General features: G+C 43.2%; 8 protein-coding genes across 9 annotated transcripts; 4 read left to right on the forward strand and 4 right to left on the reverse strand.

Moving 5' to 3' along the window:
• Window positions 1–895: 895 nt before the first annotated feature.
• LOC120022963 (centriole, cilia and spindle-associated protein-like) lies at window positions 896–3,185 on the reverse strand. The gene is made up of 3 exons (XM_038966926.1): window positions 2,834–3,185; window positions 1,532–1,893; window positions 896–1,075 (listed from the first exon to the last, which is right to left on the reverse strand). Exons 1-3 carry the CDS (start codon window positions 3,183–3,185, stop codon window positions 896–898), a joined length of 894 nt encoding a protein of 297 aa, XP_038822854.1.
• Window positions 3,186–4,995: 1,810 nt separating this feature from the next.
• Window positions 4,996–9,014, reverse strand: LOC120066369 (actin, alpha skeletal muscle 2-like). The gene is made up of 7 exons (XM_039017691.1): window positions 8,943–9,014; window positions 7,199–7,338; window positions 6,560–6,884; window positions 6,285–6,446; window positions 5,961–6,152; window positions 5,679–5,860; window positions 4,996–5,534 (listed from the first exon to the last, which is right to left on the reverse strand). The coding sequence occupies exons 2-7, from the start codon at window positions 7,325–7,327 to the stop codon at window positions 5,391–5,393; spliced, it is 1,134 nt and encodes a 377-aa protein (XP_038873619.1). The 5' UTR covers window positions 7,328–7,338; window positions 8,943–9,014; the 3' UTR covers window positions 4,996–5,390.
• A 2,284-nt stretch (window positions 9,015–11,298) lies between these two features.
• Window positions 11,299–26,919, reverse strand: LOC120066376 (nuclear pore complex protein Nup133-like). The gene is made up of 26 exons (XM_039017704.1): window positions 26,792–26,919; window positions 26,573–26,688; window positions 26,354–26,457; window positions 26,015–26,119; window positions 25,596–25,727; window positions 23,039–23,209; window positions 22,788–22,943; window positions 22,112–22,182; window positions 21,836–21,983; window positions 21,403–21,553; window positions 20,901–21,058; window positions 20,589–20,680; window positions 19,959–20,128; window positions 19,695–19,789; window positions 18,080–18,304; window positions 17,709–17,831; window positions 15,136–15,235; window positions 14,659–14,916; window positions 14,298–14,431; window positions 13,619–13,777; window positions 13,270–13,405; window positions 12,932–13,050; window positions 12,319–12,399; window positions 12,161–12,225; window positions 11,826–11,914; window positions 11,299–11,570 (listed from the first exon to the last, which is right to left on the reverse strand). Exons 1-26 carry the CDS (start codon window positions 26,917–26,919, stop codon window positions 11,434–11,436), a joined length of 3,423 nt encoding a protein of 1,140 aa, XP_038873632.1. The 3' UTR covers window positions 11,299–11,433.
• A 387-nt stretch (window positions 26,920–27,306) lies between these two features.
• Window positions 27,307–31,162, forward strand: LOC120027635 (TAF5-like RNA polymerase II p300/CBP-associated factor-associated factor 65 kDa subunit 5L). The gene is made up of 5 exons (XM_038972636.1): window positions 27,307–27,447; window positions 27,974–28,115; window positions 28,350–28,454; window positions 28,640–29,421; window positions 29,594–31,162. Exons 2-5 carry the CDS (start codon window positions 27,977–27,979, stop codon window positions 30,389–30,391), a joined length of 1,824 nt encoding a protein of 607 aa, XP_038828564.1. The 5' UTR covers window positions 27,307–27,447; window positions 27,974–27,976; the 3' UTR covers window positions 30,392–31,162.
• Window positions 31,163–31,763: 601 nt separating this feature from the next.
• On the forward strand, window positions 31,764–42,690 carry LOC120027646 (calpain-9-like). The gene is made up of 19 exons (XM_038972644.1): window positions 31,764–32,054; window positions 33,098–33,167; window positions 33,433–33,551; window positions 35,617–35,750; window positions 36,504–36,672; window positions 36,898–37,067; window positions 37,181–37,258; window positions 37,432–37,592; window positions 37,887–38,044; window positions 38,219–38,427; window positions 38,635–38,671; window positions 38,753–38,833; window positions 39,590–39,647; window positions 39,900–39,964; window positions 41,293–41,361; window positions 41,499–41,577; window positions 41,810–41,926; window positions 42,107–42,165; window positions 42,306–42,690. Exons 1-19 carry the CDS (start codon window positions 31,881–31,883, stop codon window positions 42,330–42,332), a joined length of 2,034 nt encoding a protein of 677 aa, XP_038828572.1. The 5' UTR covers window positions 31,764–31,880; the 3' UTR covers window positions 42,333–42,690.
• A 1,997-nt stretch (window positions 42,691–44,687) lies between these two features.
• On the forward strand, window positions 44,688–51,986 carry LOC120066382 (protein LTV1 homolog). Of its 2 annotated transcripts, none has more exons than XM_039017726.1 (11): window positions 44,688–44,881; window positions 45,334–45,465; window positions 46,518–46,733; window positions 47,331–47,418; window positions 47,555–47,687; window positions 47,924–48,131; window positions 50,048–50,175; window positions 50,320–50,462; window positions 50,671–50,723; window positions 50,964–51,164; window positions 51,446–51,559. In XM_039017726.1, exons 1-11 carry the CDS (start codon window positions 44,879–44,881, stop codon window positions 51,557–51,559), a joined length of 1,419 nt encoding a protein of 472 aa, XP_038873654.1. In that variant the 5' UTR covers window positions 44,688–44,878. The 2 variants fall into 2 exon arrangements, with proteins under 2 accessions (XP_038873654.1, XP_038873645.1); XM_039017717.1 differs by having other exon boundaries at window positions 44,732–44,881; window positions 47,328–47,418; window positions 51,446–51,986.
• On the reverse strand, window positions 51,946–61,648 carry LOC120066393 (interferon gamma receptor 1-like). Its single transcript, XM_039017738.1, has 7 exons — window positions 61,430–61,648; window positions 57,962–58,079; window positions 55,441–55,622; window positions 53,942–54,093; window positions 53,599–53,758; window positions 53,246–53,388; window positions 51,946–52,987 (listed from the first exon to the last, which is right to left on the reverse strand). The coding sequence occupies exons 1-7, from the start codon at window positions 61,494–61,496 to the stop codon at window positions 52,577–52,579; spliced, it is 1,233 nt and encodes a 410-aa protein (XP_038873666.1). The 5' UTR covers window positions 61,497–61,648; the 3' UTR covers window positions 51,946–52,576.
• Window positions 61,649–83,611: 21,963 nt separating this feature from the next.
• LOC120022974 (small integral membrane protein 28-like) lies at window positions 83,612–84,954 on the forward strand. Its single transcript, XM_038966936.1, has 2 exons — window positions 83,612–83,722; window positions 84,538–84,954. The coding sequence occupies exons 1-2, from the start codon at window positions 83,612–83,614 to the stop codon at window positions 84,952–84,954; spliced, it is 528 nt and encodes a 175-aa protein (XP_038822864.1).
• Window positions 84,955–118,535: the final 33,581 nt, after the last annotated feature.

Genomic DNA, 118,535 nt, shown 5'->3' on the forward strand with positions numbered 1-118,535 from the left:
AACATTTTTAAATTAATAGATTTGGTAGATAGTTTTTCATTATTTTGACCTCCCCCCATTATAATTGGAAGAGGAAGTGTAAACTCTGACATAACCTATTAGCTAGAAAGGTAACTCCAAAATTTTGGCGGATGAATGTGTTCACAAAAATGAATGTCCAAGAGAAGACAGCTTACCAGCGGGTGCTTTGTCAAAGCCTACACTATGTCAGATATTCCAGTGAGTGTAATTAGCTCCAATGAGTGTAATTAGCTCCAATGAGTATAATTAGCTCCAATGAGTGTAACTAGCTCTAATGAGTGTAACTTGCTCAATATTAGGAATAGAGAAATAAAGTTACAAATAAAAATATTCTCCTATTTTCTACTCTAGCTTTTTGTATATATATTATTGCGGACCCCCTGCAGTTCTCCCGGTTGAATACCCCTGATCTAACTTTTGGATTTTATGCAGCTGCCTTTGTGATATAGCCTGAAATGACATAAGCAACACAGAATGTCAAAAATGCCACCAAACTAAAGCGAAGTGTAAAGACCATCATCATGCTTGGAATGTCTAATAATATAGTACAAATCATACTCTGTGGTCAGCAGCATAAACATGTACAAACCAGTCCAATTTCTAGAAGCATAACTACATATCTTGCAATATTCTACTGTGATTGTGTCATCCCTTGTGGAAGAAAAGTGGCATATCGATCAACTTAACAAATCAACCATACCTTATGATTAGGGCCCTGAGTTCTTCCTAGTCGGGTTACGTGGCCTCAGGGCCCTAATTGGTGTCTAAACCAATCCAATAACTTTGTTCTGTTAACCAATCCTCAATAAGGAAACATGGTGTTAAAAATAGAATGGTCGACAGGTGGTGGTGGAATACCCATGATCCTTGTGCTCTACCTCAACCGGGCAGAGAAGCAGCGCATGTACTCGGTCATCCAACGGTCATCCACCACGGCCAACTCCGACCGCCGTATCTTCTCCAGGTCGGCGGAGCGTGCCCTCCTGCGGTCCACATCCCAACAGCGTTTATCCGACTCCCGTCTGGTCTGGACGGATGCGTCAGATGTGCGACTCTGTGGAGAGAGAGAGAGAGGTGCCCGGGAGGTTAGGGCAATGAGATAGGATAGGCGCTCCGCGCTCACTTCCGAAATACATACCACTCTTCTATTATAGATAGTTTCTGGGGGGAGTGTTGGATGATGAGATACGTTTCTCTGGTGTCCTTTCCATGAAGATGTGCCAAAAGACTCAAAATGCCCTCCTATCTATTATCCCTGAAATAACTCCATCTTATTTGCAGAATAGATGTTTGACGCACAGTAAGCCTGCATTACATAAGCAACACAGCTTTCATCCAGTATTCCTATAATGTTAGCCTCTTTTGATCATTATAGTCTTAGTCTGGCCTAAGAAACCAACTGCAAGTCTGGTACTGAAATACCATCAAATGGAATGAATATCAAACATTTTCCTAACCTCACATATGCCCAGCCTCTCTCACACACACAGTCACACACACACACTCTTACCTCATTTGTAGACCTCCTAGCAGATGACGCATGTCTCTCTGCCCAGTCGAGCCGGGACGAAGGTTGTCTGTTCTCCTTCTCTGTGGTGATGGCTGGGGGCTGGCTCTTTGCTCTGGAGGGCTTCCTGACAGGCGCAGGCTTGATGTCGTCACAGGAACAGTCCCTTTGACATGGTTCTGAGTGAGGGACACGATGGCGGTGGCGACGCTTAGGCTCAGTTTTCACCGGCTCCTCGTCTGATGACGCCTTGTCTGCTGGTCCCTCATCTGTTGACGTTTCAGCCGCTGGACCATTTTGTACTACTGACCCGTTAACTGTCCCCTCATCTGGTTCGTTTAGGCTCCCGTTCTCTATTACAGACTCTTTGAATGAGCAGAAATTGATGTAGTTTTATTATACACTATACTGAGAAAAAAGAAGAAACCCGCACACCGCTCTTGATAGTATCACTGCTTAGTATCACTGCTCTTTAATAAGCTTAACGTATCGGCCTCACGGCCTTCATCAGAGCTTTTATCAAAAGCGCTGACAAAATTCAAAAGGCACTCGCACATCTGAGCTATCTTTTTTGCAGGTGCATGGTAAAAGTTTAATAAAATTAGAAAAAAGAAGAAACCCGCACACTGTTCTTGATAGTATCACTGCTCTTTTGTCAAAAGCTCTGACGAAGGCTGTGAGGTCAATACATAAAGCTTATTAAAGAGCAGTGATACTATCAAGAGCAGTGTGCGGGTTTCTTCTTTTTTCTCATTTTATTCAACTGTTACCTACAAAAAAGATAGCTGAGGTGTGCGAGTGCCTTTTGAATTTTGAATTATACACAATACCAAACATTAGGAACACCTTCCTAATATTTAGTTGCACCCCTTTTGCCCTCAGAACAGCCTCAAATCATCGGGGCATGGACTGTACAAGGTGTCGAAAGCGTTCACAGGGATGCTGGCCCGTTCAAAGGCACTTAAATCTTTTGTCTTGCCCTTTCACCCTCTGAATGGCACACATACACAATCCATGGCTCAATTGTCTCAAGACTTAAAATCCTTCTTTAACCTGTCTTCATCTACACTGATTAAAGTGGATTGAACAAGTGACATCAATAAGGGATCCTACTGTAGCATTCACCTCATCTGGTCAGTATGTCATGGAAAGAGCAGGTGTTCCTAATGTTCTGTACACTCAGTGTATAGACCTAACAAATGAAGACCTTTTAACTTTACGTTTGTAGCTCAAAAGCATAGCCTTATTACAATAGGATCAACATGCAGGTGTATAAAAGTATTTGCAATAGTAGAAGATAGATACCTGTGGGTGGTAGTGCATCCAAGAGGGTAAACTCCTTGGCCTCCAATTCTGGTTCCCCATTCACAGAAGGAGGCTTCGGTTCCGGGCTCTCCCTTGATTCTGACTTCACTGGTGCTGTCTGAAGTTTGATGTCTAAAGGCGCGACTTTATTCCTCACCTTGGGGGTGGACCTGGAGTCTGACCCGGTCGAGGTATCCCACCCCTCCCAGAACCACAGATGTTTGTGAGCGTGCTCCATCACCCGCCTAGTCAACCTGTACTTCACTGAGTCCTCGTAACACTTGGAAAACGTCTCCCATTTCGGCTCTTTGAATTTCTTCATGTACTCCGTACGGATTTTCTTAGTCACCATGATTCCTGTTATTGCTTAGGTCCAATTTTGATTAGCTGACAAACTATGGAGGAGAGGAAAAAAGAGAAGTGTTATTACATACATAGCCCTACAATGCAACAGTAACTAGGCCTACGTTTCTATATTTGTTGTGGAATGTGTCATTGCAGGCTGCTGGTGACAGTCCCCCCACAGATCTAAAGCCTGTAGCAACCCAGAGCAATCCAGTGCACCTGGGCCTTCTAGAATTACCTGTCGGCGCTTCCCTCCCTCGAATACAGTAACCCATGCCGTCTGATGGCTATCTATACGCTGTGCCCCATAACGCCCATCTGACGCTAGAAATATACACATACTCTATATGTAGTAATAGCATCGTTATTACAATGTTATTTATGCCTAGCATACTATAACAGAATAGATGGGGATAGGGTAGGCCCTATGTAGCCTAGTTTTATAGTTTATTAAGAGCATTTCCATTCATAAACCAGCCATGGCCTAAATTGTTTCCACGACAAAAATCAGTTTTGTGGTTAATCTGCTGTTTCTGTTGCCCAAATATGGCGCAGCCGAGCCTGCTATTTGATTGAGGCAGACATTGCTGACGCCAATACCGCTGTCTTTATCACAACACTGTGCACGGGTCTATCGCTACAGAAATGTTATTGTTAGTCCACATACCAAAAGTAATTTATTACATGTAAATACTTAAAGGCAATAGGGTGACGAAAACATGCACAGCTGGTGGCGTCGACGTTTTCTTCTACTTGCGCACTATAGTGGTTGTAAACACGACCAGAACAGGTTATTAGCGGTGCATATAAGCTTACCCCTCACACGGACTTCATTATGGAGAATTACAGAACAACATAATTTTCACTTCAAGTATTCCACCATTATAACAGTCTGTTGTTGCGCATATCTTGGCATTGAATCGTCGTCAGAATATAGCCCTCTCAACCCTGGCATTAAAGATGTTTCTCCATTAAAAGCTATAGGAAGTGCAATGCGCATGCCCAGAACTGCATGGTACTGGCGCGCGTCTCTTCCTATGATGTATTTTATTCTACAGCGTGTAATTGCTTCAACAAGTGTGTAATCTTTTTTTGTTGATAAACGAGTACACATGGTAATGCGAATTCTGTGGGGGGGTTTTCAGCCTCAAAGGTATTTTTTTCAGTTGTGAAATATCAAATGATTAGCTTGCTCATGTGATTTAAAATCAATGTCAGTATTGGTATTGTAGTCGAATGGACACATTTGGTGACAAAGAAGATCTGCTGTGAGCAAGGGTTTGCTGTGACTACTCCTTGGTGAAAGAATGCTATGTCATTGTTTAGTATGAATCTAACACAGAAAATACATTCATTCCCTCTCAGTTCAATAAAATATAGGCAAATGTTTGTTGAATAAATAGTTATGGAGAACAATTCGTATTTTAGGCACATTGATAATATTATTGTAAAATAGAGTTAATATCACAAAGGAGGTCTGCTCAATGATTTATATCCTTATATCCATGACATTGTTTGTCTTGTCAGGGACATTTAGAACAATTTACTTAACACTTGTTGGCCTACTTGAGCTCATTGTTTGTCCTTCCAGTTCCAGGTAGTCATATTGGCCCTTGTTCTTCAAAACATTGAAAGCCATCCAAATTGAAAGTGTCTCATAATGTTTAGGCTATTTATGTTGCTATGTGCCAAAAATGAATGAATCTTTGCCCTAATGGGTTTTTAATAGTTGCGCATCATAAAACGCACACCAAGGCCTATTTTAAGTGTTGATTGTGTTGTAATGCACCTAAAAAAAATAATAATAACAGAAACACGTTTGAAAATAGATGGTTTTTATTTCCTATGTGGATCTCTTGATGGTTAGTAGTTGATAATGTTTGGCTCGAGTACAGATAGCACGTACATCTGAGCCATTATCGGGTAACCAGAGAAAACAACGTTGTGGTCACCCTCTGTCCCTCTTGCTTGTCCCCAAAACAGACTGTGCTCACCAAAAAATACCAAATGATGGACGATCAATAAATATCATTTATGTACATTTTACATTCACATGTTGGTATTTTTTCCTCACACGTCGTGATATTGACGTCATTCTCTCCGTTTGCTGAGCTTTCGCTGTTACAATGTAACAGTTGTATACAGTTGTCCCTTGATCGCAAGTCGGTGTGCCGTTGTTGCTTGGATCCTGAGCGAGATGTTGACAATGCATTTAGAAGCACTTGCGATGGACAATGCTGGGACCTGCCTCGTCGTATTCCTGCTTGGTGATCCACATTGCCTGGAAAGTGGACAGGGAAGCCAGGATAGAGCCACCGATCCAGACGGAGTATTTACGCTCAGGTGGGGCAATGATCTATGCCAAGTGAGAAAAGGAGTATTAGATACTGGGTACCATAGGTAGCACAGGTAACACAATGACAATGAAACAATTATGCAGACCTATGGCATCTCTTTTAACTATTTTACTGTGCGTAAAAGTATTGTGTATTGTAATTACCTTGATCTTCATGGTGCTGGGGGCCAGGGCAGTGATCTCCTTCTGCATACGGTCAGCAATACCAGGGTACATCGTGGTACCGCCGGAAAGCACATTGTTGGCGTACAGGTCCTTACGGATGTCAATGTCGCACTTCATGATGCTGTTGTAGGCAGTCTCATGAATACCAGCGGACTCCATACCTGTGCAGGTATACAAAGATCAATATGAATATTCAACCACTCTTTAGGCCGAAGATTTTATGTTGGATTATATTATAGGCCTATAACGGTAAATACGCACCAATGAAGGAAGGCTGGAAGAGGGTCTCTGGGCAACGGAAACGCTCGTTACCGATGGTGATGACCTGACCGTCGGGAAGCTCGTAGCTCTTCTCCAGGGAGGAGGAGGAGGCGGCGGTGGCCATTTCGTTCTCGAAGTCCAGGGCGACATAGCACAGCTTCTCCTTAATGTCACGCACGATCTCACGCTCGGCTGAAATTAGACATTTCCGTTAATGCGTTAAAGTATATCCCCGTGCGTCTGCGCTTTTGTGCGTAAAACGTTATAATACTTGAAATTGATCAAACAAGCATTTCTATGCAAAAACACAAAGTTCATGCTCACCGGTTGTGACGAAAGAGTAGCCACGCTCGGTCAGGATCTTCATGAGGTAGTCAGTCAGATCGCGACCAGCCAGATCCAGACGCATGATGGCGTGGGGGAGAGCGTAACCCTCATAGATGGGGACGTTGTGGGTCACACCATCACCGGAGTCCAGCACAATACCTAAACACAGAAAACACCACAATTCAGTAAAGCAGACAACCCAACCATCAACAACTTGAAATACAAATAACGAGTTGTGTGCGAAAAAAGGCGCGAGAGGGGAAAGTTCTTACCGGTGGTACGACCAGAAGCGTACAGGGACAGGACAGCCTGGATGGCCACATACATGGCGGGAACGTTGAAGGTCTCGAACATGATCTGTGTCATCTTCTCTCTGTTGGCCTTGGGGTTCAGGGGGGCCTCAGTGAGAAGGGTGGGGTGCTCCTCGGGGGCAACGCGCAGCTCGTTGTAGAAGGTGTGGTGCCAGATCTTCTCCATGTCGTCCCAGTTAGTGATGATACCATGCTCGATGGGGTACTTCAGGGTCAGGATACCCCTCTTGCTCTGAGCTTCATCTCCTACGTAGGAGTCCTTCTGACCCATACCCACCATCACACCCTGGAAGAGACAGAACAAGCCCATTGAGACACCGGCAAGGACATGGCGCACACGTCTAACAACTACACATTATCATCTAACGGTACACTACACCTTGGACACTAAAACGGCACGTCGCACCTAACACATTACACGTTAGCACTAGTAAACTATACCTAAATGCATTTTTTAAATCTTGAATTCGTATATATTTGCCAATATGCTTTTACGCATATCTTTGTACTTTGGATATCATAGTAGGCTATATCATGAGACAAGGTATGATGCCTTAATTCACATGACTAGCCATAGTTGGGAGTGGTGTTTTTACGTACCTGGTGACGAGGGCGACCGACAATGGATGGGAAGACAGCCCTGGGGGCGTCGTCGCCGGCGAAGCCAGCCTTGACCAGGCCGGAGCCATTGTCGCACACAAGAGCGGTAGTCTCGTCGTCGTCACACATCTTGGTGGGTTCTGAGACAAGGTGCAAAAGGAACACACATTTATCATACAGTATACTGTAAGTAGCCTACTTACTGCAAGATCTCTCACTGACATTACGGACCTACATTCTATGCGTAAAAACAACATTCTGTGTTCCCAAAGTGGGATCCACAATGTATTTTCTTAACCATTAGATCACAGGTGTCAAACTCATTCTACGGAGGGCCGAGTGTCTGTGGGTTTTCAATCCTCCCTTGTACTTGATTGATGAATCAATGCAACTAATTAGTAAATAACTCCCCTCACCTGGTTGTCTAGGTCTTAATTGAAAGGAAAAAACAAAACCTGCAGACACTAGGCCCTCCTACCTTAGATGCACTACATGAGCCTGGGATGCTCACAGGGATATTGGTATCCACAGTACTCCATCAATGATCAATTTTTCACTAAATTATTATTGTATTCACAAAAAATGTTGTATTCTCCAAAAATGTTGTTTGGAACATAAATGCAATATTTAAGCTTCATGCTGCAGAATTATTTCACTACCCCATGGCCATGCACCTCAGAAGTCATAGTAAACCTGCTTGTATGCTATTTTATCGCAGTCTAAAGTAAGAGTTGTGTTCACGAGTATGACAAAAATAACGTTTTAGTGTTCTAATTACGTTGTTAACTAGTTTATAATAGCAATAAGGCACCTCGGGGGTGTGTGGTATATAGTCAATATACCACATCTAAGGGCTGTGTCCAGGCACTCCACGTTGCATTGTGCATAAGAACAGTCCTTAGCCGTGGTATATTGACCATATACCACACCCTTCATGCCTTAAGGCTTAAATATGACACCGTAGTCTGACACGGTGGTCTCGGTAATTTTACCAAAGTGATCATGATAACGTTAGGCTACATATTACACATTGACCACAAACATTTCAAAAATCGTTTCACGGAGTAATTTTACATTACATATACGTTTTATATTAATAAGTATTTCAGATAATGCACATCATCTGGTTAAATAGATCGACAATCAATACACATATTGGGTAACCTATCATATAGGGTAGCTATAAGCATGTAATGCAGTCGTACCAGGAACTTTTGATTCAATACAAAGTTGTGGATCTCTTTCTCTTCTTGCTCTCACCTGCTGACATAACAGGTTTTCCAATATCCAGTAGACCTATTCAATATTTTGTCTGACATTATCTTAATAAATCAAATGAACTACCAAAATATAATTATATATTTTTTTTTATCTCAAAGACCAATTATCATTTATCAATTAAATCAACATATTTTTTTACATAGACGCATTAGCCTATATTATGCAGGTAGACTAATGTATCAAATCAAATTAATTTTAATCCTATCTCTTCTATTATTATAATAATCATTTGACAGAGGTGAAATCTGTTTAGTTTACGATAGTAGGCTAAAAGTTAAACTGAGCCGATGATTGGCTGCCAAGTTTCACTGACTGTCACAATACTGTGTAGATTATCTTTGATTTGTTTAATTCCTTATTCAGAGTCCACGATGTAATGTCCCAGAGAGAAAAAAATCCACTCCTCGTATTGACCCCCTCGTGCAGCAGCGTGGTGTAATATTCAACGGACCGATTCACTTACCTGGTTATCTTTTAGAAGCTCAGTTACAGAACTTTACCACTTCTGGTTCCAGCTAAGGACTGATAGCAACCGCCGTCAACCTTATATACCCGACGCCATCCACCTTTTTTCGTCTCCTGACAACCATTAGGAATGTCCATCTATTCCACAGGAATTCTCCCGACCCCTTCATCCATATTTGGTTCTTGGGACGGGTGCGCACTGGACACTCCCGTAGACGAGCGGTAAAGAGCTCAGGGTCGCACTTCGTAATGCGCAGGACGGTCCATATATGGAGAGGTAGTCCCGAATCCAAACTGTAGCGCTCGGCCCGTGTATGGAGAGCCGAGGGGTGTAATCCGTCGGACTCCTGCATGGCATTTTGAACACAGGCGCGCTTCGACGCAGGACTACACACGTCCATATTCCTCGTTCTATGACAGCATGCAATGCCAAATCATTCATTGATGCAAGGATATTGATTGTGGCTTTATTTTTTAAATCTCTTTGCAAATGACTTGCTTTCCGAGAGCACCTCGTCAAGGTAGCCTATGTTCTATTCATGTAATTTTATTGGTTTATGTTGATTCCTTTACAGCTAGAGCAGGTGCGAATTTATAATGGCTGTTTAATGGAACACTACAAATTATTATACAGTGAATCTCAGTGTATTTTACCCGGTTCTTTGTCAGATGCATGTTATTTAATTGATAAGAACATGTTAAGTATAGCATTTTTGGGGGCGGAAATTGTCTCTCAAATGGTCTTTCAAATATGTGTTTACGTGTAGCTGTTAGTCTAGTAATATTTTTTGAACAAAAAGTTTGAAAACACATTGAAAATTAAAAATTAAAATCCCTCTCAAACTTTTCACAAGGGTAATGATTTAACATTGACTTTATTCTGCAGAATCAACAACAGCAAATAGAGAGGGGGGAAGTTGTGTCAAGTTTGAGATGGGGGCGTTTGTGGTAGCTGGTCACTTGTAACTTCCGCATTTACTACAGTGGCCATGGTCTAGTTTCTCTGAACAGGGGGTAGCTCTGAACAGGGGGGGTAGGTGAAAGCAGATAGGACCCTAGCCATGCACAGTCGAACAGCTGCAGCCAGCCACCAAGGCATGGAAAATTCCTTTTTTGTAGCCCCAGCGTTTAAAAAAAGCATCTTTATAAACTGATATGTTTGTCCAACTGCTAACTCATCACTGCCAAGGTATCCAACTAAACATACTTGTGGAAAGGTATTTTAGTACAAGAAAACTAAATGTTTAAAATGGCATTATCCAACTTCCATTGGTCCCTAAAATTTATTTTAGCTTTCATTAGGCATGTTATTGACGGGATAGCCTACTTCATATACCAATATTAACATTTTGTACATTTGTCATTTAACGGACGCTCTTATCCAGAGCGCATACATTTTTGTACTGGTCTCCCGTGGGAATCAAACCCACAACCCTGGCGTTGCAAGCGCCATGCGGGACCAATACTCAGGCTCGTAAATGTAATCTCCATACCAACCGTACACAACACCACCATCCATGGAGGCATTCTACAAGCCAGACAGGAAGTCCTGTAATAAAATATTCCAAACCTAGAGCTCCCACACAAACAATCTGTCAAAGATCAGTGAGTTTCTACTAAGTAGTGTCAGCATCCATATGACAACTACTCAAAATAGTCAATCAAGACTATTGATAAGGTTTGAAAGAGTATGCTTAGAAGCCTATCAAAAGCACACTTTCTCTGAGGGAGTTCTTTCAATCCCCCCATATAGGGTTACTGAACTTTCAATCCCCCTCCCCCCATAACGGCAGTGGTGGTAATTTATTGTGTATGTCCCTAATTTAACCTCTATTTTCTATTTTTAGGACAAGACACAGAGGCCATCTGCTTCTGCCATCAGTGAAAGTGGATCAGTTGCAGACTCCTCGAAGGGTTGGAGGGAGACACTTGAGTCAGGCCCCGCTATTTAAACAAGAACCCAATACAGTTGGCAATGTAGGCTACAGCACCCAATGGCTTGCTGCAGAAATCCAATAGCCTATTATGGCATGTTAGTCAATGAGTGTGGCTTGTTGTTGAGTTGGATGTTGTGTAAATTTTGAGCGGCTAGTATAGGTATATTTTCCACGAGGTGTGTACTGTTTCATCTACCTGGTCCTAGCCTAACAGCTCCAGTTGAACCCGTGACATTTACTCTCCTGACTTTTACTCAAGCAATTATCACAGGAGATATAGGTGTATTGGAGATTCAGGATGTGTAACTACATATGTTGCTTTTTCCCCAGGTTATTGAGGTAAGGAAATAAAACAATATATTTTGTTTTTCAAAAACTTAAAAGGAGTCTTGTGAATGCCAAAATCAAAAGAATAGAACATTTACAGAAATATGACTTTTATTTAGAAAATGCAACACGTTATCTTTTTGTCAAGCAAACAGTAAAAATGGAAAGTAAGGAACAAACCAAGTGCAACCTGGGAGACATAGTTGTGAAAGGGGTCAGGGGTCATCAGATCTGTGCTTGCAGGTAATGTTCATAGTTGGCCCGCAGTACAAACTCAAAAGTGGGCTTTGATTTCAAAGCCTCCATCTCGTCCAGTTGAAGAAGGTCTTTGAAGTCAGGAAGGTAGGTCTGTAGAGGAACACCTGGAAAACAACAAGAGAAGATATTCTGAATAGGTTGGAATGGTCATAAAGAGGTACATAAACAGAGCAGTGACACTCAATACCCTTTTCAATATTTTGTAATTAATAACAAAAAATATTACAACAACTCAACAATCTCCTAAATATCTCTTAAGTAACTCTTGAAATGTGTTGTTAACAAACAAATGAACTGATGAGAATACAGTGAAATCCTTTGGTCAGACACCGAGACAAAATGGCTACTGCAGTGCTTACCTTCTTGTATGAGCTTGATGAGGATCTTGACAAAGATGCTGTCCTTGGCTGCCTCCAGAGGGTCATCGTTCCCATCAGCAGACGACCAGCTGTGAAAAACACAGCGGAAAGGAAGCTCAATGCAAACTTACAGTAATAACAATAATGCTTATTAATTCATTGCATTTACTATATAAAGCGCATTGACAGCGTAAAGAAATAACAAAAATGTAAGATAAGTGTCAAACAGCGTATTTACACCTATCAAATCCTTTCAAATTTGGAATGAGGAAATTAGCAAGAAAGGGAGTAAGAGTGAGATATTAGAAGGATTAGGGCCATTGAGCGGTACTTACTCGTCTTTCTTGAGGGCCTTGCAGAAGATCTCACACTTGAGTCCATCAATGTCCACAGCGTCCTCCTGCAACAAGAATATGGCCCATATCAGTAAACCCTGACAGACCTGATTAATCAACCCTGAGTTAATGATTCATGCTAGCGGCAGTAGGACTACCTCGTCTATGTACTCCAGTAGATCCAGAGCCTTCTTGAAGTCATACTCATTGGCTCGTCTGTTGTCATTACAAATATACAGCTGGTGAGAAAAGAGAAAAATGAGGTCAGTCCATTGGTATTTGTGGGAGCTGTATTTTGGGGTTCAGTTGGTGACAGGAGGATAGATGTGTGTGTTGTATTGTCATCGTGTGTCTGTGTGGTGGCAGGTATGTGGATTTATGTAGAGTTACTGGTTGTGTGACTGTGCGTGTGTGGTCTACTTAAGCTATAAGGCATGAGGGGGTGTGGTATTTGGCCAATATACCACGGCTAACGGCTGTTCATAAGCATGACACAAAGCGGAGTGCCTGGATACAATCCTTAGGTGTGGTATATTGGCCATATATCACAAACCCCGGAGGTGCCTTATTGCTATTATAAACTGGTTACCAACGTAATTAGAGCAGTAAAAATACATTTTGTCATACCCGTGGTATACGGTCTGATATACCATGGCTGTCAGCCAATCAGCATTCAGGGCTCGAATCACCCAGTTTATAATGGTGCATTGATAAGGTTGTCTGTGTTGGGTTATGTGGTAATGTGAGGGATCCACTGATGTGTGTTCTGACATTAATAAGGTTGTGAGCGCTGAGCAGGGGCATGGTGTCTGGGTTCTGTTGTTTCTCCTCCAGCAGCTGTTTGGGCAGAGTCTCCTGGTGCAGCAGGAACCGCTCCTGCTCTACCATGTCTGTAGGATGACAAAGAAAACACTGGTGATATCCCTGCAGAACTCACCAATTAGACACCCCACAGTGAACAGAGGTTTCCTTGCTTCTTTTGCATCAAACAGTGTCTGTTGTCTTAGGGCTAAATACTAACAGTTTAAAATACATGTTCATAACTCCCATTGACAATAATGTATGATTTAAGTGAGAATTAAGCAGCAGTATCTCAAGTAGCCCCTTACCGTCTACTTGTTTCTTCATCACAGCCTCAGGCATGTCTGATGCCAGGGCAGTCAGTTTACTGAGAGCCAACAGGGTCTTCTTCTTCACAAAGTAACGTGTCTCCATGTTGGCCTGGCCATACAGGGTTTTGTGGGCCTGGGAAGAGAAAGAGATGGGAAAAGAAATATCACAAACACAACACTGTTTATATTAACATGGGAAACTACACTATGTCTACTGTATGTCTTTTCATATGAAGCGGCATGTTCACAAGTTAGCTACTAAGGTCAACTGATGTGTGTGTGTGTGTGTGTGTGTGTGTGTGTGTGTGTGTGTGTGTGTGTGAGAGAGAGTGTGTGTTCCACTTACACTGCTGAAGTCATGTACGTGGATGTGGTGCAGCCAGCTGAGGTGTTCGTGGGACTGCAGGAAGCTGGCCAGCTGCTGGTGCTGGGCGATGGGCTGGGAGAGCAGCTTGCCCCGCTTTCCCTTCTCCATGTACCAGCGGAACAGGAAGTCCGCAAAGTTCTACAGGAAGTGACATGGAAATTAAATGAAACACGTAGCATCTTTGGAATCCTAGTCTAGTCCTAGCTTGAGAAATAACAGCATTTTTATCTCATAATGGGTATCAATGTATGATTTACGTGCGCTGTCTGAGTAATGGCAGGTAGGCTAGCAGTTAAGAGCGTTAGGCCAGTAACCAAAAGATTGTTGGTTCGAATCCCCGAGCCGACTAGGTGAAAATCTGTCGATGTGCCCTTGAGCAAGGCACTTAACCCTAATTGCTCCTGTAAGTCGCTCTGGATAAGAGTGTCTGCTAAATAAATAAAAATGTAACTTGCACATATCCCTTGTTAGTGCCAGATTTGATAAAACACCAGTGATGAAATTTGGTCGTGTTCAGTACGGCACACAGTAGCAAAACATTTTGCAAACAACAACAAAAATCTGCGTTCTTATTGGACCAGTTCAAGTAGTACCTCCCCATTTAAAAATTTCTCCACCTAATGAACACCACCCTGGTTTTAGAGGATTAGTGTCTGACCTGGTCGGCGAACTTGGCCATGTAGTGCTGCAATCTATTCTGGTTGTCAGTCTGCTCACACATCTGGACCAGGATGTCAAAGTCACAATATTTCTCTGCCAGTGCCGCCACCCACTGGTACTGACCCAGCTCCACTGGAACATAAGGAAAAGTTAACACCCTTAATATTATTTAAGTGTACATAACACCTTTATAATGGATGCAATAAGAAGTCAGACTTATAATTTATGAAAAATATCAGCTACATTTAGCTATAAAATGTGAAATTCCACTTATTTTGTATTCCAAAATGGCTTGACCCGGTAACCAAATACTCAAGCCAAAATGTCCACCCGGTATTTTGCATTCAATCTCCACTCACACAGTGGTGCGAGCAGCTCAGAGCGGCGCTGCGTGTACTCCATCTCCAGGGTGTTGTAGCGGTCCTGCTGGCCCGGCCGGCCCGGTCTCAGTGAGGTCAGCTGGGCAACGTAGCCTCCCAGGAGCACGTCCAGCAGCGCTGCCAGCTGCTCGTTCAGGCCATTGCGCAGCTCCGAGTCGGCGTGAGGGTACACGTCACGCAGGATCACCTCGTGCTGGCGGGCGATGACGGTACGCACCCCACCCAGACAGCTAGAGGCTGTGGGGAGAGAAAGATACAGGTTTAGGGATTAAGGGCGCATCTCAATTGTCTTACATTTAGGAGATTCTAAATTCTTCTCCTTCATCGCAGTCAAAGGGATCTAGCATATCACTTTCACCTATCCTGTCTTTTCAGATCAGTTGATATTAACAAAAGGAGACAAGGCGTTACAAGAAGTTACTTTAGACTACTATGTGTGTTCAACAGGGAATGTACCGGTCCATGGGATGTATTCTGGCTCAGCAGTGGTGCTCTCTGAGGCTCTGTACAGTGAGGCCTTGGTGTCTCTGTACTGACCGGCAGCCTGCAGCATGTCCTGGAATACAACACACAAACGTACACAAATTACTGACTGTGCCATTACAAGAAATACAACCTCACAAGCAACATGACATACAGTTGAAGTCAGAAGTTTACATACACTTAGGTTGGAGTCATTAAATCTTATTTTTCAACCACTTCACAAATTTCTTGTTAACAAACTATAGTTTTGCAAGTCTGTTAGGACATCTACTTTGTGCATGACACAAGTACATTTTCCAACAATTGTTTACAGACAGATTATTTCACTTTTACAACTCACTGTATAACAATTCCAGTGGGTCAGAAGTTTACATACACTAAGTTGACAGCTTGGAAAATTCCAGAAAACTATGTCATGGCTTTTGAAGCTTCTGATAGACTAATTGACATAATTTGAGTCAATTGAAGGTGTACATGTGGATGTATTTCAAGGCCTACCTTCGAACTCAATGCCTCTTTGCTTGACATCATGGGAAAATCAAAAGAAATCAGCCAAGACCTCAGAAAAAAAATTGTAGATCTCCACAAGTCTAGTTCATCATTGGGAGCAATTTCCAAACGCTTGAAGGTACCACGTTCATCTGTACAAACAATAGTACACAAGTATAAACACCACCGAACCACGCAGCCGTCATACCGCTCAGGAAGGAGACGCGTTCTGTCTCCTAGAGATGAATGTACTTTTGTGCGAAAAGTGCAAATCAATCCCAGAACAACAGCAAAGAACCTTGTGAAGATGCTGGAGGAAACCGGTACAAAAGTATCTATATCCACAGAGTCCTATATCGACATAACCTGACGGGCCACTCAGCAAGGAAGAAGCCACTGCTCCAAAACCGCCATAAAAAAGCCAGACTATGGTTTGCAACTGTACATAGGGACAAAGATCGTACTTTTTGGAGAAATGTCCTCTGGTCTGATGAAACAAAAATAGAACTGTTCGGCCATAATTGGAGGAAATAGGGGGAAGCTTGCAAGCCGAAGAACACCATCCCAACCGTGAAGCACGGGGGTGGCAGCATCATGTTATGGGGGTGCTTTGCTGCAGGAGAGACTGGTGCACTTCACAAAATAGATAGCATCATGAGGAAGAAAATTATGTGGATATATTGAAGCAACATCTCAAGACATCAGTCAGGAAGTTAAAGCTTGGTCGCAAATGGGTCTTCTAAATGGACAATGCCCCCAAGCATACTTCCAAAGTTGTGGAAAAATGGCTTAAGGACAACAAAGTCAAGGTATACCTTGGAGTGGCCATCACAAAGTCCTGACCTCAGTCCTATAGAAAAATTTGTGGGCAGAACTGAAAAAGCGTGTGCGAGCAAGGAGGCCTACAAACCTGACTCAGTTACACCAGCTCTGTCAGGAGGAATGGGCTAAAATTCACCCAACTTATTGTGGGAAGCTCGTGGAAGGCTACCCGAAACGTTTGACCCAAGTTAAACAATTTAAAGGCAATGCTACCAAATACTAATTGAGTGTATGTAAACTTCTGACCCAATGGGAATGTGATGAAAGAAATAAAAGCTGAAATAAATCATTCACTCTACTATTATTCTGACATTACACATTCTTAAAATAAACTGGTGATCCTAACTGACCTAAGACAGGGAATTTTTACTTGGATTATATGTCAGGAATTGTGAAGAACGGAGTTTAAATGTATTTGGCTAAGGTGTATGTAAACTTCCGAATTCAACAGTACGTATATGAACAAAAATATAAAAATGCAACAGGCAACAATTTCAATGATTTTACTGAGTTACAGTTCATATAAGGAAATCAGTAAATTTAAATAAATTCATTAGGCCTCATCTATGGATTTCACATGACTGGGCATAGGCCCACCCACTTGGGAGCCAGGCCCAGCAACTGGGGAGCCCGGCCCAGCACAAGGTGCACCTGTGTAATGATCATGCTGTTTAATCAGCTTTTTGATATGCCACACCTGTCAGGTGGATGGATTATCTGGGCAAAGAAGAAATGCTCACTAACAGGAAAGGTAAACAAATTAGAGAGAAATTAATTTTTTGTGCGTATGGAACATTTCTGGGATCTTTTATTTCAGCTCATGGACTAACACTTTAAACGTTGCACTTATATTGTTGCTCAGCATATATACAGTGCATTCGGAAAGTATTCAGACCCCTTGACCTTTTACACATTTTGTTAGGTTACGGCCTTATTTAAAAATGTATTAAATACATTATTGTTCCTCATTAAATCTACACACAATCTCCCATAATGACAAAGCGAAAACAGGTTAAGACATTTTTGCAAATTTATGAAAAATAAAATACCTTATTTACATAAGTATTCAGTGTGTAGATTGTCAAAGGGTCTGAATACTTTACGAATGCACTGTAGATACACAGTATATATAAGCACACCATATGATCAAAAGGCAACCATACACATGCATGGGAGATACGTGACTAACAATATGGATGTGGATACAGAGAGCCCGCACTGACTGTGTTGTGTACCTTGATGATGGTGTTGACACTGAGCACCACTTCAGCCCACTTCACAGAGTCCACAGGGTTTTCCTTCAGAGTCCTCTCCTCCTCTTCTAGTAGACACTCGAAGACTGAGGAGATCTGAGACACCTACACACACACACACCTCTTAATAACCTCACCTGAGGCATAAGACAGAAGCTTCCCACAAACCCAAAGCTGATGTTTTGACATTGAAAACATGATTTAAATTGGAATCTCAAATCATCTAAATTGTGTGAAGACCCCAACTATTATCTCTGTCATTGTCATCAGACCCCAACTCTGCTGGGGATATTATCTCTGTCATTGTCACCAGACCCCAACTCTGCTGGGGATATTATCTCTGTCATTGTCACCTCTCTGAAGAAGACGTCTGCGGCCGTGAGGCTGGTGGACACGGTTGCGTTGCTCTTCCTCAAGGCAATGAGGATGGCACGATTGACCAGCTCGCCGTGCTTGGCGTGGTGGTTCTTCAGCGTCATGGCCGCCTGTAGCTTCTCGGCGTGTTCACACAGCAACAGGCGCGTCGCCATGGGAGACGAGCGCACCGCGGTCTGGCCCAGCCGGTCCAGGAGACCCACCTGTGGGGGAAGGGAGGTGGAGTGGGGGAGAGAGCAAGACATTTTTTTTATTTTACCTTTATTTAACCTGGTTGGCCAGTTGAGAACAAGTTTTTATTTACAACTGCGACCTGGCCAAGATAAAGCAAAGCAGTGCGACAAAAACAACAGAGTTACACATAAACAAACGTACAGTCAATAACACAGTAGAAAAATCTATGTACAGTGTATGCAAACGGAGTAAGGAGGTAAGGCAATAAATAGGCCATAGTAGCGAAGTTATTACAATTTAGCAAATTAACACTGGAGTGATAGATGTGCAGATGATGTGCAAGTAGAAATACTGGTGTGCAAAAGAGCAGAAAAGTAAATAAAAACAATATGGGGATGAGGTAGGTAGTTGGATGGGCTATTTACAGATGGGCTGTGTACAGGTGCAGCAATCGGTTAGCTGCTCAGATAGCTGATGCTTAAAGTTAGTGAGGGAGATATCGCTGAATTTGGAGACTTATTTTTGCAATTCGTTCCAGTCATTGGCAGCAGAGAACTGGAAGGAAAGGCGGCCAAAGGAAGTGTTGGCTTTGGGGATGACCAGTGAGATATACCTACTGGAGCGCGTGCTACGGGTGGGTGTTGTTATGGTGACCAGTGAGCTGAGATAAGGCAGAGCTTTACCTAGCAAAGACTTATAGATGACCTGGAGCCAGTGGGTTTGGCAACGAATATGTAGCGAGGGCCAGCCAACGAGAGCATACAGGTCGCAGTGGTGGGTGGTATATGGGGCTTTGGTGACAAAACGGATGGCACTGTGATAGACTGCATCCAGTTTGCTGAGTAAAGTGTTGGAGGCTATTTTGTAAATGACATCGCCGAAGTCGAGGACCAGTAGGATAGTCAGTTGTACGAGGGTATGTTTGGCAGCGTGAGTGAAGGAGGCTTTGTTGCGAAATAGGAAGCCGATTCTAGATTTAATTTTGGATTAGAGATGCTTAATATGAGTCTGGAAGGAGAGTTTACAGTCTAGCCAGACACCTAGGTATTTGTAGTTGTCCACATATTCTAAGTCAGAACCGTCCAGAGTAGTGATGCTAGTCAGGCGGGCGGGTGCAGGCAGCCAGGTGCAGACAGCCGGGTGCAGAGAGCGATCGGTTGACGAGCATGCATTTAGTTTAACTAGCGTTTAAGAGCAGTTGGAGGCCACGGAAGGAGTGTTGTATGGCATTGAAGCTCGTTTGGAAATCGGGGTGTGGAGTAACGAGGTAAGGTTGTTGAACTCAGTCACGACATATCGATCTTTATTCAGAAATCTGTGAGGAGCCCTGTAGTGAAGTCCGATCCCACGGTGACCCATATGATTAGAATTATTCCGGATTATTCGGGACTGAAATATATTTCTATGCAGGTGACCCACCTGTAGCAGGAAGTCCATGAAGCAGCCGTGGGCCTTCATCTTGTCCTCTAGCTGGTGGAGGATGATGAGGGAGGTCAGGGGGAAGCCAGCACTCTCTGGACACGACAACACAGAAACAAGGTCACTTCTATGTGGAACAATATATTCAATCATTTTGATAGAAAATAACTACAGGTTTCCATGTCTTCGCCTGTCTACATTTCTCTCCCTCTTTTTCTGTTATTTTTTCATCCCTCCCTCCCTCCCTCCCTCCCTCCCTCCCACCGTCAGGGACAGACTCGGCCCAGCGGGGGTCTGAGGCTGGGTAATCGTCCACCAGGTCCAGGTTGATCCGGGTCACCACCAGGTCCAGCTCCCCGCCCACCTCCCCGTCTCCGTCCTCCTCCAGGGGGAACAGCTCGTCTGTCATGGTCTGGGCCCCCACCAGGTCATTCCTGACAAACACAACAGTTACGTTCCACTCACAACATTTTAAGGTAAACTCAATAGTAACAATGTCTATTGCTTAGATCATTTAACGAGGTCATTCCTGATAACACATCAAATCATTTCACATAATTACTTAGTGGTACTCATTTAAAGTGTACACACCCCATTCACTCAATGTCTACATGTACTCTCTCACACAGTCACTCACTCCCTCTTTCTGTAAAGCTCTGCGCCCTCATTTGGCAGTAACAGCTGCTCGAGCTTACCAACAACTGGGCAGATGCAATCACAGAGAGCAAGTAATTACACAGACCTAAATCCACATCCTTCTCAACACAGGGACATTTTTTTCAGGGGAGAAACAAACAAATTCCCTTATTTTACGAAGGAGGTCTGTGTCACTGTCAATAAAACTCAAACTTCAGCAATTGGGGCCAACGTCACACAATCTTTCTGCAGACTTACCGGCAGAACTGCAGGAACGCTGCTTTTAGGAGTTTGGTTTTGTCCTCTTGCGCTACAGAATCCATCCTAGTCGGAGTCTCCATAGCAGTTGCCTTGAAACCAAAAAAGTGTGAATTCATAAATAATGTATGTCATAAAACAATGTGAACTCACCAATTATGTAAAAATAATGAAAATGAAAAAATAAAAACATTGCTAGTCCACCAATTTAATGTCATCTCATTATTCATACAAGTCAAATGACCCAATTGGTGACCCAGTTCCATATCAGAAACCTAGCCCTGCTTTATTTAATCTGACTCTACTCCCTACCTCAGGGCCGTCCCCAGCCAAGGAGAAGCAGAGGGAGTCCTCCATAGTCTCAGGCAGCATGGAGGCACTCTCCCTGGCCACCACGGCCACCAGACCACTGTTCTGGGAGAAGAACACTGGCAGGTTGGCACAGCAGCCCCCACCACGCAGACGGTCACCTGGAGAGATGAAGGAGGACGGTGAGAATGGAAACATGGGAGGCGAGTCTAGTCAAATTGACCATTCATGAAAATGGATAATGATCTAAAAAGACAAAAGGTTGTTGACATTTTTATGATAACTATGAATTACTGAGAGCTGTTGTTGTAGCCATCTACACCATTCACTCATCAATACCATTCAGTTTAAAACATTGGGTGCATGTCAACAGTCTCTAAAGGCTTCCTCATCTTGTCAAATGTTTTTTTCATTAAGAAAAGGAGATGAGGAAAGGGGCCAATTTTAAACTATTGAGAGGCACCCAATGTCCTCTAACCTTGAGTCCATTATCCATGTCTCTTACCAGGTGTGTTGAAGGGGATCTTCTCCTCAGGTAGACCTCCTCTGCCAGTACCGGTGGAGCAGGCAAACACCAGCTCCTCGTTGTACAGGAAGGCAGCAGGGCTGGAGGCCCGTGGTAACACCAGCCTCATGGCCTGGAGGGCATCCTCACTCTGAGGGGAAAAACACAACTTATCAACCATTAGACACATAAACATTTAAACTGAAGGAAGACCAATATGGTTGATATTTTCATGTCTGAAAAATAGCATTCTATTTTGTCGAAATGCATGAAAATGTAGAAAGCCATGAAGCCGTGAGCGTATTCATAGCAAGTCTACTTAGGGAACCTATTGCCACTTTCAAACCCATAAAAAATTTCAAATAATTTCATGAACCATAATAGACCATTTCAGTTGAAGCCCAACAGTGACCAGGGTTGAGTGAAGACAGACCTGGAAGGGGGGGTTGTACTTGGTGACCTCCACAGAGAGCTCCTCAGAGATGTTGTTGCCGTTGTCCTGCAGGGTGACCAGGCAGAAGTAGGCCAGGCAGGGGGAGTCTGAGGGGTGCCAGGCTGCTGCCAACACTACCAGGCCATCCCTGGAACACAAAATTATAGTCAGAAGTATGTAGAATCATAAAAGGTCGCAGTCACCAGCTGACTATTACATCAAATCATGTAGTGAGATAAATACACATCCAGAAACCTAGATGAGAGCTCGACTTACTGGCTCAGCTGCATGTCCATGTAGGTAACGTTCACTCCCTCCTTGATTTCCTCAAAGTTGCTCTCTGACCCCTGATTGATGACGAGAGAAAAAAAAAAACAGGTCACGCCTTCAGGACAATCATCCAATCTACTGGTTACTACCAAAATGAAGGAAACACCAACGTAAGTATCTTAATTGGGTGTTGGGCCACCACGAGCCGCCTGAAAAGCATTGATGCACCGTGGCATAGATTCTACGAGTGTCTGGAAGTCTATTGGAGGGATGCAATACAATTTTTCCACAATAAATTGCATAATTTAGTGTTTTGTTGATGGTGGTGGTGTCTCAGGCGTCGCTCCAGGATCTTACATAAGTGTTCAATTGGTTTGAGATCTGGTGACAGACACACACACACTTTAAACCCCCTATACTCCTTTGATACCCCTCTTTCAAAGTAACTGATATCTCTTCTAGCCATGGTAGCCATAATGTCTAAGCATGATGATATGTTCATTTATTAATTAACTCAGGAAGCACGTGCTTTGTGTCCCTCATTTACTCAAGTGTTTCCTTTATTTTGGCAGATACCTGTACAACCAAGGGGACAGTTCACCTCAAAGTAACGCACCATGATTTAATGCAACCTGACAAAGTAACGCAACACAACATTCATGTAAAGTGTGGTTCTGCTTACCCAGATGGCGTCGACGACACTCTCCGTCAGAGCGCGGCTGGAGTCCCAGCTGAGGACCTGGTGCTCTGTGACCTCATCCACCTCCCATTTACTGAGCCCACAGGAGGTCAGAGTATACAGGCAGCCCATCTCTCCCACCCACAGAACACTGTGAAGCTATAGAGGGAGAAGAGGGTATGTGAGCTGTTATCATATTACCTATTAATGACTATATTTTGGGGATTCATAGGACTCCACTAGAAGAAACGTGCATTGTTGTTGGTAAGCGGGGCGAGCATGCCAAAGAGGCTGGAGACGCGGCGTCCGATGCCGGAAAGCACCCCCTGGCCCTGCTGTAGCGCCCTCTGCAGCGGCTTTCCGGAGGGGTCCGCTCCGAGACGCATCAACTGGCCCTTATAGGATGACACGATGAAACTACCCCCCTGAGGGAAGAGAGGGATGGTGGGATGAGGGAGGAGAGGAAAGGGGATGAAATCAAAAGGCACATAATGTTTAATCAGGTAAATATCCTCAACATGTATCTGTGTGCATTTTACACAGAATTTGTTGGTAATTCTCAATCCACTAATAATGAGAACCTGCTCTATACATCCTTTATCTGTGATTGTGGAGCAGCGCTGTATTCAAGTGCATTGGAGATGTTGTACCCACTGTGGCTATTAAAACATGCCCTAACCAGACACAGTGGATAGAAGGCGGCATTCGCGCAAAACTGAAAGCGCGATCCACTGCATTTAACCATGGAAAGAGGTCTGGGAATATGACTGAATATAAACAGAGTAGTTATTCCCTCCGCAAGGCAATAAAACAAGCAAAATGCCAGTACAGGGACATGGTAGAGTCGCAATGAACACGAGACGTATGTGGCAGGGTCTACAGGAAATCACGGACGACAAAAAGAAAACCAGCCACCGATGTCACGCTTCCAGACAAACTAAACACCTTCTTTGCCCGCTTGGAGGATAACACAGTGCCACCGTTGCGGCCTGCTAACAAGGACTGCCCCCCCTCTCTCCTTCTCCATGGCTGACGTGAGTAAAACATTTAAACGTGTTAACCCTCGCAGGGCTGCTGGCCCAGACGGCATCCCTAGCCACATCCTCAGAGCATGCGCAGACCAGCTGGCTGGTGTGTTTACAGACATAGTCAATCGCTCCCTATCCCAGTCTGTTGTACCCACATGCTTCAAGATGGCTACCATTGTTCCTGTACCCAAGAAGGCAAAGATAACTGAACTAAATGACTACCGCCCCGTAGCACTCACTTCTGTCATCATGAAGTGCTTTGAGAGGCTAGTCAAGGATCACATCACCTCCACCTTACCGGCCACCCTAGACCCACTTCAGTTTGCATACCGCCCCAACAGGTCCACAGACGAGGCAATCGCCATTACACTGCCCTATCCCATCTGGACAAGAGGAATACCTATGTAAGAATGCTGTTCACTGACTACAGCTCAGCATTCAACACCATAGTACCCTCCAAGCTCATCATCAAGCTGGAGGCCCTGGGTCTCAACCCTGCCCTGTGCAATTGGGTCCTGGACTTTCTGACGGGCCGCCCCCAGGTGGTGAAGGTAGGAAACAACATCTCCACTTCGCTGACCCTCAACACTGGGGCCCCACAAGGGTGCATGCTCAGCCCCCTCCTGTATTCCCTGTTCACCTACGATTGCGTGGCCATGCGCGCCTCCAACTCAATCATCAAGTTTGCAGACAACACAACAGTAGTGGGCTTGATTACCAACAACGATGAGACAGCCTACAGGGAAGAGATGAGGGCAGTGTGTGGGAGTGTGGTGTCAGGAAAACAACCTCTCACTCAACGTTAACAAAACAAAGGAGATGATCGTGGACTTCAGGAAACAGCAGAGAGAGCACCCCCCATCCACATCGAATGGACAGCAGTGGAGAAGATGGAAAGTTTTAAGTTCATCTGCGTACACATCACAGACAAATTGAAATGGTCCACCCACACAGACAGTGTGGTGAAGAAGGCACAACAGCGCCTCTTCAACCTCAGGAGAATGAAGAAATTTGGCTTGTCACCCAAAACCCTGACAAACTTTTTTGATGCAAAATCGAGAGCATCCTGTATCACAGCCTGGTACGGCAATTGCACCGCCCTCAACCGTAAGGCTCTCCAGAGGGGGGTGCGGTCTGCACAATGCATCACTGGGGGAAACTACCTGCCCTCCATGACACCTTCAGCACCCGATGTCACAGGAAGGCCAAAAAGATCATCAAGGACATCAACCACCCGAGCCACTGCCTGTTCACACCGTTATCATCCAGAAGGCGAGGTCAGTACAGGTGCATCAAAGCTGGGGCCGAGAGACTGAAAAACAGCTTCTATCTCAAGGCCATCAGACTGCTAAACAGCAATCACTAACTCAGAGAGGCTGCTGCCTACATTGAGACCCAATCACTGGCCACTTTAATAAATGGATCACTAGTCACTTTATACAATGCCACTCTAAATAATGCCACTTTTATAATGTTTACATATCTTACATTACTCATATCACATGTATATACTGTATTTTATACCATGTATTGAACCTTGCCTATGCCGCTCGGCCATCGCTCATCCATATACTTATATGTACATATTCTCATTCACCCCTTTAGATTTGTGTGTATTAGATTGTTGTTGGGGAATTGTTAGATTACTTGTTAGATATTACTGCACTGTTGGAACTAGAAGCACAAGCATTTTACTACACTCGCATTAACATCTACTAACCATGTGTATGTGACAAATAAAATTAGATTTGAAGAACAATGGACCCACAACATACCAACTTACCCTAACAGCCACAACAAAGTTGCAGAGGTTTTCGCCCATGTCGACCACAGTCTCAGCGTAATTCCCCTCGTGGGCCAAACTGGGCCAGAACCGGGCTGTTCCCTCCGGAGCCACCGCCATGACAGAGATAGACTGAGCATTCAAGACAAAGTCCCACAACAGTAAACAACCATGACTGATAGTGAGTTGATTGGAATTTAAGTTAATTTGTACCTAATTATTAGCCTGGGTGCCAGCTTATTCAGTCAGGAATGCCTTGTCAAGACAACAACAAGTAGGCTAAAGCAGAAAGAGACTGACACTCAGGCTAGCTGCTCAACAGCTAACAGTTAAGTCATTAGGCAGACAGGTGGGAACTCGTCACACATTCGGAGGTTGAACAGTTTAGTTTCCTGATTGGTGATATAGTCATTGATTACCTGAACAGTGGCAGTCTCCAGAGGGCTGGGAGATGATATCGAGATGAGATCAGCATAGTAGACAAACTCACTAGTGGGCAGCTGGAGGCCCTTACATACTGACAGCTACGAAACACAACAGAGAAGGTTCACGCATTGGCACTGCATGTTTTTTAAATTATAGGACACACTGTATCAATGCCTTGCATATCTCATCATTATCAACCAGGGTTGTGTATCCAGTGTTGAAACGGAGTGACACAAAGTGGTAGGGTTCTACCTGAACTTGCCCAATAAGGAGGGCTCATTTTGTGTTCCGTTTCAAAGCGTTTTTCTACGGTGTGACCTACTGAACTGTACCTTTGCAACAGCAGTCTGGCAGATCTTCCAGATGATCAGTCTCTCTCCACACACCATCCAGGCCCAGCCACTCTCATCCACCTTCACAGAGATCTGGTCATCGGCTGAGCGACACAAAACACAGAACCCGAGAGCATTGATTGGGATGACCTGTACAATGCATCCTACAGCATGTATAACTCGCAGAGAGATAATGACAGGAAAGAGTCAATGACCCACCATCAGCCATAGTCAAAGCCTCCATGACTTTGACAGGTAGAGAAGAGCCAAACGTCTGGACATCGAAGTGGAGTGCTTCTGAAGTTGAGTAGCTCTGCACACGCGTGGGAGTTGATCTGGAAATGAGATGGCCAGCAGTTGTTTAAAAACAACACTCCGCGATTGACTGTGCCTGAAAAGACACTGTTGACAATGGCATGATGGAGCATGGACACTCACCTCGCTGCTAACGACGTCCTACGTGGGGAAAAGAGAAGCCCTGTAGGTGTACCGGCGAGACTCTTTCTACCGGTGACCCTTGAGGACTGCCTTCGGCCTGAACAAGGGGTGGGACGAGGGCTAAACATCGTAGCTATGCCCCAAAATGCTCAATATTAATTCAACTTCAGACAGCTCTTCTTATTTTGCGCGCACAATATGAAACTTCAGGCGCATGAAATATACGTCATGAAATACAAAATCAAATTCGCAGTACATAGTTGGCCCACTAGATCGTGCCATTGAATACATTTGTTTGGACACAAATTTTTATGAATAACATTGTCATTTATGAATAATCCCTTCAATTAAAATCAGCATTACACTATTACTGATTGTGGATTGATTGGCTTTTGCAAGTAGCTAGTTGTAGTGTTTTGGGTGTCAGTAAACAGAACACAAAATAGATTTCTTGCCATCACATTCAGGCAAGATGAGTCAATCGATCGATGACTGCAAGATGAGAGCGAGCTGCTATTTGATGGAAGGGGTTGACATACATGATGGGGTTGCTACGTTAGGCAACGAGATATTTGTGATAAAAAACAATCACGGTGCATAAATATAATCTCCTTAATAGCTGTAACTGACAACGAAGAATATCAGCACGATATGCAGTGAGTGGCCAAGTTGTTGTTGAGATGTTTTTAGCTAAACCCGCTTAAAGTTCCCGAAAGGGCCGTGTGGCCCTTCTATCGACTAGCTAGCTTAACTAACGTTAGCTGCTGGCTAGCTTGCTAATGACAGGAGTGCAATACTCTTTGCTTAAGCTGTTTGATGCATCATTTTACCAGTGCATTTGTTGCTCACTTGTACGGACATGTCATTCATGATTCTCCCAAGTTTGCATGGTGACCCTTGCTAACACTGGCTAGCAGTTCTATTGAATGGTTGTTGTGTTGGAAAGTGTTAGCTAGCCATATAGCACATTTTTCTCTTCAACAGCACTGAAGTGAGTTACTCATGGGTCTATGTAATTCCAGCAAGTTATTAATATAGCTATCTAATTTCTAGCAGTGTTTGTAAGGAGTTAACTCATTCATGGAAATGCAATGCAGTAAGTTACAGCAGCTAAACAACGTCTTAATGCAGGTAAAGCATTTGCTTTTGCCCATGGTGTTATATTGTTTAATATCTCCCCAGGTTATGAAGCGGGTACGCACGGAGCAGATCCAGTACACTGTAGCTCAGTACCTGAAGCGGAGGCAGTATGTGGACACTGAAAGTTCCCTGAAGGGGGCTAAACTGTCCCAGTCCGCAGAGGAGATGGCTGCCAACCTCACAGGTGAGGCTTTGAAGTGGCACCTGGCCGGTATCTTCTGCAAAGATCTATGACCAAATCAAGTGAAACTAGTATCACAGATGTAATGGGGGAATGATGCCAACTATTTTTGCAGACATGATTCAGCAAATCTCACTTATTGAGAAGCTCAAGCATTATCTTTTAGTTTAGGATGAGTAGTACCAGGTGATTACTCATGGACATATACCTAATCTTATTGTCTCTTTCTTTGAGCAGTGCAGACAGAGTCGGGGTGTGCAAACATTGTCTCTGCTGCCCCTTGCCAAGCTGACCCTCAACAGTACGAGACCCAATTTTCCAGATTTCGCAATTTTCTCTCAGGTACTTAACAATTGCATAGAGAATAGAGACACTGATGATATGTACGGTGCTATGCAACATTGGGCTATGTTCCAGTGTCCATACTAGCTTACCACTTAGTATGAAGCAATGTATTGTAACTGCTATGCTAGTTATTGTTGGCATAGGATCGTGGCCTTACTCTTTGTTTATTTTCTCTGGTCCAGAAGCGGTGTTGCCATGGGGCCAGGAGGTGAGCTGCATCCTGTACCCGCTCTTCGTTTACCTCCACTTGGACATGGTGCGCTGCAGCCTGAAGGGGGCGGTGGATGGCTTCTACAGCCGCTTCCACAGCCTCTTCCTGGGGGACGCCGAGCAGCGCTCCACCGTGGAGCAGCTTCGCCATGTCCTGACCCAGCAGGATGTCACCGCCAACCCCAAGCTCCTGGCCTTCCTCGACCACAAGTATGTGGTGAACCTGACAGAGCCGGCCTACAGTTACTTGTTACGCTACCTGCAGAGCGAAGACAACAGTACCCTCTGCAGGGCCCTCAGCACCCACGTCCAGGTAGAGGTCACCTCCTCACCACGCACTGACTACCAGCTGTACGGGACGACGGGTGCGGGAGCTACCGGGGCCGCCACCACGGCCCCCAACTCTACCTCCTCGTGGTCGGGCGCGGATGGCCCTGAGCGAGGAGAGGCGGCGGGGGTGGAGGTCCCCACAGGGATCCCGCAGAGCGAGGCGGCCCTGGAGGCACTGCAGGACTGCATTAAGAAGGTGCGTGAGGGGCCGCCGTCACTCACAACCGTGTGCTTCTACGCCTTCCAGCACACGGAGCAGCTACTGAACACGGCAGAGGTGTCGGCCGACAGCAAGCTGCTGGCCGCCGGGTTCGACAGCTCGGCCGTCAAGCTATGGAGTCTTAGGGCCAGGAAACTGAAGGCCAGGCCACACCGGACCGACGTGTCACACATCCGCCTAGCATGCGACGTGCTGGAAGAGGAGGTGAGAGGATTTTCTTTGGTTACGATTTTTACAGAAATAGTCAGTTGTTAGATAAATGGCATGGCGGTTGTTAGTATCTCAGCCGCCAAGTATGGGAAACTTTTACATATCTAGGCAGTACAATGGTGTTTCCTCTGAAAATGTCAATGCGCTCTTTTCCCCCTGTATTCAGGCAGATGAAGAGGACGGCTCGGGCAGCGAGATCAAGACCCTGCGTGGCCACAGCGGTCCGGTGTTCCGCACAGCCTTCCTGACAGATAGCTCGGGCCTGCTATCCTGCTCGGAGGACACGTCCATTCGCTACTGGGACCTGGGCAGCTTCACCAACACGGCCCTGTACCAGGGCCACGCCTACCCCGTCTGGGACGTGGACGTCAGCCCCTGCAGCCTCTACTTTGCCAGCGGCTCCCACGACCGCACCGCCCGCCTCTGGACCTTCTCCAGGACCTACCCCCTGAGGCTCTACGCTGGCCACCTAGCAGACGTGGACTGCGTCAAGTTCCACCCCAACTCAAACTACCTGGCCACAGGCTCAACGGATAAAACCGTCCGCCTCTGGAGTACCCAGCAGGGGGCGTCAGTGCGCCTGTTCACAGGCCACCGCGGCCCCGTGTTGTCCGTAGCCTTTGCGCCCAATGGGAAGTACCTGGCGTCGGCGGGCGAGGACCAACGGGTGAAGCTGTGGGACTTGGCCTCAGGGGCTCTGGTCAAGGACCTGAGGGGCCACACGGACAGTGTCACCAGCCTGTCGTTCAGCCCCGACAGCAGCCTGGTGGCCTCCTCTTCCATGGACAACTCAGTCAGGGTGTGGGACATCCGAAACTCCCACGGGACGACCCACGCAGATGGCTCGTCCAGCGAGCTGGTGGGGCTCTACACAGGCAACACCAGCAACGTGCTCAACGTCCAGTTCATGGCCTGTAACTTGCTCCTGGTGACGGGAACAGCGCAGGAGAAACATGGACAGTAGCCATTTTGTTTTGTTTGGCCTGTCTGTTTAGTTTTGTTTAAAAGACTGTTGTGTCCATCTCCAACATGGTCACCATGGAGACATACATATTTTTTTCCCTAAGCCAATCAGAGAGGCTTAATTTCAGGTCAAAAGGTCACTTGCTAAAATTGTCCACTCAAGGTTGTTTTTGACAAGATCTCTGAGTAGAATTAGAGCTGTTAATCTGAACATACTGCAAAAAATTACTTGGTTTTATTTTGATGCTTATATCCACAATGCCAAAATGAGAAGTGTCATGGAAGAGGGTAGATTCATAGGAAAGGACTTTTGATTTATGACATTTTCACTGAGAACTACCTGATGGGTCCTACTAGTGAGACCTCAACTTTTCAAACTCACGAAATGTTTCCAATAAATTTACATCAAAGTAGAATGTTAGCTTGGCATGGTTACGGATGAGGATTGCATTTTGGGTCTAGTGCCTTGATGGTCAACACCTGTTTTATTCGGTCACGCACAAAATTCACATTGATCTTAAAAATGGGTCTCTGGCTATTCGATTACTTGAGTTGTTTAAAATCAGCATCTCCCCAGAATTTGTCCTCGTACAGTTGTTAAACATCATCACCGCTAATTGAGAATGTTGGTATGCTATGAAATGCTGAATTGTGATCAATATGAGAGTAGTCACAGGGAAAGGATGACAGCTGTACTTTGTTTCTTACCATTCTGTTAGTGGCATTATTTGTAATATGCTGAGAAGTGTAAATATATTTTTGTAATCTCTGACTGGCTGTACCTGGTTTTTCTTTTTCAAGAGAGATGGCACCCTGTTGCATGTTTTTCTTTGTGGGTGAAAATGAATTGAGAAAGTTAAGAGAAAGATTTGGACTTGGAGTGTTTATATTGCTTCATATCTATAATGGTAAAGATAAAACAAATGGACACTCTTGTCAGTTGACATACACTTTCTGTTCATATCAGTCTTTTATTTGTAAACGATCGTTTCTTTTTAAATGGCCTTTTAATAAGGTCATAGGATCAACCATTTCTCCACAAATTGATCCTGATCTTTAAGATCTAAAACTTGATCTTGTGCTGTTCCACTTCAAATATACATAACATGTTAGCAGTGACTTCAAATCTGTCACTACCTAAAACCTGACATTCTAGAACACATTCTATAGTGAACTCTCATATCAGAGAGCGAGCAGTAACAGCCAGTTGGGCAGGGAAAGTGGGCGAGGTCAGGTGTGTTGCCATGGGAGTGGACAAACCAGTTTATGTCTGGAGGGTGTGTACCTATCTACCCACCTGCTTGACAAGCTTGTCACTCCATCCAAACCACATACACATCAAAGAAACCGGACTGGCAAAACACCAACGCCCCTCTCTCTCTCTCCCAGTTTCTGTCACTGCTCACAAACAAGGGACATCTCTCCCACACACACACACACACACCGTCCTTCTCCATCTCTCCCTAGTTTCCCCTTTGGTCTGAGCCCTCATGATGCCCGCCAAGTCGATCAGCACCCAAGGGGATGGGAAGACATTTGAGCAGCTGAGGCAGGAGTGTCTACAGAAGAAGAGACTGTTTGAGGACCCAGACTTCCCTGCCTGCGACTCATCCCTCTACTACAGCCAGAGCGTGCCCATCAACTTTGAATGGAAGAGGCCTGGGGTATGTAAGCTATAGTACAAATGTTCTACTACGAGGGCGCTAATGTGACAAATACAGTAATTAGTGGTAATTACAGTGTAATTAGAATATTTGTAGTTGATCATTGAGAAGGAATGGCCTGGATGGGGTCTCTGTCGTAGGTAGATTGTGCTAATTTGATCTGATGGCAAGACACTATACAATGTTAAAGTATAGAAGACCATAATCCTTATATTTACCTTATTCACATTATATCAAACCTCAAGACCTGGCCAGTTCTCTCTGTTGATGACGAGCTTTTATCCAACCATCCCTTTAAAACCAGTACTGCAAGAAAAGAATGTATTAGCCGATACTTTTATCTGGCTAATATCTAATTCCCTTTCTGAAGTGTTCATCTCTTGAAACTTAGGACATTTTAAAGTTCCATGTACACAAATGAAGCTGGAGATACTGTACATGCCTGTCTCACGTGTAGGGCACAGTCTTCTGGAATGTAGCCTTGAAGCATGCATTGAATGTTTTCTCTCTGTTGACTTTGCTGGGAGTGGTGGTTGACAGGTTGTACTCAGAGAGGTTAGCTAATCTTAAGAGTTTACGCTAGCCAGTTTTCACTCATTGTATATCCACAACAACATTCACACTGTGCATTTCAATACATACCGCTGACCACACACTGCCATTGAGAGTGAGTGCCTTGCCAAGGCTGATACAGCAATGTGTAACTAATAAGATCTGTGATCAACCATTAAAACTAGCATAACTCAAATCTCCAAGAAGACCATCTCTCCATGTAACATTAGAGACTGAAATGGGAAAGATCCAACTAAGATCCTATCTATGATCCTTACACATTTTTCTCTCGGGTGACCCTTGTGAATGAATACCTGTACCGCCTCTCTGTGTTCCTGCGTTCCAGTGACTGGGGACTTTGACTGATTAAGATGCCAGGAATGTGAACACACCTTCCCGAGGCGGCAGAGTCACTCCTAACCCCATCTCCGTTTTAAACCTGTTTCTCCACTGTCACTAAGCGTCTTACACCTGCTCCTATTCTTTTACAGGAACTTTGCGAGAATCCCGAATTCATAGTCGGTGGGGCTGACAGGACAGACATATGTCAAGGAGCACTAGGTTTGTATACATAGTGCTTCTTATATGATCGTATATATCATACATCCATATCCAAACACTAGAAATAACAATAATATATTTGTCTCGGGACCACAAGAAAGCAGATTGCGGGCCTGATGTGGCCCCCGGGCCTTGAATTTAAGACTAGTCTCTATAGCATTACATACGACAGCTAAAATGGGGGGTTATCTCCATGGCTTTCAGTGTGTAGGTCCTGACTCATTAAATCTCTCTCTCTCTGTCTGTCACTGTCTGTGTCACCCAGGGGACTGCTGGCTCCTGGCAGCCATTGCCTCTCTGACCCTCCATAAGGAGACCCTGGCCAGAGTGGTGCCCAACGACCAGGGCTTTGACCGCAGCTACGCTGGCATCTTCCACTTTCAGGTAGACTCGCCCACTACAAAGCTATCAACTGCCCATCACATTTATTGACAGAATATTCAATTTTATCTATATGACAATATTACATTATTCACAGAATGTTTGAGTCTTAAATGTTAATTGTTACAGTGGCAAGAAAAAGTATGTGAACCCTTTGGAATTACCTGAATTTCTGCATTATACAATTTGATCTGATCTTCATCTAAGTCAAAACAATGGACAAACATAGTCTGCTTAAACTAATAACACACATATGATTGTATTTTTCTTGTTTATATTGAATATCATCATTTAAACATTTACAGTGTACGTTCAAAAAAGTATGTGAACCCCTAGGGTAATGACTTCTCCAAAAGCTAATTGGAGTCAGGCGTCAACTAACCTGGAGTTGAATCAATGAGGCGAGATTGGAGATTTTGATTAGAGCTGCCCAATAAAAAACACTCAAAATTTGAGTTTGCTATTCACAAGAAGCGTTTCCGGATGTGAACCATGCCACGAACAAAAGAGATCTCAGAAGACCTAAGATTAAGAATTGTTGCCTTGCATGAAGCTGGAAAGGGTTACAAAAGTATCTCTAAAAGTCAGTCCACAGTAAGACAAATTGTCTATAAATGGAGAAATTTCATCACAGTTGCTACTCTCCCTAGGAGTGGCCGTCCTGCAAAGATGACAGCAAGACCACAGCGCAGAAGGCTCAATGAGGTTAAGAAGAATCCTAGAGTGTCAGCTAAAGACTTACAGAAATTTCTGGAAGATGCTAACATCTGTGTTGACGAGTCTACAATGCGTAAAACACTAAACAAGAATGGTGTTCATGGGAGGACAACATGGAAGAAGCCACTGCTGTCCAAAAAAACCCATTGCTGCACGTCTGAAGTTTGCAAAAGAGCACCTGGATGTTCCACAGCGCTTCTGGCAAAATATTCTGTGGACAGATGAAACTAAAGTTATGTTGTTTGGAAGGAATACGCAACACTATGTGCGGAGAAAAAAAGGCACAGCACACCAACATCAAAACCTCATCCCAACTGTAAACTATGGTGGAGGGAGCATCATGGTTTGGGGCTGCATCAGGGCCTGGACAGCTTGCTATCATCAACAGAAAAATGTCATTTTTTATCAAGACATTTTGCAGGAGAATGTAAGGCTATCTGTCCGCCAATTAAAGCTCAACAGAAGTTAGGTCATGCAACAGGACCACCCAAAAGACAGAAGTAAATCAACAACAGAATGGCTTGAACAGAAGAAAATACGCCTTCTGGAGTGCCCCAGTCAATCCTGACCTCAACCCGATTGAGACGCTGTGGCATGACCTCGAGAGCGGTTCACACTAGACATCCCAAGAATAGTGTGGAACTGAAACAGTTTTGTAAAGAGGAATGGTCCAAAATTCCTCCTGACCGTTGTGCAGGTCTGATCCGCAGCTACAGAAAACGTTTTGTTGAGGTTATTGCTGCCAAAGGAGGGTCAACCTGTTATTAAATCCAAGGGTTCACATACTTTTTCCAACCTGCACTGTGAATGTTTACACGGTGTGTTCAATAGACATGAACAATTAATTGTTTGTGTGTTATTAGTTTAAGCAGACTGTTTGTCTATTGTTGTGACTTGGATGAAAATCAGATAAAATGTTATGACCAATTTCTGCAGAAATCCAGGTAATTCTAAAGGGTTCACATACTTATTATTCCCACTACACATAGTACTTACTGTATTGACATCAGTGATTACACAATTCTTTAGTTAAAGGAAGTCATCCGTAATTATAAACTGGGTGGTTCGAGCCCTATATTCTGATTTGGCTGACAGCCGTGGTATATCAGACAATATAACATGGGTATGACAAAATATTTCTTTTTACTGCTCTAACTACGTTGGTAACCAGTTTATAATAGCAATAAGGCACCTCAAGGTTTGTGGTATATGGCCAATATACCACGGCTAAGGGCTGTATCCAGGCACTCTGTGTTGCATCGTGTGTAAGAACAGCCCTTAGCCGTGGTATATTGGCCTTATACCACACCGCCTCGGGCCTTATTGCTTAAGTATAGTCTCTCTCCTCCAGTTCTGGCAGCACAACAGATGGCTGGACGTGGTGGTGGATGACCGACTGCCTGCTGTGAGGAACCGCCTGGTGCTGGTCCACTCTGCCTCCAACAACGAGTTTTGGAGCGCACTGCTGGAGAAGGCCTATGCCAAGTATGTGTAACTTGTAAACTTTTAAAAGTACAGGTATAACATTTATGCAAACTAAAATAGGTGTTTTCTACAACTATTGTCGGTTCTTATCACGTTTGCTTGATAGTGTGTAGTTCATGTAAAACATGAGTATTGGATGATTGTAACCAATTTTTCACCAAATACATGCAGACACTCCGCAAAGCTTGGGTTAATTTTCAGATGCCTGCAATTTGATGCCCATTAGTCAGCAGCATACCACCCTGCATACCACTGCTGGCTTGCTTCTGAAGCTAAGCAGGGTTGGTCCTGGTCAGTCCCTGGATGGGAGACCAGATGCTGCTGGAAGTGGTGTTGGAGGGCCAGTAGGAGGCACTCTTTCCTCTGGTCTAAAAAATATCCCAATGCCCCAGGGCAGTGATTGGGGACACTGTCCTGTATAGGGTGCCGTCTTTCGGATGGGACGTTAAACGGGTGTCCTGACTCTCTGAGGTCATTAAAGATCCCATGGCACTTATCGTAAGAGTAGGGGTGTTAACCCCGGTGTCCTGGCTAAATTCCCAATCTGGCCCTCAAACCATCATGGTCACCTAATAATCCCCAGTTTACAATTGGCTCATTCATCCCCCTCCTCTCCCCTGTAACTATTCCCCAGGTCGTTGCTGCAAATGAGAACGTGTTCTCAGTCAACTTACCTGGTAAAATAACGGTAAATAAATAAATAAAAATTATATCCCTAGTTAACCCATTCCAATCCATTCCTTGTCCTGTCAGGTTGAACGGGAGCTATGAGTCCCTGAAGGGAGGCTCTACCCTGGAGGCCATGGAGGACTTCACCGGTGGCGTGGGGGAGACGTACGAGACCAAAAGTGCTCCAACCGACCTCTTCAACATCATGAAGAAGGCCTACGACAGAGGCTCAATGATGGGCTGCTCTATCGACGTAAGGGCCCCCAAACCAGCGTCTCAGAATAGGAGTGCTGGTCAGATATAGGATCAGTTTTTGTCTTTTAGATTACAATGAATAAGATAATATAGACAGGATGACCCTGATCCTAGATCTGCACTCCTACTACTATGAGACACTTTGTGAATATGGGTCCAGGTTTGAGAGACATAGTCCTGGTCTTTGGTGGCTGATACAGTTTATGGTTTTTCCTCTCTCCAGATCACCAGCTCTGCTGAGTCAGAGGCCCAGACAGCTTCAGGACTGGTGAAGGGACACGCCTACTCCATCACAGGCCTTGAGGAGGTTAACTGCAGAGGGAAAAAGGTCAAGCTGATCCGGATCAGGAACCCTTGGGGACAGGTGGAATGGAACGGTGCCTGGAGTGATGAGTGAGTCCAGTTAATTTCCATCAGGTGTTGCTGAGATGAGTAGGAATAAAAACCAGCGTACACTATGCATTATGGGAGAGTGGTTATTCTGTCATCTGTTTTTTCTCTTACAGGTCCAGGGAGTGGAATGTGATCGACAGTTCTGAGAAGAAACGCATTCTTCAGAACTCCATGGATGATGGTGAATTCTGGTTAGTAACAACAGCGATTGTAATAGTTTTACATCTGGCACTACATCAAAGTTTCCCGCATGTTCAACAGCAATTGTTTTTCCAGTGGCCCTGAACAGTTACCGGACAAGGTCTGGGGACCACTCGTGTATAAAGTGAAGACTTTTCTGAATAAAAATGGTTGCTTGTTTCAGGATGGAGTTTGAGGACTTCAAGGCCAACTACGACAAGATAGAGATCTGCAACCTGACGCCGGACTCTCTGACGGACGACACCAAGCGGAAGTGGGAGGTGAACATGTTCGAGGGCAACTGGATCCGTGGCTCCACCGCAGGCGGCTGCAGGAACTTCATAGGTGAGAGGACAAGGTTGCAGACAGAAATGTAATAAATAGACTTGACTTGATTCCCTATTCTACATGAGAGATGAACATATATGTTCTACACAGTACATTTCTATCTGAGCTTTGTAATGTGACAGTCAGCTTGGTTCATACAAGTTTGATGACCCAGATAAAAGGAATGCCAATTGTATCTTTATGATAAATCCACTGTGCCAGAAGTGACCAACCCTGATTCTGGAATGCCAGATAGTGTATGTAGGCTTTTGTTCCAGCCCAATATAACCATTTTAACCTGTTTTCCCCCAGATACATTTTGGACCAACCCTCAGTTCAAGCTGACCCTGCTGCATGCTGACGATAATAATGATAAGTGCAGCGTGGTCATCGCTCTGATGCAGAAGAACCGCCGTGCGCTGAGGAAAGAGGGACTGGACCTGCAAACCATCGGTTTTGCTCTTTACGAGGTTAGAGAGACAACAGGCAAAGAGACCATATGCACAAACAATAGGAATACATTGGCTTTCAATTTCCTAGTACATGCTACCTATAGTTACTGTTATTGTGGTTCATCACAAAGTTCCTCATTAGAATTTGAAGGGTCTCTAAAAACTTGTCCCTCCCTCTCTCTTCTCCCTCAGGCCCCTGCAGATGAGGACCACCTGGGGAAAGACTTCTTCCGGTACAATGGGTCCAAGGCTCGCAGTAAGACCTACATCAACGTGAGGGAGATCTCCGAGCGCTTCACCTTGCCACCAGGGAACTACCTGCTGGTGCCCACCACCTTCCAGCCCCACGACGAGGCCGACTTCATCATACGCATCTTCTCTGAGAAGGCAGCCGGAACCATGTATGATATTTACATATTGTCTGTGAATCAGAATTAGTTTCAAGCAGATAGGTTGAATGAAAGCCCTTGATGGCTGTAGCCAATCCACACTAAGATTTGTTTGACTTTTAATATTGCATGTAGCCTAAATTGTCATTCAATGTAAGATTTGCTGGACAAGTTAATGTATGTGATAGAAAGCTATTCACAGGATGTTGTCATCAACAGGGAGATGGGAAACACAGTAGATGCTGATTTGCCCGATGTAAGTACTCTGCTATTGAATACCACAAAACTGTAATGCTCTTTACTTCCTGTTGATGATGTATTGTGATGTATCTCTCAGCCCCCAATGCCCAGTCTACCAGAGGAGGAGACGGATGAGGAGAAGGGACTGAGGAGAATGTTTGAAAAGATTGCTGGTTCGGTAAGAAAGTAAACATTTTATAAGAAATGAGGAGAGCTGTTTCTGCTAAACTGGCAATGTCCCTGATTCATATACTATAAGCATGTCGAATGAAAACAGTAATGTCGTACCCCCTGGTCATAAGACTGTTAAATGGCTAACAACTACTGCTCTCCCTCTTATAATATCCCACTCCCACAGACGATCCCCACACTCTACCCACTCTGACACACACACCTTCACTGGCACTCTTACTCACACACGCACACACTCGCATACAGCCTTACTTACACACTCATTATTGAAGCCACACACTTACACCCACACACCCCCTCACACCTACGCTGCTGCTAAAATGATTAATGATTCGATTTATTACTACCATTTACGCTGTGATTAATTGATTATTGATTTCCATTAGTATCTAGCTATTTCTGCTACTGGTCACTGTTACTCCTCTGTACATGTATATATTACCATTAGTACTGTATATTACCACAATGTATTTATATATTCCTGCTACCAGTCACTTTTCAGCCCTGTTTACATGTATATACTACTACCAGTCACTTTTTATGTCTAAACCCACCTCAACCACTCCAGTACCCCTGCATTGAATAAGGTACTGGCACTGACCTGAAAGAGCTCTCAACGTAAGAATGTCACTGTACTGTTTTACACCTGTTGTGTCCTGTGGCGAATAATCTTTGAAACGTGTGCACCCCTTATTGGTCATAACCAGAATGTAATATTTTGTCTATTGTGTCTTCTCCCTAGGACCAGGCCATCTCTGCCAAGGAGCTTCAGCAGGTGTTGAATGGAGTACTTAGCAGGAGTAAGCAGCCCTCCTCTTAAAAGTCACATCCATTGTGTTATTACAACTCCGACGTTCACATAAAGAGCAATTCAGCGAATGTCATTTGAATACACATCCACACGCACATAGGTTGACTCTTGACTCTTTAAAACAAAAAATAAACTTGCACACTCTGGGTCTGTGAGGTTATACTTTCATGGATTACATATTTTATAATATTATCATGATTATTTTAGGGATTTGTTATGATTTTCCTCTCTTTTCCTTCAGGGAGAGAGATCAAGTTTAACGGTCTGAGTCTCAACACCTGCCACAGCATCATCAACCTGATGGATGTATCCTTCACCTGTCCTAAACGCCTATAATGAGGATTTGGAAAATGCATTACTGTGATCAATATTGGATTCATGCTTTTACAATATACACTATATATACAAAAATAAGTAGACACTCCTTCAATTTAGGGGATTTGGCTATTTCAGCCACACAGTTGCTGACAGGTGTATAAAATCAAGCACACAGTCATGCAATCTCCATAGACAAACATTGGAAGTAGAATGGCCTTACTGAAGAGCTCCGTGACTTTCACTGTCATAGGATGCCAGCTTTCCAGCAAGTCAGTTCATCAAATTTCTGCCCTGCTAAAGCTGCCTTGGTCAACTGTAAGTGCTGTTATTGTGAAGTGGAAACGTCTAGGAGCAACAACGGCTCAGCCGGGAAGTGGTAGGCCACACAAGCTCACAGGACGGGATTGCTGAGTGCTGAAGCGTGTAAAAATTGTCTGTCCTCGGTTGCAACACTCACTACCGAGTTCCAAACTGCCTCTGGAAGCAACGTCAGCACAATAACTGTTCATCTGGAGTTTCATTAAATGAATTTCCATGGTCGAGCAGCCGCACACAAGCCAAAGATCACCATGCGCAATGCCAAGCATCGGCTGGAGTGATGTAAAGCTCGCCGCCATTGGACCCTGGAGCAGTGGAAAGGCGTTTTTTAGAATGATGAATCATGCTTCACCATCTGGCAAGTCTGATGGATGAATCTGGGTTTGGTGGATGCCAGGAGAACGCTACCTGACGGAATGCATAGTGCCAACTGTAAAGTTTGGTGGAAGAGGAATAATGGTCTGGGGCTGTTTTTCATGGTTTGGGCTAGGCCTCTTAGTTCCAGTGAAGGGAAATCTTAACACTACAGTCTACAATTACATTTTAGACAATTTTGTGTTTCCAACTTTGTGGCAACAGTTTGGGGAAAGGACCTTTCCTGTTTCAGCATGACAATGCCCCTGTGCACAAAGCGAGGTCCATACAGAAATGTTTTGTCAAGATCGGTGTGGAAGAACTTGACTGACTTGCACAGAACCCTGACCTCAACCCCATCGAACACCTTTGGGAAGAATTGGAACGCCGACTGTGAGCCAGGCCTTATCGCCCAACATCAGTGCCCGTCCTCACTAATGCTCTTGTAGCTGAATGTAAGCAAGTCCCCGCAGCAATGTTCCAACATCTAGTGGAAAGCCTTCCCAGAAGAGTGGAGGCTGTTTATAGCAGCAAAGTGGGGACCAACTCAATATTAATGCCCATGATTTTGGAATGAGATGTTTGACGAGCATGTCCACATACTTTTAGTCATGTAGGTTACTTGCCTTGACAGATCAATCCAGGTTGACAATTCAGGGCAGCTTGAGTTTCAGGAGTTCAAGGTCTTCTGGGAAAAGATGAAGAAATGGATTGTAAGTACAGCATAACTACATGTTTCAGTCAGTTACAATATCATATACATTGTTATACAATAGCCTATGACGGCAATTTAATATTGAACATGTGTGTGGATTGGAGGTGATAACGATGTCTATGGTGTTGGTTGCAGATGCTCTTCATTTCTTATGACACGGACCGGTCAGGGAAGATGTCCTCCTATGAGCTCCGCATAGCTCTGAAAGCAGCAGGTGAGAGACCATAGCGTGGTACAAAGGGTTAGAACAAAATGCCTGCATAGAAGGTCATATCTCAATGGTAGAATGCTAGTGTTGAATCCTGTCTTTGATCTTGAAGGTCTCTTTCTCTGTGAGTACTCCCACGCTCTCTCAAGAAGACATTTCAGGGGGTCAGAAAGACAAAGGTGTGACTTTAGGTGTGAATCAGAGCCTAACTAGTAACATTCTGTCTCCACCATCCAAGGCATGCATCTGAACACCAAGCTCCTCCAGCTGCTTGGCTTGAGGTTCGCTGATGAGAACTACGACATCGACTTTGATGACTACCTCACCTGCATCGTCCGCCTGGAAAATATGTTCAGTGAGTACCAAGGGATTGTACCACCTTATGGGATGTAGCTGCTCAAATAACTCGTATTTTCATGGAACAAGTAAACACTCAGAGATGTTTAATGCTTTGGAGTTGTTGGACATACCCAATATAACATTGGGTATGTCCAACATTATATTGTTGACAAAAAATATATCTGTCCTCCCCCAGGGGTGTTCCAAGCATTGGACAAAAGCAAGACAGGCCAGGTCAACATGAACATACTGCAGGTATAATAAAAATGTGTATAATATGAACATTACATTTTGTATAATATGTGTATATGTTTCCACTGTAAAGTCCATCCGGTGTGATGTGCCCACCAAGACATGATTTGCTTTTGATTATGAAATGACTTTTGTCTTTTCAGTTCCTCCTTCTTTCCATGAACGTCTGAAGAGGATCCAGCAGAAGAACAAAGTAAAATAACAGGCTTGGGATGCAATATGTGTTGCTTGCAAATACACTAATCTCGAGTCGTTTCTGCTGGGAACGCGGTTAGCGAATACACTAGTTATAATCCATGCATAAAACATATGCTATGTAGTTATAGTTATGTTTTAATGTTGTATGCCTTTGTCTCTCTTGAATTCACTCTTTTGTTTTAAAACGAAACCAACATACTTGTGCCACAGTTTGGATCTTATGCCCATTGTATTTGACAATCAGGAGAATTTGTGTTAAATTATGTTTACAGAGATGCTCCAAAAATAAATAATGCACTGATCAAGTTTTAAAAGTTTCATCATGTTGACACCCTGTATCAGTTGATTTCCCAGTTTGGGATGAAACAAAATTAAAATATATTATGAAAATGTAATATCTGCTGTTTGTGTCTGAGCTTTAGATTTCTCCATAAATATTAAAATGTATAATACTGTATCTCAGCGTGCGTAAGAGGGAATTAAACAAATTGCCCTACTTAAATAACCAAATATTTTGGTGGATCTCCAATGAGTCGATATTGATTTTGGGCTCTGATATCACACCTGCAAGATTCTTCACTTGGTGTTGAGGATTGTCGATACCACGCTGTCTCGAGAAAACAATGTGATTTAATGTAGCTAGAAGGAGCTGTGGCTCAAAGCAGCCTCAAATATATTCAGTCAGACATTCACGCATGCCAGAGTTGAAATATCTAGCCAACATTTAGAATTGAATAACATTGCTTGTGAACTTCAGAGATGTAGCTATTTGACAATGTGGCTTTGATTAAAGGCAAACGTATACTAACAGTAGTCATTGCTCCTTCTCTAGAGTCTACACCTTATGGGTGATGCGAAATAAAGTCATCTCACTGGATTCTTTGGCGAGCTCTCATTGGCTATTGCTCATCTCACACTACAAAAGTTTTGTAGATTTTGTGCCAATAAATATAACGGTCTGTATCACAACCGGCCGTGATTGGGAGTCCCATAGGGCGGCGTACAATTGGCCCAGCGTCGTCCGTGTTTGGCCGGTGTAGGCCGTCAATGTAAATAAGAAGTTAATGCATGTTAATTGCATCGATTCCTGTCGTTCATTAACGATTAGTTTGGTCGTCTGGGATATACCAACGGAAGATGGGGAACACATGTATTAGGGAAAGGGGGATACCTTCCACTGAAATGTGTCTTCCGCATTTAACCCAACCCCTCTGAATCAGAGAGATGAGGCGGGCTGCCTTAATCAACATCCACGTCATCGGCGCCCGGGGAACAGCGGGTTAACTGCCTTGCTCAGGTGTTGCTTTATTATTCAGGAACGTGTCAATACCTGACCCTCAGAACCTGCCTATCATTAATCCTGTTGACTCATCTGTAGGAAAGATTTGTTTCTCATTTGGTCCATTCAACAACAGAGCGATTTGAACCTTGTTTCAGCAGGATGTTGTATGTCATGCCTTATTGGAACGGTTTTATGGATATCTGTCGGGAAAAAGTTTGGATGTTGCCACACACATACCTACTTGTTAACTAAATTAAGGAAGTTTCCTTTAAAATTATTAATAAATATTATCCTGCCAACCACTGTATGAAGAAGTTTAAGAAAAACTAAAATTGTACCTTTTGTAATGACCATCCAGAAACCGTGTTGTATTTGGCATTGTATTCATGTAAGGAAACTGTGGCAAGACATCGGTATATTTATAATTGAACACATTTATGAAGATTTTACACTATTGTTGAGAGATGTACTGCTTGGATTCTTTACCTACGATAGAAATAAGTTGAAACAATTTTATGTAATTCATTTCATTATTCTTTTGGCCGAATTTCATATTCACAAATGTAAATTTATAAACAAAACACATTTCTTACCTTACAAAAAGAAATGGAACTATATTAACAAAAAAGCTGTTAGAATTATAAATGTATGTCTGTCCCTTAAGGTCCTTGTGTAATGTGATATTGTACCCCCTAGCCCAATTGTCCTTTGTATATTATTTATATATACTTGTCTTCCCCCATGTACTTTCTGTATTGATTTGTTCATTAAAAAAAAAATAAGAATAATACATATATACAAAATAACTGCCTTGCGCAGAACGACACATTTTTACCTTGTCAGCTCGGGGATGCGATCCAGCAACCTTTCGGTTACTGGCCCAACGCTCCTACCCGCCAGGCTACTTACATTCCAGTTGCTTGGTTTTCAATTAATAATTATTTCATACAGAGAATACATACTTTGGCAACATAATATATTAATACAAATTGAAGAATGTATAGCAATCTGATATAGTGTATGAAGTGGACAAATTACACCCCTTTTGTCCTGTGAAATGGTTTGTTCCAAAATGGTAGAAGCAGCGTGTGAGGAAGGAGTCGGCGTGGATAAACAACATTGACAATTTTTTTCTATTTAAATCCCCGTAAATTACACTTTTAGCGCGAGATAAACTGTAACAAACGTTTTTGTAAAAATATTTTAAAAGTGTTTTCACAGCGGTCCAATTGAACTATGGTAAGCACACTTTCAGCTGTCAACGTTGTTTTAACTTTGCTAGCTTAGCATGCTATATATATGTCGACGGATAAGTAGCTAACTTACTAACGTTACATACATAATACCAACTGTTGTGGTTGTCAATGACTATTAAACCAAATGTGTTAGTTAGCTAATATCTGTTATTTCAAATATGGGTGAGATTGATAGATTTAGCAATAGCCAACCAACTAGTTTGTGTGTTGGTGTTTGTTGTTAGCTAACTAGCTAGTCCATCAACAACAATTTACTTTTCAAAATAGTTATTTGTGTAACATTACTGCCTGACCCTCATGTACAAAGGGCTTGTGATGAACAGTGACCACTCAACACAGGTTACTGACATATTGCTGCATCTGAGCCCGATACAGTTGACCCTAAGACTATGTAACAAGTTACATTATCTAACCTTACATGCCTTTCTTTTCTAGCCTAATAAAAGGAAGAAGGCATTTATTGACAAGAAGAAAGCGGTGACCTTCCACCTGGTCCACAGAAGTCAGAGGGACCCCCTCGCTGCTGACGAGAAGGCACCGCAGCATGTCCTCCTACCCGCACCAAAGGTAACGTGTTAGTACAGTGGTTCCCAACCGTTTCCAGTTACTGAGTATGGTTACACGCACAAAATGAGATTGTGGTAAGTCAGATGAATATAAATTTGATTAAAACATATACATGTTTTCCAAGAAGTACAATTCCCCTAATCCGTTTACATGGACACGTCTGAAAAGGCTACCTGTTGGCGCTCTGATAAATGCCGAAAATCGCGAATCAAAATAAACGTTCTACCACAGTGAACATGTTATTTTCGGGAAACATATTTAATTCTGAGTTCGAACATGTACAGTTTGTATGTGAAAACTACTTGCAAGACGCATACGTTCAGTTGTACCTAACTCAATTCATTCGTGCTAAAGGAGGCTCGCCAGCGCAGATCAAATACACCGCTGGAACGCCGATTAAGGTGTTTACATGCCCAAATAATTTGAAAGATTGCTCAGAAACGCAAGTGTTTTAATCGGTGTATGTTTACATCGACTAAGATAAACAGAGTAAGGTGTTTACATGAGTATTGCATAGAAAACTACTCACTGTACCATCAACTGAATTTAGCTCTGCCCTGAGTACCGCTCGTGTGCATTTTACCAGTAGGACCTATGGTCTCATGAGTCTTGAGTCTCGTCCTTCAACATCTGCATTGCTTGCTGTTTGGGGTTTTAGGCTGGGTTTCTGTATAGCACTTTGACATTTGCAGATGTAGGACGGGCTTTATAAATACATTTGATTGAGAGTCTTGTCAAGTACCCCCTGTGGATAGACAATGTAAGTCCAGGTTATTGGGAACCACTGTGTTAGTACATGTACCAGACTTTACTAAGGTATTTAGTGTTTCAATGGAAGAAATGGTCACAGTTTTCATCAAACGACATCCATTGGTTACAATATTTAGGCTACTTATCCTAGTAGAAGAGTTAAACTTCAAGTCAAAAACATATTTGTTGAAGATATTCATTGGCCAAGGACAACCAAGATATTTGGTGCATATAATCCTGCTTTATGTGCACAATTGTATGTTTTGTGTCAGTCTGTAACCACTTACTCTGTCTGTGTTCAGGTGGAGGTGGAGAAGCGGCAAGAGGAGCAGAGGGAGTTTGGGGTGTTTTTCGACGATGACTACAACTATCTGCAGCACCTGAGAAAAACGGTTCGGCCCGTAGAGTGGGCTTCATCCGGCAAATCACAGAGAGGCAAACGTACCCATGACCTCCAGGATGGGGATGATGACGACGATGATGAGGAGGAGGAGGAGGAGGAGGAAAAGGCTACTCCTGTAAGTTTAGCAGGAGGTCCAGTGGTTGTTGCGGAGTGGAACGGTTTTGTAAATGTTTGGGCTATATATTGGACCAAACCGCTTATGGTGTAAATACAAGGTGAAATGATCTGATCTTTGTTAACAATGTAGATAGCTGGAGTAGTTTTTAAAGGCTGTCATTTGTGAGATCAAATTTCCCCAGTTGTGACATGTCAACACATGACCGTGGCTTTCCTGATGGGGTGGCAGGTAGCCTTGTGGTTAGAGCTTTGGGCCAGTAACATAAAGTTTGCTGGATCAAATCCTAGAGTTGACAAGGTAAAAATATGTTCTGCCCTTGAACAAGGCAGTTAACCCGCTGTCATTGTAAATAAGAATTTGTTCTTAACAGACTTGCCTAGTTAAATATAGGTTCAATTTTTTTATTTTATGATATTGTATAGGTTGTGGTAAGAGTGCCTGTAGGATGGGGTGTGGGGGCAACATTAGCTATCATGACTACTTTTCTATGAATAACCACTTTGCATTTTATAGCCACAGTGAGTAGGGTTGGCAGTTTTTTTTAGGTAATTGTGATAAATGAAAGTATTAAACATGCTTTTGTAACTTCAGCAGACCGTCTCCTTCAACTTGCCCTCCTCTGTGTTTGCGTCAGAGTTTGAGGAGGAGGTGGGAATGTTGAACAAAGCTGCCCCCATCTCAGGTAAGAGCCTGTCAGTAACAAAACCAAACTCCAGAAAGATGCCATTTTGGGTTCTTTGTTTTATGGCCAGGTCATTATTCTAAATCAGTGAATTCTTTAAGTTTTTAACTCTTGTCCCTCATGTTTTGTCTCAAAGGACCCAGGCTGGACATGGACCCAGACATCGTAGCTGCTCTCGATGAGGACTTTGACTTTGACGACCCAGACAACATGCTGGATGACGATTTCATTTTGAAGGCCAACGATGTCAATGGAGCTGTTGGCGTGGGGTAAGAATATATACTTTATATCAGTTTAATTTGTTTTTACCAACCCTTAGTCCCGTTCATTTGAGCTATACCAATCAAGTTACAATTGTTCAGAGAGAGGATTGCTTTTTGTGGTTTCAATTTCTTACTGAGAGCTGGTTAACATCTGCTAATTGAAGTCGTGTCACAATAAGGCTGTGCTCTCCCAAGTCTCTTTGTGCTGTTAGAAACCTCTCTCTGTCTCTCTCTCATTGCAGTGACGATGATGAAGAGTGGGAGGATACAGAGGAAGAGGAGAGCGACTCTGAGGGCGTTGCCTCTGGTGATGAGGACGGCGAGGGGCGCCCCAGGGAGTTCATGTTCATGGACGAGGAGACGAAAACTCGCTTCACAGAATACTCCATGACCTCGTCAGTCATGAGGAGGAACGAACAGCTCACGCTGCTGGATGACCGCTTTGAGAAGGTCAGTGAGCCTTCGACATCCTTTTTGGGTTTGGACCTGGGTTGCATTTTGTGACCTTTGGTAAAGATAAACTTTGAGTGACTGGCTGTTCTAACAGCATAAACACTGTGGCGGTCACAATTTAGTCAGTTGTTGATTGTCAAGCAAATAACTGTTGGTCTCACGGTAATTGACATAAACACATTTAGCCTCTCCTGGCTTCCACATTTTTAAGAAGTCTAATACATGTTGGGTTTTGATTTTTAATACATTATACGGCTGCATGATGAGACTCTAATGATGATTTTAAATAAGTTGCTTGAAAATGCATGAGCTCTGCTTTGTTTTTTTCTGCAACCTGTACACTCTCCAATAGCCTCTCATAGACAATTCGACAAGCACTTGATAATGCCTCGAATTTCACGGCGGCATTTGCTTTGTGGCACCCTAAAAAAATTCATGTCTTTTGCGGCCCGGAGTGCGCTGCGCAATCCGAAGCACGGCTCTCCGTCACGTGACCAGGTCTTGTTCACAGGCTACAAATTAAGACGGGCGCAACTGCGGGCGTCCTTATCCAATTCCGAGGTGCATATTAAAGATCTTAGAAGAACTGTCCACATTTACTTTTTGTCAGCCAACAAGATGAGTAGGCCTAAAGAACAGCAAAAGCACTAGCATATGTCAATCTACTATCCCCCATAGTACAAAAGTCTATCTATTTTGTGCGAGAAATAAATATTCCAAACATAGTCTGGGACAGTTGTGGGATGCAATGGATCCCAATTAATACAACCACTAGCATCAACAAAAACTTTTTATGCAATGTGGCTGAAGCAACAGATCAGAACATTTAGCTTAAAATGTTGATAAACTATTCACCGTTTCACATTATAAGCGCAAATGTTCCATTAGCGGAAAACACCTTCATCAAAAGTGACCGCAAATGCGATTATGTATGTAATGCTTTTATTATTAAGGTGCATTTGTATGGTGTAAATTATCTTACCCAAACTTGAAACTCTTGCGTTGCTTATGTATGCCAGTTAGGCTCTACACCCCTTGTAAAGCAGATTAATGTGCTTAATTTTAAGACGTTATTTGGCCACTTTAGTTGCGATACAAACCTTATTACAACATATAGGCCGATGGGCTAGGCTACATGAGGTGTGCGACTATGATTCAAACAAGTCACACAAAAAAAAGATTCACAAGTGAAAGGCTAATATTGTCACCCATCAGACTATTCTTGATTTAATCTTGTCTTTACATATACTAAATAACATGTGTGAATTTTTATTTAGATTTGACCATTATCATGTGTCAACACGGGCAGTGGGAAAAATACATGTCATCTATGCACTTAAATAGCGAATGGGGGACCCTTTTCCCCGTGGTTTATTTTCATGCCAGCCAGATAGGCTATACTCCTGTTGTAAAGAGAAGCAATGTGCTTAATATTAGGAAAGTTGAGAAATAAATATAGTATGCCTAGCCTATAGAAAGCTGATGGGATCCTCTTTTTATTAGTGGCTATCACGCTGTTTTCTCCCCCAATTGCATAGCCTATAGAAATGTTGCGCAACATGAGCTCATGGGCTCTCATAAAGTGTTTGATTACATTTTCGAATACATTTGCATTGATGTCAGAGTGATTAGAGGGCAAATCGAGTGCTGAGTACCAGGCAGTTTGGTAGGCTACTAATGACCATCAGCAGCAGCATCGGCTTGGAGAAGCCTAATTACCGTGACTAAACAGTCATGTGGAATTTGACTGGCTTCATGACTCATGACCACCGGTGTGGCGATAATACGGTCACCCGCAGCAGCCCTACACTCAGGTGCTAATTTCAACTAATGATATTCATTTCGTTCAAACAATTATTTCAATTAATATCATTGTATCGTTTTCCAAATTTGTTTCTTTCTGTCTCCCATAGTTTTTCGAGCAGTTTGACGAGGATGAGATTGGGGCCCTGGACAACGCTGAGCTGGAAGGGCATATCGAGCCAGACAGTGCTCGCCTGGAGGAGGTCATCAAAGACTACTTCAAACAGAAGGAGTTAGAGTGAGTGTGTGTGTAACTCTATAGCCTTAGCAATACTCTTAGATAGACAGAAGTGGAAGTCCTCATTGGAAATAATGGATTACCATAAGTCTTTGTGTTTAACTATAGATAATGACAGTAATTGAATCAACTCTATTCTTTCAGCTACCAGAGGCCTGACGCCCTGGGTCCTAAAGAGCTGCCAGTGGTGAGGGAGGAGGAGGAAGATGAGGACGAAGAGGAACAGGAGATGGAGACCATTGTCCTGACGGCACCAGCAGTGAAGTGGGACTGTGAAACCATTATCAGTAAGTGAGTTTACTAACCGTGTTGCTATTACCTGTCTGTTCAGTAACTAACCAACTCAGTAACTAAGATTACCATTGTAGTACATGCCTGATGACATAATTCTGTTCTGATGACATACGAATTGGCTTGATGTTTATTACCATAATTACTACATTTTCTTTTTTTTATTAATATTTAAATCCTTTCTGTTTTTCTTTACTATCCAAGGTACCTATTCGAATTTGTATAACCATCCAAAAATCATCAAAGATCCACCAAAGGTAAAAAATGTCTTCCTCTGTCGGTTGTTTGAGCGACGATAACAGATAGAAATACATTGTCACGTATTAAGTTGCATGTCTAACGTTCAACATTTTGAGAGGCTTTTAGCTCGTCTTCCTACCCAACATTAGCTACTAAGTTGTGAATTCAAGGCATCAGCTCAGGGCCATTGTTGCTGTTGATATGAGATGCTACACAGTACAGACCGATAGTGGTGTATTTCTGTGTTCTCTAACCAGGCCAAGCCCATCCGAGTATCCGCCAGAACAGGCATTCCTCTGGACGTCCTTCCCGGGAGGGGCCTGACAGCCAAGCAGGCTGAGCGCATGGAGCGTATCAACGACTCAGACCTGCCCCGCGTTGCCACACAGCACCGACCTCGCGAGGAGAGCAAGGAGGAGCGGAAAGCCAGGAAACAGGCCATCAAAGAGGAGCGCAAGGTAGGTTACTATACTCACGACTAATAGTTCTGTCTGACCCTCCCTACTGGGGGTTCATGTGGAGAATTCATTTATTATTGGGTGGGTAACAAAATTGTTGAAAAAGCTCCTGGAACAATGGTCATAGTGTGCTCCATTTTAAATCTCTCTATCTATCACATTCTATACAAATAAAAAAAATGTGTAAGTGTCATCTATGAATACGGTTCAAGTATTTAGATATCTTGTAGAAAGCTTTTGTCCTTCACCATTGACACCATATTGCTTGAATGTTTCTACAGGAGCGAAGAACAGAAAAGAAGGCCAACAAAGAGGCGTTCAAACAGGAAAAGGTCTATCAAGAGAAACAAATGTTGAACCTGCGTTCCAACGTCCAGGGTCTAAAGCTGTCTTAGCTGCCCAGATGGAAGATGAATTGGGACTGACTTTGTGCTCATCCTCTTAACTGGATTACTGATGAACAACAACCCTGCAACCACCATTTTGCAGAGGACCCCAACACAAGAGGACTATGGGCCGTGTGACATTTTTTGTGTAGTGTTCAGAGATTGATGTAGCCTGGTCCCAGATCTGTTTGTGCTCTCCAACTCCTATGGTCGTGACAGTAAGAGTCTGCAAGACTGCACAAACAGATCTAGGACCAGGGTAATTCAGATGTTTTTTTTTTTTTATAGATCAACTGTTCTGAAGGTAGCATGTCAATCATCAGAGTGCAGTTCACAAACCTTTCTTACCTTATACATTAAAGCTAAAGATTCTTCCTGGGGGTTTTTTGTTGAGAAGAATTACAGAAAATAAAAGTCAGTGGATATCTCTAGTAAATACTGAGTCTGTTTGATTTGGAGTAGTGTCATTCATTTGGTTATTCAATTATATTTCAATGCCCAACAACCCAAAAGTTTTTTACAGCCTGAGTAAAGTTTACTGATGATTAGTTCAGCCCACAGCTTTGGACTGGCGATAGATTTCCAGAAATCTCACAGGGACCATAAAAACAGAAATACAACAACAGAAAATAACAATTTACAAAGTGTCAATCGTTATCTAAAAATATAAGACAAAACTCACGACGAGAGACACCGCAACACTACATAAAGACCTAAGATGACAGCATAGTATGGCAGCAACACATGAAAACACAGCATGGCAGCAGCAAAACATGGTACAAACATTATTGGGCACAGACAACAGCAAAGGGCAAGAAGGTTAAGAAAACAATACATCATGTGAAGCAGCCACAACTGTCATTAAGCGTGTCTATGATTGAATCTTTGAATGAAGAGCTACACCACTGAAGATGTGATTGAAAATCAGTGAGGCACGACAGTGTACCTAGGTAAACCAGTTCTGTGATGTCATTGTCATCTATCCAGTGAAAGGTGTGATTTACAGAGGCCTGAGTTCAGAGGTGCTCAGGTGGGGCCATAGCCCACCACAACATCTCCTGCACTCATCTCCACCTCCAGTAGAGGAATGTGGTGTCTGTCATAGCCAGAGGCTGTGAAATCCATGTCCTCCAATGTCCTTGAGTCTGATTCCTCTGAGTCATCTCCACACAGCAGCACAGAGCATGGCTGTGTCACCTCCAGAAGCTCAGACCGTAATTGGCTTCTACTGTCCAATAAGCTCTCTCCCACCTGCCCAGAACTAATGGAGTATTGAAGGTAAGCTGAAAATCCAACGCTAGTGGTCGGTTCCTCCTCTTCGTCTTCTGAAGTTTCCAACATGCTCTGGGATGTGGTGGTAGCTGGTTCTATGTGCGCTATGATCTCACATTGCAGGTTCATTATATTCTTGTTATGTGGGTTTGATAGGATTGAAGCCTGTGAAACAATAATACATAGCCAAATTGAGATTAGTCAGCTCAGAGGGTGTATGGTTACTGTTTTGGACCAGAAAAGAAACCGATAACATATACTGTTCTAGCAACAAGCAAAAGCATCGGATAGGATGAACCTGTCCCAGAGGAGAAAATAGTATACGACACACAGTACTGCTGTATACATAATATACACTATATTTTACACATTCTACATAATACATACATTGCACGTTACCCACCATACACATTATGCGCTTACCAAAGTCTTTGGAAAATTGGACAAGTTTCTTTCCCGCATACTTCTCTTGCAGAGCCTTATTGTCACAAAGACTACAAAGGCCACAATGCCAATGATGAACAATGGCAAAAGCATGAGCAAAGATGATTCCAGTGAAATTGTTTCTGCAGATAGATAAACATATCAGTCACTGAATCACTTAACTAGCATACTATGCCATTGTAAGATAACTTTCCATAGCCACTATTCATTTTGACTATAATAATTAATCAAAACTGCAATAATTCATACAAACAAAACGCTAGAATTAAATAACGCTTACTTGGACCAGATATAACAAAAAAATGTAATGTCAACAAAGGTAGTGTACTTACTGTCTTCATAGCCACAGATGGGTCCTATTCTGCTGAACATAACTTTGTTGCCCATTGTATTCTCCTCCAGACTAACACAGTACTTCTCCTTGTTCTCCCGGACTGTGAAGTGATGACGACAGACTTTGTCTTTTATCTGACATTCAGAAGAGCCTTTAGTCTGCAGACAGAAGAAAGAATATGCAACCAGTAAATCAGCTAATGTCAACACCATCGTTAAGTATCCATTAGTCATCATTACTTATGCACTGAGAAAAGTAATTCAATGGATATGACCAGTGTGTACCCTCTGTATGTATACTGTAGATTGTAACCAATTAAGGGCAATTTTCATCATACTTACATTTTCATAGGTTACATGGTAAAGGAAGAGTTTGTCATCTTCACGTATGCTAGACTCTTTCAGTTCTGTGTACAGGTGGTAAGGGTTGTCGAAGCTAACTGTGACCTCCATATCCTTCATTGACACTTTTACAGCAGGGAAATCCAACTTGCCTGAGATAAAATTAAAAGGGTATTAGAGTAGAGTTAGAGAAAATGCCTGCAGTAATGAATATAAAGACCTGGAGGAGGACTAGCTCAATATACTGACCTGGAGGAGGACTACCTCAATATACTGACCTGGAGGAGGACTCCCTCAATATACTGACCTGGAGGAGGACTACCTCAATATACTGACCTGGAGGAGGACTACCTCAATATACTGACCTGGAGGAGGACTCCCTCAATATACTGACCTGGAGGAGGACTACCTCAATATACTGACCTGGAGGAGGACTACCTCAATATACTGACCTGGAGGAGGACTACCTCAATATACTGACCTGGAGGAGGACTCCCTCAATATACTGACCTGGAGGAGGACTACCGCAATATACTGACCTGGAGGAGGACTACCTCAATATACTGACCTGGAGGAGGACTCCCTCAATATACTGACCTGGAGGAGGACTACCTCAATATACTGACCTGGAGGAGGACTCCCTCAATATACTGACCTGGAGGAGGACTCCCTCAATATACTGACCTGGAGGAGGACTACCTCAATATACTGACCTGGAGGAGGACTACCTCAATATACTGACCTGGAAGAGGACTCCCTCGATATACTGACCTGGAGGAGGACTACCTCAATATACTGACCTGGAAGAGGACTCCCTCGATATACTGACCTGGAGGAGGACTCCCTCAATATACTGACCTGGAGGAGGACTCCCTCAATATACTGACCTGGAGGAGGACTCCCTCAATATACTGACCTGGAGAAGGACTACCTCAATATACTGACCTGGAGGAGGACTACCTTAATATACTGACCAGGAAAGGGACTCCCTCAATATACTGACCTGGAGGAGGAGTCCCTCAATATACTGACCTGGAGGAGGACTACCTCAATATACTGACCTGGAGGAGGACTACCTCAATATACTGAGCTGGAGGACTACAGTACCTCGATTTTGTCATATATACACACTACCAGTCAAAAGTTTGGACACGCCTATTCATGAAAGGGTTTTTCTTTATTTGTACTATTTTCTACATTGTAGAATAATAGTGAAGATATCAGAACTATGAAATAACACAAAAAAAAATGTTAAACAAATCAAAATATATTTTATATTTGAGATTCTTCAAAGTAGCCACCCTTTGCCTTGATGACCGTTTGCATACTCTTGAAGGAGTAGGTGTGTCAACACTTTTGACTGATACTGTACCTCTCTGTTGCTTGGATGGATGTCATTTTTATGTCACAAAGAAATCACATTTCTTACAAGGAGGAAAAATATTGGTATGTTTTCAATGCTCACTTTGAAAACCCACTTTTGAAAACAATGTACTTACACTCGATGTGAGCTATAAGGGCTTTACTAAATGTGAATATGGAGGAGTTCAGAGATGCCGATTCCTCCGTTTCATCACTGGCCGTTATAGTCACATAGTAGCGATCCAGTTCTTTAGCATTCCATATGAAGGGGGAGAGGTCATAATGGTGCTGTTTAGTGGAATCCAGCGGAAAACTAAGACTACAAAAAACAGGGAGCATTAGATACATTTAACAGAAAGACGGCACTCAACCAACAAACATAGTTAGAAACTGTCAACAGATCATGTGTCATAGTTGAATAAGCAGATAGCTCTGTTAGGATATCGTTTCAGGTAACAGGCTAATCCCTGTGGTTAAGGTATCTGATGCCCATAACATACGCATGCTATTCTTTTCAATCAAATTATATACACTGAAAAAAATATAAACGTAACATGCAACAATTTCAAAGATTTTACTGCGTTACAGTTCATATAAGGAAATCACTGGAATTGTCACGCCCTGACCTCAGTTTTCTATGTTTTATGTATTATTTTGGTCAGGTCAGGGTGTGACGAGGGTGGGTATGCTTGTTTGTCCTGTCTAGGGTTTTTTGTATATCTAGGGGTGTTTGTTAGTCTAGGTTTATTATAGGTCTATGGTGGCCTGAATTGGTTCCCAATCAGAGACAGATGTTTATCGTTGTCTCTGATTGGGGATCCTATTTAGGTTGCCATTTTTCATTTTGGTTTTGTGGGTTATTGTCTATGTGTAGTTTACCTGTCAGCACTCGTTATATTAGCTTCACGGTCGTTTTTGTTAGTTTGTTTAAGTGTTCTTCATTTATTAAAGAAGAATGTATTCAAATCACGCTGCGCCTTGGTCTCCTCGTTACGACAAACGTGACAGGAATTTACTGCGTTACAGTTCATATAAGGAAATCACTGGAATTTACTGAGTTACAGTTCATATAATACATTCTTTAGGCTCTAATCTATAGATTTCACATGACTGGGAATAGAGATATGGTCACAGATACCTTTAAAAAAAAATAGGGGCGTGGATCAGAAAACCAGTCAGTATCTGGTGTGACCACCATTTGCTTCATGCAACTCGTCACATCTCTTTTGTACAGAGTTGATCAGGCTGTTTATTGTGGCCTGTGGAATGTTGTCCCACTCCTCTTCAATGGCTGTGCGGAGTTGCTGGATATTGGCAGGAACTGGAACATGCTGCAATACACGTCGATCCAGAGCACCCAAAAAATGCTCAATGGGTGACGTCTGGTGAGTATGCAGGCCATGGAAGAACTGGCACATTTTCAGCTTCCAGGAATTGTGTACAGATCCTTGTGACATGGGGCCCGTGCATTATCATGCTGAAACATGAGATGATTGCAGTGGATGAATGGCACGACAATGGCCCTCAGGATCTCGTAACAGTATCTACCGATAAAATGTCAAGACCCTTGTGAGGACGACGAGCACGCAGATGATCTTCCTTGAGAAGTTTTCTGACAGTTTGTGCAGAAATTCTTCAGTTGTGCAAACCCACTGTTTCATCAGCTGTCCATGTGTCTGGTCTCAGACGATCCTGCAGGTGATGAAGTCCGATGTGGAGGTCCTGGGATGGCGTGGTTACACGTGGTCTGCGGTTGTGAGTCTTGTTGGAAGTACTGCCAAATTCTCTGAGGTGGCTTATGGTAGAGAAATGAACATTAAATTAACTGGCAACAGCTCTGTTGGGTATTCCTGCAGTCAGCATTCCAATAGCATGCTCCTTCAGAACTTGAGACATCTGTGGCATTGTGTTGTGTGACAAAACTACATGTTCTAGAGTGGCCTTTTATTGTCCACAGCACAAGGTGCACCTGTGTAATGATCATCCTGTTTAATCAGCTTCTTTATATGATACAACTGTCAGGAGATATGCTCACTAACAGCGACGTTAACAAATTTGTGCACAAAATTTGAGAGAAATAATATTTCTTTAGTGCGTATGGAACATTTCTGGGATATTTTATTTCAGCTCATGAAACATGGGACCAACACTTTACAGGTTGTGTTTATATTTTTGTTCAGTATAGTTAGACAAACTCATATTTCATCAACAATTAAAGCACGATATTACAAACATGAATAAACATTCAGGGCCGGTTTCCCAGACACAGACTAAGCCTAGTCCTGGATTTAAATATATTTGAATCTCCATTGTAACATGCTTCTTAGTTCATGACTAGATTTAATCTGTGTCCGGGACACTGTCCCTCATTGTTCTTCCATAGTGTATATCAGATGAACTTATTGGGAGGAGCTATAGGAGGACGGGCTCATCGTAATAGCTGGAATGGAGTTCTGGAACGGAGTCAAACATGTTCTTTATGTGTGTTTGGTACCATTCCATTCAAGCCATTACAATGTGCCCATCTTCCTATAGTTCCTCCCACCAGCCTCCTACCATGGTGTATATGTCATATGTAAGCCATTATGAAGTCATCCAAAACCAAGTCAGCAGTAGCCTGTAGTAGCTACTACTCATTAGAATACCAGCAGAGCTCACTTGAGATCACTACTTATTTTCAATTTGAAGAGAGGTTGACGAAGCAGTTCACTGTAGTTCCAATAAACAGTTGTCTGAAAGTTGTTGCAGCTCACTGTCACATTTTCTGGAGGTGGAACTGTCCAGGAAAAGAAGACATTACATTTAGTTAGTAGGCTTATGCAGGCAATGTGAAGAATCTGCCATGCAGGTAGTCTCAGTGTTAACATCTTGAGGCTTTGCTCATGAGGGTTAGTACCAAGGGAACCTTCCCCAGAGTACATTGACTAGACTGGTTGTTCATGGCAACAGCTTTGGAGCAAAGGCGAAACAGTTCCACCTGTCTTGGTAAAGTTATGTATTCAATCATAGGTATAATTTCAAATCAATATGTGATCTAAACTTTGAAGATTGAATGTATGCAGTATCTGCTTGTTGATGCCCCTGAGATGATGCAACCTGTCTCCTCCTTAACCACCCCCATGGATAAGCTAAATAAGGCAATCCTCCATTGGTGTCATCTAGACTACAGAACAAATCATTATTTTTCTTATTGAAAATATAAATACATTTGCACAATGAGCACTTGTCTCTCAAATACATCATTACAGTTGATGGTTAACTAGCTAACACATTTTAGCATAGACATGATAGTCAAAACACCTCAAAACATCCCTTATGAAAACAAATTGCAGTCAGAGTGCACTATAACTATAACTGCAGTGCACTGTGGTATAATTAAGCAATAAGGCTTGAGGAGGTGTGGTATATGGTCAATATACCACGGCTAAGGGCTGTTCTTATGCACGACGCCACGCAGAGTTCCTGAACACAGCCCTTAGCCGTGGTATATTGGCCATACGTCACAATCCCCCAAGGTGCCTTATTGCTATTATAAAATGGTTACCAATGGAATTAAAGCAGTAAAAATACATGTTTTGTAATACCTGTGGTATGTGTTCTGATATACCACGGCTGTCAGCCAATCAGCATTCAGGGCTCAGCCAAACAGCATCCAGGGCTCGAACCACCCAGTTTATAATTGCAGTTAGAGTGCAGTATAAATGCAGTATGATGCAAACACTACTTCCAAAATAACTGCAGTACACTGCAATTATTCTGCAACTACTGGGTCCAAAATACCACAGTTTACTGCAGTTACTGCACGTTTCCTGCAGTTTCAGAACTGCAATCTTTTTTCTAAGGGATGGTATCAATAACAAGATAAAACGAGCCACCTACGATTCCCCATATGGCAGCTTCTTGTAATTGTTGCTAACTATCTGGCTATCAAGTATCACAACAACACACAGATTTCTGCCCCAATCAATCGCATCACGAAAATGATGCACTTTCACCGATGGGGGCGAAAGCGCTTTGATATGATTTTGTTTGTTTTCAATAAACATTTGAAGGATGAATATAGTTTGTTGTCAACAATCTAAGCCAACCCTGTCTGTTTTGCCCCATAGTTGTGCAAGCGTCGGTTTTGTTGCTAAATAACCAACTCCTTTATACACACTAAATCAAATGAAATAATTTGTTAATCAAAGTGTGATTGAGCAACACTAACTTCCTCATGTCAGCACCTTGGGCAATTTCTGTTAGACAGCTATATGTTCAACCAAACGACACGTCACAACTCTCATCTCAACCAGAGATCTCCATTAACTTTTTTAATTTATATATGTTTTTGCATTATTTTACCAGGTAAATTGACTGAGAACACGTTCTCATTTACAGAAACGACCTGGGGAATAGTTACAGGGGAGAGGAGGGGGATGAATGAGCCAATTGTAATGTAATAAGACACTGCTTTTGTCCTCCTTGAAAATGCCAGGTAAATATTGGCAGCAATGAGGAAGCAAATAAGAGTGTTACTTTGTCCAGGTGAGTTGGGCTACATTGTTGCCCATCTGCATTCATTCAAAATTCCTTCTCATAAACTCTTAAACCCATTTTGCAACACTGCCTTACCCACAATTAATTGCAGAAAGCACCTAAGCATTGTCCTGCTCATGCTTATCACAGTAAAGTACTGATGTTTGTTTTATGAGCCTACTTGAAAAGAACAGGAAGGTCTGCACTGAATTATCACTTTTATTGACAACGTTTCTTCGTCAGGTCAGGAGTGTTTAACAGTCCAAGCAAGCACTCAAGAAGATAACCAGTCCAGGGATTTACCACACACCACACCCGTGTTAAACCAAGTGGCTTCTAAACAGCTCCTACCACCAAGCCAAAAAACTCCTGAACATCTAATCGCCCCCCCCCCCCCTTACACCGTTGCTACTCTCTGTTGCTATCATCTACGCATAGTCACTTTAATAACTCTACCTACATGTACATACTCCCTCAAGTACCCCGCACATCGACTCTGTATCGGTACCCCCCTGTATATTTACATTTAAGTCATTTAGCAGACGCTCTTATCCAGAGCGACTTACAAATTGGAAAGTTCATACATATTCATCCTGGTCCCCCCGTGGGGAATGAACCCACAACCCTGGCGTTGCAAGCGCCATGCTCTACCAACTGAGCCACACGGGACCACATATATATATATATACAGTCTCGCTATTGTTATTTTACTGCTTCTCTTTAATTACTTGTTACTTTTATCTCTTATTCTCATCCATATTCTTTTTCAACTGCATTGTTGGTTAGGGGCTCTGTTGTATTCGGTGCATGTGACTAATACAATTTGATTTGGTTTATTATGATACCACGGAATCTGATGTTAACATTTCATTATAGTTTAGGTAAACTAATGTAAGATCAAATTACATTTATTTAGGCCTAACAGCTATGTCCTAAGCAAATTGTTGCCTACCGACTGTATGTTAGAATTCAATACAAGACTAATTTGACAACCTGTGGTTTTAATAGTTAGAATTGAGGAGCGGATGAGACATAATGGGGAGTTGCCTGTAGAGTCGGTTTATTCTAAGGACAGGTTCAAACAAGGTGGATGAGACATAATGGGGGGGGGGGGGGGCTGTAGAGTCGGTTTATTCTAAGGACAGGTTCAAACAAGGTGGATGAGACATAATGGGGGGGGGGGGGGCTGTAGAGTCGGTTTATTCTAAGGACAGGTTCAAACAAGGTGGATGAGACATAATGGGGGGGGGGGGGGCTGTAGAGTCGGTTTATTCTAAGGACAGGTTCAAACACATGCAGACTTCTCAGAATTACTGCCCATTTGTATTTTTCTAACATCATTTGGGGACATTTCGAGGTTAGGATACTGACAAAAGATGATGTGAGCTGATTTAGTACATAGTGTGTCGAATTATTACAAGTGGGCAAAACACCATGACTTAAAAAGATAACCTACAGACAAAATTGTTATTACAGTATTATTACATAGCTAAGCCTATTACCGCAAATCATCCCTTCCTATTTGTAATCAGAATAATAACAACCCACATTGTTCTTCAATCAAAGCAATGTAGTTTTCTAAGTTTTCATCCAGGTTAACCAACTTACCCAGTGTGGAAACCGCTGTGACCAAAACCATCAGGAATGTCAGTGAACCACAAAAAGCCAACATCATGCCTTTTGAATTACTAATCCACGAAATGTAAGAAACCGAAATAACAATTTGATACTTATTCTTAGATTTAAAAAAAAACAGCAATCTACATTTAACCTAAATTAAAAGACAGAACCGCAGAGCTAAAATGTGTTATCAGAGTAGTATCGGTCGTTGACGTAACTAGACGCAGTTTCTCTGGCAGGAAATAACAGAGGTGTATTTCCTCACAGTTTCTTTGAATTGACACACCTCCGTTTCCTCATTTCATTCTAATTAATTCTAAAGACTTCTGTAGAATATATGTCTACCCTAGGGGAAAATTCTAGCAATTATTAGGCAGTTAACTGAACTAAATATATCCTAAAAGGACTATATGTCCGTCCCATCTGAGTTGAGTACAAGAAACATGCAGAGTTGAGTACAAGAAACATGCGGAGGTCACACCTTGGCGCAGCCGATTAGCCACGTGTGGGATACCATATTCACAATATGAATGGTGTGATTGGTAAGATTTTTCCACCTTTTAATGGGGTGATTGGTGGCTAATCGGGTGCTTGACCTCAACCCAATCTCTCTCCAGTCACAGGACATCAGAGGACAGGTAAAAACATGTCAGCCTACCTTGATCAATGCCACCTCCTACTGCTGATTTGTGGTCAAACTTAACATAACAACAATTAATTGACACAAGCAATTCACAATGAATGTTGTTCATTGCACCCTTGTGAAAGTGACATCAAATGCCCACCTTGGAAAACTTTTGAAACTGCTAGGATTGTTGTACAGGCATAGGGATGACATTGTAGCACATGGTCCATTTAAAAAAATGTAACTAGGCAAGTCAGTTATGAACAAATTCTTATTTACAATGATGGCCTACCGGGGAACAGTGTGTTAACTGCCTTGTTCAGGGATAGAACGCCAGATCTTTACAGTACCTTGTCAGCTCAGGGATTCGATTCAGCAACCTTTCGGTTACTGGCCCAACACTCTAACCACTAGGCTACCTGCCACCCCAATAAGAGCTTCATATACATTTCAGGCCTTTGTCTATCAAGGAATAATGATACATAGCTGGATTTCTGGTACCGAGGTAAAGACAGTTTCAGGTTGGTTGAATATTCGAATATTCGACCGATATTCAGGCTTGTCGGGGATATTCAGCAAATTGGATGCAGTCTATCACAGTGCCATCCGTTTTGTCACCAAAGCCCCATATACTACCCACCACTGCGACCTGTATGCTCTCGTTGGCTGGCCCTCGCTTCATATTTGTCGCCAAACCCCACTGGCTCCAGGTCATCTATAAGTCTTTGCTAGGTAAAGCCCCGCCTTATCTCTGCTCACTGGTCACCATAGCAGCACCCACCCGTAGCACGCGCTCCAGCAGGTATATTTCACTGGTCACCCCCAAAGCCAATTCCTCCTTTAGCCACCTTTCCTTCCAGTTCTCTGCTGCCAATGACTGGAACGATTTGCAAAAATCACTGAAGCTGGAGACCCATATCTCCCTCACTAACTTTAAGCACCAGCTGTCAGCGCAGCTCATAGATCACTGCACCTGTGCATAGCCCATCCAACTACCTCATCCCCATACTGTTATTTTTTATTTTTTTGCTCCTTTGCACCCCAGTATTTCTACTTGCACATTCATCTCTGCACATCTATCACTCCAGTGTTTAATTGCTAAATTGTAATTATTTCGCCACTATGGCCTATTTATTGCCTTCCCTCCCTTATCTTACTTAATTTGCACACACTGTATATAGACTTTTTCTCTATTGTGTTATTGACTGTATGTTTGTTTATTCCATGTGTAACTCTGTGTTGTTGTTTGTGTCTCACTGCTTTGCTTTATCTTGGCCAGGTCGCAGTTGTAAATGAGAACTTGTTCTCAACTACCCTACCTGGTTAAATAAAGGTGAAATAATAAAAAATACAAATTGTTTTCCTTACATCCACTGAGAACACGTCAACATAGGACCGTCAACATAGTGACAAATCAAATTTTCAAATTTCCTTAGCTCTTTAACCATTACTCCTAAAACTTTCAAAACTGGTTGTAGCTAACCCGATTTTGTCGATTTACATCCCGCACTATTTTTAAATATTTATTTACATTTTTGAATTTCAATAGCTCTTTGATCATATGACCTACTGACTTCAAACAAGGTCCAGAATGTACACTCAGTGGGCCTACACATCGCACACCCTTTAGTTTGTCCATTTTCATCTCACACGTTTTTACATTAATTTTTCAAAATATAAGATTTAAATCGCTCCTTGGTCATGTGGCATACTGACTTCAAACAAGGTTCAGAATGTCCACTGACTACCCTTATATAGTCAGTGGACTATAGTTATTCCATTGTACTGGATATAATTCATATTAGCATTTTACATACATTCATAAGTATAATCATTTTTTATGACATACTGTGAAAAACTCTTGGCTGCTGGCTCTGTCACTTTCAGACATGTGCAGAGCAGACTGAAAGGGGAAGGGTAGCTCTTGACTTGAACCACAGGGGTTCTCTGTAAAGAGAGAGTAATCCAAAAGGCACAGACACACCCCTTGACTTTCAATTGGCACACTTGACCTGTATGTATTCTCTCCTGATTGGTCTCCGTGGTGCTTAGTCAATGGGAACTCCGTTGCCGGCCCCATCATAACATTTTTACACAGTCTGGCAGTCTGACTAAAGTGCCAGAGGTATAAGGAGAGACATTCTCTTTTGTATTTATGGGAACAAATATTTCCAAACACTTTGGATCCTATTCTTGGACAGTTAGAAGACACAATGCGTCAATGCAAAAAAATAAATAGTAATTACTGTCCATGAGTAACCTCAACCTTGTGGGTCTGTGGGTGTTTGGCCCAATAAAGTGCCAACTCAATTCTACCACTGACTAGTCTCTCATGCCCTTATAAATGGGGGACACAGGGAAATAGTTTTTAATCTAAACCAGCCCTTTTTTACTGGAGTACACTAACCCCTAATCTAACCCCTAATTGGGGCTCTTTTCTTGACACACAGTAGCAATTTACCAGATAAGAAGTCAAGAAGATCAAAAAGTAGATTGTTGTAAGGGTGTATTACGTACTGTGCTGGCCCCATTGTCATATCCATTCTGGATTCTAAGTGGTAAAATCATAGCTGAAAAATGCCTCTGTGTATACTGTATGTGGGAATGTCTTATGTCCGTCCTACATGTAGTGTTGATACATGGAATATTCCTCAACTGCATATTTCATAAATTATGTTCAACAACTGACATTTTCAGATATTATTTTGACAAACACACTTTGGTGCTTACAATTCATTCTCTCTTGTCATAGACTTGATGGGCACTGTCATCTGTGATCTTTGTGATATGACTTTCTTTAAGCACGTACTGATGCAACTGTTACTTAATATTTTTTTCTTAAAGTCTACAAACGCTCTACATTTATTCACTCTGTGATAGGGTTGGATCCTATATGCTACTTTTATTATTCTCCTGTAAATGGTTCAGTGCCTATAATTTAGGCTGTGTGTAGAATGGGGCATAAAGGAAATTACCTCTACTAGATTATAGTGATAAGGAAATCAGCATACAGTTTTGGCCTGTGTATTCATTTGCCTATAACTAATCAGAATTCAATTATGTTTACATAAAAAAAGAGAATACTTCAAAATGAGAAGATCCTGCCATGGAAAAGAAAACTGGGTGGACATAAAGTGGAAAGGAGGGGAAATAACTCACACCATGCAGCAGGACACCTTCAGCTGTGGGGTCTTTGTAATGCAGGTTTGATAGTTATATTTTCAATCATGAATGGTAAGCTGTTATGTGACAATTAGGTCAAAAACTTCTATTTTATTTTTTGGTGTAGATGGCCAAGGAAGTTGCACAGAACTTCCCCAACATCCCCTCCCAAATTGATGTAAAACCTTCACAAAAACACATGGAGCAACTGTGAAAAGAAATGGCTGAGGATATACAAAAAATGTCTGGTATGTAATGACATTTAATTCAAAGTAAATGTAAATTCTTTATTTTTATGTAGTTGTGTGGGACAGCCATATGTTCAGAGTTCAACAAAGTCAACAACTGCTTCATGTGGGCCACTGATAAAGATCCTGGATGTGGCCCAAAGACTGACTGGGTTAGTAACTTTATTTAACATTTTTATAATCTTTTGACAACAGTGACGGCATGTAAGACAATTTATGATATAACACAATGGATGGCTAATTCGTCATACTGCATTGATATTTGATATTATTTATAAAGTGTTACGCTTTGTTTTGTTTTAGATTGAATGTTTTGCATGCCAACGGTGGTTCCGTGTGCTGTGTCTAGGAATGAAAACAAAAGAGTTCAGCGTGAAGAACACAAACTGGAAGTGCTGTTTGTTGTTGAAAATGTATGCTATCCCCTATCCACACTGACGAGGCTCTGAAATGTACATCAACCAGGGATAAAGAGAAAGTTAACACTGTGAAATGTTTTGTACTTATTTGAAGTAAAGTGTCTGTTGACATGTTGGAAAAGATTTAAGGTCTACAATTTCTGTTTAATTTGTCAATATTACATTGTTATTCATTGATTTACTGGCCACCATTACTGTGGTTACATGTTCAGTATATGTATTGACCAGCAAACCCACTGCAGCCTACCTCACCAGCTCACTCTCCATCCCTGCTTTGGACAATTAATAACATGACTCTCGTACTTTGCCATTTTCCTTTATGGTTGATATTAACGATGAAAGTAGATATTAGCTGTCTCTCTCCTATTGTGTACCGCTGTTAAATACTGTGGCAAAATAAAAACAGGGAAAATAATACTTAGAACTACCAATTATTATAGATAAATATTAAAGAAAAGGGTTAACACAACACTGGACTGAACCCCCTAATGGTTAAACTAATAATAATGTACAACAATATAGAAGACACATGACTAGAGGTTATGCAATATTCGTGTATATCCACTGCACGCTTCTTAGGTGTGTAATTGACATGACCAAGGAGCTATTGAAATTTAAAACTATGAAAAATGTCCATTACACAGCGTGATTTTCAGTACACAAACATGAGTGTTCAATATATAAGGCTAGTCCGTGGACATTCTGAAGTTTGTTTGAGTCCAGTAGGTCACATGACCAAGGAGCTATTGAAGTTTTAAATTCTGAAAAATTCATGTAAAATCGAGTGAGATGAAAATGGACAAACTAATATAAGGGTAGTCAGTGTACATTCTGCACATTGTTTGAAGTCATTATGTCACATGACCAAGGAGCTATTCAAATTTGACATTTTAAAAAATACACATAGAATCAAGTGAGATGAAAATGGACAAACTAAAGGGTGCGCAATGTGTAGGCCCACTGAGTGTACATTCTGAACCTTGTTTGAAGTCAGTAGGTCACATGGCCAAGGAGCTATTGACATTCTTAAGTTAGACAAGTTAATGTAAAAAAAGAGAGATGAAAATTGACAAACTAAAGGGTGTGCAATATAGAAGGGTAGTCAGTGGAAATTCTGAACCTTGTTTGAGTCAAGTAGGTCACATGACCAAGGAGCTATTGAAATTCGAATGTAAAAAAAGTTTGTAGTTTGTATACGCTCCCTAACTAATTCAAGTAGGAATACAAAATGCTGATCACATTTCCACATGTTTATTAGCTTTGGAAAGCGAATTAATGTCCAAATCGTGAAAATAAGACCTGTGCAATGTTGTGCACAATTTTTCCAACATCATGACACTTATTTGGAGTCTGTGGCTCAAGTGGTTTGAAAGCTATTGAGGTTTGAAAGCGCGAATATCCAACTCGAAACTGCCTTTACCTCGGCATTTCTTGTTGAGATGAAAGATAAATGCATGTCAAGGATTTACAGCTAACAGTGATGCTTACAGGCACGTCGGCAGGATTAACTCGGCAAGGGGGCATCAGAAATGACTAAGGGGGCACAACTATTTTCGCTTGCTGATAACACAGGATGTATAATTATCCATAGTACAATTACACACAATGTATTTGCAGCCACGCACGGCTGTCTTGCCGCAAGAATACAGGCTACTGCACCGCTTTACAAACATGGACAATTAAAAACCGTCTGTAGAAATGGCAAGTTATGACAACGCTACGTGCACAATACCCATCAATGCAATGCAAAACAGTTGCTAATTACCATAAAAACACATCTCCATGCCAAAACTATGTATTTCCAATCGCGGAACGCAAACAATAATGTACAATGAACTACCACGACTTATCAGTACAATGGAGCTTGGACGCAGGTACCAACCTGTCTTCGCACAAGAGTTCCGTACTATGCTGCGTATGATAACAGAGAAATTTGTATTCCATAGCAACGAGTTATTTATGGTAACACTATAGCTACATTGTTACTCAACCATTGGTCAAGGTCTGCCCACCCTCATCAATGTAATGTGCAAAGCACCTCTTCTACTATATAAAACAACATGAAAAACAATATTATAAACCAAACATTTCCAATCCAATCACATCACAGAAATCAAGCAGTAGACTTGGCAGCAATGCCAATAAAGAAAATCACGTATACGCTTATTTCTGACATTTGCCACGCATTTTCCGACTTCAACTGTAGCTGTAGAGGCCCGGAGTATCTATTCAAAATGCTCTGCATTAAGTTAGTCCATTTTTCTTCTCCAGATCAGGCGATTTCAGTCTGTAGAAACTGACGTGCAACAGTAAATTTACAGTTGAAGTCGGAAGTGTACATACACTTAGGTTGGAGTCATTAAAACTCGTTTTTCAACAACTCCACAAATTTCTTGTTAATAAATTATAGTTTTGGCTAGTCGGTTAGGACATCTACTTTGTGCATGACACAAGTAATTTTTCCAACAATTGTTTACAGACAGATTATTTCACTTATAATTCACTGTATCACAATTCCAAAGGGTCAGAAGTTTACATACACTAAATTGACTGTGCCTTTAAACAGCTTGGAAAATTCCAGAAAATTATGTCATGGCTTTAGAAGCTTCTGATAGGCTAATTGACATCATTTGAGTCAATTGGAGGTGTACCTGTGGATGTATTTCAAGGCCTACCTTCAAACTCAGTGCCTCTTTGCTTGACATCATGGGAAAATCAAAATAAATCAGCCAAGACCTCAGAAAAAAAAATTGTAGACCTCCACAAGTCTGGTTCATCCTTGGGAGCAATTTCCAAATCCCTGAAGGTACCACATTCATCCGTACAAACAATAGTACACAAGTATAAACACCATGGGACCACGCAGCCGTCATACTGCTCAGGAAGGAGACGCGTTCTGTCTCCTAGAGATGAACGTACTTTGGTGTGAAAAGTGCAAATCAATCCCAGAACAACAGCAAAGGACCTTGTGAAGATGCTGGAGGAAACAGGTACAAAATTATCTATATCCACAGTAAAATGAGTCCTATTTTGACATAACCTGAAAGGCCACTCAGCAAGGAAGAAGCCACTGCTCCAAAACCGCCATAAAAAAGCCTGACTACGGTTTGCAACTGCACATGGGGACAAAGATTGTACTTTTTGGAGAAATGTCCTCTGGTCTGATGAAACAAAAATAGAACTGTTCGGCCATAATGACCATCGTTATGTTTGGAGGAAAAAGGGGGAGGCTTGCAAGCCGAAGAACACCATCCCAACCGTGAAGCACGGGGGTGGCAGCATCATGTTGTGGGGGTGCTTTGTGCTGGAGGGACTGGTGCACTTCACTTTGACATTTCACATTCTTAAAATAAAGTGGTGATCCTAACTGACCTAAGACAGGGAATTTTTACTAGGATTAAATGTCAGGAATTGTGAAAAACTGAGTTTAAATGTATTTGGCTAAGGTGTATGTAAACTTCCGACTTCAACTGTAGCTTCCACAAAATCTCCTGAGATTAAGTCCAGCAGTGTTTTCACCTTTTCCACATCCATATAAGGGTTTCATTTTCTGGGTGCAAGGCACACAGGGCCTCAACAAGTTGGCTGTTTCGTTTGTTGACATTTCTGGATGCTGACATTTCTCCCAGTACAGCATCCAGAGTGCTAAAAACACTGTCATTACGCTCCCTCTCATTATCCTCTTCTTGCTGGCCCATTGTTGTTTCGACCACATATTCTTTCAGATTACTACTCACTACTTTTTGCCGTTTGCTTGGAGCGGGGGTGTCCGTGTGCTTGTATTTCCTTGCAGGAATATTCCAGCCACTCTCTGCCTTTGAACCACGTGCTACAAAAGGCCAGTTTTCTCCCACAGTACAGGCGGGTTGGGTATCTTGGCGGCTGCAGGCCCCTCCAGGGGTTGGGTACCTCCTATGTCACCAGGCTGCAAGACGGTTGTGCAGGTGCCTTTGCTGCTGGGCTCGACGGCCTTGGCCTAGGTGATTAGCGTCGGCTCAGCAGCCTCGGGGTCAAATTGACCCCGCCCTCCTACTGTGAATGCCAATCAAAAAAATTATAATTCAACCGGGAGAATGTGTATGACGTACGTATGATGCATGCAAGGGAGTTGCATGAATGAAGCATACACAACAAATCGGTTGGGCATGACGGAGGGGGCAGATTGTGGGACACAATAGGGATACAAAACTGAGGGGGCACAATATTCCAACTAAGGGGGCAATGCCACCTTTTGCACCCTTGTGGCGCCGGGCCTGGATGCTCATGCATTTATTTCCTCCTTCAATATAAAAGGGACTTGACATGGTCAATCAGTGAGATTGTATTTCTATTGCAGAACCCTGCTCTCCTGGGGGATAATTATTGTTTTTTGTCCCTGTATTACGTAATGCTGAGTTTCACTAGAACTGTAGTAAACTGGCCAAAATCACAGCCTGTGTTGATGTTGGGCCTTTTGAGGTGTAGCCCCTTTTTAGGTCCTTTTAGTGACTGTGTTTAAATATATAGTTCCTAGTTGGCACACTTTGCATAGGAACAAGCATGACATGCAAAATAGGTTGAATTTACATTTACAGCAATACTCAGTGATCCTTTATATGGCATCTTGTTGAGAACAATTGTATAATTTATTTCAGTTAAATCTGTGGTATGATTTTACACTTGATGACAAGGTACTGTGGGTGTTATTATGGCAAAGCTATGACGAAGCCTGTTTAGTACTGCACCATCAACACCGTGTGACTTCATGACAACCAAAAACTAAGGCTCTTATGAGATTACAGCTGCAGTCTTTTATAGAAGCAGACAGAAAAAAAGAGCTGAGTAAAAAATAACAACATTCTCTCTGTATATGGAGTCTTGGGAAATGTCCTCGATAACACTTGGGTCTGTGTGTAGTGTATCCAAATCCACACAGTTTAATGTGCTTTCCATAAGCGCTTTGACACACGTGTACCTGATTGCATGTTATGTAGCCTATGATGATAATATACAGTACATACTGTGTTATGAAATAGACCTGGCTTTCACATGCCCTGTGGGATTTTCTCACAACAGCCAGCCATGATGGAAATGCTTGTTTATTATCACATATAAATGCATACAATTCTTCTTCTTATATCCCCTGTCCTTCCACTCCTTTCCGCCTACCCTGTCGTTCAGTGAGTCACGCTCACATTAATGAGTAACCTTGCCTGAGACCTGAAACTGCCATTAATGCCTAGGCTTAAAGCTCACCGGCTTAACACAGTCTTGTTTTGCCCATGAGACCCAGGTTCGGACCCAGTCGGTCACACCAAGTCCATGGCGTGAATGATATTCTATCATATTGGCCTATAATCCAGCTGTAGTGTTAACTAGTAGGCCAGGATTACCTTATAATGGGTTAATATGTCTGAACTATGCCTCCCTCTATGCTCTATTTTCTCTTTATTGCAGGGGAACCACTGCACCAGGCAGACTTTAATGGCACCCTACTCCCTATATAGTGCATTACTTTTGACCAGGGCCCTAGTTGTGCACTAGACAGACTGATCGGCCCACTCTGGACGCCACGTGAGCTGTAATTACAGTCCCCCGCACGCCTCCCAAATCCCCCCTGGCTCGGACAAATCCCAATCTCCCTCCTGTTTGACATCCACAGGCCGATTGGAGACAGATGTTGGGCCTGACAGCTGGACCCACTGCAGTTGGCAGACATCATACTTGGCTCAATCTGGACACAGGGAGAGTGGATGGAGATGGATGCAGAGAATAACTGAATAGCTGAACAGTGGGCAGCCATCTTTAATTAAGAGAAAGGGATATAATTATCTCAGTTTCTGCTGCACAGCTTTAGAGTATGGAGATAAATCCATGGAGAGCAGGACCGCAAAATAGGAGTTCAGGCACACTGAAATCCCCTGTTCAAATAATTCCCTATATAATCCAAACTGTAATTTTCAGTCTCTGGGTTAAATAAGGGGGCAGAAAAGCTGAGGAAGATTGATCTGTTCGTAAGAGCCCCCCTTTTCCAAGAAGAGGACACTCAGCCTCAGACATAGACAGACAGTCAGACCAAACACAATTTAGTATCAAAAGGCTGATGGGAAAAAATAAATACATGATTCTAGAATTAAGGGCACGCAAGCAAATCTCCAGTAAAAGGTGTTGCGTAATGTCTCAAACATGTGGGTCTTAGGTTCTACAGTTAAAGAGCATCCCTGAGCAAGTGAAGATGAACGCAAGGGGCTTATTTTTTTATATATATTTTTTATTTAACCTTTATTTAACCAGGTAGGCCAGTTGAGAACAAGTTCTCATTTACAACTGCGACCTGGTCAAGATAAAGCAAAGCAGTGCGACAAAAACAACACAGAGTTACACATGGTATAAACAAACGTACAGTCAATAACACAATATAAAATCTGTATACAGTGTGTGCAAATGAAGTAATAAGGTAAGGCAATAAATAGGCCAATAGTGGCGAAGTAATTACAATTTAGCAATTAACACTGGAGTGATAGATGTGCAGATGAGGATGTGCAAGTAGAAATTCTGGTGTGCAAAAGAGCAGAAAAAACAAAAAACAAATATCGGGTGACGTAGGTAGTTGGTTGGATGGGCTATTTACAGATGGGCCGTGTACAGCTGCAGCGATCGGTAAGCTGCTCTGACAGCTGATGCTTTAAGTTAGTGAGGGAGACATAAGTCTCCAACTTCACTGATTTTTGCAGTTCGTTCCAGTCATTGGCAGCAGAGAAGTGGAAGGAAAGGCGGCCAAAGTAGGTGTTTATCACGGCACAAGGCGAGACCCAAATGCAGACACAGGAGGCAGATGGTTGGAGTCTTACAATGTTTATTAATCCAAAGGGGTAGGCAAGAGAATGGTTGTGGACAGGCAAAAAGGTCAAAACGAGATCAGAGTCCAGGAGGTCCAGTGTGGCAGACAGGCTCGTGGTCAAGGCATGCAGAATGGTCAGGCAGGTGGGTACAAAGTCCGGAAACAGGCAAAGGTCAAAACCAGGAGGACTAGAAAAAGGAGAATGCAAAAAGCAGGAGAACGGGTAAACTGCTGCTTGACATGGAAACATACAAGACGAACTGGCACAGAGAGACAGGAAACAGGGATAAATATACTGGGGAACATAAGCGACACCTGGAGGGGATGGAGACAATCACAGGGACAGGTGAAAGATCAGGGCGTGACAGTGTTGGCTTTGGGGATGACCAGTGAAATATACCTGCTGGAGCACATGCTGCGGGTGGTTGTTGCTATGGTGACCAGTGAGCTGAGAGAAGGCGGAGCTTTGCCAAGCAAAGACTTATAGATGACCTGGAGCCAGTGGGTTTGGCGACAAATATGTAGCGAGGACCAGCCAACGAGAACAAACAGGTCGCAATGGTGGGTAGTATATGGGGCTTTGGTGACAAAACTAATGTCACTGTGATAGACTGCATCCAATTTGCTGAGTAGAGTGTTGGAGGTTATTTTGCAAATGACACCGCCGAAGTCAAGGATCGGTAGAATAGTCAGTTTTAAGAGGGTATGTTTGGCAACATGAGTGAAGGAAGCTTTGTTGCGAAATAGGAAGCTGATTCTAGATTTCATTTGGGATTGGAGATGCTTAATAAGAGTCTGGAAGGAGAGTTTACAGTCTATCCAGACACCTAGGTATTTATAGTTGTCCACATATTCTAAATCAGAACGTCCAGAGTAGTGATGCTAGTTGGGAGTGGGTGCGGGCAGCGATCGGTTAAAGAGCATGCATTTAGTTTTACTAGCATTTAAGAGCAGTTGGAGGCCACTGAAGGAGTGTTGTATGGCATTGAAGCTCGTCTGGAGGTTTGTTAACACAGAGTCCTAAGAAGGACCAGATGTATACAGAATGGTGTCGTCTGCGTAGAGGTGGATCAAAGAATCACCCGCAGCAAGAGCCACATCATTGATATATACAGAGAAAAGAGTCGGCCCGAGAATTGAACCCTGTGGCACCCCCATAGAGACTGCCAGAGTTCCGGATAACAGGCCTTCCGATTTGACACACTGAACTCTATCTGAGAAGTGAATCAGGCGAGGCAGTCATTAGAGAAACCAAGGCTGTTGAGTCTGCCGATAAGAACACAGTGATTGACAGAGTCGAAAGCCTTGGACAGGTCGATGAAGACGGCTGCACAGTACTGTCTTTTATCGATGGCGGTTATGATATCGTTTAGTACCTTGAGCGTGGCTGAGGTGCACCCGTGACCAGCTCGGAAACCGGATTGCATAGCGGAAATGGTTCGTGATCTGTTTGTTCACTTGGCTTTCGAAGACTTTAGAAAGGCAGGGCAGGATGGATATAGGTCTGTAACAGTTTGGGTCTAGAGTGTCTCCCTCTTTGAAGTGGGGGATGACCGCGGACGTTTTCCAATCTTTAGAAATCTCAGACGATACGAAAGAGAGGTTGAACAGACTAGTAATAGGTGTTGCAACAATGGCGGCGGATAATTTTAGGAAGAGAGGGTCCAGATTGTCTAGCCCAGCTGTTTTTTAGGGATCCAGATATTGCAGCTCTATCAGAACATCAGCTGTCTGGATTTGGGTGAAGGAGAAGCGGGGAGGGGCTTGGGCCAGTTGCTGCAGGGGGTGCAGAGCTGTTGGCCGGGGTTGGGGTAGCCAGGTGGAAAGCATGGCCAGCCGTAGGGAAATGCTTATTGAAATTCTCAATTATCGTGCATTTATCGGTGGTGACAGTGTTTTCTAGCCTCAGTGCAGTGGGCAGCTGGGAGGAGGTGCTCTTATTCTCCATGGACTTTACAGTGTCCCAAAACTTTGGAATTAGTGCTGCAGGGTGCACATTTCTGTTTGAAAAAGCTAGTCTTTGCTTTCCTAACTGACTGTGTATATTGGTTCCTGACTTCCCTTGCATATCGTGGGGACTATTCGATGCTAGTGCAGTACGCCACAGGATGTTTTTGTGCTGGTCAAGGGCAGTCAAGTCTGGAGTGAACCAAGGGCTATATCTGTTCTTAGTTCTAAATTGTTTGAAAGGGGCATGCTTATTTAAGATGTTGAGGAAGGCTTTTTTAAAGAACAACCAGGCATCCACTACTGATGGGATGAGGTCAATATCCTTCCAGGATACCCGAGTCAAGTTGATTAGGAAGGCCTGCTCGCAGAAGTGTTCAAGGGAGCGTTTGACAGTGATGAGGTCTGGTCGTTTGACCGCGGACCCATAACGGACGCAGGCAATGAGGCAGTGATCACTGAGATCTTGGTTGAAAACAGCAGAGGTGTATTTAGAGGGCAGGTTGGTCAGGATGATATCTATGAGGGTGCCCATGTTTACGGATTTGGGGTTGTACCTGATAGGTTCCTTGATAATTTGTGTGAGATTGAGGGCATCTAGCTTAGATTGTAGGACGGCCGGGGCGTCAAGCATATCCCAGTTTAAGTCACCTAACAGTACGAACTCTGACAATAGATGGGGGACAATCAATTAACATATGGTGTCCAGGGCACAGCTGGGAGCTGAGGGGGGTCTATAACAAGCGGCAACAGTGAGGGACTTATTTCTGGCGAGATGGATTTCTAAAGTAGAAGCTCAAATTGTTTGGGCATAGAACTGGATAGTATGACAGAACTATGCAGGCTATCTCTACAGTAGATTGCAACTCCGTCCCCTTTAGCACGTCTCCGTCTATCTTGATGGAAAATGTTGTAATTGGGGATGGAAATTTCAGAATTTTTGGTGGCCTTCCTAAGCCAGGATTCAGACACGGCTAGGACATCAGGGTTGCCGGAGTATGCTAAAGCAGTGAATAAAGCAAACTTAGGGAGGCTTCTGATGTTAACATGTATGAAACCAAGGCTTTTACGGTTACAGAAGTCAACAAATGTGAGCGCCTGGGGACATAAAGGGCCTGGGTTAACCTCTACATCACCAGAGGAACAGAGGAGGAGTAGGATGAGGGTACGGCTAAAGGCTATAAGAACTGGTCATCTGGTGCGTTGGGAACAGAGAATAAAAGGAGCAGATTTCTGGACGTGGTAGGATAGATTCAGGGCATAATGTACAGATAAGGGTATGGTAGGGTGCGAGTACCGTGGAGGTTAACCTAGGCATTGAGTGATGATGAGAGAGGTTGCATCTCTGGAGGCGCCAGTTAAGCTAGGTGAAGTCTCCACATGTGTGGGGTTGGGACGAAGGAGCTATCTGAGGCATGTTGAGCGGGACTAGGGGCCCCGCAGTAAAATAAAACAATGAGAGCTACCCTAAACAACAGTATACAAGGAATATTGCCATTAGAGAGATGCATAAAGCAATCACAGGTGTTGATTGGGAGAGCTAAGACAACAACGGGTAAGACAACAACAGGTAAACAGCTAAGACAACAACAACAACGGGTAAATGGCGATGAATGGGCAGAGAGGGTCAGTTAGCTACACACAGGGCCTGAGTTTGAGGCCGGGGCTGACAGATAAACAAAATGAAGTACCGTGTTAATGAACAGTCCAGCAGGCATCATCTGTGTAGACTAGTGTTCATAGGGTCCAATGAGCAGCAATAGATGAAACAGGGAGCCGTTCGGTACTCATTACTATGCTGGGCGAGTGGGAGACACAGCGTTCAGAAAAGCTAGCGGGCCGGGGCTAGCAGAGGCCGGGTTGAGAGCACATTGGCCGAATCACGTCAGCAGACCAGCAGACCAGTCGTGATTTATCGGCGGGGCTCCGTGTCGACTAAGGGTCCAGGCCAATTGGCAAGAGAGGTATTGTAGTTGGTGTACTTAATTTGCTAGCCGGGAGATGAGGCTAGCTCGAGGCTAACTGGGGCTTGCTTCTGGACAAGGGCGTTAGCCAAAATAGCCACTCGGTAGCAGCTAGCTAGCTGCGATGATCCGGTGTAATGGTCCAGAGCTTGCGGCAGGAATCCGCTGATGTCGTGGAAAAAAGCAGTCCGATATGCTCAGGGCTGATATCGTGCTGTGCAGACTGGCAGGTATTATCCAGGCTAACCGGGCTAAAGTGGCTGGTGTCTGAGCTAAAGGTAAAGACCGCTAGCAGTGGCTAACAATACATGTCAGAATTTGGTAAAACAAAGCATAAATGACAATGGTGTTAATACTTTGTTTTTCTCTCGTCTCAAATGCTTTTATACAGTTGAAGTCAGAAATTTGCATACACCTTAGCCAAATACATTTAAACTCAGTTTTTCACAATTCCTTCAATTGGGATCACCACTTTATTTTAAGAATGTGAAATGTCAGAATAATAGTAGAGTGAATTATTTATTTCAGTTTTTCTTTCTTTCATCACATTCCCAGTGGGTCAGAAGTTTACATACACTCAATTAGTATTTGGTAGCATTGCCTTTAAATTGTTTAACTTGCGTCAAATGTTTTGGGTAGCCTTCCACAAGCTTCCCACAATAAGTTGGGCGAATTTTGGCCCATTCCTCCTGACAGAGCTGTTGTAACAGGTTTGTAGGCCTCCTTGCTCGGACATGCTTTTTCAGTTCTGCCCACAAATTTTCTAAAGGATTGAGGTCAGGGCTTTGTGATGGCCACTCCATTAATTTGACTTTGTTGTCCTTAAGCCATTTTGCCACAACTTTGGAAGTATGCTTGGGGTCATTGTCCACTTGGAAGAGCCATTTGCGACCAAGCTTTAACTTCCTGACTAATGTCTTGAGATGTTGCTTCAATATATCCACATAATTTCCTCCCTCATGATGCCATCTATTTTGTGAAGCGCACCAGTCCCTCCTGCAGCAAAGCACCCCCACAACATGATGCTGCCACCCCCGTGCTTTACGGTTGGGATGGTGTTCTTCGGCTTGCAAGCCTCCCCCTTTTTCCTCCAAACATAACGATGGTCATTATGGCCAAACAGTTCTATTTTTGTTTCATCAGACCAGAGGACATTTCTCCAAAAAGTACGATCTTTGTCCCCTGTGCAGTTGCAAACCGTAGTCTGGCTTTTTTTATGGCGGTTTTGGAGCAGTGGCTTTCAGGTTATGTCGATATAGGACTCGTTTTACTGTGAATATAGATACTTTTGTACCTGTTTCCTCCAGCACCTTCACAAGGTCTTTTGCCGTTGTTCTGGGATTGATTTGCACTTTTCGCACCAAAGTACGTTCATCTCTAGGAGACAGAACGCGTCTCCTTCCTGAGCGGTATGACGGCTGCGTGGTCCCATGGTGTTGATACTTGCGTACTATTGTTTGTACAGATGAACGTGGTACCTTCAGGCGTTTGGAAATTGCTCCCAAGGATGAACCAGACTTCTGGAGGTCTACAAAAAAAAAAATCTGAGGTCTTGGCTGATTTATTTTGATTTTCCCATGATGTCAAGCAAAGAGGCACTGAGTTTGAAGGTAGGCCTTGAAATACATCCACAGGTACACCTACAATTGACTCAAATGATGTATCAAGAAATTTGTGGAGTGGTTGAAAAACTAGTTTTAATGACTCCAACATAAGTGTATGTAAACTTCCGACTTCAACTGTGTAACTAGTTGAAACATTTCACTGGCAAATAGTGACATGGCTTTGTGTGACTAGACATTCTGTATGTAAATGGTTTTACACACAGAGCAGTAGAGACAGCAACAGGTTGACAACGTTTGGAGGTAAACGCTCATATAAAAGAGATATGATCATTGTTGAAACTTGAATATAACGTTATCACATTGTGTTCTCTGATGACACAGTAAAAACAAAATCACACAAAGAGTACACAGAGACCTACATAACCATGCCAAATGTTTCATCCAATACATTTCTTGATGACGCTAGTTGATGGTTGACATGGTGTCCAACCTAAATGACAGGTCAGCTTTTAACACCATTAATACCCTTTATAAGGGATTAATTCATGTAAACCTTATGTTTCCTTGTCCTAAATCCTGACCTTATTCTCTGTCCCACTGTTCTAATGCATCACTTCATTACTGGACATGTTGTGTTTGGCTGCTGTCTGTGGGATATTTGGCACTCCGTCACAACCCCAATCTCTTATCTGTCAGTGTGACCTCTTTAGCTCTGTCCGTCCTATCCCTGAAACCAAAGAGCAAACAGACTGTTTGAGTCAGGATTTTAGGTTCCTATCAAGGGTGTGTGTGCGTCAAATCAAAATCCAATTTTATTTGTCAAATTTTTTTATATATTTTTTATTTTACCGTTATTTTACCAGGTAAGTTGACTGAGAACACGTTCTCATTTGCAGCAACGACCTGGGGAATAGTTACAGGGGAGAGGAGGGGGATGAATGAGCCAATTGTAAACTGGGGATTATTAGGTGACCGTGATGGTTGAGGGCCAGATTGGGAATTTAGCCAGGACACCGGGGTTAACACCCCTACTCTTACGATAAGTGCCATGGGATCTTTAATGACCTCAGAGAGTCAGGACACCCGTTTAACATCCCATCCGAAAGACAGCACCCTACACAGAGCAGTGTCCCCAATCACTGCCCTGGGGCATTGGGATCTTTGTTTAGACCAGAGGAAAGAGTGCCTCCTACTGGCCCTCCAACACCACTTCCAGCAGCACCTGGTCTCCCATCCAGGGACTGACCAGGACCAACCCTGCTTAGCTTCAGAAGCAAGCCAGCAGTGGTATGCAGGGTGCGCCGAATACAACAGGTGTAGGTAGACCTTACAGTGAAATGCTTACTTACAAGCCCTTAACAACAATGCAGTTTAAAGAAAATAAAAATAGAAATATAACAAATAATTAAGGAGCAACAATAAAATAACAGTTGCGAGGATATATACAGGGGGTTCCAGTACACAGTCAATGTGCGGGGGCACCGGTTAGTCAAGGTAATAGAGGTAATACTGTATGTACATGTAGGTAGAGGTAAAGTGACTATGCATAGATATTAAACAGAGAGTAGCAGCAGCGTAAAAATCGGGGGTGGGGTGGGGACAACGCAAATAGTCTGGGTAGCCTTTCAATTATCTGTTCAAGAGTCTTATGGCTTGGGGGTAGAAGCTGTTAAGAAGCCTTTTTGACCTAGACTTGGCGCTTCGGTACCTCTTGCCGTGCGGGAGCAGAGAGAACAGTCTATGACTAGGGTGGCTGGAGTCTTTTGGGCCTTCCTCTGACATCGCCTGGTATAGAGGTCCTGGATGGCAGGAAACCTGGCCCCAGTGATGTGCTGGGCCGTACGCACTACCCTCTGTAGTGCTTTGCAGTCAGAGGCCGTGCAGTTGCAACGAGTCAGGATGCTCTCGATGGTGCAGCTGTAGAACGTTTTGAGCATCTGAGGACCCATGCTAAATCTTTTCAGTCTCTTGAGGGGGAATAGGGTTTGTCGTGCCCTCTTCACGACTGTCTTGGTGTATTTGGACCATGATAGTTTGTTGGTGATGTGGACACCAAGGAACTTGAAGCTCTCAACCTGCTCCACCACATCCCCGTCGATGAGAATGGGGGCGTGCTGGGTCCTCCTTTTTCTGTAGTCCACAATCATCTCCTTTGTCTTGATCACGTTGAGGGAGAGGTTGTTATCCTGGCACCACACTGCCAAGTCTCTGATCTCCTCCCTGTAGGCTCTTATCGTTGTCAGTGATCAGGCCAACCAATGTTGGGTCATCGCCAAACGTAATGATGGTGTTGAAGTCATGCTTGTCCATGCAGTCATGGGTGAACAGGGAGTACAGGAGGAGACTGAGCACTCACCCCTGAGAGGCCCCTGTGTTGAGGATCAGTGTGGCAGATGTGTTGTTACCTACCCTTACCACCTGGGGGCGGCCCGTTAGGAAGTCCAGGATCCAGTTGCAGACGGAGGTGTTTAGTCCCAGGGTACTTAGCTTAGTGATGAGCTTCGAGGGAACTATGGTGTTGAATGCTGAGCTGTAGTCAATGAATAACATTCTCACGTAGGTGTTCCTTTTGTCTGGGTGGGAAAGGGAAGTGTGGAGTGCAATAGAATTTGCATCATCTGTGGATCTGTTGGGGCGGTATGCAAATTGGAGTAGGTCTAGGGTTTCTGGGATAATAATGTTGATGTGAGCCATGACCAGCCTTTCAAAGCCCTTCATATCTACAGAAGTGAGTGCTACGGGTCGTAGTCATTTAGGCAGGTTACCTTGGTGTTCTTGGACACAGGGACTATGGTGGTCTGCTTGACACATCTTGGTATTACAGACTCGGTCAGGGACAGGTTGAAAATGTCAGTGAAGACACTTGCCAGTTGGTCAGCGCATGCTCAGAGTACACTTACTGGTAATCCGTCTAGCCCTGCGGCCTTGTGAATGTTGACCTGTTTACACATCGGCTACGGAGAGCGTGATCACACAGTCGTCCGGAAAAGCTGATACTCTCATGCATGCTTCAGTGTTGCTTGCCTCGAAGCGAGCATAGAAGTTATTTAGCTCGTCTGGTAGGCTCGTGTCACTGGGTAGCTCGCGGCTGTGCTTCCCTTTGTAGTCCGTAATAGTTTGCAGGCCCTGCGCATGCGTGTGTTTGTGTGCGTGCGTGTATGTGTGTATGTGTCTGTGTGTAAAGCGTTCCCAAAACAAAAGCAACGTCCCAATGGCTTAATGACACAGGCGATGAGTCAGATGCATTAGATATATACATAAATAAATGAATAGGTCTTAATATATTAAATAAAACCCTCTACAACCCAGACAGGTCAATCAAGGCTAGAGTGTAGATCAGTGGTAGGACTGGGCAAGACAGGGTAGGGCCTGCATTTATCATCTGTGTCATTAGGCATCAAATGTTTGCTCTTGGTTACGCAGATACGGAGATAGACAACCTCCTTCCCACTCCTCTGGTAATCCATTTATTCTTGCTGTTTAAACCACTATATTTGAGATGATCACTGGTTAATAACAGGTTGTTCATAGATCTACACCTGAAAAACTGTTTGTTTGAGTTGATTGAACTCGATTCCACTCGTGAAAACTTAACAACCTCTAATTAATAACCTGGTGGAGTCCCTCTCTTCATTACAATGCAGTGCTGACGAAGGTTGACAATACATGAGAAGACTTTACACACACACACACACACACACACACACACACACACACACACACACACACACACACACACACACACACACACACACACACACACACACACACACACACACACACACACACACACACACACACACACACACACACACACACACACACACCAACAACAACAACACCCAGGGAGGGACATTTATCTCTCTTCCATGCAGTGTCTCTTCTTCATCTCTACCCAGAAACTGATGGGACTCTTAATCTCCTGACTGAAGGTGTGTTAAGGATTTAGACTGGACTGGGCCGGTAGTAGACTTTCTGGTGAAAGATCTGGCTCGGGACACAACGTGCCATTTGATGTTGCCTTTAAAGAGCCCCATGAAAAGAAGATGCGATTTGGGCCGTCCATAATATCAGGCTTTCTGAATTGTGCCTGATTAGGTGTAAATCTCATTCCATTATATGATCTCTTCTCTCCATCTCCGTCCCATTATTTTAATAATGTTAATAAAAGACGACCTGGTTGATGATCTTGATGCTGTCATTTAATCCAAGGAGCAGGTAAACAACGTCGTCGATGTTTAATCTTAAATATTGTCTCTTTAGCCTAATGCAATACTTCAATCACAATGGATTAAGGTGAAGAGCACGCCCTGCCATCAATAACAACAAGCATCCCACCATACCAGACCATGGTTCACTCATCTCAAAGGTTTGTGCCATGTCATTATTTTAATCTCATCCCATGTCTCTTTAGATCTGCTTAAGAGTATATTAACTCCTCCTCTCATCACTCTATCCAGCAAATGTTTGTCACGCTCCAGCAGGCTATTCCTGAAAGTACATGTAAAATCTGCATGGCACACACACATACACATACACACACACGGCAGATAGCCTAACACAGGGGTATTCAACTCTTACCCCACAAGGTCAACTCTTACCCTACCCACCTGTTGTCCCAGGTCTCAATCAGTCCCTGATTAGAAAGGAACAATGAAAAGAGCAGTGGAACTGCCTTCGAGGTCTAGAGTTGAGTTTGAGGGGCCTAGCGGTTAGAGCGTTGGGCCAGTAACCAAAATATCGCTGCTTTGAATATCCGAGCTGACAAGGTGAAAAATATTTTGATGTGCCCTTGAGGAAGGCACTTAAACCTCATTTGCTCCAGGGGTGCCGTACTACTATGGCTGATCCTGTACAACAACACATTTCACTGCACCTATCTGGTGTATGTGACAATAAAACAAAACAACACCAAACTCAATGGTCCAGCAGCAGCTGTGTAATCTATATTTAATCTTACCGTCTGTATTGTAAGATATTCAATTATCTTGCCCAAGTAATTTCCACGTGGCTACTAGTCTAAACTCTCGATACAGCTACCATCATCACACCGATGTTGACTGACAAATGGGGACAACCATTGTCCCCTGCCTCTATTCTCTCCAATAAAGCCAACACTAGCTACCTCAAATCCCCCCAAGAGGAGATTGCCCTTGGACTTTTAGCTCCACCGTCATTGGGTGGTTCCCTGGCCTGGATCCTGTTGTGCCCTGCTTATATCACACGACACCTCCCCCCCACCCCACCCTTACCCCTAGCTGCACTGCTTTCTCTGTCGAACCAAGGGACACACAGCTGGATCGCTACCGACCGAATCTCCCTCTCTCTCTCGCGCGCGCTCTCTTAGTAGTCAGACGTGTTTGTCTTGAGTTCTGCTACTCAGTTTGGCCCTTGTTTGCCTACCACGACACCACGGCAGCATGAGAACGCTACTGGACAGCAGCTGGATAAAGTTTGGGCCAGCCGGCAGAGGGTCCATCGATTGGGTGACTGGGTCACCTTCTCCCCCCATGGTGGAGAGACAGTTACAGGTAAGGGATCATCAGCTTGTTGTTACTGAGTGAGTCTGATTCAGTAGTTGTCTTTACATATAGACTGCTGTGAGACCCAGATATTTTTGGTAGGCAACCTGAGTCCTGGAGAGCTGCAGCAGATTTTGAGTTTACTTTTTTGCTAGACACCTAAGAGTAGGTAGGTGGCATACTGGTTTAACAATCTAAAGAGCAGACTGAAAATCATTATGAAAAATACTTTTTTAGGTGGATTGTTTATATTTTATATTATCTTTTATTTTTCCTTACTGGAGGAGTGCTGTCCAAGGTACTTCAGCCAGCCTCCACATACTGTTGGCTATACAGACACACTCTTGCTGTTGTTAGTTGAGTGCCTTAAAATAGTCTTGGATGTCATGACAATGGCGAGTGCTTGTGAGTGCAGTTCATGTCAGGGCAATGGCAAAGGAAAGCTTTTCGGGACTTTCAGCAGAGTGGAGTGATGTTGATGGGTCTTTAGTCAGTCATCCAGATGAGGATCAGCGTTATCTGAGCACTGAAACCGATTGGTCGGGTGAATTTGGGACACTGATTGTGTCAACAGGGGAATATAACACTCAGGCAATATCAAAAGGCATAAGCTCTATTGAGCCTCTGTAGGATATCTTGATTTCACAACCATGTATGTTCAGTTTTGAGAAGATGGAAGAGGATCAACACTGATCCGGTGGAACACATTACTGATTTTCTGATTTCATATCTTCAAAATAGTCCTGAATGTATTTTATGGGAATCTTTTTTCTGTCCTTTCAATTTCCGTGATATATTAACCCTTTCCCCTTCAAAACCACCAGGGCTACAACTGGAATGATCTGAACCTCGACCAGGAAGGGAGGTCAGAGCTGCTCCTCTACGTGGTCCTCCCCGTCACCTCCCTCCTCATGCTGGGCCTCCTGGTACTCCTGGCCTACTGGAGGTGCTCCTCTCCAAAGCTCAGCCTGGCCCAAATCATCACCCTGGACCTCCAGGACCCCGAGAGCAGCATTGAGTTCCTCTCCTCGCTCACCAGCCACGGCGAACGCCGCACCAGCACCAGCTCTGACATGTCGGACAGTGTGTTCGTCATGGTCTACCTGCCGCCGCCCTACGAGGAGACGCTGACCAAGATCACGCGTGCCGCCAGTCTGACCAGCCGGAAAGAGTCCATGAAGATAGAGGACCTGGAGGCCCGACTGTGTCCGGAGATCAAGTCCAGTGGACGCTACGTGTGACTGGGGAACACTGGGAGTGTTTCTCAAATGGCACCCTATTCCCTATATAGCCCACATAGGGCTCTGGTTAAAAGTAGTGCACTATGTAGGGAGTAGGGTATATGGTATAATTTCGGACTAGAACTAAGAGATTGCTTTTGAAGGGACTCAATATAGCAAGCTCTGTAGAATAAGGGGATTTCAATGGACTATGTAAAAATATCAGACCTGAGTTCATCTTTTGTGGGTACCAGCTTTCTACACAGAGGAGTGTGCAATTGCATAAAAGCTGGAAATTGCATTGACTGGCTGTACAGGATACAGTACATCTAGATTCTCTAGAGAGGACATATGCTGACTATGTACAAACCGTAGGTTACAGTACGCAAATAAAACTCCAACAATACAAAAAATAATATGCAATTAATTTGCATTGTTTTTATCTCCTAAATGAAACACATGATCCCCCATTTTTACTTCCACACATTGTATGAGCCATAGCATGCTTTCAACCCTCCTGTATCTGTGTTGTTTTAGTTTGGTCCCTATTTGGAGACTTAAGAATGTCAATGTGCAAAGTGCAAGAATGTTACAGAAGTCTTATATGTAATACTGTGTGTCATTTGAATTTTATTTGAATTGTATTTATATGTAAGAAGGTACAAAGACCTAGCCTGGGCACCATGTCTTTGACAGGAGTGACAAGGAGTGGATTGTTAGCAAGACTGGTACCCGGATTTACAAAGACCTTCTCCAGGTTAATAATTCCCTTCATTACTTGGAATCACATCATGAATGTACTCCTAAAAACCTCAGACCTGATACGTTTGATAGACTACATAACAGATATGCATTCTAATTTACAAGTAATATGTTTGTACAAAGTGTTATATTGTTTTTAAATAAAGAATAAGAAAAATATCTTAGCACGGTTATGATTGAGAGAGTTCCGTCATCATCACTTACGCACCGAGGTTGCGAAGTTATAATCCCATGCTGCCCCACTATGGTACTACTTGGTCATATCATGTAGACTACTGTATGTAGAGGTGAGCTCTCCTTTGCAAACAACTGCCTTACATTACAGCTATGGTCTTGCTGCATTTCTGAGCAAGATTGTCAAGAAGTGTTAGAAATGTCCAGGGGTCCAACTAGATTTTTTTCTACTTTCGGCCAAACAATCCTCAGAAGCAGCTACAGCATTTCATATTCTACTCTATTCTTGTAAATTATCAGTTTCAGATAACTAGACTATTCATGGAAGTGTTTTTATTTAAAGCGTATTTATTCACCAAATGTTAATTGCTGTTAATTTACAAATTAATTTGAAAAGTCTACTGTCTAAATTATCGCAAAAGCCCAAAATTCTAAACATACTGTATTTTCAGCAAAGTAAATGGTGAAGATTTTCACAGATTTTCAGGCTACACCATAAAACAATAAAATGGATGGTTAATGGTTACATTGAGAATCAGGCTACTCTAGATGGATTTAAAGAAATATATCAGAAATAAAATAAAAGTCATACATTTAGTCTATTTAGAATAAAAAGTCATGCAAAATACATAAAATAGACTATGTTTATATTTCAAATAAAAGTTTACAGAGAACATTGTTTGGTGCCAAAACATAGCCTCTGGTAAGCTATAAATACACATCCTGTATCCCAAAATGGAAAATAAGACATGCTATTAGACAGGCCACGCATGTTGTCTGTTTGGGATCTGAGGTAGGCTTTGTTGTTATATCTGCCTCCGTGTAAATGTGTGTGCGTCCATACGTTTGGTTTGTGTGGATGTGATTTCTAGTATCCGCGCCTGCGACAATCCTCCATCCACAATTCTTTCGCTGTTTTTTTCTTACGGAAAAACAAATCCCAGAACCAGCCGCAACCCTTCTTCTCATTCTCCTTTTTATTATTTTCCTCCTCCATCATTGCCATCCATCCCTTCATCCAGAAGGTTTCGGGTTCCTGTGAACAGAGTTGGTGAGTGGAAACTACAGGCAACTTAATTGGGGAGGACGGGCTCATAGTAATGGCTGGAATAGTGTCAATGGAATGGTAACGAACACATCAAACACGGTTTCCATGTGTTTGATGCCATTCCAGTTACTCCAATCCAGACATTATTATTAGCCCACCTCTCCTCAGAAGCCTCCTGTGGTGGAAAAAACCCTCAGGAAGCCATCACCATCTGCAACCGTTCAATGCTGAAGCTGCAGCTCAGTACAGGACAGACAACGTTCAAATTGACTGATATTATCAATGAGACAACACAGAATACCGTGTAGCTTACCTTCTCAAGTGGGGTGAGGAGTAATCTTCATTCTGTCAGCGCTGGCTTTCTCAATGCAAAGCTCCAGCTTGGTCTTGTCTAGGGGACATGGAAATGTGACAAGATAGGACATTTGAATGGAAGTGAAGAGTTCAAGTTGTTCTTGTCCAACTGGTTAGCTGACTGTTACATGTAGCTGTTTACTCTACATCGGATATTGTCGTGAAATTGTGAATGAAAAAACATTGTGGAATACAAGTCATTTACAAGAGACTAGGCCTGATTCTGAATGTACCACACCAACAGTAGCATTGTTCTACCTGTATCATCCGGGGTGCTGGTCTCTCTCTTGACCGGGATGTTGATGCAGTATGGCCGGTCATCACCCTTCTTGGTGTCCTCGGCGAAGGTCAAGGTAGGCTTCAGGTGAGCCATGACCTCTCGGACCATGATATCGCAGACCACCATGTCTGGGTATAGCTGGGCTTTAACCAATGGCCACTCATGGAAAGTCCTGAAGTACTTGCTCCTGATAGAGAGTGAGACGTCTAAGAATTTGGCAATCTTGTCTGGCTCATCGTTGAGCTTCTTCAGAGTGCGTAAGAACAGTCTTTGGTTCTGGTATTTCAATGCCTCTTTCTGAACCTGGATATGTATGTGCTCTACCATATCGTTGCAAAGTGGGACGTCTTCCCATGAACCGTATTGCTGCTTGATTGTACATGTATCTGGGAAGACAGTCAAATACTTTCCTGACAAGAATAACAGGAACAATATCAAGGTTTGTCACCTTTGGTTTGTTCCTCTCCGTCTCCTTCTGAGCCTGGTCTTGCACAGGCTTTCCACAGTCCTTTGTGGTTGACTCGAAAACATCAGTCTGTGGGAACTGCTTCAAAAAGGCAGCCTGACTGACGTCGAGAGCAAGAGGATTATCAGGTATTGTGTTGCTTGATGTTACAACCTCTTCATCGTCTTCCGCAACAAAGTATTTGGGGTCGATCCAGACTACATCTCTGTTGGAGGAACGAGGCAGAGAAACACGATGGATGTATTCCAACATGATGTGATCATTCAGGTGGAAAGCCTTCTGGAACAGTGCCAGTTTCCCGACCCGGGACCTGTAGTGGATGTAGATGGTCTTCCTAAGGTCCTCGGGTAGGGCTACTGCAAAGAGCTTGCTCTCCATAGCCTCTTCGCAGCTCCTAGCTATTGGACACTGTGGGCCGAGGACTTGAAGCGGATAGGTGTCACTGATGCCCTTGTACACCATCAGGATCCCCTCACAGATAGCGCTGGGGATGGTGGAGATGATCACCACCGTGTCCTTCATGGCAACCATTTTTTAAATTTTGATTATCGTGCCAAACTGATGTATCATGGCACTCTGCATGTGCAACACTGTCTGCTTCATGTTGCAGAAGGGGGGGGGGGGCACAGATTTTCATCCACAGAAATACCTGGAATCTTCCTCAAGATGTTAAATGCAACTGAGGCCATTTTAACGACCAGTAAGAGCAGAGCCTGTTGGTCAAGCTGTTTAGTACCGTGTCCGTTCATTGGATGAAGTTTAGATATAAACTTCACTACGAAGTCACTGAATAGTTCTCCACTAATGATGAATCTAGCAGGTAGAGGACAAATGTTCACCATATCCTGACTAATACGTCTCTCCTCTTCGTTGGCAGCATAAATAACAGGCACTGTCTTAGCAATGCATAGACCTACGAGATGAACAATGTACCTTGTCAAGATGTGTGACCCGATTCCCAGTGCTCTCGCCAGCACAGGTTTTGGGCTTAGCACCTGCTCCAGGTTGTTGATGACAGCCTTAGCCACCTCATAAGCGTCAATGCACTGCTGACCGTTAGACAGCTCCTCCTCCTCAGTGACCTCGACCCAGGGAATAGACCACAGAAGAGCTTGGGTGTCGTTGATGATAACAAGTGTCTCCAAATAGACTCCCCCCTGAAAGGCTTGGGGATCTACTTGAAGAAGCACGTGGGTGATGATATGCTTGACGGTGGAACCAAGTACCACAATCTGCTTCAGCATGATCTTGTATGCAGTCTTCATCGCTGTCTCAGTGTCTGTGAGGGCCGTTTGGAGTATGGGACATGTGCTAAGGTCAAGGGCCTCAACCGTCTTCTCCTTCACATAGAATAGAAAGAGAGGCATTGTAATGTCTTTACTACCTATCACGTCTTGTAGTGTATTTCTTATTACATGTACAGGTATAGTACTACACTTAGAAAAAAGGTGCTATCTAGAACCTTAAAGGGTTCTTCTGCTGTTCTCATAGACAACCCTTTGAAGAACCCTTTTTGGTTTCTACAGAGGATTCTATATGGAAACGAAAAAGGTTCTACCTGGAACTACAAAGTGTTCTACCTGTAACCAAAAAGGGTACTCTTATGGGGACAGCCAAAGAACCCTTTTGGATCCCTTTTTTTAAGAGTGTAGTATACAACAAAAATGCACAAATAAAGGATCCAGTCTTACCTTGTCTACCTGGCTCTCAAGGACCTTCATGACATAAAATTCTGAGGATGAGAGAGAATAAGGGATCAGGTTTGCAACGAGGACTTCAGCCTTTTTCTCCTGGGCTTCTCCATCTGCCAGCAGGCTGTCCATGACCTCCCTGACCTCTTGTGGAATCTCCACCTGGGTCTGGCTGAGGAACTCCACCAGGAGCATCTCATCTGACCTGATCTCAGGTTGGGCCTGTTTCTCTGTGAGCATATCTGCTGTGTCGCCACTCATCAGAACTGCAGAACCAAGAGGCTCAGGGGAAGAAATCGTTGGCTTGGCCTTGTCAGTCAGGATCTGCTGCCCCTCCATGGTTACCTTCAGAAGGAAGAGAGGAAGAAGACATTAGTTCATACTGTTCCTTTGTGAACTAAAGGTGCAATAACAGGTAAATAAACAGTCTATGTGGGTGGTAGCAATGGTATACTACATAGCAATGGTGTACTATAGTTTAGGGAATGGAAAAGTATGAGTATACCTCTCCTGGAGGCTGATGACATTGGCTTGGTGTCATGCTCAGCTCTCTATGAACTTCCTGCTCAATCTCATGGAGTCTCTGGCGACCGTTCACCTTCAGCATCTGTACACACAGTAGGAGTTTAATATTAGCAGTGGAATCACACAGGACATTTTATTTTATGGCCATGACAATGTCATTTTGTTCAGGATATCACAGATTTATAATGAATGTGGTCAGCCCAAAATGTATTAAATAGTAAAGGAGAACATCAAAACAGATGCATATACACATGAGAGCTATTGTATAATTAATGGCAAACTTACCTGCTCATCAAGGTAACAATCGACCCAAGAAGACCTTTGGATGGATGTAGTCATCCATATTTGCTCCAAGTTATCCCCAGGAGACCAGTAAGCTAGAAAATATTTATTTACAGAAAACTCAACTAAAAACGTCAAAACTGTGCTAGAACTAAATCCTAAATAAGAGCTAAACAATCAAGCAATGCAACCAACATGAGTGCTGTATTATAGCAGTCTGAATTCAGAATACATGTGTATGAATATAGAAGTATAGAATACTCAAATATAGAACTTTAGAATCTTTGGCAAACATACAGTGGGCTCCAAAATTACTGGCACCCCTGACTGGCAATGCACAAACAATACTTTAAAAAATATAAACAATATAATTATGGAGATAAACTCAAAATACCAACATGTGAGAAATACTGTACTTTATTTATGTTTCAATGGAACCCACCAAAATCATACAATTATTTAATACAAAATACATTTCACCAAAATCAAGGTTTCATAATTATTGGCACTCCTCATTTAGTACTTAGTGCCACCACCTCTGGCAAGGATAACAGCATGGTCTTTTCCTGTGATGTTTGACAAGGTTAAGGAACACATTTGGAGGGATTTTGGACCATTCCTCTATGCAGATCCTTTCAAGATCCTTCACATTCTTGGGTTTGCGCTTATCAACTGCACTCTTCAACTCAGCCCACAGGTTTTCGATTGGATTTAGGTCCGGCGACTGAGATGGCCATGGCAGAACATAGATTTTTTTTTGTCACAGAACCATTTCTGTGTGGATCTTGAGGTATGTTTTGGGTCATTGTCTTGTTGGAAAGTCCACTTACGGCCAAGTCCCAGCCTTCTGGCAGAGGCAACCAGATTGTCAGCCAAAATTGCCTGATACTTGGTAGAACTCATTATGCCATCAATCTTAACCAGTGCCCCTGGACCTCTGGAATTAAAACAGCCCCAAAACATCACTGACCCACCACTATATTTAACCGTGAGTATGAGATGCCTCTCCTTGTATGCATCTCTGTTTCGACGCCAAACATGCCAATGCTGTATCTGACCAAAATGTTCATCTGACCAGAGCACCTTCTTCCAATCATAATTGAAATGACGTTTGGCAAACTCCAAGCACTTGCATCTGTGTCTTGGGGTCATTAAGGGCTTTTTTCTGGCAACCCTTCCAAAGAGCCTGTGGTTGTGGAGGTGGCGTCTGAGTGGCGTCTTTTTAAACCTGGTGACCCCAAGACGCCACCACGGCCTGCAATTCTTTCACAGTGATTCTTGGGGATTTTGTTGCTTCTCTCACGATCCTCCTCCCTATCCTGGAGGGCAAAATGCATTTGCGTCCCCTACCCGTGAGGCTTTCAACTGTTCCATATCTTTTGAATGTTTAAATAATTGCCTTGACAGTGCTCAGTGGTATATTCAATCGTTTGTGGATCTTCTTGTAGCCATTACCAGATTTATGAAGGTCTACGACCATCTGTCCCTTTTGAACTGCCAGTTCTTTTCTTTTCTTCATGGTGTTGGATGACAAATGGATATTGCATGCGTGTTACCTCATTTTTATACCCTAGTGAAAAAGGAAGTGATGTAATGGCTCAATATAGTTCCTTAACACTTAGATAAACTTAAATAAGTGGAATTTAATTCCTGGTTTAATTTTGGTAGATGTTTACAATAATATTTAAGGGTGCCATTAATTGTGAAACGTTGATTTGGAGGACATTGATTTTTAATTAAATCAAAATTATTTTGGTGGGTTCCATTAAAACATTAATAAAGTACAGTATTTCGAGTTTCTCTCTATAATTATATTGTTTATATTTTTTTTAAGTATTGTTTGTGCATTGCCAGTCAGGAGTGCCAGTAATTTTGGAGCCCACTGTATATGTCACCACTAGATGGTTCAAGTGAGCAAAAAATAACGGTGGCAAGGAAAAGTATACTGAAAGAACGGTCTTCATTCTGCCTAGTTGTCACAGTTGGCTATTTACTCCATTGTTTACAAACAAATCATTTACAATTTAAGTACAGTTCTGAGACCCCATGTTTTTAAAATATAAAAGTATTTTTGTTTAATGAAACACAATAATATATTTTCAATAAATTGTTTTATTTCATAAAATAATGCTCCCGCGCAAATGACAGGTCAATAATTTTATTCTTAACATCATACAAAATGATTTCCAACAACCACACAATACAGTAACATACATTAGTGCTCAATAAAACCTTGAATATGAACAGACATCAGATACAGTTCAAATGTATCACTAGCTGGTAGGGAATTGGTAATAAAACTTGCTGTCTTTATAAATTATATTAGTTTTTATACAATACGTAAAGAACCATAAGGAAAACATTGGCTAGTAGGAACGAGAGCTATGTCAGTGTTCAGTCCTTCCCAATAGTTACTTAGATTTGAAAACATTAGCCGAACATAACACAATGTAAAGCTAACAATAAGTCATGTTAAATCCTTTAATCAACGAGAACATGTTATGGCCAAAGTCAGTACTAGAACAGTGGATTGTCTCTGTTATGTGGTTTCACGACTGGGGCCTGCCACTGGGCTCTGTTGAGAAAACAACACCCCCACAAGGCAGTCAGTAGCAGTGCTGGCAGAGGGCTCCTCCGCTCCCAGACACAACAGCCTGTGGTACCCAGCCTGTGGAACCCAGCACAGCACCCTGGAACGAACACACACGGTACTTTTTAATTTGTATTCATTTCACCTTTACTTAACCAGGTAGTCTAGTTGAGAACAAGTTCTCATTTACAACTGCGACCTGGCCAAGATAAAGCAAGCAGTGTGACACAAACAACAACACAGAGTTACACATGGAATAAACAAACATACAGTAGAGAAAGACTATATACAGTGTGTGCAAATGAGGTAGGATAAGGAGGGTGAGGCAATACATAGGCCATAGTGGCGAAATTATTACAGTATAGCAAATTAAACACTGGGGTGATAGATGTGCAGAAGATGAGTGTGCAAGTAGCGGTACTGGGGTGCAAAGGAGCAAAATAAATAACAATATGGTGATGAGGTAGTTGGATGGGCTATTTACAGATTGGCTATGCACAGGTGCAGTGATCTATGAGCTGCTCTGACAGCTGGTGCTTAAAGCTAGTGAGGGAGATATGAGTCTCCAGCTTCAGTGATTTTGCAGTTCGTTCCAGTCATTGGCAGCAGAGAACTGGAAGGAAAGGTGGCTAAAGGAGGAATTGGCTTTGGGGGTGACCAGTGAAATATACCTGCTGGAGCGCATGCTGCGGGTGGGTGCTGCTATGGTGACCAGTGAGCTGAGATAAGGCGGGGCTTTACCTAGCAACGACTTATAAATGACCTGGAGCCAGTGGGTTTGGCGACGAATATGAAGCGAGGGCCAGCCAACGAGAGCATACAGGTCGCAGTGGTGGGTAGTATATGGGGCTTTGGTGACAAAACGGATGGCACTGTGATAGACTACATCCAGTTTGCTGAGTAGAGTGTTGGAGGCTATTTTGTAAATGACATTGCCGAAGTCAAGGATCGGTAGGATAGTCAGTTTTACTAGGGTATGTTTGGCAGCATGAGTGAAGGATGCTTTGTTGCGAAATAGGAAGCCGATTCTAGATGTAATTTTGGATTGGAGATGCTTAATATGAGTCTGGAAGGAGAGTTTACAGTCTAACCAGACACCTAGGTATTTGTAGTTGTCCTCATGTTCTAAGTCAGAACCGTCCAGAGTAGTGATGCTGGACGGGTGGGTAGGTGTGGGCAGCGATCGGTTGAAGAGCTGGCATTTAGTTTTGCTTGCATTTAAGAGCAGTTGGAGGCCACGGAAGTAGAGTTGTATGGCATTGAAGCTCGACTGGAGGTTAGTTAACACAGTGTCCAAAGAAGGGCCAGAAGTATACAGAATGGTGTCGTCTGCGTAGAGGTGGATCAGAGAATCACCAGCAGCAAGAGCGACAACATTGATGTATACAGAGAAAAGTTACTCTTAAGTATTCTTTAAACAAGTCAAAGATGAAAGAGTGTTGCGTAGCGATCTGAATGTGACTTTGTACCATTCGTAGATGTCATCTTTTATGGGTTCAGGCTGCGTTTGGACCCACTGACCGATTGACCACATCTTGACCACATTGCCTATAGCAACCGTCTCCCCTTTACCCTCTCCATCACCCCGCTCAGCAGGCTCCTCAGGGACTTCCTCGTAGCACAGGAAGTAGCTGCTCGAGAAACACACACACAGTCACACAGAGGCAGTGAGAGATGCCATCTGATCAACTGTTCTTAGGCCTGAATTCCAAAATGTACATTGTCATCGAACATCTGTTCAAAAGAGTCCCAAAGTTTTCTTGGCACTAATATTACAATGATGGTTAAAGTAAGGCATAACATGCCAGTAAACACTTTCTCTACACCCCCCCCCCCCCCACTCACTACTCTGTCTCGGTGGCTCGCTCTTTCCCTGCTACTGGCCTGTCCTCCTCTGGATGTCCCTCCTTCTCGCCACCCGTTTCCTCCTGTAGGCTCTCGCTGGGTCTCTCCACATTCCAGCGCATGCGTTTGTACAGGCCAGTGTGGACCCCAGCCAGGTACGGGGCTAGACGACAGTACCTGTATATGGACAGTCCCACACGGTCCATCTGACACTTGCCAATGTAGAAATGGGAGACACTGGAATGGAGAGAGGGAGAATGATAGATACATAAATGGTTGGATGAAGGATTGTGGAATGAATGTCAGACGAATAAGGGTTGACAAGTCCATGCATCTGTCCTCTATATATTTGGGTCATACTCCTCAATGTTCCATTTGTGGATCTAAATACAGGTATTCAAGTAGGTGTTGGTACATATCGTCGCTGTCAGATGAAAACCTTGCAACTAAAATCGTGTTGAAAGTACTAACTCTCCTCAATGTAATCTGAACGTTTCATGACTCTAGGACCAAAAAAATGTATTCAAAACAGCTTCAGAAATTTCGAAATGTAATGTTTGTTAAAAATAATAATAATATGGGAGTTTTTTCAATTTCTTGAAAAGTGTCTGTTTTGGAGATGTGTTTTTTACCCGACAGCAGCGATATGCGTTTGTATGTGCATCTGTGTGTTTGTGGTGGCTCACAGCCTTCAGATGTTATGTTGTAAGTACCAGAGGAGGCTGGTGGGAGGAGCTATGACGAATGGCTCATTGTAATGGCTGGAATGGTATAAATGAAACGGTATCAAACACATCGAACATATAGAAACCCATGTTTGACTCCATTCCATCTATTACAATGAGCCCATCCTCCAATAGTTCCTCCAACCAGCCTCTTCTGGTAAGTACAGTACCTGGCCGGCTCAGCCTCCTCCAGAGAGAGAAAGTCAAAGGAGGCATATGTCAAGACCAGGTGCTCCAGCCTCGCACACAGCTGCTGGGAGAAGTCTAACAACTGGAGAGATGGACAAACACATAAATACAGACAGACAAATACACACACTTACTCAATACACACCACTCTCAGTCTACAACATCTCTTGATCCTTCTCTATTAGTTCTCAAACCTCCCATAAGCCTATATTCTTGTCCAGAGTTGATTCACAGAGACATTTATGTTGGTTTGAAGTGTAGAATTCATTTAATATCAATAAAGAGTGCAAAGGGAAGGGATCACTGCCGCTACCTCACTTTCCAACCAAGGTGCATGAATTGAGGATAGAGCAGACACTGTCACTCAATAAAGAGTGACAGTTTTGTCCTACCCAGATTCAGATGAGTAGGGTTGAGTTGAGGCTCTTACTCGTGAGCGGATGTACATGGGTAGAGGCGTGCGCTGGGGCAGGGTGCTGCGAGCGGTCGACTCCAGGTAAGTGAAGTAGGGCTGACAGGTCCGCAGGAAAGTAGGCACCACGCAAGCAAAGTGTTCCTTCTGCAGAATGTCATACCTGCAGACAACACACACACGGTTATGTCACAGGACAGGGCTTCATTATGCATTACTTCAATCATTTGATAAATAATAAACAATAACTTAAAACCCTACTAGATGTAATTGCATAGTTAAGCTGCACTATTCATTGACTCACCTAACCTCTACCTATCAGTATCTTAGACTGCATTAACAACTTTCCTGACTCTAACGTTACCTGTATACAAGGTTTGTATGAAACTCATCCGCCTTATTCAGCAGGTACTGAAATTGCTGTTCAATGGGTCTGAGCTTCTGATCCATCATGTTGATATCCTGGCATGACGACATGGACGTCAAATTCGCATCACCTGTGCTGTCCATTTGGTCGCCACATGAGGGCGCCAAAGCACTATCCTCTACATGCGCCACAGAGTCTGAGAAATTTCGGGCAATTATTTGTTGACTTGAGTTTGATTAGCAGAGTCAAATCAAATTGTATTGGTCACATACACATGATTAGCAGATGTTATTGCGAGTGTAGCACGTTTTTTGTGTACATAATTATTAAGCTACCTATGCATTTTGACAGTAACTCACCTGTGTCTGGTGATGATTCAGGATTATTTTTCGTCTCCCCCTGTTCCATGCTTTCTTTGTAGCCTCAATACAGCTAAAAGGAATTGACATCTTAAACTATAAATGTAATAACATGTATATAAGAAACTATGTCAAGATGTTACTATTCCCTCTGCTAAAATATACTGGAATGCAGCCCTAGGACAAGTGAACTGGAACAAAGTATCGCTGTTGTCTGGCAAATATTGTGTATCTAATAAGATGAAAGAAGTATCATAGAAATTAATTAATAGAATCTAGAATCTACCATAGAAAGACCATTATTATACACAGATTCAAAATAGTTACTGATAACAAATGTGTATTTTGTGGTTGTGACCCAGAAACTCTTGACCATTTATTTTGGGACTGCTCTTATGTCAGAAGATTTGGGAGTGAATTAGAATATTTTATTTGAAAAGAAACGACAATTAATATTAATTTGAGAGACTCTGTTATGTTCTTTTTTGACCCAAATGATATGGACCCTGATTTAACTTTCATTCATTTGTTTATTTTTCATGTCCGATTATTTGTCCATAAAATGAAGTGGGCAGAGAACAAACCCCTCTACACATTGTTTAAGATAGAATTAAAATATTATTTTGAAATTATCAGTAAGTGTAAAAACCAATTAATAATAACCCATGTTCGCTTTCGGTTGAAACCTCGAAATCATTCATCCTTCATTAGCTAGCTAGCTTTAGCTTGTTAGCTAGCTAGCAACTGCAATTTAAGAAACGGTTTTCTTGTGTGTTGTATTAATTGAACACTTCACAAGTTGTTACAACTTTCTGAGGGTACTTAGCCAGTATTTTCACGAGTTGAGGATAGTTAGCTATTAGCTAACTAAGTTACACCTACGCCACTTTCCCCACTCCTCTGAATCGTTGTAGAGCTCATGTGTGGCGCCTTGCACCGTCGGTCCAAGAACTTGACAAGTAAGGTTTTCAACCGGTCTCCGTCTCCAACCTCCTCTCTTTCCCTTGGCTTCTACATCTGACGCTCAGCACCGTCTCAACTGAATTTGTCAGTCTGCAGGCTAGCCTAGCGCGATAACTACTACCGTGAACGCGTGAAGCTACCACTAGACAAGAGCGAGCAGAGCCCTCTGCTGGCCGAAACATGCACAAAACCTCTTGACAATTATGTGGGCTTATTTATATACATAATTGGAGATAAACAACAATTCTGCCTATGGAGACTAATAAATAAATTATTGCAAAATTACAAAAATTACCATATATCTTACACCACTGTCATTGTCAAGCCAAATATCATCGTTTGTTTGACAACACTGGTATGAAAAAAATATGCTTTGATTTGTCAATATTAGTATCCATACTAGCTACATGACTAAAGTTATTCAAACTCTATTATACTAATTCTGTTCTAACTATCAAAAGTTCAGAATGTGAGTGTGCGGAGTGCAGACTGATGACAACCGGCTCGACATCGATTGATGGCTCTTTCGGTTCTTGCCACCAGAGGGAAACATTGATATATAAAACCTCACTGAATCAACGTGATTTGGGTTACATTACATTTTAAACTTATTAGAGATTTCGTGTGATCAGAAAATGTATTAATCTCCCGGCGTGGTCACTGTGCGCTGTTGTAGTTGACGTAATAGTGTATGTTGTCATGGCATAATATATGAGCCTATGACGCAGTCAAAAAATTATTAAATTGATTGGCTCAGTTGAGTTGATAGTTTGCATAGGACAGTCATCCTCATGTTCAAAGACATTACTTTGCCTGGACAAGAAATTCTGTGTAACTGAAAGTGTTGTATTTAAAATGTTCAAACATTTTATAAAACATTTATTTGTTTATTATTTTTCTATCATTGTACAGGTCCAATCTGAAGGACGTCTTAAAATAAAATGGGTAAAAGTCATAAACGGTTGAGGAGAGTTCGTCTAAAGGTAAGTCTCATATATGAAGAAAAACATGTTTATCTGTGTGTCTCCGTAATGGGGATTTTGTTGTTGTAGTACAACCATATGCCAGGGTTTTTAAAACCTCTCCTAGAGGACCCCCAGACATTCCATTGTATTCCACAGCTAGCACACCTGATTCAACGTGTCAACTAATCAAAATCTTGAATAGGTTTTAATGAGATTTGCTTGTTTAGGGCTACAACAAATTTGTGAAACGTCTGGGGTTCCCCAAGGAGAGGGTTGAAAAACACTGGCCTATGCAAAAACAGACTGATATGCTTTATGGTTGGAATGGAGGACTCAAAATGGAGGTCTCAAGTGTAATTTAGTTCATTTTGTACCTATACCCCAGGCTGGGACCCTCCAAGCTAGTGTTGGAGAACCGGTGCCCCAGAAAGACGACCATGATGGACCAGGGCTGCTAGCACTGGTGGACTTCACCAAGAAGAGCCCCCTAAAGGTTAGAAATTGCTTTGAGTTTTGTTGCAAAACATTTTGAACAGTTCAGAGTGAAATACGTATCTATTCAATTGGAAAACGTTCAAAATGTTTTGCAATGTTAGGCATGCTGAATACACTCCAGGCAAACCTCTCAGAGCGGACTGGTTGACTCTAAGCAACACCCACTTCAATTGTTTGATTTTTATATATTTTTTTATTATTTACCCCTTTTTTCCCCCAATTTTGAGGTATCCAATTGGTAGTTAGTCTTGTCTCATCCCTGTAACTCCCATACGGACTCGGAAGAGGCGAAGGTCAAGATCCGTGCGTCCTCCGAAACACAACCCAACCAAGCCGCACTGCTTCTTGACACAATGCCCACTTAACCTGGAAGCCAGCCGCACCAATGTATCGGAGGAAACACCGTACACCTGGCTTCCGTGTCAGCGTGTACTGCTCCCGACGTGGGACAAGTTCATCCCTGGCGGCCAAACCCTCCCCTAACCCGGACGACGCTGGGCCAATTGTGCTCCGCCCCATGGGTCGGACTCCTGGACTCAAACCCAGAATCTCTAGTGGCACAGCTAGGACTGCGATGCAGTGCCTTAGACCACTGTGCCACTTGGGAGGCCACATCCACTCAGAAATTCTTTGCCTTAATTGGACATAATTGGACATTTTGATTGGTTTGTTGGTCAAGTGGATAATGCTGTCATTCATATGCTAATGATGTATAGGGCTAAGACACGCTTGTCCATTTTTGGTCACTGAATGTTGCTCAACGTTCCGTCTTGCTGAACGCGCCCCTGGTTGTATAAGGACGCTTTGTTTTGAAATATGTCATGTTCTCAACCAGAAATTTGTTTAAAACGAGATAATGATGTGTGGGTCACTTACTAGTTAGAACCAATAGCTTTGGAATTCTGATTCTTATTCTGATTCTAATTCTAAGGTTAACCCTTATGTGACATGTCACTTAGTACCACCATGCCTATGGTGAAATAGGTGGTTTCTATGGTGATATGATTTTGCTGCTGTTGATGTTTCTCTCAGAACTTTGTGCCGAAGCCCCCACAAGGCCCCAGGCTGAGCCATCAGGCCAAGATGGCCAAGGCCGAAAAGAACGCCAGAGAGGCCATTGAGCTCAGAAAGGCTTGGGAGGCCAATGCAGAGGGGAAAAAAACAAGCCGCCAAGTCATTGGTGTGTTGGCGCTGCCTCCACCTCTTCTATCTCCGAGAACCAGTTACAGTGAGTATTGATCACCACTTCCAAAATACCTGGATTTATTGATATAATTATAAAAGGACATACAATATGATGGAAGGATCAACTAATGACTCGACTCTCCTCTTTCTGTAGGTGTCCTGCCAGCTATCAAGAAGGGCACTAAAGTGACGAAGGTGGAGACAACAGGTGGGTTTTGGTGACACAGTGGTTATTCAATAGAATCGTTGCCGTGGTTACTAGCTTGTTTGGTGGTAATTCTGATTGTCTTCTGTTTCAGAGCCACCAGGCCCCCTGACACCTGAGGATGGGGTGAGAATGAACTCCTCTCCATCTGTTGATGACCCCCTGACCCCAGAAACCCCAGAGAGTGATGTCACCTCCGATGCCACTTCTCTGGCGGACCCACCCCGTGAGATGACACCTGAGAATGTAGAGGAGGCGTTCTCTCTGGAGGACTTCCTGAAGTCTCACCCGTGAGTCCTGCTCTGAACCATGTTATGTGCAGTAGAAAAAATATATTCTAGGAGCCAGTCTACTCACCAAGGATTCTTGTTGTTTGTTTTCCAGTCAGAGAAAGCTCATCAGGAAGTTCCTCAAACAAAAGGTAAGTCCCCCATTTCTACTTCTTTACCGACTCTAATCATGCCAACAACAACAAAAAACGTGTACCTTAAAAACTAAAAGGAAATGCTGTCACTTAAAGTTGTTGTTTTCTGTATTTCTTTCTAAGAATGTGACCATAAAGGACCTGGAGGACATGTCCTATGTGGTCCTCCTGCCAGCGATAGCTCTACTCAGGATCTCCAGCCCAGAGTCCTCCCACTCCTCCTACCGGGGGTCAGGGGTGCTGAAGATCGTCTCGGAGACGTTCCACCGGCGGAGCTCTGAGCCGAAGGGGAGGCTCTGGGGCGGGCAGCCCCCCACGCTCAATTCTGAGACAGACAAGGAGCTTCAGGGTATAGCAGACATGGCTGTGAGTAACATCCTGAGGAATGCCCAGGGGGACTTCTTCTCCTCTGGTGTGAATGACCTGGAGACGATCAATCCACGCATCGCTCTAACCAAAGAGAGCCTCTCCAGCATCTTCTCAGAGCTGTTCAGGGATGCCTGTGAGAGTGCCCAGGAGGCTGCCAGACGGATCCACCACATGAGGTCTGGAAGAGGCAACAACAGCCGGAATGGGAGTTGGCCTGGGTCACAGGGATCGAGCAGATCCAACATGCCAGAGTTGGCGTTAAACCTCTGTCAGCTGGCAGAGTGTGTGGATTCTCAGCCACTATCTCTGGAACATCCAAGTGTGTCCTGCTCCAACAGAAGTGGCCTGCACCCCCTTCCAGAGCAGGGCTGGATGGAGGAGCATATTGGCTCAGCCCTAGGTCAGTTGTCCACCATTGAGGCAGACATGGGCGAGTTAGAAAACTTCACCAGACCTCTGCCACTGGAAAATGGAGACGACAGCTCATCCAACAGGTTGTCAGGGTCATCCACTACCTCATATCCATCCACCTGCCTGTCTTCTCCAGATGTGACCTCAGAGGGAAGGGCCCACTACACCATTATGGCCCTGGAAACCCTCCAGGAAGGAGAGAACAGCAGCTGGAGTCGCTCTGGGTCATCACAGAGATCAAGACGGTTCAACCTCTGTCATCAGGCAGAGGAGATGGAGAGGGTTTATCTCCAGAGAGACACACTCCACTCCAGTGTCAGTGTGGGAGAACTGGGGTCAGAGAGGAGGGCCAAGGGAAGGGATGTCCATAAAGCCCTCAGCGAGGGGTCCCTCCCTGTCTTTGCCCTGCTCGGGGAGAGGCCAGGGGAGATTTGGCCGACCAGCACTTGGGACATGGAGCAGAACCAGCCTCCCAGCACTCCCACATCCAGCAAGGAGGATTTGTGGGACAGCGACTCCACCTGGTCTCATGGGGTTGGGGAGGAGGAGGGGGCAGAGCCTCATGTGAGGTTGGCAGCTATGTCGGAAGGGGGCAGCTACCTCATCCTGACCCCGCAGGCCTCCACCTCACTCTCCAATCAAGACAAGAGGGCACTAGGTTAGTTATGATGTAGTCTTGTCTCCTTTTACCCCATTGTTATTATTGTTATTGTTATTGCCATTTACACTGTGACCAAGATGTTTTGGGGTGAGGGCGTTGTCGATGAGGGGAGGAAGTATTTTTCTCCGCTCTGCTGACGAGTATTTTTCTCTGTTCATACAGGAGTAATAAAGGCCTAGTTCACTAATTTAGTGAGAAAAAGAATAATCATATATAAATATCCAGTACTAGTCAAAAGTTTGGACACACCTACTAATTCCAGGGTTTTTCTTTGTTTTTACTATTTTCTACATTGTAGAATAATAGTGAAGACATCAAAATTATGAAATATGGAGTCGTAGTAACCCAAAAAAGCGTTAAACAAATCCAAATATACTTTATATTTGAGATTCTTCAAAGTAACCACCCTTTGCCTTGATGACAACTTTGCAAACTCTTGGCATTCTCTCAACCAGCTTCATGAGGTAGTCACCTAGAATGCATTTCAATTAACAGGTGTGCCTTGTTAAAAGTTCATTTTTGGAATTTCTTTCCTTGAATACCTTTTGCATTTACACAGGCAGTCCAATTCTGATCTTTTCCACTAATTGGTATTTTGAGCAATCAGATCAGCTCTTTTGCCAAGAATTGGGCAAAAGATCAGAATTGGACTGCCTGTGCAAACACAGCCTAAGACGGTCAAAGGCAAGAATATGATCTATACTACTTTCTACATGTCCAGAAGTATTTTTCATTTTAGATGAACATTATTAGCAGTATATTGCAGATGTATTCCCCATAATATACTCCAGCAAGCAATAGCCTGGAAACTGACCAAGGTAAAATAAAATAAACACCTGCCCACAAGGAAATAGGATGAAAGACTTGATGATGTGTATGTAGGCTATGTTTATTTAGCCTGCTCATTACCGCTATCAGATGTAAGCAGGCTGTTTCTGGTGTGCATTTTCATAGCCTTTGTGTGATGTTTTTCACCTATCATCACCTATGACCAGGTGCTCCTTTGCTCTTCCGTCTCAGTCTCCCTCTGGCAGTATCAAATTCTATGGTAAGCAAATCTCCCATTTGCATGCCCTGCGATTTTTAAAAGTTTTATTCAGCTATAGTTTGAGTTTCTGCTTATGTAGGGATAAGGAGGTCAATAGGGAAAGGGGATAACTTGTCAGTTGCACAGCTGAATGCATTCAACCGAAATGTGTCTTCTGCATTTAACCCAACCCCTCTGAAGCAGTTGTTGTTGGGGGTTAAATGCCTTGCTCAAGGGCAGAACGGCATATTTTCCCACCTTGCCGGCTTTGGAAGTCGAACCAGCAACCTTTCAGTTACTGGCCCAACACTCTTAACCGCTAGGCTACCTGCTGCCCAATAGAGTGCATCTCTCTCTCTCTCTCTCTCTCTCTCTCTCTCTCTCTCTCTCTCTCTCTCTCTCTCTCTCTCTCTCTCTCTCTCTCTCTCTCTCTCTCTCTCTCTCTCTCTCTCTCTCTCTCTCTCTCTCTCTCTCTCTCTCTCTCTCTCTCTCTCTCTCACTTCTTCTGCACAACACTGTACCTCAGTTAGTCTTTGGTATTATTGTTATGTATTGACCTAATGGCTTGTTGGTGCCCCATTATGGCATTTGCTTAATGTAGGCTAGTATATATCCACTATATATTTGGGTTTGTTTTCAATATTAGATAATGAGTTTAACTTGTAGATTTGTGATATTAAATGCTTTACAGTCATATACTTTTGATTCTACACTAACTGTACTCCATGTATCTTCTGGTTGTGATTACATGGGCACATTATTACTTGTAAGCAGAGTAATACCAATAACAGTTGTTTTGTGTCTGGCTAAATTGCAAATCTGGGATAGGGGAAAGATAAGCAACAGTGTTCATTAGGAGAAGTTGGAAATGACAAATCCATTGTCTGGACATGGTCACATGATACCTTGTGCCAACGCATCCGCGCGCAGCTCCATCAGAAAAAAAGTGTAGCCTCTCGCTCAAGTCATCATCGGCAATGCGCGGACATACAAGGCGATATTCCTCTGCCCTCCAAAACAGAACGAAGAGCAAACAACAACGCTTTTACCGGTGACACCCTTCGGTCATTCGGTACTTTGCTCGAGGGAAGCATAAGGTAGTCTCGTTTGAAAGAAGGATTTTGTTGCATGTGGTACTTGGGAGACTGACGCGTGTTCGTGTTTCACGGATGTTACTACGAAGACGGGGCTCGACAGTTTTTCTGCCTCTGTAGCGTTTTATGTTAGCAATGGATCTCTATCCCTCTTCGGAGTCTGTTACGCTGATAGGGAGGGAGTCGTGCCGTCTGTTCCCCTTGTGCTCTAGCTGTTGATAGCTAGCCTCCAAAGAAAATAACAATGAACTGAATCAAACAGTTTTGTTTTAAGCTTTTATCGTACTGATATTTTAAAGACACTCACACAGGAACATTGTGTATTTGTTGAACGAACCATTAGTCGAACAACTAACGTTAGACAAACATTTTGGGATCACCAGCTTCTTTGGGCAGTGGAGCGTTGAGGCGACACAACAATGGGATTATTTTTGACCATTGGTTGAGAATTGTTTTTAAAAGTTCCTTTATCTCAGAGAATATAGTGGTGAGTTTTTTTTTACAGAGCGCATATTTGAGCGACAATTGGATGAATTGATAATCTAGCTGCCTAAATTCGTGGAGAAGACCATTGTGAGTACTCCGTACAATCGCATATGTCCAGTTGGTCTGGTCTAGAACGGCATCATCACTGGAACACGACACAAAGAACAACGATGGCGAATGACTCGATACAAGTAAGTTGTTACATTGCTGTTACAGTGTAATAACAACGGTGCTATAATGTACGTTATCAATAGCTGGGGTATCTACCATTCGACATTAATGGAAACTCAATGCGGTGTTCTATTTTATATTGCAAAATAATCATTTATCTGGATTTACGACGATGTAGTACGCTCTTTATGCTCTGTATTTTGTCAAGACACTTGTGGTGTCCTGCATTGTAACCTTGGCATGTTTCCTCATTGGTTCCTCATTGCAGCCAAATGCATATGCGAAGAGCTCCTGGCCGGGCGAGCACAATACTGGGCGGGTGTTTGACACACACATAAACACATAAATACAGACATCCCAGTGGACCTCACCAGTTCTCAGAACCATCTTGAGTCTGAGAAAAACCAATAGCAGTCACAAGGTTTCCAACCTTTTTGGAATGGACCCTTTTCAAGAGGGGGGAAAAAACATGTTTGTGGCAACAGTCATTATTGCTAACTGACAGTTTGAGTAATGCGCTTCGACTATAACAAGGACTTTGAAGAATATTAAGGAGAATGTGAAATACGAAAAGGAAATTCACACCACTAAAGTGACTGACATTGAGCTGAGGTAATTTTGTCATTTAGAGTACTTTACTTGACTGTATCCTGGTACAGTATTTGACAGAGTTGGTGCAATGGCCTGTGTATTTGAACATCAAGACTGATGTTCTTTACAGTGGGGGTTATGAACAACTCAGCACAGGTGTCACCACCACTCACAGACACTCTGGAAATATCCTAACAGTGGGTCCTGTAGGCTACGTAAGTTCCTCTTGCCTCTGCTCTAGTTTAGTGACAAGTAAGCAGTCGGCCCTCTTTTTACCTCAGCATTTATCTTGTGCGTGTCAGCAAGTCATGAACCCAACTTCTGTTTGTAGTAAAGTAAGGCAAGAAGTGTGTTGAATAATGCTTCCTGTTTAAGTGCTGCTTTCTCATCTGACTGTTGATAAAGCTCTGTACTGGGTTAGTAAGTTACTTCACCCTTCTTTACTAACTAGTCTTGATGATGTCATCGAGTCACACTGCTTGCCACATGGTTTTGCTGTACTATTTAACATTCATCTTTTATCAGACTCTCTTATCAGGGCTGATTTATTCATTCACATTTTCAAACCTATTCCAATTTCTCTCATTTGTTGGAACTGAAAACTTCTTCCCCCAAATAGGCCTAACTGGCTTACGATTCCATACTTGGCATAGTAGCCAAATTATTTGTATAGCTATAGTACAAGTTAATACTAGAAAGCAGTACCAGGCAGGAGGTAGTCACCTCTCTCTCTCGGGTTTGGTTTTGCCCTTTCCATAACCTCGGCAGGTTCACACACAATGGAGGATGGCACAGCTGAGAGAGGGCAAGCTTGGGGGACTGACTCAAGCCACAGTGACGAAGTGGGAACTCTGATTTGGAGGCACAGACAGGGAGCCATTATCCCCTCAGCCAACACATACATACACTGGTCTGGTGACTCAAACTGAAGGCCTCTGCTGGCCTGGCAGTTGAAAAAGTCTGTCATAATCAGACTCCAATGTCTTCAGTGGTGGGGAGATTTAGCTTCTTCAGAGCACGCCTTTTGTTTCCCACACACACAGGAAGACTGATACAAAATAAGTCGAGTAAGAATCTGAACCAAAACAGCGTCACACTTCCTCCTAAAGGTCTTGGGGGAACCAGAATGGAGTGGGGCACAGGGATGTTTCTAACTACACTGTAAAAGATGGCAACAATAATAGAGGGGGGGGGGGCACAGGAATGTAAATGTATTGTAACTAGTGGGATGTTAGTTTGTGATAGCAGAAGCTTTAGAAAGGAGAACGTTGGATTAAATGTCCCTGAACATACATTAATCTATACTTTTTTTCAGTTTTGCATGTTCACACACACACACACACACACACACACACACACACACACACACACTAAAGACAGACACTCAGAGTAATGCATACGGATCGTTCACCTAAACAGCTGCATGACGTAATGAGACTGCTATGCACATATCTCAAGCTTTTTCAGCAAGCCAAGGCCCTGTGGCCATGTAGGCAGACTCACACTAGCTAATGCATTAGGCCGTCATTGTAACATAAGAATTTGTTCTTTACTGACTTGGCTAGTTAAATAAACAACATGCTACCAGAGACAATGAGAGCCTCGCTGTTCACAATTGTGTTGCTTAAGCTACTTCTTTGATTATTTTTCTTTTGTATTTAAGAGGAATAGGCCTTATGCTCTCAATATTTGTAGGAGAATGGTATCTCCTTGTTGACTCTTATCAGCAGAACCTTTCTTGTTAACTGAGACAGTCCCACGCACAGGACTGTGTCCTTACTGGCTGTCACTGAATGCCTCCATTTGATGTCCCTATTGGCTATCTTTGATCTTGGCTCTTGTTGGTCGACACAGTTCATGCACTGTTTTCTTACTGGCCACTGTCAGACAGTGTCTCCATACGGTGTCCATGCTGGCTGTCTGTGTCCCATTCCCAGTAGCACAGTGTGAGTGTGATGGTGGTGGGGGGGCTGTAAAGGGCATTATGCTGATGATGAGGTTCCATAGCAGCACAACGGCCACCATTGTCCTGACTGCAGCCCCAGATCACATTCACCAATGCACTGTGTTTCCCCATCCTATCCTGGTTGGCCACACCCTCACTAATAGGTTAAAGCAAGGCCCCATGGTGTGGCATCATGGCTGTGTCTGTTTGTTTTGTGTGGGAGTTTGTGTGTTTGTCAATGGCCCACAGGTTGAGGTGGAGTACTCACTTTTGTGTTGACATGCTTTCACGTGTGAGTGTGTGTTTGGGTAGATGTGTGTGTGTGCTCTGAGTGTGTGTTGTTTGTGTAGATGTGTTTGCCTATTTGGGCCATCTGATTTGCATAGGGAAGCCCTAGTTTTGTGTGTGCATGTGTGTCCAATGTCCATACACGTGCCCCTGCATATTTTGTCCTATGTCGCTCCCTGCCATCCCCCGTGCGAACATCCTGCCGTTCTCATGACCTCATGACCTCGCCCCTCTGTTGCAGCCCCTCCCTCCCCAGTCCCAACCTCATCCACAGTTCACACCCTGCCATGACATCACCTCTACACTTTCCTCTCCTCTTTCCTCTCTCCTTTCCTCTTCCTCTTATGCCATACACCGTGGCCAGACTTTGCCTCTGCCCCGGGGGCCTTGTCTGACCCTGTGTGTGTGTGTGTGTCCACTCACAGGCAATGGAGCCTCTGATGGAACGTGGTCATGCACCAGCTGCTCTCCCCGTCTCCTTTCTTTTGCTGACTCCTCGTTTTTCCACGCTGAGTATGGAGGGATGGGGCCTCAGGATCTTATCCAATGGATATAATTAGATGAGAGAAGTCTTTTTTATTGGGATAGTTCAGGATTTTGGCAGTGAAGCCCTTTATCCACTTCCCCAGAGTCAGATGAACTTGTGGATACCATTTTCATGTCTCTGCGGGCAGTTTGAAGGAAGTTGCTGACTAGCTTTAGCGCAATGACTCGAAGACTGTAGACTTCGCCATTGCGCTAAGCTGTTCCCATAGACTTCTAGTCATTTCTCTAACGCTAGTTAGCATTGGCCCGCGAAACTACTTCTAACTTTCTTCATAATGGTATCCACAAGTTCATCTGACTCTGGGAAAGTAGATAAATCCCAAACTATCCATTTAAGCACTTTTACAGCAGTTTGTCACTGTGTCGTTAGACATGTTCGGTGTTGGTTTTCCCACTGTTAGCCTTTTTGTTTCACTTCAGGGCAGATCGTGTGACTGTGTCCGTTTTTATCTTCAAAGGTGCTGGACGTTAGTTGCACTACTTCAGCAGAGTTTAGCTCAAATCAGACGTCTATATCCCAGATGGGCTTTTTCATGACTGCTATGGATTGTGTACATTGCATGGTAGGAGGGGTATTATTTATTGAAGGGAAGTAAACATTGAAATTGTGTTTGGGTTGTTCAGTCAGGACTGTAAATATGATTTTGAGTGTGTGTGTGTCACCCACTCTCAGTCCCCTGTCTACTCTTTGGCGATGAGGGTATAAATGACTCTAGGGAATAAGGCCTCTCTCTTTAAACAATCCTCTTATTTGAATCTACTACAGATCAGGTTACACAGATGACATTTAGAGAGGCTGGTTCACTCAGTGTAAAAGAGCCCAGTGTTTGTTCTGTGGTCGAATGAAAAAAATAATATATGAAGGTTAGAAAGATAAAATATTTGAATTAATTTCCTGTAAGAGTATCAGTATTCTCCAAATATTTTAATGAATTCTCTCACAGTATCACACACACACTTGAATATCCACCTGCCTCTGAAATGGGCGTGGCTTGAGTCAGTTGGGTGGACAGTCGGAACACGCAGAGGACAGGAGACAGGTGTATCAAGTGTGTTACCTGGAGCTGTGCTGCCATGACAATGGCTATTGGGGGAGGATGAGCTCATAGTTTTATGCCTAGTCTACTCTGTGGTGTCTGACTCACTCACACACACACACACACACACACACACACACACACACACACACACACACACACACACACACACACAGACACACACATCACTACCTGGCCCATTTACTGCAGATTAGAGGCCTCTTTGGGATGTCTTCCCATTCAGAGTCGATGGCGGGGTTAGTGGTTAAGGAGGGATGTGAAGCTACAGAGACTTAAACACTCTCAGAGATGGGAGACGAGGATATAATGAGATGGGAGACGAGGATATAATAAGATGGAAGACGAGGATATAATAAGATGGAAGACGAGGATATAATGAGATGGGAGACGAGGATGTAATGAGATGGGAGACGAGGATGTAAGGATGTGGGAGACGAGGATAGAATGAGGTGGGAGACGAGGATAGAATGAGATGGGAGACGAGGATAGAATGAGGTGGGGATGGAATGAGGTGGGGGACGAGGATGAAATTAGGTGGGGGACGAGGATGAAATTAGGTGGGGGACGAGGATGGAATGAGATGGGAGACGAGGATGTAAGGATGTGGGAGACGAGGATAGAATGAGGTGGGAGACGAGGATAGAATGAGGTGGGAGACGAGGATAGAATGAGGTGGGAGACGAGGATAGAATGAGGTGGGGATGGAATGAGGTGGGGGACGAGGATGAAATGAGGTGGGGGACGAGGATGGAATGAGGTGGGGGACGCGGAAAGAATGAGGTGGGGGACGAGGATGGAATTAGATGGGAGGACCTTAAAGGATAAGTTGCTTATGTAATGACTCATTATGTAATGTTTTTAAGCATTTTTATTACTTTACCACATAGTTCTAAAGGGTTGTCAGTTGTGGCTAAAATCTATAATTGGAAATAACATGGAAGTGTGTCCATCCAGCCGTCACCTTCCCTAACTGTAATCCATCCAACGTAATGATTTGATAACTTCCTGTCCAACCCTCACTTCATACACCCTGTCATCCATTTTTGATTAGTAGAGAAATCCTCCCCACTCCCAACCCAAACCACATTTAACCGCCCGAAAACATGTTGATCTGCTCTCGACTCCTTGTTCTCATTCACTTCAACCATAATCTTATTTTCCCATGCGATTATGTGTGTAATTTGGTTTTGCCTGCCATCATACACATGCGTATCTCTCTACCACTCAATCTATAGACAGGATCTCAGCTGTCACGCAACACACACACACAATCACAAAAACACGCAAACCGTCACACACACATGCCTTGTTTAAAAGTTAGTGGCCATGACCCATAACTAAACCTTGATGCTATATTTACTGAATAAGGATTCAACAGGAAATTGAATCAGAGAACCAGTGTCCTCATCCCATTAACAAGCTTTGGTCTCAGAAAATAGACCAAACGTTGAACCAATCTCTTCCACATCCTCTTACATGGTCCACAAATTGTTTAACTCTGGATGTGTCTAAAATGGCACCCTGTGGCCTATTCCCTATAGTGCACTGCTAGGGTGCTATTTCAGATGAAGCCTTTGTTTTTGTTGTTCTCTGGCTGAACAAGTCCAACTACTATTGTTAATCAATGTGTCACTCGAACCTCAGGGTCCATTCCTGCTGTGGTGTTGACTTGTCTCTGCACGTCCTGGGTTCAGTTAGCCGCAGACCTGCTGAACTTGTCATGGAACCTGTAGCCTAACCTTAACGGTAACTGATGTGATGCAATATAAAGTATCGGCCCCCAGCCCACACAATGCATTCTGAGCCATAAGCTTAATTGATCTTTAGTTCATAGGCTCTTTGCTCTACTAGGAGCTAAAATGAACAAGTCAACTAAGTTGAGCCATATTTTCTCTATCTGCCTAGTATTTGATAGCTCTCTTTTGCAGAGGTGCTCAAAGATATGTTCCATGTTAACTCTGATGAAATGTATCTCTTGACTCTCTCCGGCGTTCAGACCATTGTGTTATAACAGCCTACAATGTTGCTGATGGAGTGCTGCTGTCACTGCTGTGCTGTTCATTTTGAAGAGCTGTGTCTCCTGCATGGGGCTCATGCCTTCTGGCCCTGCTGTTTCACTCTCACGCTCTGACACACACACACACACACACACACACACACACACACACACACACACACACACACACACACACACACACACACACACACACACACACACACACACACTTGTATTCCTCCTGTGGGAGAGCTCTGCTATTCTCTGGCACAGTTGGAGCTCCCAGGCAGACAGGCAGTAGTTCTTCACAGTTGGAGCTCCCAGGCAGACAGGCAGTAGTTCTTCAAAGTTGGAGCTCCCAGGCAGACAGGCAGTAGTTCTTCAAAGTTGGAGCTCCCAGGCAGACAGGCAGTAGTTCTTCACAGTTGGAGCTCCCAGGCAGACAAGCAGTAGTTCTTCAAAGTTGGAGCTCCCAGGCAGACAGGCAGTAGTTCTTCACAGTTGGAGCTCCCAGGCAGACAGGCAGTAGTTCTTCACAGTTTGAGCTCCCAGGCAGACAGGCAGTAGTTCTTCACAGTTGGAGCTCCCAGGCAGACAGGCAGTAGTTCTTCACAGTTGGAGCTCCCAGGCAGACAGGCAGTAGTTCTTCACAGTTGGCTGTTAGTCACGGTTCAGTAGCACCACGTTGCAGCCCGCCACTCTCCTTGAAACGAACCTCCTATCACTTACTGTACACACATCCATGCACGCCACACACACATGAATATGCCTGCCACACAAGGACTAGTATTTTCTACTTGTGATCCAGCTGTTATTGAAGAGTCTTTAAAACAACACAAGGACCTGAGCCCAGTAGTCCAGCTGTGACCACACAGAAACACTGGGGAGAGTCATTCTAGTTACAGTACCACTTTAAGAGGTCTTGTGCACACTAACACACACACCACTACCCAGAGTGCTGTGGGGCGCAGTGACTCGGCAGAGGCGGAAGAGAGAGGAGTAGGTTGGTGTGTCCACCCCATACAGTATTCTCCATACAAATACCATGATGTAATGTTTTTAAGCATTGTATTACTTTACCACATAGTTCTAAAGGGTTGTTAGTTGTGGCTAAAATCTATCATTGGAAATAACATGGAAGTGTGTGTCCATCCAGCAGTAACCTTCCCTAACAGTAATCCATGCAACGTATGAATTGATAACATCCCGTCCCGTAGCAATCCCACCATCACGTCATATACCCTGCAATCTATTTTTGATTAGTAGAGAAATCCTCCCCACTACCAACCCAAACCACATTTAACCACCCTGGAACATGTCGATCGGTTCTCGACTCCTTGTTCTCATTCCCTTCAACCATAATGTTCTTTTTCCATGAGATTATGTGTGTAATTGGTTTTGCCTGCCATAATACACATGCCCATCTCTCTACCTCTCAATCTATGGACAGGATGAGTCTCAGCTGACACACACACACACACAGTCACACACAGTCACACACAGTCATGCCTTGTTGTTTAAAGCCAGTGTCCATGACCCATCACTAAACCTTGATGCTGTATTGAATAAGTATCCTGCAGGAAATTGAAGTAGAGAACCAGTGTCCTCATCCCATTAACACGCATTGGTTTTTGGCACGAAAATAAACCCATCTCTTCCACGCCCACTTACATGTTCCAGAAATGGTTAGACTTTGCATGCGTCTGAAATAGCACCCTGTGGCCTTTCCCCCACAGTGAACTACAAGGGTGTCATTTCAGACGCAGCCTTTGTTTGTTTTTTTAGCCTGAACATAGCCAACTACTATTATTAAAGCTAGAATTATTATTTGCTACATCCATTTTTGGACATATAAATTCATTATATGTACAGTGGGGCAAAAAAGTATTTAGTCAGCCACCAATTGTGCAAGTTCTCCCACTTAAAAAGATGAGAGAGGCCTGTAATTTTCATCATAGGTACACTTCAACTATGACAGACAAAATGAGGGGAAAAAATCCAGAAAACCACATTGTAGGATTTTTAATGAATTTATTTGCAAATTATGGTGGAAAATAAGTTATTGTTATTGTTTCAATGAAGGATTCTAGCTTTAACTAATGTGTCACTCAACCTCAGGATCCACTCCTGCTGTGGTGTTGACTTGTCTCTGCAAGTCCTGGATTCACTTAGCCACAGATGTCAGCCTAACTTTAAAGGGACATTTCAAAATTGTTAAACTTCATATTCATCATCTCCTGCACCACCACAACATCGACATATGTGATAATGGTTTATTTCTATGTTTGGTAGTTAAAACCAGAGAGGAAGATACATGTTTATATTCAGTCACCACTCTGTCCAACGGGAAACTCCACCCACGACATAGGCCGAGCGGTGAAACAAACTAGTGGCAGCTAGTTTTACACCACTTGGCATTGCGCATGGTGATCTTAGGCTTGTGTGGCTGCTCGGCCATGGAAACCCATTTCATGAAGCTCCCGACGAACAGTTATTGTGCTGATGTTGCTTCCGGAGGCAGTTTGGAACTCGGTAATGAGTGTTGCAACCGGGGACAGACAATTTTTATGCACTACGTGCTTCAGCACTCGCCAGTCCCGTTCTCTGAGCTTGTGTGGCTTACCACTTTGCCGCTGAGCCGGTGTTGCTCCTTGACGTTTCCACTTCACAATAACAGTACTGACAGTTAACCGGTGCAGCTCTAGCAGGGCAGAAATTTGACAAACTGACTTGTTGAAAAGGTGGCATCCTATGATGGTCACTGAGCTCTTCAGTAAGGCCATTCTACTCCCAATGTTTGTATATGTAGATTGCATGGCTGTGTGCTCGATTTTATACACCTGTCAGGCACGGGGTGTGGCTGAAAAAGCCGAATCCACTAATTTGAAGGGGTGTCCACATACTTTTGTGTATATGTAATGGATAATTGATTGACACTAACATCAAATGCAAACAATTCACATAATGAAGTTATGAGACTATGAATGTGCACAAATTGGTGGGAGAGAGCCCATTCTGGAGAGAGACGTGCATTGTGCATTTTGGCCACACTCCTCTTCCTCTTGGACTGTGCCATCCCCCAGCCTCCGCAATGGATTAGTTCACTGAAATGGGCGCGAATAAGAAAGGTGTCTCTTGTGCCATAAAATAAATATATATATATATATTTGCTACTGATAGAAAACAAAAAAATCTTGGCCGACCAACAGCCTATCGACCAAACAATCGACCATTTGGCTAATTGGGGTCAGCCCTAATTGTTCAAAAACCATTATTTGGTCAACAGTAATAGCCTATGCATTATGTTGAATCCTGTTATAAAAGTATCTGCCTGTCCCTGTTTCACTGTCGGCTGCTGACTCTCACTCCCTCTCTCCACTGTGCACACGGAGGAGGGAAAGATGCATTCTGAGAAGCACATGAACGTTGCTCAAAATGCTATTGCTGGAAAGAGACCGTTTTCAAAGCCACTGCTGTTCTATTACAGAGAGGAGTCACAGCTTTCTGTGAGTAAATAATGTATGTCTCACCACCTTTTAATATTGAGTTCATTGCAACACTTTACAACCGGAGTAGGCTGTAGTTATTATGGGTTTGATGTAGAGATCCACCTATATGACATTTTTGGCCAATACCGATATCAAATATTTTTCTTGCAAAAAAAACCCGATAACAAAAATTTTAGCTGCCTTTTTAAGCATTCTAGTACAGTTAATTAGTTAACACACACACGGCATCTTAGTGCAAGAGGCGTCACTACAGTCACTGGTTCGAATCCAGGCTGTATCACATCCGGCCGTGATTGGGAGTCCCATAGGGCGGCGCACAATTTGCCCAGCGTCGTCCGGGTTTGGCCGGAGTAGGCCGTCATTGTAAATAAGAATTTCTTCTTAACTTCTCTGCGCTACGGATCCCTTTTACGGGATCATTTTCCTAAACAACCGCTCAATTGCAGGGCGCAAAATATTACTAAAAATATTTATAATCATGCAATCACAAGTGAAATATACCAAAACACAGCTTAGCTTGTTGTTAATCCACCCATCGTGTCAGATTTTGAAAATATGCTTTGTAGCGAAAGCAATCTAAGCTTTTGTGAGTGTATCAATCAATGCTAGAACAGCTAGCCCCAAATTAGCATGGTCACGAAAGTCAGAAAAGCAATAAAATGAATCGCTTACCTTTGATAATCTTCGGATGTTTGCACTCACGAGACTCACAGTTACACAATAAATGTTATTTTTGTTCGATAAATATTACTTTTATAACAAAAAAACGCCATTTGGGTTGCGTGTTATGTTCGGAAAACGACAGCCTCGTTCTGGTCCTGAAAGGCAGAAGAAAATTCCCAAACGTATCAGATTCAAAAATATTACAAAAAATATTTATAATCATGCAATCACAAGTGAAATATACCAAAACACAGCTTAGCTTGTTGTTAATCCACCTATTGTGTCAGATTTTGAAAATATGCTTTGCAGCGAAAGCAATCTAAGCTTTTGTGAGTGTATCAATCAATGCTAGAACAGTTAGCCTTATATTAGCTTGGTCACGAAAGTCAGAAACGCAATAAAATTAATCGCTTACCTTTGATAATCTTCGGATGTTTGCACTCACAACACTCCCAGTTACACAACAAATGTTCTTTTTGTTCGATAAATATTACTTTTATAATAAAAAAACGCCATTTGGGTTGCGCGTTCTTTTCAGAAAACCAAAGCCTCGTTCCGTTCGACGAAAATTCCAAAAAGTATCCGTAATGGTCGTAGAAACATGTCAAATGTTTTTTATAATCAATCCTCAGGTTGTTTTTAACATACATAATCGATAATATTTCAAGCGGACCGTAACCTATTCAATAAGAGAGAAAAAGAAAATGGAGAGCTACCCTCTCGCGCGCAGGAACTAATCAGAGGACACCTGACTAGTTTTGAAACATCTCGCAAATTTTTCAAAATAAAAGCCTGAAACTATGTCTAAAGCCTGGTCACAGCCTGAGGAAGCCATTGGAAAATGAATCTGGTTGATACCCCTTTAAATGGAAGAAAGACGGGCCCGGAAACACAGATAAAAAAATAAAAAATCACGTCCAGGTTAGATTTTCTCAGGTTTTTGCCTGCAGAATCAGTTTTGTTATACTCACAGACAATATTTTGACCGTTTTGGAAACTTTGGAGTGTTTTCTATCCTAATCTGTAAATGATATCCATATTCTACGATCTGGACCTGAGAAATAGTCCGTTTACCTTGGGAACGTTATTTAAAAATATATATATAATAATCTGACCCCTAGCGTCAAGAGGTTAACTGACTTGCCTAGTTAAATAAAGGTTACACACCACACACACACCACACTGACCAAAAAGTTATTTTGTTGGCATTTACTTTTTTCCCTATTACCAGTAAAACATAATCAAAGCCTATTTCTTTCACTTACTTGCTGTGCTGTTTATTTGTTCAGTCGTTTCATTCTCAACCAGGATTTCATCATACGTGTCAAGCAGTGAAGTTTCAGCTATGTCTGTCCGTGGCTTCTCTTCTTCGGTGCGCACTGTCACTGTGTCCGTTTCCATCTTGTCCAGCTGTGTAAGTAACTTCACGTAAACCCTGTTTCTTGTCTGCATCGAAGTAGCGGTCCTTGTATCTAGCATCGAGCATGGTGGAGACTGTAAAGAGCTTCAGAGAGAATGCCACTGCCATGTTCACAGCCTCAAGTACTTTTCTAAGTTTTAACCACACCGTCTGTGTCGGCAGTTTTGTTGAGGAGGCGTTTCAATGCCATGACAGAGGGTATCACGTCTGCTGCAGACGCAGTTCATTCGTTTATTTCTCTAGTCAGTTGTTCGAATGGAGTTAGGAGTGTGTTCATGTTTCAAACATGTTGCTAGGAGTGTGTTCATGTTCTCAAATCCCATTGAAATGGCAGCAGCGGTATGAGAACCAGCACATTCTTGAGCATGCAATACGGCTTTCCTCAGTACGAAATCCTCGTTGACCCACTGTGCTGTCAGACTCGGCATGCTCATGGGGCTGACTTCGCTGGTCCAAATGTCAGTCATGAAGCTAATCGCATTGACGCCCATAGCAAGTAGCTCATGGATGTGTTTCAACAATACTGTGTAACTCCGGTAGGGCAACATCAACAAATAGCGCATACAGTACTTGGTAGTGTGTACCGTGCTCGACAAGTCGGCGAAAGCCAACATCATCCACGACAGAGAACGGTTGATTGTCAAGGGCAATGAATTCCATTATCTTGGCGTTAATGGATTTCGGCTTTGAGTTGGCTCGCTGAAATGTTCTTACTCTTTCAAATGACTGCTCGACTTGAACTTGTTTAGTTGTTGGAAGGGTGCGCTTAGTATTTTTCTGCTTTTGTTCTGTGTAGCGCTGTATTTTTCATAATTTCATAGAGTCCGTGAAGAAAGAAACCACATAGAAAAGGTGGTTAGCAAGTTAAGTTCAAAAAATTGATTTATAATAATTGATTGGATTTATCTAGCACTTTTCTACCAACTGAGGTACTCAAAACGCTTTACATAGTAAGGGGGGAACTCACCTCATCCACCACCCACCAGGTGATGCACAGTGATCATTTTTGTGCCAGAATGCTCACTACACGTCCACTATCAGGTGGAGAGGTGAGGAGTGAT

This window comes from Salvelinus namaycush, chromosome 2, assembly GCF_016432855.1.
Source record: "Salvelinus namaycush isolate Seneca chromosome 2, SaNama_1.0, whole genome shotgun sequence".
Classification (NCBI taxonomy): Eukaryota; Metazoa; Chordata; class Actinopteri; order Salmoniformes; family Salmonidae; genus Salvelinus; species Salvelinus namaycush.

Excerpts from the sequence above, each read along its gene's own strand:
- LOC120022963 (XM_038966926.1), bottom strand. The coding sequence starts at position 3,185 with ATGGTGACTAAGAAAATCCGTACGGAGTACATGAAGAAATTCAAAGAG. Across the intron at positions 1,894-2,833 it reads GGATGCACTACCACCCACAG|AGTCTGTAATAGAGAACGGG; the intron begins GTATCTATCTTC and ends GCTCATTCAAAG. Across the intron at positions 1,076-1,531 it reads CTAGGAGGTCTACAAATGAG|AGTCGCACATCTGACGCATC; the intron begins GTAAGAGTGTGT and ends CTCTCTCCACAG.
- LOC120066369 (XM_039017691.1), bottom strand. The coding sequence starts at position 7,327 with ATGTGTGACGACGACGAGACTACCGCTCTTGTGTGCGACAATGGCTCC. Across the intron at positions 6,885-7,198 it reads TCGGTCGCCCTCGTCACCAG|GGTGTGATGGTGGGTATGGG; the intron begins GTACGTAAAAAC and ends TGTCTCTTCCAG. Across the intron at positions 5,861-5,960 it reads CTTCCAGCCTTCCTTCATTG|GTATGGAGTCCGCTGGTATT; the intron begins GTGCGTATTTAC and ends ATACCTGCACAG.
- LOC120066376 (XM_039017704.1), bottom strand. The coding sequence starts at position 26,919 with ATGTTTAGCCCTCGTCCCACCCCTTGTTCAGGCCGAAGGCAGTCCTCA. Across the intron at positions 20,681-20,900 it reads TGGCTGGGGACGGCCCTGAG|GCAACTGCTATGGAGACTCC; the intron begins GTAGGGAGTAGA and ends TTTGGTTTCAAG. Across the intron at positions 13,778-14,297 it reads TGGCCAAGTTCGCCGACCAG|AACTTTGCGGACTTCCTGTT; the intron begins GTCAGACACTAA and ends CACTTCCTGTAG.
- LOC120027635 (XM_038972636.1), top strand. The coding sequence starts at position 27,977 with ATGAAGCGGGTACGCACGGAGCAGATCCAGTACACTGTAGCTCAGTAC. Across the intron at positions 28,116-28,349 it reads GATGGCTGCCAACCTCACAG|TGCAGACAGAGTCGGGGTGT; the intron begins GTGAGGCTTTGA and ends TTCTTTGAGCAG. Across the intron at positions 29,422-29,593 it reads GCGACGTGCTGGAAGAGGAG|GCAGATGAAGAGGACGGCTC; the intron begins GTGAGAGGATTT and ends CCCTGTATTCAG.
- LOC120027646 (XM_038972644.1), top strand. The coding sequence starts at position 31,881 with ATGATGCCCGCCAAGTCGATCAGCACCCAAGGGGATGGGAAGACATTT. Across the intron at positions 38,428-38,634 it reads GAGAAGGCAGCCGGAACCAT|GGAGATGGGAAACACAGTAG; the intron begins GTATGATATTTA and ends TGTCATCAACAG. Across the intron at positions 38,672-38,752 it reads TAGATGCTGATTTGCCCGAT|CCCCCAATGCCCAGTCTACC; the intron begins GTAAGTACTCTG and ends TGTATCTCTCAG.
- LOC120066382 (XM_039017717.1), top strand. Across the intron at positions 48,132-50,047 it reads TGGATGACCGCTTTGAGAAG|TTTTTCGAGCAGTTTGACGA; the intron begins GTCAGTGAGCCT and ends TGTCTCCCATAG. Across the intron at positions 50,176-50,319 it reads TTCAAACAGAAGGAGTTAGA|CTACCAGAGGCCTGACGCCC; the intron begins GTGAGTGTGTGT and ends CTATTCTTTCAG.
- LOC120066393 (XM_039017738.1), bottom strand. The coding sequence starts at position 61,496 with ATGATGTTGGCTTTTTGTGGTTCACTGACATTCCTGATGGTTTTGGTC. Across the intron at positions 53,759-53,941 it reads ACCATGTAACCTATGAAAAT|ACTAAAGGCTCTTCTGAATG; the intron begins GTAAGTATGATG and ends TTCTGTCTGCAG. Across the intron at positions 53,389-53,598 it reads CATCTGTGGCTATGAAGACA|AAACAATTTCACTGGAATCA; the intron begins GTAAGTACACTA and ends ATCTATCTGCAG.
- LOC120022974 (XM_038966936.1), top strand. The coding sequence starts at position 83,612 with ATGAGAACGCTACTGGACAGCAGCTGGATAAAGTTTGGGCCAGCCGGC. Across the intron at positions 83,723-84,537 it reads TGGTGGAGAGACAGTTACAG|GGCTACAACTGGAATGATCT; the intron begins GTAAGGGATCAT and ends CAAAACCACCAG.